Below are 129,363 nucleotides of genomic sequence, written 5' to 3' on the forward strand. Positions count from 1 at the left end.
ACTCCTAGAGCCTTGGGAGAGATTCATCTGCCCACATCTAGGAGTTCTTCCTCAGTTCTGCAGGTAAAAACACCCCAATTTATTGATTTCCCGGGGAAATGAGAATGTTCCAAAAATGAGATCACATTAACTATATTCACATGGAACTCTCCTGAACCAGAGGCTGCTCTGTTCATTTGTGATAGCACTCATACAGTTTCCATGGATGGTCTTCTATTTAAGTCTTAAAAATCGGGTAAGGTTGGGGCACCTGAGTGGCTCAGTTGATCATGAGTCCCACTCTTGATCTCAGCTCAGTTCTTAGGCTCAGTTGTGAGTTCAAGCCCCACATTGGGCTTGGGCATGGAGCCTACTTTTAAAAAAATTGGGTAATGTTTCAAAAGTGAACAAGGAGATAGGCATTTTAAGAGGGATCAACAGTAGCAGACAGAGTGGTAAAAATGGCAGGACTTTGGCTGGGAACTGAAACTGTTTACACTCAAGCAAATGCCAAGAGGCTTGCAGTGCTGTGATTGGGTTATTTTTCTAATCAACAGAAACCCTTGACAAGTCTTGAGAATTTGTCAAAACAATTCAACAGTTTATCTGGAAAAGAGTGCTAGAATTTATAGGATGAAATTAAAAAAAAAACAGAATAGGGAGGGAGAGAGAAATATATATATTATACAACAGTGATAACTCTAATTGAGATCTTTTAGCACAGAAAAAAACATCTCTGTCATTGGAACAGTTGTATCCCAGAACATATATAAGTATGTACAATAACCTAGTAAATGAGTAGGATGATATTTTAAATCAGTAGATAAACGATGAATTTTTCAGGAAATTTTATTGCAAATACTCAAGCATTTGGTAAAAAAGAAAAGTAGATCTCTCTTCACACCATATACTAAAATAAGTGACACAGAATAAAACAGACCAATAAAACCATGAAAAGTTGAATTGACTATATCTTCTTTTTTTTTTCCTGTGTTTTATTTTTATATATTTATTTTTATGATCTGGCATTTGAGGCCTTGATCCCAGAGAGATGCCCCTCCCAAGGCTACCTAAATTCCTAGATAGCAAACTACTTCCCTGTTAGCTGCCTTTGATATACAAATAAACCGATCCAGAGCCCAGACACCCAACTGTGTCCTTTATCGAAGTCATACACCAAGGCAATATTCCCCTGCCCTGAATCAACCCAGGACCAGGCACTGGACACCAAGGGACCACCCAGAGCCCACCAAAATATTATCCTAAACTTATTCATCTTATTTACCTTGATTCACTCATCCCTTCCCATCAAAACCCAATAAAGGCTTTGGACCGTGTCCTCTCTACTCCCTCCTGACCAGCCCTGGTCCTTCCCTGTGAAGCCCTGTGTGGCATGCCACACACTTTGTTTCTAGAAATCTGTGAGTATTAAACTTCTTTCCTCATGACTACCATTTCTGTATTTGTGTGTCTTACCATACCTGATTAAGACAAATCTCAGGTATAATTTTAGAACAGAAGTGAATATAGATGTCCTTATTGGATATCAGAGGAAGGAAGTCTTTATAATTGTGTGGAAAAATACAGAATCCAAAATGAAAGGACTGATCAATTTGATCAAATAAAGGTCGGTGGTTTTTAAATACTGCCTTATAAAAGTCCAAACTGGGGGGAAAAATCATCATACAGGACAGCGTCAATACCATTTGTAGACAAAGAGAATTTATAAATAAATAAGCAAAAGATAAATATGGGCAAAGGATATAAACAGGCAATTTACCCACCGCTGACATATCGACATTTATTCCACATCTCCATGAATAAAGAAACGCAGTCAATAAGGAGACAGCATATTTGGGCTATCAAACTGGAAGAAATTAAAGAAAATGATTATTCCTACTCTTGACGCATGAGATTGGAAGTCTAACTTCTTTAGTGGATAAGGTGGTAACGGACCTAAAACTAAAGAATCCTAAACAACCACTTTAAATGAATTTATTATTTAGTGACATGCATGAAGTGAGAGAAAAAAATCGGCTCTAAGATATTATGATGCAAATTCTGTGGGGACAAAAAATTTTAAGTATATATTTACTCAAAGAGGAAATCCGGAAATACAGAGGTCAAGATCTTAATGATACTTGTTTCTGGGTGCTAGGATTATGGGGGACTTTCGTTCTTTCTCTTACTTTTTTCCCTTACTTTTCTTAACATTCTTTTTACTTTTGTCCCTTAACATTGATCATGCACTGCTTTTGTAAAAAAAAATAATACATAAATAAATATATAGTGTAAATTATATACATATATGGTGTAAATTATATATGTATGGTGTAAATTATGTGTGTGTGTGTGTGTGTGTGTAATCAAAAACATCAATGCTTTATATTCCCTGGTGATGGGATTATGGATTTTTTGTTTGAGAGTATTGTCAGATTTTCCACAACGTGAACGTGTTAGTACCGAGTAATAACCTTTTTTTTAAGGAAAGAAAAAAGCTGTCGCGGAGCTCCAAAGCTCAGCGCCGGAACAGCGTGTGTCGTCTCACCAACCAGAGTAGCCCCGCGGGGCACTCCGCCTTCCACCTGGCCTTGGGCGGGGCTCCAGGTGTACGCTTCTTTACGACACCGTCGGCTCCCTTAAGTAAGAACGCGCACCGCAGAGGGTCCTGGGAAGTGTAGTCCGGGCCCTGCCGAGGCGCCCACTTCCGCTTCCGGCCACCGCAGCACTGCCATAATTTCTTCTGCGATGGTGAGTAGGTTACGGGACGTGGGGCTTTTTGGAGGTCTTCGTTCCCGCCGCAGGGACAAGGGTCCTGGGCTCTAGGATCTGGGGGGAGAGGGCGTGTGGCGGGGGGTCAGAGCCGGGAGATTTCGGCAGCTCCGCCTGGCGAAGGAGAGGTTTGAGGAGGCGGACGCACAGAGCATCCCGGGTTGGGTTGGGGGGCGGGGCTCGGGCCGGCAGCGCTGGGCGCCCCCAGGCTTGGAAGGAGCAGTTGGAAGTCGGCAGCTGTGGCTTTGAGACGGGCATCTCTCGGTTTGGGAGACTCCAATCCAAGTAGTTTTGGATTGGTGATATCTGGAATTCTTTCACGGTAGCCGCACACCTACTTCTGTGTGAATTTCAGACTTTTCTGTGAAGTCATTTCTATAAAGAGCTGCAGAAGTTGATTCTTCACGGTCTGTATGTATTCCTTTGAGAATTACTAAGCGCCGTACAAGCTTTAAGAAATCATTTTGCTGGTGTAGTGATGCTAGCTCTGTTTTTTTGCAGCGTCCGAGCCACATGGTTTGAATTCTGTTCTGTCACACAGCGTATGAGAGTCGCAGCTCTTAATTCAAACCTTTTGCTTTTAATAGTCGACTTTTAATCCATATTGCATTAATTTTTGTGTATGATTTAAGGAGGGGTACATAAGACTCCAGTTGTTCCAACTCCATACATTGAAAGGACTCTTCTCATTGATCTGTGTGTTCGTTAAGTCAGTACCACTGTTTCTTGATTACTGTGGCTTTAGAATAAATCTTGAAGTTAGAAAGAATGAGTCCAAATTTTTCCTTCTTTGGTAGGATTCTTTTCTGGCTATTCTAGATTTTCTTCATTACAACGCATATTTTAGAATCAGGGTGTCAAATCTTGCAAGAAGTCCGTTGAGATTTTGATTGAAATTGCATTGGAGAGAACAGGCAACCTTAAGTCTTTAATTGCATGAACATGGTATATCTTTAGGCATTTAAAAATATTTTTTTAATTTTTTTTAATGTTTATTTATTTTTGAGAGAGAGAGACAGAGTGTGAGCGGGGGAGGGGCAGAGAGGGAGACACAGAATCCAAAGCAGGCTCCAGGCTCTGAGCTGTCAGCACAGAGCCCGACGCAGGGCTCGAACTCACGGACCGTGAGATCATGACCTGAGCCGAAGTTGGACGCCTAACCGACTGAGCCACCCAGGTGCCCCCCTAAAAATATTTTTTAACATACAGTGCTATGTTAGTTTCAGGTAGATAATGTAATGATCCAACAATACTGTACATTGCTCAGTGCTCATCGAGACAAGAGTGGTCTTGGGGTGCCTTGGTGGCTAAGCGTCTGACTCTTGGTTTTGGCTCAGGTCATGATCTCGCCGTTCATGGGGTGGGGCCCTGCATTGAGCTCTGCGCTGACAGCGTGGAGCCTGCCTGGGATTCTCTCTCTGTCTGTCTGTCTCTCTGCCCCTCCTCTCACGCACTGTCTCTCAAAATAAATAAATAAGCATTTAAGAAAATGATAAGAGAACTCTTATCCCACCCACCTTCTCTCTGGCGACCACCAGTTTGTTCTCTGTGTTTGAGTCTGGTTTTTGGTCTCTTTTTTTCTTTGTTCATTTTCCCCCCCTTTCATTCCACATCTGAGGGAAATCGTATGGTATTTGTCTTTCTCTGATTCATTTCACACCCTCTAGGTCCATCCGTGTTGTTGCACATGGCAAGATACCATCCTTTTTTATGGCTGAGTAATACTCCATTGTATATATATGTATCACATCTTCTTTATTCATTCATCTCTTGACGGACACTTGGGTGGCTTCCATAATTTGGCTGTTGTAAATAGTGCTGCAGTAAACACAGGGGTGCGTAGATCTTTTCAAATTAGTGTTTTTGTTTTATTGGAGTAAATACCCAGTAGTATTACTGGATATTTTACTGGATAATTACTGGATCATATGGCATTTCTAATTTTAATTTTTTGAGGAACCTCCATGCTGTTTTCGCAGTGGCTGAACCAGTTTGCATTCCCACCAACAGCGTCCCAAGGTTCCTTTTTCTTCACGTCTTCACCAACACTTGTTATTTCTTGTCTTTTTGATTCTAGCCCTTCTGACAAGGGTAAGGTGGTCTCTCCATCTTGATGTGCGTTTTCCTGATGTTTTGTGACGTTGAGCATCGTTTCAGGTATCTGTTGGCCATCTGATGGTCTCCTAGGAGCTACAGTGAATGCAGGCTTGTAGACAAGGCCCACAGTTAGAATGGTGTGGACCCTCTGAGCCCTGTAGGGAGGGAGGTCTCTTTCCTGGGGGTAGGAGTAGATTCCAGGAAGGCTAGATTACATTCAGCTGGTGCTCAGAACTTTCTCCTTGTTGTGTAGCTGGGAATTGTGATAAAATCATGTCATCTCCTGGCTCGTTTTTATTTCATGGCCTTGCCTTCTTGGGACTGTGCCTTTCTCAGAGAGATCTGCGTAGAAGAGAAAGGAGTAATCCCTGGTCTCTTGACGTCAGAGCTCCAGGTGAATAAAAGTTTGGTTTCTTGTTTTATGGCAATGCCAGCTCTCTTCCCAAAGGCCTGCTTTCCTGATCTTCCTTACTCGTCATACCACGGTGTTGCCAAATGCCCATTCCGGCCCCTCAGCCGTGGCTGCTTTCCCCCAGAGATGTTTTTTTTCCTAAGGGTGGGGGAATTTCCCAGCGACTCTATTTAGTGTATTCTCTCCCTGGCCTGTAGTATTGGTTCGTGTAGCCAGTAAATCACTTAGGCTTACACTGCTTCAGGGCTGTGCTAGCTACAGGGAAGAAATAATTACAGTGACTGTAATGGTTTGCATTTATTAAGTGCTTATTACATGCCAGTGCTGCGGACAGCTTTGGTTGAGTATCCCTGATACCTGGGACAGTGCCTGGCGTGTACTAGCCTGTCAGTAAGAATTGATAGTTAATTTTCTCAGTAACTTATCGTTAGTCCCGTGTCACAGATAAGAACGCTGAGGTGTTACAACCAGAAGTCAGGGCCTTTGCCCTATGCGTGTCCCTCCGTTCTCTTCCCATCCCAGATCTTTGCGTGGCTGATTTATTTTCATGCAGGTCTTGGAGACTGTCCACGACAACCTGATTCATGTTGCGTCTCCCACACCTGCCCCCTGTGGTCTGACCCAGAACGAGAATCTGTCACGTTCAACTTATTTTCGTCCTTGCCCCTTTTGTAATCAGAGGTCACCTCATCTGTAAGACCTGTTGACCCGCCAGAATGCAAGCACCGTAAGAACGAGCACCTTGCCCATCTTACTTGGTCCTGTGTCCCCAGGGTTTGTTACAGCGTCGGAGACAGAGTGGGACACTGAACGTGTCTTTGTTAAACGAATGGGTGCCTGTATTCCCGGGTTGGCGGTGGGGTGAGCGAATGACAGCAGTGACAGTAGTTGGCTGAGGATTTTCCGTGTACCACGTACTAGACTCTGAACTTCATTCAAATAGGTATGCCCGTGTACGTGTGTCACAGAGAGAGACTTAATTCTGTCAACTCTGTGAGTGAGAAGTACTGTCTTCACTTAACAGCAGAAAGAACAGGCTCATTCAGAGATTTCTCTCTCTTCTGGTGTTAACGCAGCTACAGAGTGGCTGAGCCAGAACTTAGACCCAGGCCGTGTGACAACCTCGGTGTTGAGTCAAGACCAGCAACTTCCCACCCCTGCCTCTCGTCTTGCTGGCTGGATTAAAACGCCATAATTTACCTGTTTTCTTTAAACTTCAACTCCAGACTCGTATTTGACTTCTCCTTTTCACCCTCACGTGTAATTATTCGTCTAGTCCTGTCCTTTCTACCTTTGCGGTATCCCTTAGTCCCATTACCCCTTGATCCCAGTGCCTTTGGCGTCAGTTGTACTGGTCGTCCTCTTTGTCCAGTGTGAGCTCCATATGGTAAAGGAGTGTATCTTTCCTTAAACCTAAGCACCTGACATAAAAGTAGAACTCCAGTGAATGTGTGCTGTCTTCCCGGCTAGAATGTTAGCTGTTCGCGCACAGAGTCCTTGCCTGCCCTGATCACCATCGTGTCCCAGCATGCCCTGCATGGTCCTTTGCATGTAATTGATTAAGCGAACAAACTGCAGAACAAAACCATCCCGCTCTGTAGCTGGTCTCAAAAGACCCAGGATCCAAGTACCAGCAGGTTGAGTTCGCATTAGTCCCATTCTCCCATTGATTTCATTTAAAAAAATTTTTTTTAATGTTTGTTTATTTTTGAGAGAGAGAGAGAGAGAGAGAGAGAGAGAGAGAGAGAGAGAGACGGAGCGTGAGCAGGGGAGGGGCAGAGAGAGAGGGAGACACAGAATCCGAAGCAGGCTCCAGGCTCTGAGCTGTCAGCACAGAGCCCAACACGGGGCTCGAACTCAAACCGTGATATCATGACCTGAGCTGACATCTGACGCTTAACCGGCTGAGCCACCCAGGCTCCCCCCACCCCCCATTCTCCCATTTAAATATGTGTTGAGTGCTTACCCTGTTGCTTGGAGCTGACTAAAATCCCAGCCCTCACAGAGTTCATACTCTCATGGGTATAGGAAGATAGTAAACAAGAAAAATAGATGGTAGGTTAGCTAAGCTTCACAGAGGACAATGAAGCAGGGAAGATGCTTTGGGAGGACTGGCAGAGGGACTTGCAATTGTGTAGGATAACCAGGGATGATTTCACTGACAAGGTGGTGAGTAGGTGAGTAGGGATCCAAAGGAAGAGAGAGGCCTGTGGACGCTGGGGAAAGGGAACAGCATTGAAGGCAGTGTCCATTTGAAGAAGTGTGGAGGCCAGAGAGGGTTAGCAGAGTGAGAAAGAGGAAGGATCGGTAGGAAATTGGGTATTGGGAGGTCAGATAGCGTAGGGTCTTTAAGCCTTTTGAAAGGCCTTTGGCGGAGGTTTTGAGTGAGGTGAAGTTCTTGGCCGGAGGAGTGACCTAACTTTATTTGTATTTGTATTGGTATTTTATTGTTTTGGGGAGCGAGAGAGACAGAGTATGAGTGGAGGAGGGCAGAGAGAGAGGGAGACACAGAATCCGAAGCAGGCCCCAGGCTCTGAGCTGTCAGCACAGAGCCCGACGTGGGGCTCGAACCCATGAACCGTGAGATCATGACCTGAGCTGAAGTCTGACACTTAACCGACCGAGCCACCCAGGCACCTCTCCACACTTGCTTTAGAGGACAATCCCTGGGGCAGGGCAGTGCACAAACGGTGGGAGACAGGGAGGCGCTTGCCAGAGCGGGCTGTGCAGAGGCCTGGGACCGATGGCTAGAGGCAAGGTGGAGACATGAGCTCCCGACTCAGTACAGTACAGGGAGTATCTTAGAGCAGGCACCCTAAGGGTGTGTACGTTCCTATGAACCTGCCCAGTGGCTCGAGTCTCAGGAGAAAGATCAGGCAAAGAGGCAAAAGGAAGGAGCTTATGGTCAGTGTGTTTCTGCTGCCTACTGACTAGCTCCGGGCCCGTGCCGAGAGTTCTGTTCATCTCTGTGCTCCACACCCCACTGATGAAATTTGCTAAGCGTGTCCAGTGTGCCAACCCCGTGCAAAATGGAGACCACGAATGAAGGTAGAGGACCCCATTCTCTTGATGACTTAGAGGTCTCAACAGGGCAGCTGTGTGAAAGGTGGCAAGCCAGCAGTTTCTACAAAATGGTTCTGGGGTCCCAGGGTGACTGATTCAATCTGGTGGTGGCAGAAGGACTCCCTTACGGAAGGGGTTCTTGAACGCAAGTCCGTGGGCGTAATGCAGGGTGATCATGAACCCGAGTGGGGAAAAAAAATGTGCACCAGTCATACTGGAAATTAGTATTTCCTTTGATTATGAATGCAGGTGACAGACCACACACAGTAGTATCATCAGAACCCGTGACTCTGTTATTCAGGTAAATCATAGATGTTTTTATATTGTAGTTGGTGTAGATGTTTCAGAATATCACTTATGCTCATTACTTTTTGGAAATTCCAGCAGTTGATTCATTCTTGATATTTAATGTGTAAAAAGAAGCACATCCTTGGTGTTTTATTATTTTTGAACATTGTATTCCGGTATAATTAGCCTTTAAAGTAACCCTGTGTGTTTTATTTTATGCTTTCACAACATCATTCCGAGTAAGAACCCATAAGTATCACCAGACTGACACAGGAGGCCATTGAACAGAAAAGGTTACAAACTCTGATTTAGAAGATCTTTGCTAACCTGTATCTTGAGTGATAGGACCCTCGAGGACAGGGATTTTTTCTTCTTCTTTTTTTTTCTTTTTCTTTTTTTCTTTTCTTTCTTTCTTTTTTTTTTTTTTTTTGTCATCTTTCCACCTAGTGTGGGGCTCAAACTCACAACCCTGAGATCAAGAGTCTCATGCTCTTCGACTGAGCCAGCCAGGCGCCCTGACGACAGGGATTTTTCATCGTTTCTTCTGTGAGGCCTACAGTGTTGCATTAGTAAAGCTTTCACGCTCCAGATTTTCTTTCACAGAACACAGGTGTCCTGTGTTTGTGGCATTTGCACCCTTCTCTAGGGCCCTGTGTCTCCCTGTGACACTTCTGCTGAGCCCTCCCCACAGAAACCTCTCAGATTGTCCCCAGCCACCTGCAGCATCCTTGGCTCTGTGGACGGTGAGTCTCTCCAGAGCAGGGACTATGCATACAGTGACTCAGTCAGTGTCCGCTGAATGAATGATGTCTACAGGGTGTGAACCGTTCTGGAGACCCAGAGCTTTGGGGCCCAGAAGAAAGGACTCCATAAAGTCAAGTTCCCTCTTGAGCCCACGGGTCCGCGGAGTGCGGGAACCACCCAGGCTGGGGAGCATGCAGGGGAAGGCAGGTCCTTCTGAGCCCAGGTAGCCATCTGACATTCCTTGTCAGAGCTTGGAGAACCTCAAGAATGAAGAAGGCCCAGATCTTCTGCTTCTCTGGCTTCGGAAGATCAGAGGATACATAAAGTTGCTGCTGCTCTGGGAAAACCTGGGAGAGGTAACCATGGAGACTTTGACCTCGAGGCCTAGGGAGAGAGGTTGAGAGTTCATGAAGGGGGTGCGGTGGGGGAGAATCGAGCCGGGTGTGGAGAGAGAAGAAACCAGTTTGTGACGCAGCAGACGTTGCTGAGGTCCAGGTAGAGAGTCTACAGGCAGGAGCCACATCTTCTCATGGCCTTCCTTCTCCTCCCGCAGCTCTCCGTTCTCAAGCCTCAGCCCTTTCCCAGGATGGGGAGGACAGGACAGTTTCAGGTGGGTTGAGATCGCTTTTCTTTCCAGAAATCACACGTCAGGCATCGGAGTGTAAAAATGTCTCCCTCCCTTGGTAAAAGGGAGTCGAGGAAACAGTGTATTGGGTGAATAATTACAAATGAATCCTTCTCTGCCCGAGTTTATCTCCTCCGTGGGACATTTCTCTGATTCCTTTCCAGGTGTCCTTTTGTCCAGGTGAATACACCCTACAAAAAGTACCCCGTGAACAAGGCTAAAAGAGCATATTAGGGGAAAAAACATTTCGTCTACGACAAAATTATAAATTCTAATGTCTTTATTTTTGACAGACGGGTTCAAAGACCCAAGCATTCTTGCTCAGGAAGGGAGAAAAGCAGAAGTACAAATGGCCAACAATTATATGAAAAGTCCGATCAGCTTCTATTAAAGTAATACAGGGGTGCCTGGGTGGCTTCGTCAGTTGAGTGTCTGACTTTGGCCCAGGTCATGATCTCACGGTTCATGAGTTCGAGCCCCACATCCGACTCTGTGCTGATGGCTCAAAACCTGGAGCCTGCTTCAAATTCTCTCTCTCTCTCTCTCTCTCTCTCTGCCCCTCCCCCACTCATGCTCTGTCTCTCAAAAATAAATAAAAACATTAACAAAAAAAATAAAGTGATACAGGTTGAAATGAGATACTGATTTTTTTTTCTTTTCTAGCAGATCAAAGATTTGAAAGGTCAGCTCTCACTGTTAGCCAGATGGAGAGATGGTGCGTTCACACCATTGAAAGGGGCATTTTTAGTCTTCTTGGAAGTTCTGCACACGTCTGCTCCAATATTTCCTACTCTTAAGAATTCATTCCAAATCAGAGCGAGTATTCAAAGACTGATCATTGCAACGTTGTTCGTAACAGCAAAAAAAAAGAAAAAACCGTGGGGTGGACTCCGTGTCCGTCCATTGGATTGATGTTGGATTGATGGACTGTTATCATTTTGTTTCTTCTCACGTCCAGGTCCTGTGCCGCTGTCAAATGTGGTCACAAGCGGATGAAAATATCAGGACATGAAAAGATGCGCTCGCTCTCTCTCTCACATACACACACACCGTAGATCTGTACATACGTGTTAACTCATTTTTCCTTTGGGTTGCAAGAAAAAGAAATCAAAGCAGTTTGCAAAATTTTAAGTATGTGCTCTTTTCGGCGCGTGCAAAATTATTTTACAAAGCTTCCTTTTTTTATGAAAAGACGTTATGGAAAAATTCGGAAGGTTTGAGTTACTTCCTTACTGTACGCCTTAATTGTAAATGTTATTGGGGAACTTCCTGCCACGAGGGCTGAAGAAATTAACACGGTTCTACTTCCCACCAGCTCCTGGTATGGTACTGTCGTTACCGTCATCACCTTCTGACGGTTGTCACCACCGATTCCCACAGTGAGCTTGTGTCAGTTCTCTCCGTAGTGGTCCTTGTCCGCCACCCGTCTCTGGTTTCTGTAGTCCTGGCTTCACTGACTTGCCTGTTGGCTGGCTCAGCGTCATTCCACGATTTGCTTTTCCCAAAGAAGACTTGCGGATGCTGTCTCCGCTGACCGTTTCTGTGCTGAACAATGTCTGTGCCTTTAGGCGAACGGAATTTGCGGATGGCACATTGCCGAAGCTGAAGAGTCTTCATTCATACTTTCGGAACTGGCATTAAGTCTCATGCTGGTCTTTCTCTCCCTTCTCCATTCACCTTCTGGTGAGCAAAGCTTATGCTTATTTATTAGTTAGTTTAGCGCTTTTTCTCAGAAAGGTCTGTTGTGTTTATACATGGCATCTTGGCTGAGCGTCATTTTCAAGGATCACACGTTTATTGCCTTTGCTCTGCGATCTTGTGGCGTTAATTCTCTCTCTGCCTGGATGTCTGTCTGCAGTTACTGTCATTTTATTCATGTGGTCCTGCCAGAACTCCCATTACTGAAGGTGTAACTTCCAGATCTATCTTCCCTGTTCTTAAACTTCTCTTCTTCGGAATTTTCTGTCACCTTCCAGGAGGCTGCTCTGTTTTCCAGTTCACCGGCTTGTGCTTCAGTGATGTTCATTCTGCTGGTTGGCTTGTCTCTTGAGGTTTTATTTTCCCCGAATCGTAGGAGTGGGTTTTTTTGGTCACACTTGTAAAAATTCTGATTAATTTTCTTTTTGGCAAGTTCTCCCCCCCAGGCTATATATCAGTACTAAACATTTTTGCTAATCTGATGGAGGAGGGTATGTGGCCAAGACGTATGTATTTTGTAGTTCCTCACACATTAGGTGCATGATAAGCATCTTTCATATATATATTTGCTGTTATGTTTTCTCACCTATAAATTGCTTATGAAATGCTTTTGTCCATTTTTCATTGACAGGAGCTCTTTCAAGAGTAGGGTTGTTAACTCATGCGCATCAAAAGTGTTAAAGTTACTTTCTCTCAATTTTTACTTTCTGAATGGTGAGTTGACCATAAAGAAGTGTAAAATTTGTACACAGTTAAATGATTTGTTAGTTCCCTTTTGAAAATATGGCTCCATACCTAGCTGCAAAAGGCCTTACCCATTCTAAGTTTAATCAGAAAGGCACCTAAATGGGGGCGTCTGGGTGGCTCAGTCTGGGTGGTTAAGCGTCTGACTTCAGCTAAGGTCATGATCTTGTGGCTTGTAGGTTTGAGCCCCATGTCAGGCTCTGTGCTGGCAGCTCGGAGCCTGGAGCCTGCTCTAGATTCTGTGTCTCCCTCTCTCTGCCGCTTCCCCAGCTCACACCCTGTCTCTGTCTCTCAAAATTAAACATTAAAAAAACAATTTTTTTAATTAAAAAAAAAAGGCACCTAAATGGGTTTTTATTTAGATTAAAAACGTTTTAATCTCTAAAATGATTATAACTGGTTTTTGTAAGTGGCCTAAGGTTGACATTTAATGTCATTTTCTTCAAGATGGATAGCCAGTCAGGACAGTGCCATTTATTAATCATTCATGTGTAGGTCAACTGAAATGCTGACTTTATCATTTATATATTTTTGTATATGTTTATGTATACGTATATGTATATATGTATATAAACATGTATATATTTAATAGGTGTGTATGGGGATGCCTGGGTGGCTCAGTTGGTTAAGCGTCTGACTCTTGATTTCCGTTGAGGTCATTATCTCACAGTTTGTGAGTTTGAACCCCATGTCAGGCTCTGCCCTGCTTCAGATTCTTTCTCTCTCCCTTTCTCTCTGCCTGCTTGTGTGCTCTCTCTTTCTCCCCTGCTCGTGTGCTTTCTCTCTCTCTCAAAATAAATAAACAGTAAAAAAGTTAAAAAAAAAAAATAGGTGTGTGCGTTATATATGTGGAGAAAGAAAAATGACAGTTGACTTAGCTTTCATAGGACGTGACCATTCCTGTATACTGTACTCTGGTCTACTGAGTTGTATGTCCCTGTGTTGTTTTACTATTTATATTGAGCATGTACCTCTGAGGTTCAAAAGTTAGTCTTTCTCTCTTCATTCAGCAAACGTTTGTTGCACAGCTACTATGGGCCAAACATTATTCTAAGCCCTGGTGATACATCAGAGAGCAAAACAGATAACACCCCTGCCTTCATGGGGCTGGCCTTCTAGAAGGGGGAGACCGGTAGTAACGGGTTAAACACAAGATGAGGGCTCTGAAGTATCTTGAGGGACGTAGGCAGGATGAACTGGGAGGAGGTCTGTGCGATCATCCAAGCGAAGGACGATGACGAGTCACATTAGAGAGGCAGAAGTAGTTACAGGGAGAAGCTTGAAGTATACTTTGGAATAATAAGTGGCAGAATTTTTTTAAGTTTATTTTTATTTATTTTGAGAGAGAAAGAGAGGAGAGAGAGAGAATCCCAAGCAGGCTTCGCGTCGCCAGCACAGAGGCTGACGCGGGGCTCGGACTCACGAACCGTGCTATTGTGACCTGAGCTGAAATCAAGAGTCAGACACTTAACTGACTGAGCCACCCAGGCGCCCCATGAATTTTTTTTTTTTTTTTTTGAATTAGATGTAAGAAACGAAGAAAAGGAAAGAATCCAGGCGATGCCTTTAAGGCAGATGGTACTTGCGTTTGCCCACGTCAGAGAGATGAGAAGGGAACTATTTGGGAAGAAAGACTCCCTTCCAGTTGGGCTGTTTTTGCTTCGCGATACCTTTTAGGCGTCCAGGCGGCAGGCAGAGTAGGCAGGGCTCAGTGCAGAAGGCAGGACTGGTTGTAGAGATTTGGGAGTTAGCGGCAGTGCCACAACTGTGTAATTGTCACATCAGCTGCCTCTGGCCCGACGTTTCTCCCCTGTGACGCTGCCTCTGGTCTTGGGATCGATCTGGGATTCTGCTCGGAAATGTGCTGTGTTGGTGGTGCTCGCCCTCCCGAGTGGGGAGGTGGGTTCCTCTGGTCTGGCGCCTCCAATCTCATTTGGGCTGCGGTAGGGCTGGGTGGTTTCAGCGTCGTTACTCGGGCTGCCCGAGTCCAGTCCCGACTCAGGCTTCCGAAGCGTATGTTGTTCGACACGTAGCATTCGCTTTCTGAGACCCGTTTTCTCGTCGGTCAAATGGAGATAGCAACAATAACTACCTTGTGAGTAGTTACCATTAAAAGAGCAGACAAGAGAGCATTCCTGGTGCTCCAGAAAGTTCTCGCTTTCTGTGAGTTTTGTGAGGGTTCAGTGAGATAAACCACGTAAAGATACGTAGGCTAGAGCCTGCCTTAGAGTGATTTTTCTGCAAATTATCTGCTTTATACATGCATTTCTGGCCCCCTGGTAACACACAGGTTGGCCCGTATAGGACAGTTGTTAAAGTACAGTGGCTCTGGAACTAGACTCTGTGTGCTCATGTTGTAGTTTGAACGCAAACCCTGTCTCTTACTGGCTGTGTAACCATGGCCAAGTTCCTTCACCGCCTGGTTCAGGGCTCCCCGAGACCACGCCCATGTTCAGAGATCTGCCAGGACCCATGGGGTCCAGTGTGTAGTTCTATGCATGGCTGAGATTTGTCACAGAAACACACCCGATTGCACCCTGCTTCCTTCAAACTTCACCCCACATGCCCTTTCCCTCAGCTGATTTTTTAAAAGTGATTTATTTATTTATTTATTTATTTATTTATTTTTGAGAGAGAGAGAGACAGACAGACAGAAAGAAAACGAACAAGTGGGGCAGGGGCAAAGAGAGAAGAAGACAAAAATCTGAAGCCAGCTCCGGGCTCTGAACCATCAGCACAGAGCCCGACATGGGGCTCGAACCCACAGACTGTGAGATCGTGACCTGAGCCGAGTCGGATGCTTAGCCCACTGAGCCACCCACGTGCCCCGTGATTTTGCTTTGTTTTTTAACCATACTAAGTGCAAGCTGTGAGTACGACTATGTACTGAGTCCTGTGAGTCCTTCTAGTGAATCATAGAACTTGGAAGGGATCTCGGGGACTGTGGGCACAAGCCCCACAGAGGCACGGCTGTTATTTTCTTCGTTATCTCTGGAATTCCTGTGTCTAATACTGTTTTATAGGTACTGAACATTTATGGAATGAGTCATATTTAGACATGCATGCATTAAACCTTACTATGGGGGCACCTGGATGGCTCACTTAAGTGTCTGACTTCGGCTCAGGTCATGATGTCATGGTTTCATGGGTTCGAGCCCCCATCGGGCTCCATACTGATGGCATGGAACCTGCTTGGGATTCTTTCTCCCCCCGCCCCACCTCTCTCTGTCCTTCCCCTGTTCTCTCTCTTTCTCTTTTTCTCAAAATAAATAAATAAACTTAAAAAAAAAAAAAAAGGAAACCTTACTACTAAAGCTACTTTGCCTTCCTTCTTAAAAACGTACCCATGAAATTTTTTTTTTTTTTTTAAGTTAAATATGTATACGGGCACCTGGGTGCCTGGCTCAGTCAATTAAGCCTCTGACTTTGGCTCAGGTCATGATCTCACAGTTTGTGAGTTCAAGCCCCACATTGGGCTCTGTGCTGACAGCTCAGAAATCGGAGCCTGCCTCGGATTCTGTGTCTCCCTCTCTCTCTGCTCTCCCCCACTTGCACTCTGTCTGTCTGTCTCTCAAAAATAGTAAAAAAAAATTTCTTTTTTAAATTATGTATAGAATCACAGCTCAAGTTGTACTTCGTAAGACCTTGTTACAGGTATTCCTGGGACAGGCTGCAGGCCAAGTGGAATTTGAAGTCCCTCATACGCAATTGTCTCCCTCTCGAGAAGGACGGCCAGTATCACGATACAGTTGATCGCTGTGTTTCACTGTGTTTACAACTGCCGCTGTCTTCCTCCGTGGACTAGAGCAATTTGCTTGAAGGCCGTGGGCCACAGTTCATAACTGAGGATGACACAGCATGACGTGAAACTCCACCGCTGCTTCAGAGGCGTCCTCTGGCTGGGGACATGGTCGCATAAACACCCGTTGGTTGCTTCTGACAGGTGCTGACATGGAAACCCGTAAAAGGCGTGTGTGTGTGGAGGGGGTGGGAGGCAGGGGCGGCAAAGAGCAGGATTTGCCCCACTGCTGATGGAGGGGCGAGGGGCTGGTTGGTGAAGAATCGAGGAGGTGATCTGGAGGTGTGTGTGGACGTGGGCACTCTTAACATCAGGCACTGCTGAAACAGTCATTTTGGAGGAAAAGTTGGTATTCTGTAAGTGAGAGTCAAGGCACCCCTGGGTGGCTCAGTCAGTTAAACATCCAGCTCTTGGTTTCGGCTCCGGTCAGGGTCTCATGGTTTCATGAGTTCAAGCCCCTCGTTAGGCTCTGCGCCAGCAGCATGGAACCCGCTTGGGATTCTCTCTCCCCCTCGCTCTCTGCCCCTCCCCTACTTGTGCTCTCTCCGTCTCTCTCAAAGTGAATAAATACACTTAAAAAAAAAAAAAAAACTTGAGGGGCACTTGGGTGGCTCAGTCGGTTGGGCGTCCCAACTTCGGCTCAGGTCATGATCTCGCAGTTTGCGGGTTCGAGCCCCACGTTGGGCTCTGTGCTGACAGCTCAGAGCCTCGAGTCTGCTTCAGAGTCTGTGTCTCCCTGTCTTTCTGCCCTTCCTCTACTTGTGCTGTGTCTTTCTCTCTCTCTCTCTCTCAGAAATAAATGTTAAAAAAATTTTTTTTTAAACTTATACAAAAATTGTAAAATGGACAGACCGCACGATGGAAGCATTGTAGCTCTATGGAATTGCCCTCTGAAGTGCTCACACTGAGCGAAGAATGTTTGTTGCTTTGCTCTGTGGATACCCACGGAAGATCAGTTGGTAAGAACCGACGTTGTTGGCATCAGACATTAACAAAACTTGATTTGACTCGTCAGACCGAGCAACTGCCTGCGTGCTTGTCTACCCTTCTCAGTGACGCCAAGTTTGCCTTTCATCTGGTACGTGTTTGTGTTAATGGTGTTTCACATTTTAGGAGCCATTGACCTTCAAGGACGTGGCTGTGGTGTTCACCGAGGAGGAGCTGAGGCTTCTAGACCCCACCCAGAGGAAGCTGTACCGAGATGTGATGCTGGAGAACTTCCAGAACCTGCTGTCCCTGGGTAAGGGGAATGTCTGGGTAATCCACACTTACCTTGACTGGAATGTTCTTGTTCCCGGGGAACTTGAAAGATCAGGACTACATTTTTTGATCATTGTTTGCACCTCACAAATGAGCCCAAGGCTTGGATTTTCAGGGCAACAACCTTTGAAACCTGGTAAGGCACCTCCATGGAACAAGGTAGAGAGACTTGGGTAACAGAGAAACTCCCGAGAGATGCACGCCCGGGCAAGAACCATGCAGCCTGGGGTCTGACGCAGGCAGGGGTGGGGTGAACTTGTCATGCAGAGGCCGCTTCTGACCTTGATCTTGCCTGTGGACACTTGTACTATGGTAGGTGATTGTTCTCCGACCTCATTTCCGCTCCTCGGTCCCCACCTTCACATGGATTCTTCATGCTTTTCAGAGAGTAACGTATCCAGAGTGACTGAGGGGTCCCTGGACTTTCCTCCCTTTGCTAGAAACAGCCGGTCAGCATTAAGATAAGCCAGTGGCAGAGAGACTCTTCCAGCATATTGAGAGTCCACTGATGGATTTCTCATTTGTCTCCAATATCCTACAAGTCCTCGGGTATGAACAGATTTGTGTTATTTTGGCCCATGATGATAAGAATCGCCAATAAGGAATATCAGAAAGCATGGGCAGATTTCTTTAACCTTGAACTACGTGGTAAACGTGATGGTTTGATGGCTTGCGGTTAGTGACAGAGAGAAGCTGAACATGTTTCTGCCTCTGTGCCCTGTCAGTATCATGTGGATTCCTATTCGATACGCTTCTGGAAGCCGGGACACAGCTGGTGCACTTTGGAGGATTTGGTGCTTTGTTTCTCCCCCAAGTTCAGCTCACACGTGCTCACAGATTCACTCTGGGAGGCAGTGCTCAGTATGGCTCTGAAACCGGACTTCCCTGTTTGACTCCCTGCCCACCCCTTCGGCACCGCATGGTGGAGTGACTTCACTGGGTCACTCACCCTCTCTGTGCCCTGGATCCCTCATCCGTTAAACAAAAATGGTAAGGGTTCCCACCTCAGTGTTACTCTGAGGGTTAAGTGAGTTAACCGGTGTATATCGTCAGCACCGTAGGAAGCATCATAATAATGTTGGATATTATTGTTATGAACAACAACATTAAGCGGAGAAGGGAATCTTCTCTGTAGGAATCTGTTTGGAATTTCTTTCTCGCTTGGGCAACTAGATGAGATGCAGTTCATTACTGGTAGGGTCATTTAATGTCTGGCTACGAAGCTTATTAATAGGAACCTCTTCTTTTTTTTTTTTTTTTTTTCTTTTCCAGATATAAAAGAAGTGCCTTGGTAGTTATGATACACACAGGTGGATTTTGCTCCAGGCCGTTACTGGTCCGGGCCTGAAAGCCTGACTTGACTTGAGATCCCTGAGCCATTCTTGTACTTGTTCTCATCTCTGAACTGTCTTTCACCCCACAGGAGACAAGAATGAAAAGGATCTGGAGTATAGTCAAGAAAGGGAACTTAAGTGCCTTTCCTACAGAGAGCTGTCCTACTGGAAAATCGGGGAACAGGCGGCTGCTGAATTAACTGGGAGTCAAGACTGTAAAGTGAATCTTCAAGGGAAGGATTTCCAGTTCTCGGAGGACGCTTCTCCCTGCCAGGGGTGGGAAGGAGCATCTCCTCGGGGTTCGCCAATTGGCAATTTGGCCGGCGGTCTTCAAGGACCCATCGGTTCAGAAAATCAAGCGTTTCCACCCTGGAAAGCTATAAGACCGGTATCCGTTCAAGAATCTTGGATGAAAGCCTTTGTGAACGAGTCGTGGAATGTTCTGGAAAGGTGTAAAAAACTTGACACGCAGGGTACAACGTATAAACCTGAGTGGGACGGTTTCGGCTTCCGCTGGGTGTCACGTTGTCACGATGACCACGGGTTACCCGAAAGAGAGAGACCGTGTGATCGCGAGCGCTGTGGAAGAGACCGCCTGAAAAAGTCAACCCTCCGTCACCCTGCCCCGGAAGAGGATGACCTGAGAAGCAGCGAACGCGGAGATGGCCTCAGGGGCGCCTCGCACCTTCCCGCCCAGCCCGGAGCGCCCTGGAAAGAGAAAGCCCGTGGATATCCCGAGGGTGGTACGGGCTTGAGGCAGACCGCCCGCCTCGAGGGGCCCCAGAGGACCCCCACGGACGAGAAACCCTCCAAGGGTAACGGGCGCGCCCGGGGCCTCCGGCAGAACGCGCGCGGTCCCAGCCGGCCCCGGGCCCCCGCCGGGGAGATGCCCTACCGATGCGACGTGTGCGGGAAGGGCTTCCGGTATCGGTCGATTCTGCTCATCCACCAGGGCGTGCACACGGGAAAGAAGCCCTACGCGTGCGAGGAGTGCGGGAAGGCCTTCGGTCGAAGCTCCAACCTGCTCGTCCACCAGCGGGTCCACACCGGGGAGAAGCCCTACAAGTGCGGCGAGTGCGGGAAGGGCTTCAGCTACAGCTCGGTGCTGCAGGTGCACCGGCGGCTGCACACGGGCGAGAAGCCCTACGCGTGCGGCGAGTGCGGCAAGGGCTTCTACGCCAAGTCCGCGCTCCACAAGCACCGGCACGTGCACCCGGGGGAGAAGCCCTTGGGCTGCGGCGCCGAGTGCGAGTGCGGGAAGGGCCTCTCGTGCGGCTCCCACCCGAGCAGCCGCCAGAAGGCGCACGCGGGGCAGAAGCCCTACCGGTGCGACCAGTGCGACAAGGGTTTCAGCTACAACTCGTACCTCCGGGCCCACCAGCGGGTTCACACGGGGCAGCGCCTCTTCGACTGCGACGTGTGCGGGAAGAGCTTCAGCTACAGCTCGGGGCTGCTCCGGCACCAGAGGCTGCACACGGGGGAGAAGCCCTACAAGTGCGAGTGCGGGAAGGGCTTCGGCCGAAGCTCGGACCTGCACGTCCACCAGAGGGTCCACACCGGGGAGAAGCCCTACAAGTGCGGCGAGTGCGGGAAGGGCTTCCGGCGCAATTCGGACCTCCACAGTCACCAGAGGGTCCACACGGGGGAGAGGCCGTTCGTGTGCGACGCGTGTGGCAAGGGCTTCATTTACAGCTCCGACCTCCTCATCCACCAGAGGACCCACACGGGCGAGAAGCCCTACAAGTGTGCCGAGTGCGGCAAAGGCTTCAGTTACAGCTCGGGGCTCCTCATCCACCAGAGGGTCCACACGGGCGAGAAGCCCTACAAGTGCGAAGCGTGCGGGAAGGGTTTCCGGTGCACGTCGAGCCTCTACAAACATCAGCGGATCCACACGGGGAAGAAGCCGTACACGTGTGAGGAGTGTGGCAAGGGCTTCAGTTACGGCTCAAATCTGCGCACCCACCAGAGACTGCACACGGGGGAGAAACCCTACACGTGTTACGAATGTGGCAAGGGCTTCAGGTACGGCTCTGGTCTCCTCAGTCACAAGAGGGTGCACACCGGAGAGAAGCCCTACAGATGCGACGTGTGTGGGAAGGGCTACAGTCAGAGCTCACATCTTCAAGGCCACCAGAGGGTCCACACTGGCGAGAAGCCCTACAGGTGCGAGGAGTGCGGGAAGGGCTTTGGGCGAAGCTCCTGTCTTCACGTCCACCAGAGGGTCCACACCGGCGAGAAGCCCTACAGGTGCGGGGAGTGCGGGAAGGGCTTCAGTTACAGCTCAGGGCTGCGGAATCACCAGCGAGCGCACGCTGGCGAGAAACCGGGGAAGCAGACACGCGCCGAGGCAGAACTCAGAACTTGACGCCCGTCTGAGCGCCGACGCAGGAGGAAGGCTTTGCCAACGGGATGCGCAGGGAGGGCTCCGGTGGAGGGTGACCCGTCCCAGCAGTTGGCCTGCCCAGGAAGGGACGATCCGGAAGGTTGATAGATGAGAAAAGCACTTGCGTCGCAAACTTTGCTCTCCAAGGGTCTGTCCCCCAGAGGGCCGTCCTTGAAGTACGGCGGGGCCTCGGTAAAAATCGCCGCTCTCATCAGAGTCGGCCCAGGAGGGAGCTTCTTACGAATGACCTAGGAGTGTGTCCGAGGAGCAGACTGTGAACGTGGATTCCTTGCCGGGTGGGGGAGAGGGGGGGAATACCTACACATGGGACAAATGTAGGAAAAAGTCGTCACCTTACTAAAACCGACATCGTGCGTACCTTTTAGAAGATGGTTTCTACAAAAATGGAGAGATGATGCGCACATTGGTTAGGGCAAGTCACTTTCAGAAGGCTGGGAACAGTTCGAGAGTCCGCCTCTTGGCAGGTGTATCTCCACGTGATGTATCGCCATCATGTTTTTATCATGCTGCGGTGAATGTGTTTTATCTCCTAGAGATACACCGCTCTCCTAGACAGGCTGTGCTGTATGGCAGGACCATCGCATTTTATCAAGTTTTAAAAACACAGTCCGACTGGCATTGCATTGAATTTATTGGTTAATTTATTGCTGTCATGAATATTTCTGCCCCGTTCGTTTCGTTTCCCCGTGTTTTTAAAGATACATATTAGAGCATTTAAAAAAACCCAGAAACACCCCTTTAACTTGTCAGAACAGAACATAGAGTCACCAAAGCCACCATCGGTGGGACCTGTGGAAATAGGCACTCGTGAATATACTGGTAGGAGTGAAAAGAAGTAGTCTTTTTTTGGAAAGGATTTGTCAGTGTATCGAGTCCAATTTGTATAACCTTTGAAGTGGCAATGAGTGTGTAGTCATTGGTAGTTGGGAGATAGTTGCACATGTGGAAGAAGATGTATGCCTCCAGCTGAGTTTCTTAGAGTTTTCTTACTATAGCAAAAAAAAAAACAAAAAAAAAACTCCCAAGTGTAACAAATAAAGGCACATGTAAATGAGCGAAAACCACTAAAAATATTCAGTGCCTACAGTGGCATTGAAGGTTGCCCACAAATTATTTTGTGAGTCAGGAGAGTTGTGGAACAATTTTAGTATGACTCCATTTTGTTGGTATGTTTTTGTGTGTGTATGTTTAGAGAGAGAGAAAAGAAAAAGTGTGAAAGGTTAGTATGATAACTGCCTATCTCTGGCAAGTGGGATGCGGGGTATGTAATACATTCATGTACTTTTATGCATTTTACTTTTTCACGAAGAGTATATATCAGTTTTATAATGATAGTAAAGCTATTTTTTAAAAAAATGAGTCTGGTGGAACAGTGCCTTATGGTCAAAGATCCCTGTTACAACCTCTGTACTTTTTTTTTCCTTTTTTTTTGGCTTTTTCTACTGTTTACTTAGCACCTAGTACCAAATATAAGGTATACAAATGAACTGAGAAATTTGTGATTTAGATACTTTCAGAGGCTGCATAATTTTTTTTGGCTTGGGCAGAAACGAGGTGATCTGGAGAACCGGGAGGAGCTGTGGTGCTCCAATCTGCATCCTGACCCTCTGGGACCAGTGAGCCCCCAAGCCTGGCTTCACAGAGGGCATTCCCGGTAGTCTGACTTCTTCATCCGGGAGGCTCGAGACCTGGGGCACAGTCCAGGCTGAGCTCCTCTCTGCTGCCTGGGCTACTAGACAAAGAACGTCAGGGAGGTGGGCAAGGGGCACCTTCTATCTAAGCGAATAGTTAGCATGTCTGGGAGTCGAGCAGAGTGCGATGGTTAGCTTTCGGAAGGGGGCTTGAAGAAAATCTCCAGTATTTTATGGAACAGCAGCAGGGTGATTCCTTCTAATCGTGGGGTGGGTTTTAGAGCCAAAGAGCCAGCGTAGACGCCATTCCTACACCTCAGACCTTCAAGGTTTGTGGTCGGAAAGTTCAACTCGCTTACTGGCTTTCCAAAGGAGGACCTCAGATTCTTAAAATTGGGCAGCACATCCCCAGTGTTCTGGAACTGGCTGTCAGATGCTGCCTGCAGCTACAGTCTTCTGAATGCCTGACCAGGGCTTAAAGGATCTGCTTCCAAGATGGCTCTGGGCACAAAAGAGCCTTGAACAGGAGGCCTCAGTTCCTCAGTGGCTGTTGAAAAAGGTCTAAGATCCTCACCACGTGGGCTTCTGTACAGGACTGCCCGAGAGCCTTCATGACAGGGCAACTGACTTCCCTCAGAGCAAGTGAGCAGAGGGGAGAGAGCAAGCAAGAAGCCACAGTGCCTTTTTTGACCCTGAAATCGCCATCACTTCTGCTTTCTTCTGTTCCGTCGGAGCCACTAGTTTATGGGAAGGGGCAGTAGGCCTCCTGGAAGGAGGACCAGAGAATTCGTGGATGTGTCTTGAAACTCCATACCTACTAACAAGCGTGGGAGAATCACACGGTTGGAATGGTTGTGGCAACAGTCAACTTTTGTAGATGTGCCCTGATCATTCTACCGGCTGGAGGCTGGCCTTGACGTGCCCCTGGGTTGCCTACAGCTGACCCAGCTGCCAGTCGGCTGCTGGTATTTCAGTGGCAGCAAGGGCTACGAGAGAGTCAAGGGCAGTGCTGTAACCGCTATGGATTGGTTTGCGTTGGGTGTAAACGCGCGGTGCTTTCCGTGCACAATCAGCAGCAGCAAGTGAAGTGAGGTGTTACTCTGTTGTCATTCTTTGAATGTCATATGGTAGAAAGGTTAATACAAGTTTCAGGGCGTTTGGAGAGGTGTAAGAGCGCCATCTGCAGAGCGGAGTCAGCGATGGAATGATCGGTAGCATAACCAAGAATGATGTTGAACGAGTTGGCTCTAACGGAAGTGGGTTGGTTGGGGGGAGACGAGTCTGGTATAAAGTGTATGGTGACAGTAAGGCTGTGTCCTAGCAAAAGGTTGACATGTGGTCATTTTATAAGGTAGAGTCAAGAGATTTAAGCTACCCATCTCCAAGCAGCTTTTGTGGGTCCAGACGAGGTGTAACTGTTCCTCAGAACAGTCGTTAGCCTGAATGTAAATATTTCCGGTATAAAACCCAGCCTAGTATTATTCCACCACCAGATGGAGAAGAAAGCGTGCCAATTTGGTGAGGTAATCTACCAGCACCCACTAGGATGAGGTGATAGGATAGCAGGTCAGAGATTAAAGTGGAGTTATTCACACACTTGGGAGATCTCCCGCATCCAGCTGTGTTGCTCACAGCACTGAAAACACCTAATAAGCCTGTTGTTGCCTTGGACCCCAGGGTCCCGGTGTAACACGGTGTCGTGCAATTTGGCCATCAGGAGTACATGCATAGCATCTTTATCTCTTGAATTGTTACTTCTGACTGAAATTTGATGAATCGAGAGGTACTGTGTGTCAGGCACTGTGGGTCTAAGCACTGGGGATACAACCATTAAGCCCGCTGTGGTTGGAGCAGAGTGGGCAAGCGAGAAAGTAATAGGAGAGAGGTCAAAAAGGAGAGGCTAAGGGGCGCCTGGGTGGCTCAGTCAGTTGAGCGTCCGACTTCAGCTCTGGTCATGATCTTGTGGTCCGTGAGTTCCAGCCCCACGTTGGGCTCTCTGCTGACAGCTCAGAGCCTGGAGCCTGCTTCAGATTCTGTGTCTCCCTCTCTCTCTGCCCCTTCCCCTCTCACTCTCTGTCTCCCAAAAATAAATAAATGTTAAACTATATATGTTAAAAAAAAAGGAGAGGCTACAGAATAAATTAATGCAAACGTGGAGAATTGACGTATTTATGGCAGATATTACTGAAGCACGTTAAAGAAAACATCCCCCTCTATCCAGTAAAAAGACTTAGTATCTGCCAAAATTAAGGATGACTCCCAGCCCTGGAAGATTGCACTTTTTTTTTTTTTTTTCCATCATGAGGAAACTAATGTCAAGATACCAATAGACAGGGATAGGCCAAAAGAATTTTGCTGTTCTCTTCATGTGCCTAAGTTGCAATGCCAGTTGGTAGTTGGATATTATTTCTCCAGCTCCTGCCAAGGCATGGCGATGGGGGTCTTCAGTTATCTGGCAAGTCTAGGACCAGAGCTAGCAAAGAGAGAATGTGTTCTCGCCCGGTTTTTGTTTTTGTGTTTTGTTTTGTTTTGGGGTTTGTTTTTGTTTTGTTTTGTTTTGTTTTGGATGCTTTCCTCCAGGCGAGAATTGTGGGCCTCTAGGGAAATCCTACTATTTTCTTACCCCATGATGGCACAAAAAGAAAGACACTTTCTCTAACAGGAATCTTAAAATGCAAAAAGTAAGTCCCAAGAGCGGAGACTTCTCAAAGGGAATCTGAAAACTTCCCGTGTCTTTGTGATTTGTAGAAATAGGCCTCTTATAAGACCTTCACCCACCACCCACCCAGACTCCTGCTATCCCCTGATTAAAAACAGAAGGCACTGGTTGTTAATTCTTTCTGCTTCAGAGAAGGGGAAACCTATTACAGGACTATGTCAGCTCTGAAGTGTGGAAGATCTTCCAGGATCCCCTTCAATGGAAACAAGCCGTGAAAAGGGTATTTAAATACATTTTAATTGAAAAATTGCGTGTTTATAAAATCAAAGGGTATGTCTGCAGAGTTAAGAACCTGTAAAGGATTTTCACTAAAATGGGAACAAGTGCTCATTTCCAGGTGGTAAGAGAATCTTGCCTCTCCTTTATTATCACGGGTGGAGAATGATTTGTTTTCATTATTGCTAGCGTTTCACTGTTATTTTACCACTCTTGCGATTGTTGTTATTTTCGTTTTAGGTAAATGACTGGCGTGCGGGTGACCCCAGCAGGGGCACGGGCCCCCTGGCTGCTGCGGCGCAGGGGCTTCTGGGGATTGTAGTCCGCAGACTTTCCTGCGCATGCGTTATGGGCTCCGGCGGGCGCCGTGGGCGACCTTGTTTGGGGCGCTGAGGTGAGTCCAGCCCGGACCGCGCCCCGGTCGGAAGCGCTAGGGGTGGAGGGTGTATAGTCGTGATCGCGCCCTGTTGCTAGATGGGAGGAGTTGGAAGCGGGGACTGGTGGCCAATGAAAGAGCCTTCTTGGCGGGGCGGAGTGTTGAGGTGCTCGCCCGGCATTCCTTGGGAAGAGGTGGGCGAGCTTGAGCTGGATTTGGGGGGACTGCGGCAGTGCCTCTGCAGGTTTGGGAGGTAGGAGCTGTGCATCCCCGCGTCGGGATTGGTGTCAGTCTTGGAATGTTCATCTCCACATCCAGGCGGGGGGGCCGGAGGGCGTTGGCTGTTTGGGGGATAATGGTCGGGGCCAGGCGTCCCCGACTGGAGAGAGGGACGGGCCCAGCAGTTCATCTCCGAGTATGGGGGACGGCTTGGTCTGTTCATCCCTGGGGTTGGCAGGGGGGCGGTTCGGGCTCAGCACCCCAAGGCTTCTGGAATCTTGGCTTCTGAACGCTGGGCTTGGCATCTGGTAGCTCTGTCTCCAGGGGGGTATCTTGTTACCCCAAACTGGGTTCACCTCTTGGTAAGTGTTGAGCTAAAGGACACAACCAAGCCAAAAAAAAACCCCCAAAAAACAACAAAAAAAAAAAAAAAAAAAAAAAAAGAAAAGGAAAAGGAAGGATTTTACTTGCAACGAGTAAAGGGGAACACCCGGGATATTTCCCAAAGCAGTGTCTCCTGGAACAATAAAACTGGGGAAGTTTTAAGCTAAGGGTGCGTACATATTCATGAAGGGTCTTGCGCAGTGGGGCAAAAGTCATCTTAAAGTGGGCGAGTCCGGGTCTTCGTTGAAGTCATGAGGGCCGGCAAGGGTCAGCATCATCAATTCTCTGGCCTCACTTGGTCTGGGATCTGGGTGCTCGAAGGGGTTTAGATCCTGCAAAGATTACTCAAGAATGTGCTTCAGGCCACGCTTCACTTTGGGGTCAGCCCTGGGAGTTTTACCATCGATTTATTGTCCCAAATATGATTAGGCTATCTCGTGGCCTGAAAGTGGCTGTGTATTCTTACATTCTTTTTTGTTCCCTTAAAACCGTTAACTACCGAGGTCTATTCTGCAATTTCAACATATCGCAGGGAGTTCTGCAAGAAAAGTGCTTCCGGCAAGTAGTGTCAGGTGCCAGTCAGGCTTAGATCACAAGAGGGCCAGGACATAAAAATGACTTTTCTTATGTCAAGAAGCTATGTCAACCACCCCCCACCACCAAAACCAAACAAACAAACAAAACAAAAAAAACCCAGCTATGTCTCTTCTGTCTTTTTCCGGGGAGCCCTAACTCTGCTTACCTCTTGGCTTTTCTCCTCCCTCTAGTTAGACATCTAGAGTAGTCTCTGAATACAGTTTGAAAAGAACTGCCCCAAATTATTGGCCCCATCCTCACCTTGCACGCCGAGAGGCAGGGAATGCAAACTTTGAGGCTGATTAGACATAAAGAGCAAATGGCAAATTGTTCGGTTGCAAACTGCCTCTCCATTTGATAAAATTAGAGAATTGATGTTAATTATTTGAGGTGTAATGTTAGCACTTTTAAAACTATTTCACATCGTGATGACGTATGTTTGGATTAGACAATATGATGAATATGGTGTCAGGGGAATGTTTCAAAATACTAAGTGTACGTTGGGACTAGGTAGCCGTATGGTTGAAGTAAGAGTGGCCACGTGTTGATAATTGCTTCAGCTGCATGATTGGTACCTGGGGGTTCATTCTGCTAGTCTGTCTCCCTCTGCATGTGTTTGAAATGTTTATAATAAAATGTTTTTGAAACAGCTTTACAATGAACTAGCTAGGAAGTGCTCTGAGGAAGCATAGAAAGGTTGAATTTTGCTCCTAGCTGCATATAGTATGTGGGAGCCAGACATCGCAAATTCCCTCTCAGACTAGACCCTTGGGCCCCGTGAGCCGCTGTGAGCTCAGAGGTGTGGTCAGCGCTTCAAGTGTCTCAATAAAATTCTGAGGTTTTCGTCTATTCTTTAAAAAAAATTTTTTTAATGTTTATTTATTTTTGAGGGAGAGCGAGAGAGAGAGAGAGAGTGGGGGAGGGGCAGAGAAGGAGGGAGACACAGAATCCGAAGCAGGCTCCAGGCCCTGAGCTGTCAGCACAGAGCCTGATGCGGGGCTGAAACTCATGAGATCATGACCTGAGCCAAAGTGGGCTACTTAACCAATTGAGCCACCCAGGCCCCCGTGTTCTTAATGAAATTGATTCATAGGCATTTTATGTCTTTTGTCTCTTGTGAAGGGGATAATTTTTTTCTTCGATCTCTGTAAATATGAGTGAGAAATCAGCCCACCGACCCAATCAAAGGAGGGACAAGGAGACTGGGAACACAGTGAAGTGAGGCTTTAATCAACATTCTTGCAAGAGCTGGTGTCTGAGGGGCAGTTACAGCAGACAATTTATCTCCTAGTGTGAAGCCCCTCCCCTGATTCCTCATTGGCTGAGCACTACAGAGGTCACAGCCTTACCCAGGCGTTGCCTATGCCCATATGCCTATGCCATAAAGCGGTCTGATTAGAACAAATGTACATTCCCCGAGATGACCAGAGACTTTCAGTCCCTCCTCCCTTTATTCCTTGGCACATGCTCATTGCAAAGTCCATGCAAATAAGCCCGTGAAAATAAGCCTGCGAAACAGAGAGGGGAAGGAGGACCAGGAAGTGAAGTTTCTAAGGGTTTGGGACTCCGCTGTGGGTCCGGGCAGGGTGGGGTTTTATACATATTTCCAGTACTTTGTAAACCTACTGTTAACTAGACTGCCCAGCTTTTGTTTCGTATTTCTGAAAATGAATCCTCTGCCTTACTTCTCATGCTATGGGTGTGTTTTTCAACACCTCAAACCCACTATTTCCAAAACTGAGCTCCTAATCGGCTGCAAAACCTGGCTCTCCAAAACCTTCTCCATCCTTCCAGTGAACAAGGCCAAAGCCTCCACCCCCTGCCTTCCACCCTGGATGGAAGCCATCAACGGAGCCCAGTGACCGTGTCTTCATTATAAACGCAGACCCCAGCAACTTCTCACTGCCTCCACCTCCGCGTCCCTGACCCAAGACGCCATCATCCCTTGCTGGGATTGTCGTGATAACCGACCATCTGGTCTTCTGCTTCCCATCTTGCCACTGTTAGTCCATTCTTAACAGCAGCCAGAATAACCCTATTGATAACCTAAGTTGGATCATGTCACTCCTCTGTTCAAAAGCCCTGCCTTTATTCCCACCTAATGAGGATAACAGCCAAAAGCCTTAAAACGGCCTAGAAGACCGCATAGCATCTGGCTCGCGTTTACCTTTCTTTCGTCTCTGATTATTCTTTCCCTCACTCGCTCCACTTCAGCCACATGCCGTGCATGCTGCCACCTCTGGGTGTTGACCCTTGCTGTACGCTCTGTCTAGAATGTTCTCTGTACAGATATTTGTGTTGGTCACTCCTTTACTCAGTTAGGTCTTTACTCACAGATCACCCCCGTGAGGCTTCTCCTGACCACCCCATTTCATTCCCTATCCCCCTGCCCCATTTTTTTCCCCCCTCCATAACCCTTATTGCTATATCTTCAGTTTCTAGATCCCTGCCTGGCATACAGTAGGCACTTAATAAATATGTGTTGGACGAGGCAATGCCACCCTTGCTCTCTCTGAGCTTATGGCCAAGGGTGGAAGATAATGAAACAACCACAGTATAGTGCTACGATAGGAGAAATGCCAGCCACAGTCAGCCTCTGCCATGGTGTGAATGTTTGGATCCCCTGAAATTCACATGTTTGAAATCCCAAGGCCCAGCGTGATGGTATTAAGAGGCAGGGCTTTGAAGGTGGTTATGGCCTGAGGGCAGAGCCCTCGTGAGTGAGATCAATGCCCTTATAAAGGAGGGCCTAGAGGGCTCCCTTGCCTGGTCCACCCTGTGAGGAGAGGTGGAAGTCTGTGATCCAGAAGAGGGCCCTCACCTAATGGTGATCTTGGGCTTCTGGCCTCCAGAACTGTGACAAATAAATTTCTGTTCTTTATAAACCACGCGGTATGTGGTAGTTTTGTTATAGGGGCTTGAACGGATGAAGACGGTACGTGATAAGGTGGAGATAATCAAGGAGGGCTTCCTGCGGAAGTAACACCCAAACTGGTACTTGAAGGTTAATAATAATAATAATAATGATAATAATAATAACAATAATAATAATGATAATAATAGTAACACAATGTTGAAACTCTTCAGGATTCTTCAGGATCAGCCCCTGGTAATGTCTCCGGCATTGTCTTAGCCGGACTTGGCCCTGTGACTCTCTGTTCTAGTCTATACCCATGTGCTTCCTGGCCTTTGGTGGGACCGCAGCATTGCCCACGTGTGTGTTTTCGCCCACATTGCCACTTGTTCATTAGCCTTCTCCTTCCTTGTCAGTTGGGCAAATGCCTTCTGTTTCTTTGGACATCAGCTACAGTTCAATTATCATCTCTCGAAAGCCTTCCCTGACAGCCTGGAGCCCTCTCGGGCTGTGTCGGGTTTTCTCCCCTGTGTCTTTGTTCAGTTTTGTGCAGCCACATCTGCTGCAGCCCTTCTCACGTTCCAGTGAATTTACTGGCTCACCTCTCTACCCCCTAGTTTGCCTCCCCTTTAGATCAGGGACTGATTTTTTTTTTTTTAATGTTTATTTTTGAGAGCCAGAGAGACAGAGCGCAAGCTGGGGAGGGGCAGAGAGAGAGGGGGACACAGAATCCCAAGCAGGCTCCAGGCTCCGAGCTATTGGCACAGAGCCCGATGAGGAGCTTGAACTCAGAAACCGCGAAATCATGACCTGAGCCGAAATCAGAGGCTTAATGGGCTGAGTCACCCAGGCACCCTGATCAGGGACTGAATCTTACATTTTTATCTGGAGCACTTAGCATACAGCCCAGTACACAACACTTACTCCTTATTGTGTGCTAGGCGCCACTCTGAGCACCTTGCACGTCATAACTTACTGAGTTCCCACAATGACACTTAGAAATAGGTTCTCTCGATATCCTGTCTTGTACAGAGGAAGGAACTAAGGCACCAGGAGCTGGTTCGACCAAGGGCACACAGCCAGTGGCTGACAAAGCCACGCCTTGAACCCAGGGAGTCTGGTTTCAGAGTCTTAATTTTTTTTTTAATTTTTTTAAACGTTTATTTATTTTTGAGACAGAGAGAGACAGAGCATGAACAGGGGAGGGGCAGAGAGAGAGGGAGACACAGAATCTGAAACAGGCTCCAGGCTCTGAGCTGTCCGCCCAGAGCCCGATACGGGGCTCGAACTCACGGACCGTGAGATCGTGACCTGAGCGGATGTCGGACGCTTAACCGACCGAGCCACCCAGGCGCCCCTAATTTTTTTTTTTTTTTTTTAAACAGCCAGGCTCTACTGCGTTTTCTCCTAGTCAGCGTTCACTGCATGGGTCATATACCCAATGCATGGGTTTTCCTTGCACCTTTGATCTCAGGATCTGATCTTTTCAGTCTGAGGATTGAGTCAGGCAAAGGCCCAGACTTCTCCATTCATTCATTCATTCATTCGGCACCTACTGCATGCTAAACTTGCCATATGTACACAAATGATACAACTTCTAGTCATTAGGAGCACATGTTACAGGAGAGAAAGCAAAAAGTAACCAGGAAAATTGAAGTAGGATATGAAAAGTGTTGTAGTGGACATCAATACCAGATCCTGTGGTCTGACCATAGAAGACTGATCCCCATGGGCAGGGGATATGGGAAGGTCACTAGAAAAGCCCTCCCATAGTCCTATACTTCATAGTCACTTGAACTGGCCAGTGACAGGCTTTGTCATGTGCACACAGCCATGTCTCACTAGCCTTTAAGTTTTTGGACAGGCTTTCTGGGGGTAGGGTGGCTATGCACATCTGTGCAGGCTGCGTACTGCACAAGGAGACTACATCAAAGCCATACTATTCACATAGGACACACATGCAATTTTCAGCAAGTAGCAATAAAAGTACTCCGTTGCTTTATTCCAACAAAAATCAGTATGTGATAAGAATTTTCCAACAGGTGGAAGAAAAGTATCTTGAAGAAGGGATCCATTTTCTAATATGCTCAAAGGCCTATTGGCATGGGCTAGAGACAGCCCTGCCTGCCGTCCTGCCACAAGCCCTGAGGGCTGAGGGCTGAAGCCAGCTCTCGTAGAGCCCTCCGGCTCAGATACTCACAGATTACAGACGGACCACTTTGGCATTATCACATGACATTCACCCTCATGCACACAGAAGCAATGGTCTTTGTCCCGTTCCTGAGATGATTACACAGGATTGCTAGGCACATCTCTCTCACTTCTGAATCCTCTGGAACTTCTAAGAAAAGTCAGGAATCTGGAAGCAGGGTTTTGGGGAAAACTCGGGGCTTATATTTCTTTTTTTTTTTTTGTTTATTTTTCAGAGAGAAAGAGAGAGAACAAGGGGTAGGGGCAGAGGGAGGGAGGGACAGAGGATCTGAAGCGGGCTCTGTGCTGACCACAGAGAGCCCATGTGGGCTCAAACTCACAAACTGTGAGATCATGTGACCTGAGCTGAAGTCAGGTGCTCAACTGACTGAGCCACCCAGGAGCCCCCGGGGCTTCTCTTTCTGATTGTGTTTCTTGGCACCTGAAGTTCCAGATTCAATTGTTGCTTTCCCTGCAACTCCTCTTCCCCTCCAGAGGTTGCCGTGGGGACCTGGTCTCTGTCCTGCTTCAGCACTCAGATCAGAATGCGATTAGCACTGTCCTTAGGGGTTTAACAAATCTTTGTGGGAGCCCAGAATAAGGCGATTCATGCTTTCTACAAGAGGTAGTAAAGGAGTGGGGGGAAAGGGTGAAGATTTGCCAAAAAGTCATTGTGTATTCGATTAACCTGATCCTGTAACCCTGCGAGCTGCTCGCGGGGTGGCCAGCAGACTGGGGCCAGTCAGAGAGCTAAATGTTATTGGCCCGTGACCAGATAATTTCAGAAATTGAGTGTAAACATTGAAAAATTTGTATATCAATTTTAGCGATTGTATGATAATTGATTAATCTGATGATTTAAAAATGGGCTTGTAATTTGTATGCCTAAGTATGTACTTTTTCTAGAAATTTCTTTTTACTTTTTTCCGTATTTTTATTTTATTTTATTTATCTATTTTTAAATATAATTTATTGTCAAGTTAGCTATCATACGGTGTATACAGTGTGCTCTTGGTTTTGCGGGTAGATTCCCGTGATTCATCGCTTACATACAACACCCGTTGCTCATCCAACAAGTGCCCTCCTCAATGCCCATCACCCACTTTCCCCTCTCCCCCACCCCCACCATCCACCCTCAGTTTGTTCTCTGTATTTAAGAGCCTCTTATGGGTTTTCCTCCCTCTCCGAAACCACTTTTTCCCCTTCCCTTCCCCCATGGTCTTCTGTTAAGTGTCTCAAGTTCCACATATGAGTGAAAACATAATATCTGTCTTTCTCTCCCTGACTTATTTCACTTAACATAATATCCTCCAGTTCCATCCACAAGGCTGCAAACGGCAGGCTTTCATTCTTTCTCGTTGCCAAGTAGTGTTCCATTGTATATATAAACCACATCTTCTTTATCCATTCGTCAGTTGATGGGCATTTGGGCTCTTCCCATAGTTGGGCTCTTGTTGAAAGCGCTGCTATAAACATGGGGGGTACATGTGCCCCTATGCATCAGCACTCCTGTATCCCTTGGGTAAATTCCTAGCAGTGCTATTTCTGGGTCACAGGGTAGCTCTATTTTTAATTTTTCAAGGAACCTCCATGCTGTTTTTCAGAGTGGCTGCACCAGTTTGCATTCCCACCAACAGTGCAAGAGGGTTCCCCTTTCTCCACATCCTCGCCAACATCTGTTGTTTCCTGAATTGTTAATGTTAGCCATTCTGACAGGTGTGAGGTGGTATCTCAATGTGGCTTTGATTTGTATTTCCCTGATGATGAGTGACGCCGAGAATCTTTTCATGTGTCCGTGTGGCCAGTAGGCCATCTGGGTGTCTTCTTTGTAAAAGTGTCAGTTCATGTCTTCTGCCCATTTCTTCATTGGATTATTTTTTTTTTTCAGGTGTTGAGTTTGGTAAGTTCTGTATATCGTTTGGATACTAACCCTTTATCCGATATGTCATTTGCAAATATCTTCTCCCATTCTGTCAGTCGCCTTTTAGTTTTGTTGATTGTTTCCTTTGCCGTGCAGAAGCTTTTTATCTTGATGAGGTCCTAGTAGTTCATTTTGGCTTTTATTTCCCTTGCCTTCGGAGACATGTTGAATAAGAAGTTGTTGCAGCCAAGGTCAAAGAGGTTGTTGCCCGTTTACCCCTCTAGGGTTTTGATGGTTTCCTGTCTCACATTTAGGTCTTATATCCATTTTGATTTTATTTTTGTGTATGGTGTAAGAAAGTGGTCCAGTTTAATTTTTCTGCATGTTACTGTCCAGTTAGAAATTTCTTTTTAACTGTATTTTACCAAAATATTGGTCAGTGACAGATGAAAATAACAGTGAAAATAACATGAAACTGGTCCTTCACCACAGGTAGTTTTTTTTTTTTTAATGTTAATCTATTTATTTTGAAAGAGAGAGAGAGCAAGTGTGAGCAGGGGAAAGGCAGAGAGAGAGAGGGAGAGAGAGAGAATCACAAGCAGCCTCCATGGTTAGCACAGAGCCTGATGCGGGGCTCAATCTCACAAACTGAGATGCTGACATGAGCTGAAATCAGGAGTTGTATGCTTAACCAACTGAGCTACCCACACACCTCTCACAACAGGTAGTTTAAAAAAAAATTTTTTTTTAAAGTTTATTTATTTTTGAGAGAGAGACAGTGAGAGCCAGGGAGGGGCAGAGAGAGAGGCGGTGGGGGAGACAAAGAATCTGAAGCAGGCTCCAGGCTCTGAGCTGTCAGCACACAGCCCGACATGGGGCTCGAACCCATAAACCATGAGATCATGACCTGAGCTGAAGTCGGACTCTTAACTGACTGAGCCCCCCAGGCGCCCCCAGGTAGTTTTGAGAAGCACTATCTGAGAAGACAGAGACATGGTCTTTGGTTTTTATCCTTTAATCTTTGGGGTTCCCACAGTGCCTAAAGCAGAAATTTTACACACTCAGTTTCTCCTGGAAGGCCAGAGGCTACAGAGTTTTTACAGATGTTTACGGAGTTTTTCAGATAGGAAATAAACACCAGAGTCAGAATGGTAAGTTGAGACGAGCTTAAAATAAAGGGGCAGTTTACCAAAGTGGGGGCAGGGTGTGGTAATCAAGAAAGGATCTTGCAATGTCCCAGATCTGCTCATAGCAGGGTAACTGACTGTCGTCCCTAGGGTGGAAGGGCTGAGGGAGGAGCCCGTTACCAGACCTGGGGAAAGAGATCTGAGAGGAGGGCCACTGATAGGTGCTGTGAGCTTTGGTCAAGGGGTATGAAACAGCCAGTCCAAAGCAACTCCAGGAAAGAGCTGGGGAAGTACTCTGACTTCACTTATGTCCCTTCGCTGGATCTCCTGCTGACTTGCCCTATTGGCTAAGTTCAACTGGAAGCTGGAGGGCAAGGGGGTCTCCTGCTACAGGCAGGACAGGGAAAGGAGTTGAGTGGATGTAGAGTGCCAAGTTCCCAGGGCCTCCTTCTACCTGCTTCTGTCCACCAGCAGATCTAGAGAGTTCCTCGCTCCATCCTGTGAGCTTTTCCAGAGCAGAGTGTGCCTTCCATGTTGTAGCTGTGCCATCAGTATTTGCAAAAGTCACAGGGTCCCAGAGCGTAGAATGGGTGCTGGGGAGAGGTTGTTTTGTAAGGTCTCAGCTAACTGAAAGTTCTTCAGCTTCCAGGTCCTGGTTACACAGGAGTAACTTGCATGTGACAGTGGGAGCAAAAGAAGGTTCCCCCGTCATGCTGAGATCACCCTCCAAGTCAGAAATTCTGGAGCCTGTTTTCCGGAATGACTGGGATGCAGGTGACGTCAACACATTGGCAAGTCTGAGAAAAGGAAAAGCATGGCAGTTTTGACCGAAAAGTTTGAGGAGCGAGACAGGAGTGACAGGAGAGCCTGGGCGGAATGCAGGCAGGGGAGAAGGCTTGAGGAGGTGAGATTCAGTCCGTTGAGAATGAGAAGAGAGGTAAAGATACCTTGGGAGGGAAGAATGTGTGAAAAAATTGCACAGATAAGAAGAAACCAGGACAGGGGCACCTGGGTGGCTCAGTTGGTTAAATGTCAGACTTTGGCTCAGGTCATGAACTCACTGCATGTGAGTTCGAGCCCCACGTTGGGCCCTGTGCTGACAGCTCAGAGCCTGGAGCCTGCTTCAGATTCTGTGTCTCTGTCTCTCTCTGCCCCTCCCCTGCTCACACTCTCTGTATCTCTCTCTCTCTCTCTCTCTCTCTCTCTCTCTCTCTCTCAAAAATAAATAAACATTAAAAAAAAAGTTAAAAAAAAAAAAGAAGAAACCAGGATTTACTCGGAATTTGTTAAACCCACGCTCTCATGGATTCTTTCTTTGCAGTTCTGCGTTCTCGGGATCCCACTCTTTCCAAGAGGAAGACAGTATGGTTAAGTTCCGGGTAAGTCAAGGTTTCCTTTCTCTCTCTTAAATACCACGTCCCTTCTGGGGAGCTATTTTCTGAAAGGAAATGGCCAAGTTTTGAGTGGCGGCTGTGTCTTAGACACTTCACCTTGCTCCTAACAGCTGTGTGAGAGAGGTGGTGTTAACGCCCTTTGCAGAAAGGAAGGAACAGGCTCAGAGATGTCAGGATGCCTAGTTCAGGCTCTTCCAAGTGTGGTTCGCACACAAGTGCCAGTCCATGAGCTGCTTGTCACAGAGAGATCAATACAGCAATCAAAAGGAAGAATCCAGAAGCTTTTAATGTTTGTTTTTGAGAGAGAGAGAGAGAGCGAGCACGAGCCGGGGAGGGGCAGAGAGAGAGAGAGGGAGACACAGAATCGGAAGCAGGCTCCAGGCTCTGAGCTGTCAGTGCAGAGCCCAATGCAGGGCTCCAACTCATGGACCGTGAGATCGTGACCTGAGCCGAAGTCGGACCCTTAACCGACTGAGCCACCCAGGCGCCCCAGAAACTTCTATAGCAATGCAGCATTGCCACAACATTCGAGTGCGTGGTCAGTACATACATGACCACACTCTGAGTAGTGCGGGGTCCAGTCCACATAAGTAGCAAGATTTGAATGGGTATATGTCCATCAGGGTTCAACCAATGAAGTAGGAACAACATGAGATATATAGTAAGAAGAGATTTGGATGAGATTTCTTTTATGTGACTGGGGGTGGGGGCGGGGTGCAGGGCAAACTGGAAATCCCAGGGCGGGCTGGAACTCTTAGATACAGACTGGGACTGCTGTCTACAGGTAGAATTTTTTCTCTTAGGGAAGCCTCAGTTCTGGTCTGAGGACCCTTCAACTGACTGAGTCAGGCCCACCCAGATTATTTAAAATAATCTCCTTCAAAGTCATCTGATTAAGGACTTTAATCACCTCTACCAAACATCTTCACAGCAACACCTAGATTAATTTTTGCTTCAATAATGGGACCATAGTCTAGCCAAGTTGATGCATCAAAAAGGCCATCAGAGGGTGCAGCCGTGATTTTTTTTAAATCATGAAAAATGTTTTAATTATGAAAGTATACAAAAAGGGAAAAGAGTACTATGAATGCCGATGTAGAGCGCAGGCTCAACGTCTTGCCACATCTGCTTCATCGATCTCGTTTTCACTTTCCTTTTTTCTTTCCCAAAGTATTTTAAAAGAAGATCCCTATAGCACGTTATTTTGTTTTATATTGGTTTTGTTCTGAGCCCATTACTTTCTTAGAGCAGCTCGGGTGCGAGCTAACATAAATGCGCTCCCGCTCCTTTCCTCTGCCTGGACACCGTCTTGCCTGAGCCCACCCCTTCTCCTTAGGGACATTTTCTAGCTTCTAAATTATTGCCAGCAACTGTTTTGCCAAGCGTCTCACACTGTGTCACCCAGGCGACCATTTTTCCAGCCTCTGCTTCAGTTCAAGCCCTGTTCTTCAAGTCCACCGGAGGCTGCACACGGGGGAGAAGCCTTACCGGCGTGGCGAGTGTGGAAAGGGCTTCAGCCAAAGCACACACCTTCACATTCGCCAGAGAGTCCACACAGGGGAGAAGCCCTACACATGCAGCGTGTGCAGAAAGGCTTTTGCCTACAGCTCAGTTCTTCACACTCATCAGAGAGTTCACACAGGAGAAAAGCCTTACACGTGTGACGTGTGCGGTAAGGGCTTCAGTTACAGCTCATATTTTCACTTACATCAAAGAGATCATACCAGAGAGAAACCGTATAGATGTGATGAGTGCGGTAAGGGCTTCGGTCGGAATTCAGATCTTCAAGTGCATCTCAGAGTCCACACAGGAGAGAGGCCCTATAAGTGTAAGGAATGTGGTAAGGGCTTCGGTCGTAACTCATACCTTCTTGCTCGCCAGAGACTGCATACGGATGAGATACACTGTGTGTATCGTGAGGATGGCCAGGGCTTTCGTTGCAGCTCGGACCTTCTTACTCATCAAAGACTGCACAAGGGGACGGAAACATCCTCAACGTAGTTAGTCAGGGTTCAATCAGGAAACCAAGCAAGTCCATGCACTGAAGGTGATAGAGGCTCACTCGGCCATTGGGAGGGCTGGGGCAGCAAAGGGCAAGGACGCTGTCACCCATGATGTCGTCCTGAGGCACGGAAGCAGGGGTTCACAAGAGCATTCCAGAGAACTACTCTGGATCTCGACAATGTCTGCAAGACTCCCCTCAGCTGTCGCATGCTGCAGTGGCAAAGTAAGTGATAACTGACAGACGCACGCTTCGTGGCGGTCAGATTTCCACGAGTGGATATGCCCAGGAAGGAAATTATAATTGAGATGAGGACACTGAGGCTTTCAGGCCAGCCAAAATCTGTAGATTTTTTAAAGAGTGTACCTGCTAGAAAGATACTCAAAATGAGTGCTCAGAAATGAAACCCATGTTATTGTTATTCGTGTGGCGAGAATATTAGTCCATATCCTCAGGTTTCCAAACCCACAAGGTTTTCTACACAGAGAGGGGCTCTCTAGAAGTGATATTTTACGGCCACATTTACTGTGCGTTCACCTTGCGGGCTCCATTTCTTGGTCACGTAAAGAGCCTTCATTTCCCAGAACCCCTTGCAGTTGAGAGCTCGTCCATGTGATACGGTTTCCAAGCAACAGAGTACGAGCAAAAGTGATGTAAGCTACTTCCAGGCCTGACCCTTACAGACCTCTTGTGATGTCCTCCAGGCATCTTTCCTAGAAATGTTTCCTAGAGGCTGTTCCAGGCTGGATTGGTGGAAGGTGGCTATCTGATCTGTGTTAGACCTTTTTTTTTTTTTTTTTTAAATAAATAGACATTTTTCTTCTATTTAAAAAAATTTTTTAATGATTATTTTTGAAAGAGAGACAGAGCGTGAGTGGGGGAGGGGCAGAGAGAGAGGGAGACACAGAATCCGAAGCAGGCTCCAGGCTCTGAGCTGTCAGCACAGAGCCTGACGTGGGGCTCGTGCTCACAGACTGCAAGATCGTGACCTAAGCCGAAGTCAGACGCTTAACCTACTGAGCCACCCAGGCACCCCATAAATAGACATTCATTGTGTTATAGTCCTGACATTTTGACAGTTTCTTTGTTGCTAGTTTTGCCCAGGCTATACTGACTATGACAGGGAGATTTAACAGCAACATATTTTATAGTCATTGGAGTTCGCGTAAGAAAGCAACTTCATAATTCAGAGTTTGAAACTTTTAAATCTTTATGGCCATATGTGGCAGTGCAGCCGTCCAAAATGGTGTGGGTAGGGCTTCAGTGAGAATCTTCATTCATTGGTACATACGTAAAAAAGAAATGTTCCAGGGGTGCCTCGGTGGCTCAGTCAGTTGAGCGTCCATCTTGGGCTCAGGTCATGGTTCATGGGTTTGAGCCTCGCATCAGGCTCTGTGCTGACAGCTCAGAGTCTGGAGCCTGCTTCGGTTCTGTGTCTCCCTCACTCTCTGCCCCTCCCCCACTCTCTCTCTCTCTCTCAAGAATAAATAAACATTAAAAAAATTTTTTAAATAAAAAAAAAGAAGTGGCCCAGATAACATGCATGTGGTAAAGCCTTCCAAAAGTGCAATCTATAGACATCAGAAATCCCGTGCAGTAGGGAAACTCTGTAATGTGTAACGATGAGAAAAGTTTGTCAGCTTACCACTTAAGTGCAGTAAGAAATAGACCAGGTGTCCTACAAATAGTCTTAATAAAGTTAATTCAGTAAAACTAATATTTACTGACGTGACTAACAACTTACAGAAGGGCAAGGCTGTTTATTGTCAGAAGCCGGCCCCAGCACTTCTCAATAGTCTTGTTTAATAATGGGGTTTTAGAAGGTGCTAGTTTGGTCAAGTCCCTTCCACAATTGTGGTTTAGTTTGGGACTATAGATGGGTTTGGGAGGAGGAGGGATACAGTAAAACCTTGGTTTGTGAGCATAATTTGTTCTGGAAACATGTTTGTGTTCCAAAGCACTTGTATATCAAAGCGAATTTCCCCATAAGAAATAATGGAAACTTATTTGTACCGTGTTTTATTTCTACTTTTTCTTACATTAGAATTTCCTACTAGTTATGGTTTGTACATGGAACAGCCATTCAAATGCAAATAAAACCATTCCTGAAGTGTTGCTTTCTTACCAATTCAGGCGAGCAACAGTGAAAGATCAATATAACTCAATGTCAATAATGGAGTGGAAAAACTAGCAATTAGCGGGGAAAAAATACAGGTGCAACCTTTCTGGAGAGGGTTTTATCTACATGTACCAAAGGGTATAATGTGCATCGTCTTGAGCTAATAATTCCACCTCACAAAATTTATCTTTAGGGTGTAATTGTACAAGAGGGAAAAGATGATTTCAGAAGGGAACATGCTCCCAGAATATTTACAATAATAAAAAAAAAATTGTAAACAACCTGAAGATACACGAATAAGAGATTGAGTAAATTATGGTACCCCCATAAAATGAAACAAAATATCACCATTAAAAATGATATAGACCTATAAAAATTTCCACATACTTTTTGAAGAAAAAAAAAAATCAAGTTGTTAGAGATCATTACAGGATGACCCGTGACTGACAAGTTTGAGAACGTGAGTAGCACTGGGAGTAGTCCCCTCCACTACTCTCCACTTCACTTTTCAGTGTTGTTTCAAGGGTTGTTTGGACTGTTTAGCCCAGGTGGGTGTATGTATAAGATAGGAAATGCTCTGTTTGGAGAAAGTGAGTCTGATGAAAGGTTGTGACATTTGCTTTAGAAAGATGCTGCCAGTTGGGGCGCCTGGGTGGCTCAGTCGGTTAAGCGTCCGACTTCAACTCAGGTCACGATCTCGTGGTCCGTGAGTTCAAGCCCCGCGTCGGGCTCTGGGCTGATGGCTCAGAGCCTGGAGCCTGCTTCCGATTCTGTGTCTCCCTCTCTCTCTGCCCCTCCCCCGTTCATGCTCTGTCTCTCTCTGTCTCAAAAATAAATAAATGTTAAAAAGAATTAAAAAAAAAAAAAAGAAAGATGCTGCCAGAGACGGAAGGCGATGGACTTGACCTATCGCTAGGTGGTTGCTGTAGTATATCGCTCCTTGAATGAGTAATTACTGCAAATGGACCAGTAGGAAAGCCAGCTGTCTTCCCACTGTGTGGTCTTCCTTTGTGTCTCAGTGCTGTTTTAGGCCAATCCTTGATTTCCTGACCCTTATCCTGTATGTCTTCCCATGTAACCCAACACTTACAGACCCGTAGCTGGGACTTTGAAAGGGCAATGGTTGCAGTTCAGTCTAGGGACACTGTGCCAGTTTATTGACTTTCAGCTCCAAATTCACCCTTTAACACACCCTCTGTGATAACGAAAGAAATTTCTTTGAGCATCTCTCCTTTGCAGTGAACACAATGTTAAGTGTTCTCCGCAGAGGGCGTTGGAAGGAGGCTGCAGGAGGAAGGGGTCTTCTGCTTTTGTAGCAGCTGCATGGTCAGTCAGCAGTGTGGGTGTGAGGACATCTGCTCGTACTCTGCACTCTCCACACACTCAGAAGGTACAGTCCCTTGCTGATCTTGCAACTCTAGGCCATTGATCACATTCCCGTGGACCTCCGGATGTGGACCCTGCACATTCCAGGCCTTCTACCGAAACAGGCACACCCACTCCCTATGTCCATCCATGAACGTGGCCACTGGCTATGACTCATCTGTTCCCCAAATGGATGCCATCTGCACCCTTCCTCATTCTGCATGCCCATGCACTCGACCACCAGTTGCGACTCACCTACAAACCACCCACACCCTAGAATGTTGCTTCCAACTTGACCAGCAACCAGGGAGCACCAATGACCCAGGCAAAACAGAAAATTCTCTGCCATCCAGTGGGCTACAGTTACCTTTTTTCTTCACAAAGTCTGAGGTTTGCTGAAGTTTGTTTTTCCTTCGATACCCTCAGCATTGTACCGCATAAAGTTTAAAAATATTGTATAGTTACTTTTTAAAAAGTTGAATCATTTGTAAATTAAATGTCCATTGAAAGCACTGTGTGGTTTCTGTCTCCTTATTGGACCCAGACTGATCAGGTGACAAGTGTAATTTCTGTTTCAATGGGAGTTTTAAGTACAAAGAGTTTTAAGTACAAAGTTTTAAGTACAAAGAGTTTTAAGTACAAAGAGTTTTAAGTACAAAGTAAAACAAAAAGTTTTAAGTACAAAGAGTACAGTGAGTTTGGGGTAATTCAACAGTGGTGAGGGAGAAAATATATGGAATATACTCTTTGACTGTCAGCCTTGATAGTTGCAAACATAAAGGGTTTGGAAGACTGGCCTTAACATCTATTGGCAAACTGGGAGACATGATATCTGCCACCACCAAAAGTTTCATTCTCTCTTTTTTATTTTATTATGATTTGTGTGTGTGTGTGTGTGTGTGTGTGTGTGTGTGTGCACGCGTGCACTCGCGTGCGTGTGGTATCATGAGATCTACCCTCTTAGCAAACTTTTAGGTATATAATACGGTATTGTTGATTTTAGGCACTATGCTGTACAGCAGATCTCTAGGACTAATTTACCTTGCATAAATGAAACTGTAGCCCCATTGAACAACTCTCCATTTACCCCTTCCCCTGGCCCCTGGTAATCACCATTCTAATCTCTGCTTCTGTGAATTTGACTAGTTAGGAACCTCATTTAAGTAGAATCATGCCACTTCTGACCTGTGACTCGCTGATTTCACTAAGCATAAAGTCCTGAGCATGCTAAAGAATGAAATTGGATGCTGTCTTACACCATTCACAAAAATAAATACAAATGGATTCAAGACTTAAATATAAAACCTGAAACCATAAAACTCCTAGAAGAAAACATAAGGGAAAAACTTCTTCCCGTTGGTCTTGGCAGTGATTTCTTGGATATGACACCAAAAGCACAATTAACAAAAGTGAAAGTAGACAAGTGGGACTACATCAAACTAAAAACCTTCTGCATAGCTAAGGAAACAATCAAAAGAATGAAAAGGCAATCTATGGAATGGGAGAAAATACATGCAAAGCACATATCTGATAAGGGGTTAATGTATAAAATATAAAATGAACTCCTACAATTCAATAGCAAAAACGAACATAACCGGACTTTAAAATGGATATAAGACTTGAATAGACCCTTCTCAAAGAAGATGTACAAGTGTCCAAAAGGTATATGAAAATATGCTCAACATCACTAATCAGTGAAATGCAAATCAAAACCACAATAAGATATCAACTCACACCAGTAGGATGGCTATTATTAAAAAAAAATAGATAACAAGTGTTGAACATTTGGAGAAATTGAACTCTTCTGCACTGTTTGTGGGAATTAAAATGGTGCAGCCTATATGGAAAATAGCAGTGGAAATTCCCCCCTCCCCAAAATTAAAAATGTAACTACAATATGATCCCATGTATGGATATATACCACCAAACAATTGAAAACAGGATGAGATATCTGCAGTCCCATGTTTATTGCAGCACTATTCCCAGTAGCCAAGTTAAGAAACAACTCAAATGTCTCTCAACAGATACATGGATAAAGAAAATATGGCATATACATACACTGGAATATTATTCAGCCTTGAAAAGAAGAAGATCCTGCCATTTTTACATTTAGCTTTGTAAATAAAATTCTGAAAGAGAGCGACATCAGCAACATGGTAGAACAGGAGTTTTCTACATTCATTCCCCCCAAAGAACATTGATTTTGACAACCACCCATGAACAAGAGTACCCTTCTGGAAGTCCAGGAGTCCAGCAAAGTTCCAGCACAACTTTGGGGCCAAAAATAGACACATTGAAGAGGGTAAGAACAGTTTCACTTTACCCACAACACTCCTCCCCCAGGGTCATCAGGCTCTGTGCTGACAGCTCAGAACCTGGAGCCTGCTTTGGATTCTGAGTCTCTCTCTCTCTCTCTGACCCTCCCCCGTTCATGTTCTGTCTCTCTCTGTCTCAAAAATAAATCAACATTAAAAAAGAAATCACAAAAGATTTGAACACAGTCTGGAGCTCAAGAATACAATGGATGAGATGGGGGAAAAACACAATAGAGAACATCAAATGGACTTGATCAAGCAGAGCAAAGAACCTGTGAACCTGAAGACTAGTCATTTGAAATTATCCAGCCTGAGGCGAAATAGATCATATGCTCTCACTTATATGTGGAATCCAAAACAAAAAACCAACTCATAGACACAAAGGAAAGACTTGTCACCAGAGGCAAGGGATGAGGAATGGTTGAAATGGGTGGAGTAGTGCAAAATTAAGGCATCAAGTTATAAATTGAGTCCTGGGGATGTAATGTACGGCATGGTGACTATAGTTAATAATATTAAATTGTATATTTGAAACTTGCTAAGAGAGTAGATCTTAACAGTTCCAGTCGCCAGAAAAAAAAGTGTAACTATGTGTGGTAATGGATTTTAACTGATTTATTATGGTAATACTTTAACAATATGTACATATATCGAACCGTTATGTTGTGCACCTGAAATTAATATAATTTTATGTCAATTGCATCTCAATTTTTAAATCTGAAAAAAAAAGCATGAAAGATGGTGAATTACAGTAGTTTTATTTCTATGGCACTTTTCAAAATGTTGTATACATTATGTTGTTTTGCCAGTTTTATTCAACATGCAAATGCAATTTATAGGCAATAGATCATCAAAACCTAAATCAAAAAGTCTTAAATTATGTTGAAAAATTTGAACTTTTAACTCAATATTAATTATATATAATTATCCCAATTGTGCATCAGAGTAGTTTGAATTAATGAGGTTTTGCTCTATTGTAGCTACAATAGACCTGACAATGTTTTTCATTTTTTAATATTTTTTAAAAATTTATTTTTGACAAAGAGAGAGCACATGAGCAGGGGAGGGGCAGAGAGAGAAACAGAAACACAGAATCTGAAGCAGGCTCCAGGCTCTGAGCTGTCAGCACAGAGCCCAATGCAGGGCTCAAACTCATGAACCATGAGCTCATGACCTGAGCTGAAGTCGGCTGCTTAACCGACTGAGCCACCCAGGTGTTTCTAGGACTTGAATTGGTTTAAGGGAATATGGTTTCTTATTCAAATATTCCCAGTCCCTTCTATGAAGTATTCTTGCCCCCCCCCCCCATGACCCTGTATCCTACCTAGCCTTTAAATCAAAATTCTACTTTACAGAAAATTTAGAAGTTTGCAGGAAAAAGTATGAGGAGGCCAATAGAAAATGCAGATTTGGATACGTAATTTGACATCTCGATTCTACAACATTTGAAGAAATGAAAAATGATGGTGATGATGTGTGTTGGGGAGGGTAGTTTCAGAATAAATGAACTTCAGATGAGATGATCAAATATGGTTAATCCGTTTGGATATTGATTGGAATAAACTAGTTGTAAAAAGTATTTTTCAAAAAAAAAGTATTTTTCAATAAACAGGAACTCATACTGGGATACAAATTAGATAATACTAAGAATTGTTAATTTTGTCCCATAAGGTAATGATTTTGTGGATATATAATATCGTTATTTTTTAAGTGATATAGGTAGTATTTGGAAGGAAATAACAATATCAAGAAGTAGCTATACAATATTTCAGAAAATGGTAAATGAAGCCAGTGTGGCAAAAAAAATTTTAAGCATGGAATTTAAGGTATATGCATTTGGTGTTTCATGTTACTATTCTCAATACTTTGGCATTATTGTTTCATTAAAAAATTTTTTTCTGCCCAGAAGCAAAGTGATAAGTACTACTTCCTATGGTTTCACTGGTCATGGTTACCTGCATTCCATCTCCTACCTCAACCTACCTCCCCTCCTGAATAAAAGAAATACTCAGCAAATATATAATATTGAAGACCAACACAGGAGTAGTCAAAAGGAAGCCTGAGTCTGCACTAAAAAATTTAAAGGAAAGGGGCGCCTGGATGGCTCAGTCGGTTGTTTCCAGCTTCAGCTCAGGTCATAATCTTGCAGTTCCTGAATTTGAGCCCCATATTGGGCTCTGCACTGACAGTGTGGAGCCTGCTTGAGATTCTCTGTCTCTCTCTCTCTGTGCCTGTCCCGCTCTCTCTCTCTAAAAATAAATAAACCTTAAAAAATTTTTTTAAAGGAAAGAGCCATTTTCCCTATTACAATCTTTTCTCCAACTCCTTGCCAGTGCAGTTCCTTTCATTTGTCAGGAATAACATTGCTGTTTCTGTTTTATGGCCTGATTTGTGCTTGGAATTTCTTATGGATTCTTGGCATCTTGAAATAAATACTTCGTGCCAGATAGCAGTCAGAGATAGATGAATACAAGCACAAGTAAAGAGGCAATCAAGTCAAACCAAGTCTGGCATCCCATCTTCCTTAAGTCTGATGTACAATGCAGCCCAGACCAAGTCCCTTTTAAAATCTTGTCTTTCTGCTAAAAAACATGTTAATTTTCTTTTCGTATGGAAAGCTTTGCTTGTTTCCCACCCCCCCCCCCCAAAAAAACTAGAGCTTTCTTGACAAAAAAAAAATTTTTTTTTACAAATATAAAAAAGCCAAACGCTAATAGCGCTGGAGAAGTGACTCAGGTAATATTTAATTAACCAAAAGAAATAGAGAGGGTAGGGAGGAAGCATGATCCCGCAGAGGATTCTGGGAGGTGTAGTCGGAAGCACTTCCACTCCAGGCAGGTGGGGCTGTAGCCCTAGACCGCTTTGGCATTCTGGGAAGTGTAGTCCAGAAGTTCCGTGCCGCGGACAACACTTCCTCTTCAGCAGTGCGGGTGGTGTGTCTCACGTGTGGTTCTGGGTTCTGGGAAGTGAGTCGCAGGAACTTCCGCTCCAGGGGAGGTTGCGGCCATGATTCCCCAGATAGTGGTGAGACTTGAGTTCTGGCAGCGACTCTAGGCCTCCTTAGCCTAGGCGAGGGACCAGTGGTGTCCCAGCCCTATGTGTGAAGGGCGAAAAGTGATGGTGGATGGAGGGCAAGGGGTAGACGCATTTGCGTTTCCCTCTGGCTGGGCAGAGCTTCCTGGCGTTTGGGGGCGGATCGCGAGTCCCAGCTTGGAGGCGGGCTACGGTCGCTCCTCCGGGATTGACAGTTTCCTAGGTACTGAGCCCCCCCAGCCCTCTCTTGGACTCCACACTCAGCATTACCGCTTCCCGCAGCCCTTTCCTTGACTCGCCCATCAGCCGTGCCGCTTCCTAGCGCCATCACATTGGGCAAGTTGCGCTCCGTGAATGAGTTTCCGAGGTGTAATTATAGTACTTACCCAATGAGCTTGTGAGAGTTAAATGGGGTTAATACTTCTAAAACGCTGCAGAACGGTGTTGACACACACAAAAGGTTGCTTCTGGTTACGGGTGCGCAGGGCTCTAGCCAAAGTAAATATAACAATGAGCAAGTCTGTATGAAAATTTTAGATTTCCCTGTGTGAAAAAGGCACCATACATACATGTGTAGAAGATGTACGGTAAACTGAGCTGAAAATGTCAACAACATATATGCTAGAAAGTGGCTTAATAATCTTAGAGATTCATAAGGTAGTGAAACCCCAATAGAAATAATGGATATGAATACAAAAATGTGAATAGACAAATTTTAGGAAGAAGGAATAGATATAGCAAGTAAAGATATGAAAATATTGTTCGTAAATAAACATTCTTAATGTTGTTTTCCACTGATTATGTCACTCAAGGTGGTTTTTTTTTTTTTTAACGTTTATTTATTTTTGAGACAGAGAGAGACAGAGCATGAACGGGAGAGGGTCAGAGAGAGGGAGACACAGAATCTGAAACAGGCTCCAGGCTCTGAGCTGTCAGCACAGAGCCCGCAGCGCTGCTCGAATTCACAGACCGCGAGATCATGACCTGAGCCAAAGTCGGCCGCTCAACCGACTGAGCCACCCAGGCGCCCCGCACTCAAGGTTTTTAAAAATTGGTAATACCTAATATTAATCATGGTATGGAGAATCGGGGATACTTATACTTTCTTGGGAGAAGGGAAACATAGGAAAAACTTTTGGTAAGAAAATATGCTACTTCACTATCAAAAATTTTAAATGTATATACTTTGGTGTTTCAGTTTTCATTTTTTGAAATTCATCCAAGAGAAGCAATTGGACAAGTAGGCTAAGATCTAGGAAAGAGAAGTTCTTTGCAGCATTCTTAATAGGAAAGAATCTAAAGTTCATTGTGCATTACTTGGAATGTGTGTGTGTGTGTGTGTGTGTGTGTGTGTGCATTACCTATATTTTAATTATTAATTCCATGAACTACCATGAACCATGGAATGGAATAAAATTGATGATGAAAATAATAATAAAAGCTAACATTTACTAAGCACACAGTAGGTTCCAGACCCTGTTTTGAATTCTTATCATGTATCTTTTTTGAAGATTCCTTCTGTAACTATGATATAGGGACCATTTACAGATGAGGAGATTGAATATTGAATGGTGAAGGAATTTGTCTGAGCAAGCTAATAAGCTAATAAGATATACAAATTTAGGATTCTAATGAGGTTGTCTGGTTCCAGAGACCATGCTCTTAATCTTGAAGCAGAGTAGATGAATGTGCCATGTACCTTGAGAACACAGAGAACAAACTTCATGACTGTCCTTAAAGAATGACTGATGGCCTGTTGCAATAAAAAAGGTATATTATCCAGAGTTAGCATGTGCAATACAGGAGTGACAATTACCAAACACTTTTGGGATGAAATTAATAAGAACTTTTATGGGGCACTTGGCAATATCAATCAAAATGCATTTGTAGTGTTAATTTGCATTTTCCTGAAGACAAATGATGTTGAACAGTTTTTATGTACTCATTGGCAATTTATGTATCTTCCATTTTTAAGTATCTTTAGGGTTTTTTGCCCTTTTTGTTGTTGGATTTCTTATTACTGAGTTGTAGTTCAAGTATTATGAATACAAGTCCTTTATCATATGTATTTAAATATTTCCTCGTGTGTGTGTGTGTGTGTGTGTGTGTGTGTGTGTGTGTGTGTGTGGCTTTTTTTTTTCTTGCATTCTTAAGGATTTCTTTTGGAGGGAAGAATATTTTAATTTTGAAGAAATCCAATATATCAATATTTTAATTTATGGCTCATGCTTTTTGTATGTTACCTAAGAATCTTGGCCCATCCTAACATCACAAAATTTTCTCCTGTGTTTTCCTCTAGAAGTTATGTAATTTCAGCTTTTTAAGTTTGAGTCTATGATATATTTTGAGTTAATTTTTGTATATAGCTTGCACTAAGGATCAAGTTTCTTCTTTTGTTCCCACATGGATATCCAGCTGTTCAAATTCCTTTTGCTGAAGACTATCCTTTCCCAATTGAATTACCTTAGCACATTTGCAGAAAAACCTTAGTTGACATACATACATGGACTGTTTTACTCCTTTGGCCTATATCTATCCTTTGTCAATTCCACGTTCTCATGATTATTGTAGTTTAATAGTAAATCTTGAGATCAGATCATATAAGTATCCCAAGGTGGTTCTTTTTAAGATTGTGGATTTTATTTTTTTAAGATTGTGAATTTTAGAATTAGCTTCTTAATTTTTATGAAAAAGCCTATTAGGACTTTGATTGGGATTGCATTGAACCTGTAGATCATTTTGGGGAGTATGAGTATCCTACCACTGTTGAGTATTCAAAACCATGACCATAAATTTGTTTTATCACCTCTCTCTCTGCTTTAATGTAATTTTCATGTGAGGAGGAAGTTTGTGTCTTGTTTGTTACTGTATCTCTGGTGACTAGGACAGGCCTGGCACATGGAAGTGTTCAGCCAATGATTGTTGAGTGTGAACAAAGTAGTGGATAGGCATCCCTTAGACTTTGAGATTATGAATAAGCCAATGTGATTAATAGATATTCTACCAGTGTTGGCAAACTATGGTTCTGTTTTTTGTAAATAAATTTCTGTTGTTGTAACATAGCCACACCCATCTGTTTACATATTACCTGTTGTAACACAGCCACACCCATCTGTTTACATATTATCTATTTTTGCACGGTGGTGGCAGAACAGAGTAGTTTTGTATAGTCTTCAAGTCTGAAATACTATCTGGCCCTTTCAGAAAACCGTTTTGATGTATGTTGTAGAATTGTGGTAGGGTTTTTGTTTTTGTTTTTTTTTAATCTTCTGATGAATGCCTATCTGTAAATAATTTGTCTGGTGTTTTTTCTGGATTCCTGAGGGGTACCTTCTAAATTCTTGGATTTTCCCAACTGATAGGAGTATCCTGTTACTCAGGGTGAGCCAGTTGGATCACACCTGAGTTTATTCTAATGAGATGAATCAGGATGGGGGCTGGTCACCAGCAAAACTAACCATACGATGGTTGGGGTTTAGAAGCAGGTGATACCAGCCCCATCACATGGCTAATGATTTGATGCGTCATGCCCACAAAATGAAACTCCAATAAAAACTCTAGACACTGGGGCTCAAATGAGCTTCTTGGAAAATGAATATTTTAATACATCCAGGGAGGCTGTATAAGAACTACAGAAAGAACCAACCTATCAGTGCCATTGCTGAACTTGTGTCTTATACCTTCTTTTTACCTCAGCTTTTATTTTTCATTACCGCATTCCACCTTAGTGTACCTTTGCCTGATAGCCTTTAGCTCTAGAAGAACTGACATGAAATTTTTCCTTTTATGAATATATTACTTGAAAAGATCTTTTTGACTTCTGTGACTTAGTCCAAGTTCTCACAGAAAAATTAAGTGGACACATTTATTTAACACCTCATTACAAAGCACCTGCTATCTGACAAGTGCTTTTCTGGGAAAAGGGAATATGAGTACTTGTACTTAGGAATATTTCATTTCAGTTGGAAAAGACCTATGAAAACAAAAATGTAGGGGGTGCCTGGGTGACTCAGTCAGTTAAGCATTCAACTTTGGCTCAGGTCGTGATCTCATGGCTCATGGGTTTGAGCCCCGTGTCAGGCTCTGTGCTGACAGTTCAGAGTCTGGAGCCTGTTTTGGACTCTGTGCCCCTCCCCCACTCATGCTCTATCTCAAAATAAATAAAGATTAAAAACATATGTACATATACATGTATATGTATATATGTACATATAGTAAGTCAGGTAGTAATAAAGCCTATGTAGAAAAACTAATCAGGGTAAGGGGATGAAGATTGCCAGGGTTGAGGGTGGGTTGGAAGAGATTTGCTAAATTATATTGAGTGGTATGCTGTCACTGATGAGGTGACATTTGAGCAGAGCCCTGAGAGATGTGAAAGATTAAGGTAAAACTACCTGGGAGGAGAATTTTTAAAGGCAGAATATACCTCCCCCTTCTCACGGGTAGCTTAAAGAATTTGCATTATGTCTTTTTTCCCTTTCCCCAAACTCTGTCTCTCTTTTAAAAGGTTAGTTTCTATGCCCTTCACAAAAATTAACTGAAGATGGATCACTGACCTAAATGAACTACACTGACACATCATAATCACCTAAAGTCCATAATTTACAATAGAGTTTACTCTTGGTATTATACATGCTATGGGTTTTTGGACAAATGTATTTTGAATGTATGTGTATATGAAAATAGGCTCCAGATCATTGTGATCAGAAAAATGAAAATTAAAACAATGAAATGCTACTACTCACCTATTAGAATGGCCAAAATCTACAACAAGGACAACACCAGATGCTAGGGAGGATATAGAGCAACAGCAACTCTCATTCATTGCTGGGGGGAATGCAAAACCATACAGCTACCTTGGAAGACAGTTTGGTAGTTTCTTACAAAATCAAATATACTTTTACCAAATGATCTAGCAGTTGTGTTCCTTGATATTTACTCAATGGGTTGAACTTATATCCACATAAAAACCTGCACACAGATGGTTGTAGCAGTTTTATTCATAATAGCCAAAGCTTGGAAGCAACCAAGATGTTTTTTAGTAGGTAAATGGATAAATAAACTGTGATGCATCTAGATGATGGGGTATGATTCAGCAATAAAAAGAAATGAGCTGTAAAGTCATGAAAATACATAGAGGAAACTTAAATGCTAAGGAAACTTAAAAACTAAGTGAAAGAAGCCAAGCTGAAAAGGCTACAGTATACTATGATTCCAATTGTACATTCTGGAAAAGGCCTAACCATGGACACAGTAGTAAGTTCTGCGGTTGCCAGGGGTCGGTGAGGGGAGGGATGAATTGGCAGAACACAGAGGATTTAGGGCAGTGAAAATACTCTGCGTGATACTGTAATGATAGATACATGTTTTTATACATTTGTCCAAACCTATAGAATATGCAGCACCAAGGGTAAACCCTATTGTAAACTATGGCCTTTGGGTGATTATGTGTCAGTGTAGGTTCATCAGTTGTTATAAATGTACCACTTTGGTGTGGAATGTTGATAATGACAGAAGCTATGCACGTGTTGGGATAGGGGCTATGTGATAAATGCCTATATGTTCCTTAATTTTGTTGTTCTAAATAATAAAATCTTTTAATAAAAACACATGAATGAGGAGCACTCATCTGTAAGCATGGGAGGTTCCATGCTTATCTCTAACCCAAAATTCCCAGATTCATCTATTCAGGGCCCTAGAGGAGAAGAATAGATACTTTTTTTCCTGGCTTAAACCATATTTCACAACTTGTAGTTCAACACATTGACTGCACAACCTGTGGTCTCCAAGCTGATACTAGAGTGGAATCTACAACAGGCCTTTTCAGCTTTCTTTAAGATCCCTGTGTCGGAATGACGGGGAGACTGGGAAAATCCCTGGATCTCATTAGGGTTCACTGAACACATTTTCTTTTCTCAAGTTTATTAAGAAGCAGTACAATAGATTTGCATATGAATAAAAAAATGCAAGGACAACCCAAGTATGAGTTATTAGATGGACTGCCTGGCAGCAGTCAGTAGTCTATATATTGTATAATTGAAGTAAGCACGGTGGACTGATAAGACAAATTCAAATCCAGACAGTTAATTGTCCTATTTAGAAAGAAAACCTTTGCCCAACAGAAACAGACCCCTGGTGCCACAACATCATCAGTCCCACCCCAACCCTTGGCAACCATAGATCCAATTGTTTTCCCTATAGTTTTTTTTTTCTTTTGCAGTATGCCATATAAGTATAATCATAAAATGTATATTTTTGTCTTAATTCTTACACTTAGCATAATACTTGTGAAATTCATCCTTATTGCATAAATCTAGTAATTTCTTCTAGTTTATTTCTTTTTAATGTTGACTAGTACTGTGGATATACCACAGTTTTTTTGTTTTTTGTTTTTTTAAAGTTATTGATGGGATTTTGATTAGGAAAAACGAGAAGATAATCTTTTGCTTTAAATTCCCCTGGTGAGATATTATGTAGAGTATCTATTCATATGCTTATTTGCCATCTGTATATCTTCTTTGGTGAGGTGTCAAAGTCTTTGACCTATTTTTAAATTGGATTGTTTGTTTTCTTGTTGAGTGTTGAGAGTTCTTTGTGTATTTTGGATAAAGGTCCTTTATCTGTCTTTTGCAAATATTTTCTCCCAGTCTGTGGCTTATCTTCCCATTGTCTTGAGATTGTCTTTCACAAAGCAGAAGTTTTTAATTTTAACAAAGTCCAGTTTATCAACTATTTCTTTCATGTTGATCTACAAAGCCACAGCCATCTTCAAGATCATCTAGATTTTCCTCTATATTATTTTCTAGGAGTTTTACATTTGAATTTTACAGTTAAGTCTTTGATACATTTTGAGTTAATTTATATGAAGGATCTAAGGTCTGGATCTAGACTCCTTTTTCTTTTTGTTTTCTCCTCCTCCTCCTCCTCCTCCCTTGTGTCCCCTCCCCCTCCTCCTCCTCCTCTTCCTCCTTCTCCTTCTCGTTCTTTTGCAGTAGGACATCTAGTTCCAGAACCATTTGTTGAAAAGACTATCTCTGATGCACTGTTATGCCTTTGCTTCTCTGTCAAAGGTCAGTTGGTTGTTTTTATTTTAGTCTATTTCTGGCTCTCTCTCCTGTTATATTGATCTGTTTGTCTATTCTTTCATCAACACCTCCACTGTCTTTATCACTGTAACTATACTGTGGCATAGTAAGTCTTGAAGTCAAATGGTGTCAATACTACAACTTTTTTATTCTTCAGTATTGTGTTGGCTATTCTGGGTCTATTCCTCTCCATATAAACGTTACAATCAGTTTTTCAATATTCACAAAATAACTTGCTGGGAGTTTTATTGTGACTGCATTGTATCTATAGATGAAATAGGGAGTAACTGACATCTTGACAATATTGAGTCTTCCTATCGATGAACATGGAATATCTTTCCGTTCATTTAGTTATTATTTAATTTCGTTCATCAGAGTAGTTTTCTTCATATAGATCTTATAAACATTTTGTTATAACTGTAGTTATAACTAAGATTTATAACTAAGTATTTCACCTTGGGGATTGCTAATGGTATTATGTTTTAATTTCAAATTCTACTTCTTCATTGTTAGTATATAGGAAAGTGATTGACTTTTGTATTAACTTTGTATCCTGCAACCTTGCAATAATGACTTATTAGTTCTGGGAATGTTTTTGTCCATTCTTTTTGACTTTCTACATAGATGATCATGTCATCTGTGAAAAATGACAGTTTTATTTCTTCCTTCCCAATCTGTATACCTTTAATTTCCTTTTCTTATCTTAACGCATTAGCTAGAACTTCTAGTATGATGTTGAAAAGAGTGTTGAATGGTAACACCTTTGCCCCGTTCCTGATCTTAGTGAGAAAATTTCTAGATTCTCCACATGATGTATGATGTTAGCTGTAGGGTTTTTTGTAGATACTCTTTCAAGCTGAGGAAGTGCTCCTCTATTCTGAGATTACTGTCCTCATATGCTTTTAGATTTTAAAACTCAAAGGGAAGAATGTTTCTAATAGGGAAATGGATTTTTCTTGATTCTTTAATTTGCATATAATGTTTTATATTTGCACTGTTTAACCTTTAGTCTATAGGTTTCTGAATCTCAAAGAATCACAGCAGTTTTACAGGAGACATTAATTTCACCTGGTTGATTTTAACTCGACAAACAGCCCTATGACATCAGTAATTTATTGATATGAAGGAATTTGTTCTTTGGGGACTGGTTTCGGGACTGGTTTTGGCTTGGATTTTGGGTTGTTTACTTTGTGTACAGTATGTGCATTTGTGGTTACATAAGGATTCTGAAATTTTACCTATGACAATATGTCAAAACATATGTACTATAGTATTTGTATACTACAGGGTGGAAGGTAGTAGTTTCAGGCTGATTGGTCTGGCCGGCAGGCACTTGTTTTCTGAGATCTTGTGTTTGTGACTGAGTCCTCTGGCCCATAGCTACTTGGTTTCATACTTTTCACCTTACCCTGGTTGAGCCACTCACAGTCTTTGTCCTACTAATTTTGGATTTTGAAAATAAACCATGGAACTGAGTGATTTTCTGCTAAGTCTCCTTAATTCCATGTATGTATGTACATATGTATGTATTTGCAGATTATGTATTTAACAGACTGCCTGTTATGTTTTCCTGACCATCTCTCATTTCTTTGCCTTTAAAGTATGTTTGTTGATTTAGTTTCTTGGATTTTGTAAAATACTTGTATTCTTCTAATAAAATTTGTTTATTACATGAAAAAATGTAGTTGTTCTTAAGGCCAGTGGCACACAAATTAGAATTCCTCAAAGTTTGGGCATGAGGTAAAATGGCAACTTCTTACTTTGGTATTGAAGGATATATGTGTTTGTTAGTAAAGGACTGAAATGTACAGATCTTATATGTTTAAAAAGTGTAAAATGTTGAACCAATGGCTCAAAGAAGAAATAAGGAAATACCTTGATTAACAACTCAGGCAATAACAGATGTTGGCGAGGATGTGGAGAAAGAGGATCTCTTTTTCATTGCTGGTGGGAATGCAAGCTGGTGCAGCCACTCTGGAAAACAGTATGGGGGTTCCTCAAAAAACTAAAAATAGAACTACCCTATGACCCAGCAATCGCACTACTAGGTATTTATCCAAGGGATAAAGGTATGCTGTTTTGAAGGGGCACACACAACCCAATGTTTATAGCTGCACTATCAACAATAGCCAAAGTATGGAAAAAGCCCAATGTCCATTGATAGATGAATGGATAAAGAAGATGTGGTCTATATATACAGTGGAGTATTACTTGGCAATCAGAAAGAATGAAATCTTGCCATTTGCAACTTCATGGATGGAACTAGAGGATATTATGCTAAGCGAAATTAGTCAGAGAAAGATAAATATCATGTGACTTCACTCATATGATGACTTTAAGACACATAACAGATGAACATAAGGGAATGGAAGCAAAAACAATATAAAAACAGGGAGAAGGACAAAACATAAGAGACTCTTAAATATGGAGAAAAAACAGAGGGTTACTGGAAGGGTTGTGGAAGGGGGGATGGGCTAAATGGGTAAGGGGCATTAAGGAAGCTACTCCTGAAATCATTGTTGCACTATATGCCAACTAATTTGGATGTAAATTTAGAAAATAAAATTTAAAAAAAAATACCTTGAGAAAAGTCAAAATGGGAGTACAACATACCAAAACTTATGGGACACAGCAAAGGAAGTTCTAAGAGGGAATTTCATAGCAGTAAGTGCCCACATCAAGAGACAAGAAAAATCTCAAATAAATAACCTAATTTTACACCTCAAGGATCTGTAAAAAGAAGGACAAAGCCCAAAGTTAGTAAAAGGAAGGAAATAACAAACATCAGAGCAGAAATAAATGAAATGGATACTAAAAAGACACATGGGGGGAAAATCAATGAAACTAAGAGCTGGTTCTTTGGAAAGGGATAAACAAAATCATCAAACCTTTAGCTAGATTCACCAAGAAAGAAAGAGGGAGGACTGAAATAAAATCAGAAATGAAAGAGGAGAGGTTATAACTGATACCACAGACATACGAAGGATCCTAAGAAACTACTATGAACAATTATATGCCAACAAATTTGACAACTTAGAAGAAATAGATAAATCTCTAGAAACACATAACCTACCAAGACTAAATCATGAGGAAATAGAAAATATGAACAGCCCAATTGCTAGTAAAGGAGATTGAATTGGGAATCAAAACTCTCCCAGCAAACAAAAATCCAGGAGTAGATGGCTTCACTGGTGAAGTATACCAAATATTTAAAGCATTCATACTTATCCTACTCAGACTTGCACAAAAAGAAATAGAAGATAAGGGAACTCTTCCAAATTCATTATAAAAGGCATTTTGTTCAAGGACAGGACTAAGAAGCTCGCATACTGCTCCGGAATCATGTGAAACACAAGCCACGTTCTAGTAGGTGGCCAACCTTCCTCCCCAGGAAGCCAAAGTTCTTCCCACGGTTCTGGAAAGGTCAGCGTTAAGAGCGCGAGGCAGTCGGGAACTTCCGTTTACAGAAGGGCGTGGCTGTAACCAGAGTCTCCTTGGGAATTCTGGGAGCGCTGCGGGCAGTCGCTTCCGCTCCAGGGAAGTGCGGCTGTGGTAGGGTCTCCTCTGAGGGAGTTGAGCCCGCATTGGCGGCGATGCCTTTTCTCTTGGCCGGAGGTCAGCTGCGACAAACACGTCTTTGCCCTTCTGGAAGAGAAATCTGTAGGCAGTAGCAGAAGGTGGGTTTGGCCCCCATTTGAGTGAGCTTTCCAGGTTTATAGAGATTGCTCAGCGAGTAGCGGATCTCCTGTATTCTGTTTTCTCTGCAACTCTGCCACCTCCTTGAGTTCTCTATTTATCCCACCGTGATCATGGTGGGGCTGATAACAGCCAATATTTATGGAGAGTCCCTGAGGACTCAGACAGTATTTCCAATTTTCTTGTGTTAACTTACTTCTTTCTCAGAACAACCCTATGATTATCCTCATTTTACAGATGGGTGATAATAGGCCAATAAGTGGCTGGGCCAGGGTTAAACCTCCGAAGCACGATTCCATGATTCCTTATGATCTTGGGCGATACTCTGCTTCCATATCACATTAAGCGGTCACGAGGCTTAAATGAGATTATATGAAAAGGGCTTGGAATCGTTCCTAGCACACCCTATGTGCCTTCTATGTTACAGAGTACAGTATAATTGTAGTGTGTGGGAAATTCAATCAGTTATATTAGGAAACATAGAGAATATCATAATATTTTTAAGGCAGTAGTTCTCAAAATTAGGTGTTAGAATTACCTGGGAAATTTGGTAGAAGTAGAAAAAAAATCAAAACCCTGTAATAGTTTCAGGAGACTGGGCCTCTCTTCTTTCTTAGCTCTTTGGGTGATTCTGAGACCAAGTATGTGAATTGTGATCTTAAAGTACTCGCTTCCTCCCCAGCCCCTACTTTTCTTTTTTAAAATTTAGTTCTTTTATATACCTGAAATGTTTGGATGATCTGTATGATCACCATTGTTAAACACCTAATTGACACAGATTTGATTATCATTTGAATTCAGAAATCTCCAGGGGGGCAGGAGATATTACAATGGACTTTATTGTTTTAAAAAACTAATCTGGTAAGTCTAAACTGCCCTTTCCCTGGCTAAGTGTGCTTGCAGAGACATTTACAAATCGTTCTCTGGATTTTTTTCTCTTTTAAATCTTTTTTTAATGTTTATTTATTTTTGAGAGAGAGAGAGAGCATGATCAGGGAGGGGCAGAGAGAGAGAGAGAGAGAGGGAAACACAGACTCCAAAGCAGGCTTCAGGCTCTGAGCTGTCAACACAGAGCCCAACGAAGGGCTCAAACCCGGAAACTGGGAGATCATGACCTGAGCTGAACTCAAACACTAAACTGATGGAGCCACCCAGGCACTCCTGGATTTTTTTTATCTTGAGTTTCAGGAGTATCTTATAACGGAGAGAAACTGTGAAAGCCTTATTCATAATAGCTAAAAAAAAATATTAACAGATAATCCACCCGCTGTGATGTATTCATGCAATAGAACATCACTCTAATAAAAGGATCAAATGACTGATACGTGCATCACCATGAATGGATTTGAAAAACACTATGCTCCAATAACTGTAATGCAAAAGAGTACTACTGTATGATTCCATATAATTGACATTCTAAAATGAATCTATGGTGAAAAAAATATCAAAACAGTGGTTGCTACTGGGGAAAGGGGTAGACATTGACTGGGAAGTCTCTCGAGGGAATTTTCTGGGGTGATGTTAATGTCTTGTATCTTAATAGGACTCTGAATTGGATACAGAAGTGATAGGTAGGATATCTGGGTGGAGAGCTAAGAAATAAATATTGCTGATTTTAGAACCTAGGCTGTGAGTATATGGGTGAACACTATAATTCTTCCAACTCATCTCCACATTAAAGGGGCACCAGGGTGGCTCAGTTGGTTAAGCATCTGACTCTTGATCTCAGCTCACAGCTGGTGAGTTAGAGCCCTGTGTTGTGCTCTACACTGACAGCGAGGAGCCTGCTTGGCATTCTTTCTCTCCCTTTCTCTGTGCCCCTCCCCTGCTCGCTCTCGCTCTCTCTCTCTCTCTCTCTCTCTCTCAAAATGCAGAAACATTAAAAATTTTTTCATGTAAAAATATTGGGGGAACATAGCTTTGAAAAGTTATGAGTATGGGGCGCCTGGGTGGCTCAGTTGGTTAAGTGTCCAACTTGGGTTCAGGTCATGACCTCGCAGTTTGTGAGTTCGAGCCTCGCGTTGGGCTCTGTGCTGACAGCTCACAGCCTGGAGCCTGCTTCAGATTCTGCATCTCCCTCTCTCTCTCTGCCCCTCCCCTGCTCATGCTCTGTCTCTGTCTCTGCCTCTCTCTCAAAAATAAACATTAAAACAAATTTTTTGAAAGAAAAGTTATGAGTAATTTTTGTTTTATATATATAACACACACCCACATATATATATATATATATATATATATATATATATATATATACACACTCACACACACACACACACACACACACACACACAATCCCACACAATTTGACAGAAACACATACACATAAAAGGTGCACATTGATCACAGCATGACTACCAGTGGGGCAGGAGAGAATGAGAATGTGAGTGGTAGGGGATATAATTGAATAAGTAAATGTTATTTTTAGTTTTACATTTTGTTCAGCATTTCTATGTAATTAGAATAGGAATAGGGTCTATGGAAATTCTGTCCACATTGTTGCCAGAGACCTATAATTTTCCAGGAAGAGTCTGGAAGTGAATCACACCTGAATTTTGTGTGCCAAGTATATTGCACATGGACAGTACATTTTCTGACCATAGAAAGAACACAATCTTTTCATGTCAAAATCCTGTAGATACCATTATATTTTCTGAGTGCTTTTAATGTTGCAGAAAAGAATTCAAATGCACGGCTTATGTTTCATTCCTTTGAAACTGACTTGATTTTTAGCTTTACCTTGTATTTCAAAAATACCTCAAATGTTGACAAGCGCTTCTCCACACTCCCCTCCCCCTCTTCTCCCTCTTCCTCTCCCTCCTCCCCTTCTCCTATTTCTGTTCGTTACACTATTTAATATTGCTCACGTGGAGAAATTTTGTTCATCCTCTCTTGATTGTTTACTTACTACAATCTGCTTCCTTCTGTAATCCTCTTTTTTTCTAATTAGTTTCTAAGATACACCTAACTGATGTGTTTGTATTCATTATAGACATTCTCATTATCTTCAGGCTTTTCCTTTGAGTTCTGAAAACAAGTTTATGAAACGTTCTTTTCTGCCATATATTCATTTTCCTTTGAAGCCGATCTGATTAAAAAAATACTTTATTTTTTAGAGCAGTGTTAGGTTTACAGAAAAATTTTGGAGCAAGTACAGAGATTTACCATATACCTGCCTCCCCCCTCAAACACAGCTTTTCCTATTATTGACATCTTGCATTAGTGTGGCATGTTTGTTACAGTTGATGAGCCAATATTGATATATTATTATTACCTAAAGTTCGCGGTTTACTTTAGAGTTCACTCTTCGTGTTGTACAGTTCTGTGGGTTTGAAAATTGCATAATGTCACAGGCGCCTGGGTAGCTCAGTTGGTGAAGCGTCCAACTTCGTCTCAGGTCACGATCTCACGGTTTGTGAATTCGAGCCCCACCTTGGGCTCTGTGCCGACAGCTCAGAGCTTTGAGCCTGCTTTGGATTCCGTGTCTCCCTCTCTCTCTGCCCTTCTCCCGCTCATGCTCTGTCTCGCTATCTCTCAAAAATAAATACATATTTAAAAAAATTTTTAAAAATGCATTGTGTCCTGTGTCCACCATACAGTATCATACAGAATAGTTTCATTGCCTCAAAAATAGCACTCTGTTCAACCGATTAGCCCTCCCTTCCCCTAAGCCCCTGGCAACTACTGGTATTTTTACTGTCTATACAGTTGGAATTCTATGGTATATAGTTCTTTCAAACTGGCTTCTTTCACTTAGCAATGTGCATTTAATGTTATTCCATGTCGTTTTATAACTTGATAGTTAATTTTTTTATTGCTGAATAATGCTCCATTGTACGGATGTACCATACAACCATATATCATTGATTTTTATGCATGCGAAAAATCACTCATATTCAGAATAATGCCCCAATCATAAATATGCATGTGAAAGTATCAACAGAAAATGGACAGCTACATAATCACCACTCACACCAAGAAGTGAAGCACCCCAGAAGAAGCTCCACTCTTACCCACAGCACCGTGATGCTTCCTTCTCTATCATAAGTAACCAATTACCCTAATTTTTATAGACTCCTTTGATTTTCTTTATGTTTTTACTACAAAAGTGTCCATCCTGAATAGTACAGTTCAATTTTGACTGGCTTATGAATTTTGTATAAACGGAATCATACCACACCTCCTATTTTCTGCCTAGCTCTTTTGTTCAACATCATATTTATGAGATTCACCCATGGTGTCGCATATAGCTAAAGTTTGTTCAATATCCTTCCTGTGTCCGGCTCCGTTGTGAAAAAATTTATTCATTCCATCATGGATAAACATTTGGAGTATTTCTAGCATATCCCTATTATGGATGATACTGCAATGAAAATTCGTATACATGTCTTTTTGGTAAACACACACACACAGTGCTTATGGGTATATATCTTGAGTAGATTGGAAGTTTCATAAGAAATACTTCAAATTTGGCTCTATAGTCCACCAGCATGAGATTTTTTGCTTATTGCTTGAGGTAGAGATCATTATTCCCCCCTCGACACCACCCAGTTTAACTCAGGACCATGTATGGAATACCTTCCTCGTTACCCTAGCTCTGCAGTGCCACCTTTGTTGCAAGCCTGAAGTCAACATGTGCTCTTGTGCCTAGAAAATCCAAAGGATCTAGTATAAATTATCAAAGTTAATCAGAAAAGCTGGTAAGATTGAAGAACAAAGGGGCAAAAGCAACATTTAGTAGAAGTGGTTAGGGTAAGAATCATTGTCTTATTGCCAGTCTCATAGCAAATGTTTTCAACTCTTCACATTGCTTTCCATGTTCGCTGTAATTTATTGCCAGTTTCCTAAATTTCTCATCATGAATGGAGGATTAATTTATCAACCTCTCTGTTTTTTGCATTCCTGGTAAGTCTGCTAGGCATGATGTGTTATCTTTTTATAAACTGTTGAATAAGTTATGGCATAGAATTTTTACATGTGTGTTTCCGATGAGATAGGCCTACCGTTTTCCATTCTAATAAAGACTGCAACAGATTTTGATCAGTGTTGGTTGGGAATTAGTTGAAAGTGTTTCCTATTTTGTTACTCTCAGGAAGAATTCTTTTTTTTTTCTTTTTTCTTTTTAAATTTAGACCCAAGTTCGTTAACATACAGTGTAGTATTGGTTTCAGAAGTAGAATTTAGTGATTCATCACTTACATGTAACACCCAGTGCTCATCCCAAGTGCCTTCCTTAATGCCCATCACCCATTTAGCCCATCCCACCCCTCCATTAACCCTCAGTTTGTTGTCTATATATGAGTCTCTTGTGCTTTGCCGCCCTCTCTGTTTTCATCTTATTTTTCCTTCTCTTTCCCTATGTTCATCTGTTTTGTTTCTTAAATTCCACATATGAATGAAATCATATGATATTTGTCTTTCTCTGATTGACTTATTTCACTGAGCATAATACAGTCTAGTTCCGTCCACATTGTTGCAAATGGCAAAATTCCATCCACATTGTTGCAAAAAAAAAAAAAGATTTCATTCTTTTTGATTGCTGAGTAATATTCCATTGTATTCTAAGATAAGCATGGGTTCTTCCTTAAATGTTTGATAGAGTTCACTGATGACACTGTCTCAGAGAATTCCTTTGTGGATTTTTAATAAATTCCATTTCAAGTACTAGTTCTATTCAGAGTTGTGATAACTTCTTGTGTCTGTTTTGATGTGTGTTTTAAACTATGTTTTAAATTCTCTAGAAATTTATTCACTTAAGTTCTCAATTTCATTGGCATTAAGTTCACAGAGTATCCCTTCATGTCCATAAGAATGAATAGTGATGTTTCCTTTTTCATTCATTTCCTTGGTAATTTGTGATTTCTAACTGTTTTAATAATAAATCTTCACATGGATTTGTCAATGTTTTTGTTCTCATTTCAAAGAATAACCTTTTAGTCCTCTTGTACTATGTTTGTCTTCTATTTTATGTATCTGTTCTCATTTAAAAAAATTTTTTTAGATGTTTATTTTTGAGAGAGACAGAGACAGAATACGAGTGGGTTAGGGGCAGAGAGAGAGGGAGACACAGAATCTGAAGCAGGTTCCAGGCTCCGAGCTGTCAGCACAGAGCCCAACACAGGGCTTTAACCCACAGACCGTGAGATCATGACCTGAGCCGAAGTTGGACGCTCAACTGACTGAGCCACCCAGGTGCCCCATCTGTTCTCATTTTTATTGTACCTGTACATTGGGAGAAGTAATTTGCTCTTTTTCTAACTTACTGAGATGGATGTTTCATTTCTTAATTTCCAGCCTTTTTTTTTTACTTCCTTCATGCCTTTACTTAAAGCTTTCCTTTAATTTGATGTATTGGGTGCATCCTATGTGCTTTGATAGGAAGTATTTTTATTATCACTCAGTTAAAATACATTTTAGTTTTGTATGCAGTATTTCTTTGATCTATATGGATTTGGTTTATTTCCAAACATGGTATATAACTTAGAGTCCACTGAAAAGACAGACCACATCAGTTATTTGAAAAGAGAGAATTGGTATATGTAGGGAGTTGATGACTAGATTACTGAAAGGGAGAACAGAGGATTTTTTAAAAAAGTTTATTTGCTTTTGAGACAGAGAGACAGAGCATGAACGGGGGAGGGTCAGAGAGAGAGGGAGACACAGAATCTGAAACAGGCTCCAGGCTCTGAGCTGTCAGCATAGAGCCCGACGCGGGGCTCGAACTCACGGACCGCGAGATCATGACCTGAGCCGAAGTCGGACACTCAACCGACTGAGCCACCCAGGCGCCCCAAGAACAGAGGATTCTAAGGCGTGGTGCAGGTAACAAGCACAACAATCAGCAACGACCCCCAGGTCTGGGGTAACAAAGTGAAGAGACAGGGATTATTAAAACTGACAAGCTTGGAGGAAGGTCCTGATATCTTGAAACTCAAACCGCCAAGGTGGGAGGAGTGTTCCGCTGGCTCTGGTTCCCGAGCTCAGTCAGAGGAAGAGTGCTGCAGTTCTAGGACTTAGACATCTGAGGAGCAGGATGTGAGAGGCTGTTTGATAGTGTCTGCGAGGAGCCATGAAACTGGTTGTCAGGTGTTGGGAAAGGTGCAAATTAGAGTGAGCAGCTGCTACCAGAAGGCAGTGCTGTTCCTGGAAGCCCAGAGGAAGTAGCAAGTCTCTTCCTTCTCCAGCCTTGCAGTCTCCTTCTGTCGGCAGAGACTAACACAGAACCAGGTGTCAAAGCAGAAGGATAGGCTGCAAAGCCTCCATCCCAGCGCCATAAAACAGGGTAAAGAAGGGTGGTTTGGGAGCTGAGGGACAGTACTGTATTAGAACACACATGGGAGTTTTAAAATCATCTTTTTTTTGTTATTGAGTTCTGGCTGAAGTTCATTACATTCAGAAAGCACATCCGGTATTATCTCAGCATTGTGAAATTTGTTGCTATTCCTTTAGGGCCCGTCATGTGATCCCTTTTTGTAAATATTTTATGTGTGCCTGAAAAGATGTGTATTTTGGAGCGTTTGCCAGAACGTTTTGTTCCCCTTACCCTCAAATGGGTGTCAAAAATGCTGCGGACCTTCCAGGCTTTTCAGCTATCACCCCACAAGAAAAGTCACCACAAGCGCATGACTCCCTCACTTTCTCTGAATTTTAGCCCACAAATTCTCCATCATCTTGTCTTTCGATGCCTCTTGACAGCTTTAAAAATATATCTAGGGGCGCCTGGGTGGCTCAGTCAGTTGAGTGCCCAACTTCAGCTCGGGTCATGATCTCACGGTCCGTGGGTTCGAGCCCCGCGTTGGGCTCTGTGCTGACAGCTCAGAGCCTGGACCCTGCTCCAGAGTCTGTCTCCCCCTCTCTCTGCCCCTCCCCTGCTCATGCTCTGTGTCTGTCTCTCAATAATAAATAAACGTTAAAAAAAATTCAATAAAAAAGTGTTATCTACCCATCATCTGCCAGAAGTTTATTCAAATGACCTGTTTTATTATTACAGGGAGTGGAAGTATATTAAAAATTTATCTATTGCATTTTAAAATTTCCCTGTCATTTTATCCAGAAAATTCACCTATTATCAGATTGATCCTCCTTAATATACAAACTATTAGGTATTTTTTAAAGCATTGTCTTTTGGGAGGGGTTGTTAAGTTAGGAATTACATGGTATTATTTCTTTTTTTAATCTTCCAAGTTTTTATTTAAACGCCAGTTAGTTGGGGCGCCTGGGTGGCTCAGTCGGTTAAGTGTCTGACTTCGGCTCAGGTCATGATCTCGTGGTCTGTGAGTTTGAGCCCCGCGTCAGGCTCTGTCCTGACAGCTCGGAGCCTGGAGCCTGTTTCAGATTCTGTGTCTCCCTCTCTCTCTGACCCTCCCCCATTCATGCTCTGTCTCTGTCTCAAAAATAAATAAATGTTTAAAAAAAAAAAAAACACCAGTTAGTTAACATACAGTGTAATATTAGCTTCAGGTATAGGATTTAGTGATTAATCACTTACATACAACACCCAGTGCTCATCACAAGTGCCCTCCTTAATACCCATCACCCATTTAACCCATCCCCCACCTACCTCCCCTTTAGTAGCCATCCGTTTGTTGTCTATAGTTAAGAATCTGTTTTACGGTTTGCCTCTTTTCCCATGTTCATCTATTCTGTTTCTTAAATTCTGTTTCTTAGTGAAATCATATAGTATCTGTCTTTCTCTGACTGGCTTATTTCGCTTAGCATAATACACTCTAGCTCCACACCATTACAAATGGCAAGATTTCATTCTTTTTGATGGCTGAGTTATATTCCATTGTATGTATATGCCACAACTTCTTTATCCACTCAACAGCTGATGGACATTTGAGCTCTTTGCATAATTTGTCTGTTGTTGATAGTGCTGCTATAAATATTGGGGTGTATGTATCCCTTTGAATCAGTATTTTTGTATCCTTTGGGTAAACACCTAGTAGGGCAATTGCTGGATTACAGGGTAGTTCTATTTCTAACTTTTGTTTAGGAACCTCCATACTGTTTTCCAGAGTGGCTGCACCAGTTTATATTCCCACCCACATTGTAAGAGGGTTCCTGTCTCCACATCCTCACCAACACCTGTTGTTTCCTGTGTTGTTAGTTCGGTACCCCGCATGATTTCTTACATCAATTCTGGTCCTTTTGAACCACGGACCATTTTCACATAACGGATGTGATGAGAGAAAAAAAAAAATCTCTAAAGGCCTGAGATATAAGGGAAGCCATTTTAGATTTCTATCTAAGTCAGCCTGATTGTACATAAACTTTGTCTAAACCAAAAGCCTGATTTATGGCCCACCAAGCATACATTGTGCACCTGCTCTGTAAATGAGTAGCCTAACGGAAAACCATCTTGTCCTTAAGATAGCCAGCAGTGCTCCTTCTCCCTGCATTCCTTGATGTTAAAACTTGTGACCCCTGCATACATGTTAATCTATAACCTGTTGAGCTTTTATAAGATGTAAAAAAAGGTATACACTCCTTTGAAAACTGTTCATTCTCCAGAACACATTCTTCCCTGTGAAGAGTGTTTCCCGGGCAGCTGTCCTAACTTGGGCTTAAACAAAACTCTCTTTCTTGCTTATACAGATTGTAAAAGGTGTCTTCATTTGGTATTTACACCTGTCCTGTCATTTTTCCTTCACTCCTCAGTGACAGTACTCGCCCAACATTTGAGATAGTTTCAGGTGGACATTGTATTTGACCTCATTCAGCTGTTTTTCAGCACCACACTGTACTTATTATTGCCAAAAATCTAGGCCTTAACTTATACTTTACAGAAAACGTTGGCATCAGGACAACACATGCCAGAAGAGTCATTAGACGAATCCAGAATGTGAGCAATCCTACATGCCAACCGAGTTACTATTTCAGCAGGTCAAGGGCACACAAAAAAGAAGGGGAGCTGTTCTAGATGATAAGAGGCTCAAGTGACATAGCATTGAATACAATTAATATTCCAGCATAAAGGAAAACGATAATATATTTATTCCCCAGGAGAAACCCGAGCAACTAAACTTTTTCTTCTCTTTTCTCTCTTTGCAGATTTTCTGGATTAAGCCATTATTTCATCTCCTGTCCTCCCTGAATCACGTCCTCCATAAGACAACTTACAAGTTTTTATGTCTAGAGCAGGGAGAAGATCAGTGATGTGATGCCAGAAGCTTAAAGAAGAAAAATACTTCAAGATTTTATAAAGGTTTCCAACGTTTGTCTCTGTCAGTATAGCTCCTCCCATTTGCCTTATGACTCACGTTTCAAAATCAGCAATTAAAGCCAAGGAAATGTGGAAAACATTTGTTGCTTCTGCTCTATGGCCTGACCAATCAATGGTTGCATCTGCTTCTTGTGGATTCTTGGCATCCACGTCCATTCTTGTGGATCTTGCGATGAACACTTCAGGGTAGGTAGCACTGTCGGTTCTAGACGCATGCACGCCCATATAGACTAAAAAAGGCAATCCAGTCAAAGTAAGGTTGAGACTCTATTTGTCAAATTCAATACTCTGTATAGGTCAGCACAATGTCCTTTTAGTATCTGCATTCCACTCCCCACCCCCACCCGCCATCCCTTCCTTTCCATAATCCCCTCCCCTCTACTCTTTCTCCAGTTCACTGGTCTCTAGGAGGTAGCTTCTTAGAATAGCTCCATAGTTTGCTTTGGTTGAGTTTTTTCTTAGTTTTTGTCACTTAGTTTGGAAGAAAAAAAATTTTTCAAGAAAACGACGGGGGAGGGGGCGGCCAAGCTCCACTAACGGTATAGAATTAATTCGTACCGACTATCCAAAAGAGAATACCGCCTGTCCAAATACTGACTATCCCAAAGAGAGAGGAGAGCCTTGAGGAAAGGCCACTCCGCAGGAGGTTCCGGGATTTGCAGTCCACCGATGCACAAGGCCAGACGCATTACGCTCCCGAAAGACGCCTCGCTTGCATGGTTGGCTGGAGATAATACAGAAGTACATCAAGGAGTTCTGTACCTGTGGCAGCATTTCGGGGTTACGGAACTCGCTCCGACCCGCAGGCTCCGAAATACAATCCAGCCTCTCGCTGGGACAGCCGATACTTCCACCCTAGGAAGGCGACGAGGCGGCCTGGGAATTCTGGGAAGTGTAGTCCCGGAACTCAGTGAGGCTGGATAACTTCCGCCGCAGGCGGCCAAGGCGGCGTCCCTGCTCCCGCCGGGAATTCTGGGAAGCGTAGTCCAGGGGGGGGGGGTTCTGTAGGCAGAGTCGCTTCCGCTCCAGGTACGCGAGGCCGCGGCCTTCGTTCCTCCGCGAAAGGTGAGCCCCTGCCTCCCCGGGGGCCCTCCCCGCGGCCGCACTGACCTGGCTTCCCATTGCCTTGGGCCACGGTGACCAGGCTCTGGACGCTGGGGAAGAGAGGCCGCCTGCGGCCAAGGGCGGGGTTGGTGTTGCCTTTGAATGAGCTCTGTGGACTGCGGGGCGGTGGGCGCATCCCCCGGCTCGGGGCCGGGCCAGGCTCCCACCTCGCCGGGGGGGAGGGTCTCCTCCTGGCTCTGCGCCTCCCCGCCCTTTCCCCGACCACCAGCCAGTGCTGCCGCATCCCCGCGGTGGAATATTCGGAGAATTTCTGTGCGTCTCTGCCTCTCTTTCCTCTTCTTTAAGTGGATATTAGCGTCTACCTAATAGAGTTATTTTGCGAGTTAAGGGAGGACGGAGAAGTGAAGGACTTAGAGCCTGGCTTGGGGTTAAAAAAAAAAAAAAAAAAGTCCCCTGTTAGCAGTACCTTTTGATTTCTCAGTCTCCTGAAAGCTTCTGTGAACCTGGGATGGGGTCAGAGCTCCGGCTCCTGGCCTTTCTCAGATCCCTGAAGAAAGCGAAGCTGCACCCAGATTCCTAATTGTTTGTTTTTAATCTAAATGTAGGTTTTTGTAGGGGTTATTCCCGGATGTTGTCTGCACTGTCCACTGTAATGTACATGGGAGTTCTGATGAAGTTGTGATTTCTCTGAGCTTCCTTTCCTTCCGCAGCCTGGACATCGTTGAAAAAGGCTGCTGGGAGGGGGGAATGACGCTTTGCCTCCTGGAAGAAGAGCCTCACCTGAGTAGGACTTAGCATCTTTCTTCCTGTTAGGTTATCTCCTCTCAGGGGAGAAGATATTTCCTTTACGCATCTGCAGATTCTACCAGGAACACGCCCTGACTTTTGTTTAAATACAGGAAGGGATGGGGGAGTACTTGGGCACGAGTCATAAGGATTGCACTTACTTTTTAAAAAGTTTTTATTTATATTCCAGTTCGTTAACATACAGTGTAATACTAGTTTCAGATGTACAATATAGTGATTTGACATCCAACACCTGATGGTCATCACAAGTGCCCTCCTTGGGGGTGGCTTGGTGGTTCTGTCCGTTGAACATCTGACTCTTGGTTGCCGCTCAGGTCCTGATCCCAGGGTGGTGGGATCCAGCCTGTCTCGGGCTCTGAGCTGTGCTTGGAGCCTGCTTGAGATTCTCACTCTCTCTGTCTCTCTGTCTCTCTCTCTCTCTCTCTGTCTCTCTGCTTCCCCCCCCACCAAAAAAAAAAAAAAAAAAAAAAGAAAGGGAGGAAGGAAGGAAGGAAGGAAGGAAGGAAGGGTTAAAAAAATACAAGTGCCCTCCTTAATCCCCACCTCTTATTACCCATCCCTCCGCTACCTCCATTCTAGTAACCATCAGTTTGTTCTCTATAGTTGAGGGTCTGTTTCTTGGTTTGCCTCTCTCTTTTCCTTTGCTTGTGTCTTAAACTCCACACAGGAGTGAAATAACATGGTATTTGCCTTTCTGTGACTAACTTGCTTCACTTAGCGTAAGACTCTAACTGCACTCATGTCATTGCAAATGGCAAGATTTTATTCCTTTTTTATGGTTGAGTAATATTCCATCGTGTATACATATACTACATCTTCCATATCCATTCATCAGTCGAGGGGTTTCCATAATTTGGTTGTTGTAGATAATGGTACTGTAAACATCGGGGTGCATGTATCCCTTCGAATCAGTATTTTTATATCCTTTGGGTAAATACGTAGAAGTGCAGTTGCTGGGTCGTGGGGTAGTTCTATTTAGAACTTTTTGAGGAACCTCCTTTCATTTTGTACCTTGGATGCACCAGTCTGTATTCCCGCCAACAGTGTAAGGGGGTTCCCTTTTCTTCATATCTTCGCCAACAATTGTTGTTTCTTATGCCGTTGGTTTTAGCCATTTTGGTAGATGTGAGGTGGTATCTCATTGTGGTTTTGATTTGCATTTCCCTGATGATAAGTGTTGTTGAGCCTCTTTCCGTGTGTCTGTTGGCCATCTGACTGCCTTATTTGGAGACTTGTATGCTCATGTCTTCTACCCATCTCTTAACTGCATTCTTTGTTGTTGGGTGTTGATTTGTAGAAGTTCTTCATTTATTTTGGATATTAACCCTTTATCAGATATGTAATTTGCAAATATCTTCTACCATTCTATAGGTTGCCTTTTAGTTTTGTTGATTGTTTTCTTTGCTGCGCAGAGCTTTTTATTTTGATGTAATCCCAGTAGTTTATTTTTTGCTTTTGTTTCCTTTACCTTAGGAGACGTGTCTAGAAAGAAGTCGCTACAGCTACTGTCAAAGAGGTTACTGCCTGTGTTCTCCTCTAGGATTTTGATGCTTTCCTCTCTCCCATTTAGGTCTTTCATCCATTTTGGATTTGTTTTTGTGTATGATGTAAGAAAGTGGTTCAGTTTCATTCTTTTGCATGTTGCTGTCCAGTTTTCCCAACGCGATTTGTTGAAAAGATCGTCTTTTTCCCATTGGATATGCTTTCCTGCTCTGCCTAAGGTTAATTGACCCTATAATTGTGGGTCCATTTTTGGGTTTTCTGTTCTGTTCCATTGATCTTGGTGTCTGTTTTTGTGCCAGTACCATACTGTTTTGATTACTGCAGCTTTGTAATTTAACTTGAAGTCTGGAATTCTGATGCTTCCATCTTTACTTTTCTTTTTCAAGGTTGCTTTGTCTACTCAGCGTCTTTTGTGGTTCCATATACATTTTAGGATTGTTTGCTCTAGCTCTGTGAAAAATGTTGGTGGTGTTTTGCTAGGGATTGCATTAAATGTGTAGATTGCTTTGGGTAGTATTGACATTTTAACAGTATTTGTTCTTCCAACCTATGAGCATGGAAAGTCTTTCCATTTCTTTGTGTCCTCATCAATTTCTTTCATCAGTGTTTTCTAGTTTTCAGAGTACAGGTCTTTCACCTCTTTGGTTATGTTTATTCCTAGGTATCTTATTATTTTTGGTGCACTTGTAAATGAGATTGATTCCCGCTGCTTCATTATTGGCGTATAGAATGCAGCAGATTCTGTTTTTTTGAATCTGATGACTTTACTGAATTTGTTTATCAGTTGTAGCAGTTTTTTGGTGGATTTTTTTTTTTGGATTTCCTATATAGAGTATCATGTCATCTGCAAATAGTGAAAGTTTGACTTCTTCCTTGCTGATTTGGATGCCTTTTATTTCTTTTTGTTGTCTGATTGTTGAGGTTAGAACTTCCAGTACTATGTTAAATAACAATGGTGAGAGTGGACATCCCTGTCTTGTTCCTGACCATAGGGGAAAAGCTCTCAACTTTTCCTCATTGAGGATGATATTAGCTGTGCGTTTTTTGTATATGCCCTTTATTATATTGAGGTGTTCCCTCTAAACCTATTTTTTTCAGGTTTTTTTTTTTTAATTAAGAATGGATATTGTACTTTGTCAAATGCTTTTTCTGCATCTATTGAAAGGGTTGTATGGTTCTTATCTTTTCTTGTATTAATGCGGTATATCACATTGATTTGTGACTATTGAATCACGCTTGGAGCCCAGGAATAAATTCCACTTGATTATGGTGAATGATTCTTTTAATGTACTATTGGATCCGATTTGCTAGTGTTTTATTGAGATATTTCACATCCATGTTCATCAGGGATATAGTTTTCTTTTTTAGTGGAGTCTTTTGTCTGGTTTTGGTATGAGGGTAATGCTGTCCTCATAGAATGAATTTGGAAGTTTTCCTTCCTTTTTAATTTTTTGAAATAGTTTGAGAAGAATAGATATTACCTCTTCTTTAAATGTATGGTAGGATTCCCCCTGTGAAGCCATCTGGCCCTGGACTTTTGTTTGTGGGGAGATTTTTGATTGCTGATTTAATTTCTTTGCTGGTTATTGGTGTGTTCAAGTTTCTATTTCTTCCTGTTTCAGTTTTGGTAGTTTATATGTTTCTAGGAATTTATCCATTTCTTCCCGATTGTCCAGTTTGTTGGCATATACTTTGTCATAATATTCTCTTATAATTGTTTGTATTTCTGTGGTATTGGTTGATATTTCTCCTCTCTCATTTGTGATTTTATTTATTTGGGTCCTTTCCCTTTCCTTTTTGATAAGTCTGGCTGGAGGTTTATTCAATTTTATTTTTTCAAAGAACTAGCTCCTGGTTTCATTGATTTGTTCTATTGGTTTTTTTGTTTTGTTTTGTTTTTAGTTTTTAGTTTCTATATCATTTATTTCTGCTTTAATCTTTGTTCTTTCTGCTAGCTTTAGGCTTCGTTTGTTGTTCTTTTTCTAGCTCCTTTAGATGTAAGTTTAGATTGTTTATTTGAGATTTTTCTCTTTTTTTTTTTTTTTTTTCCTTTCTTCTTGATGTAGGCCTCTATTGCTATATACTTCCCCCTTACGACCACTTTTGTCGCATTCCAGAGGTTTTGAACTGTCGTGTTTTCATTTTCATTTGTTTCCGTGGATTTTTTTTTTAACTTCTTCTTCATTTCCTTGTTGACCCTTTCATTGTTAAGTAGCATGTTATTTAACCTATATGTACTTGTGGTCTTTCCAGATTTTTTTCTTGTGATTGACTTCAAGTTTCATAGTGTTGTGTCAGAAAATATGCGTGGTATGATCTCAGTCTTTTTATATTTGTTGAGGGCTGATTTGTGACCTAATATGTGATCTAGTCAGGAGAACATTCTGTGTGCACTTGTAAAGAATGTGTATTCTGCTGTTTTAGGATGGAATGTTTGGAAAATATCCGTTAAGCCCATCTGGTCCAGTGTGTCATTCAAAGCCATTGTTTCCTTGTTGATTTTTGCTTAGATGATCTGTGCATTAATGTAAGTGGGCTGTTAAAGTCCCCAACTATTGTATTATTATCAATTAATTCCTTTATGTTTGTTATTAATTGGTTTATATATTTGGGAGCTTCTATGTTGGGGCATAAATATTTACAATTGTTATATCTTCTTACTGGATTGTCCCCTTTATTATAGGGCCCTTCTTTGTCTCTTGTTACAGTCTTTGTTTTAAAGTCAGTTTGTCTGATGTACGTATTGCTACTTTGGCTTTCTTTTGACATCTATTTGCATGGTAAATGTTTCTCCATCCCCTCACTTTGAATCTACAGGTGTCGTTAGGTCTAAAATGAATCTCTTGTAGGCAGCATATGTAGGGGGTCTTTTTTTCCCCCCTATTCTGACACCCTGTGTTTTTTGATTGGAGCGTTTAGTCCATTTACATTCAAAGTAATTACAATAGATATGTATTTATTCCCATTTTATTACTTGTTTTATGTTTTCTCTGATCCTTTCTTGTCTTTTTCTCTTTCATGTTTTGCTTATTTTCCATAGTGATATATTTGGATTTCTTTCTCTGTATTCTTTGCATATTTATCAGTGGCTTTTGATAATATGGTCACTATTAGGTTGGTATATAACCTCTTCTGCATATAGCAATCTATATTAACTTGATGGTCGTTTAAGTTTGAACCTATTCTTTTCTCCTTTCCTCCCCACATTTTTATATTTGTCATCATATTTTATATTTGTGTGTGTGTGAAAGAGAGAGAGAGTTCCTTGACTGAGTTTTTACATAAATATTCATTTTTACTGCTTTTGTTTTTCTTGCCCTCATACTTTCACTTTTGGTCTCTCCTTTCCATTCAGAGTCCCCTTTAATGTTTCTTGCAGGATTGGTTTAGTCCTCGTGAACTCCTTTGGTTTGTCTGGGAAACTCTTTCTTTCTCATTCTATTCTGAATGATAGCCTTACTAGATAGAGTATATTTGGCAGCAGAATTTTTGAATTGAGCATTTTGAAAATATCATGCAACCCCCTTCTGGCCTGTAGTTTCTATTGAGAAATCTCCTGCTAGCCTTATGGGTTTTCCCTTGTAAGTTACTGACTTCTTTTGTGTTGCTGTTTTAAGATTTTTTTTCTTTGTCACTGCATTTTATAAATTTAACTACAATGTGTCTTGGTGTTGGCCTGCTTTTGTTGATTTTGTTGGGGGTTCTTGTGCCTCCTGGATCTGGATGTCTGTTTCCTTTCCCAGATTTGAGAAGTTCCAGCTATTATTTCTTCAAATAAGTTTTCTGCTCCCTTCACTATCTTCTTCTTCTGGGACTCCAGTGATACAAATATTACGTTTGATAGAATCACTGAGTTCCCTAAGTTTTGTTTTGCATAATTCTTTCTCTGTTTTATATAGCTTTATTGTTTTCCATTACTTTGTCTTCTGGGTTATTAATTTGTTCTTATACTTCTTCCAGCCTGTTGGTCATCGCATCAAGCGTGTTTCTAATCTTATTTATTGCACTCTTCATCTCTTTTTTAACTCTTTTATCACTGTGTTAAGGGTTCCACTAACGTCTCCATTCTTTCTCTAGTCCGCTGAGCATCCTTATGATTGTTGCTTTAAATTCTCTATCAGGTATGTTAGTGATACCTGTTTCACTTAGATCTCTAGCCGTGAACTTGTCTCTTCTTTCATTTGGGATACATTCTTCTGTCTTCTCATTTTGTCTAAGTCTCTGCCTGCCTCTCTGTGTTAGAACAGCTAGTTGTGTCTTTGCTCTTGAAAATAATGACCTTGTGAAAAAGAAGCCATGTATTTCCCAGGGCCTGGCACTTCAGGGTGTCTACAGTGTGTGCTGCATGCACTCTGCTGTTGTGTTCTGGTTGCTCTGTCCTTCAGGCCAGTTGTCTGCAGAGGTTCTCCTTGCCTGCAGAGGCTCTCTTTGCCTACTGTGGGCAGTGATTGGTCCCTGGCCTAAATTTGGTGAGTTTTAAATAGGTGTGCTCTGGTCTGCTTGTGAAATGAGTCTCTTCACCATCTCCACTGGAACTGAGGCCCTGCAAAACTCTCTGGTCTGGAGACATGGTGAGGGCAGGGGGTTGTGTTGGTCTTCTGGGGGAGGGGCCCACTGTACTGAGACTGAAAAGGCAGTTCCACTGGAGCACAGCAGGGTGGGGCTTGGTGCAAGCAGGTTAGGCAGCCAGTATCTGTGCTGTACTGCTTTCTGCAGGTGGCTCTGTGCTTATGCTGAGGGATGGGAGAGGGAAATGGTGCCGGGCCACCTCCTTTATCCTGGGGAGGTGTCTCTGTGGATGCTGCCTCTCAGGGACATGCTCTGAGAACAGCAAATAATCTCCCAACTGTGTGCCCCAGCTGCTCTTCAGATTGCTGTTTTCGTGCTGCATTCCCCTCGGTTGTTTGCCTGTCTTTCTCTTCAAGAACAGCTTCTCTTCAAGAGCCTTCTGGGCTCTATCTCAGCCAAGCCCACTGACTTTTAAAGCTCCAGGCTTTCAAAGTAGAGACTGTAAAGTCCTAGGGAATTCCTCTAAAGTATTTGTCTATTCAAACCTTATAGGTGAGCCTAAGTATTGTCTTTATCATCTAGCAAGGTACTGAGATATATTACTACGATCCAGAATTATGGCTTTTCAGATCGCAACTTTATCATAAGGGCAGTAGTTTGCCCTAAAATTATGTAAGGGCCATTGAACAAGTGGCTTGGACATGGAATTTATGAATGGCCCATTATCATTTCTTTTCCCCCTTCTTGGCATCCCAGGCTTGCCTCCAATTTCAGGTCCTTTGGTTTGTTTCTGAAAGCAGAGAGAACACCTACCTGAGGGGGCTCCTTTCCCTCGTGTACAGTGAAAGTAGATATTAAGAATCTTATGTAAAACTGTGGAAATTTACTATGTAAATGCTTGACAGAATATTTCCTTGCTAGTGTAATTTTTGGAAGGTGCTTTCTCCATTTATTTAAAACTGGCTGCGCAATTAAAAAATGCCATGCAGGGAAAAAACCCAAAAAACAAAAAGCAAAAAAACCCAAAAAACCTCTAGGCTTTAAGCCCCGCACAACTGTAAGAATGCACAAAATTCAGCCCCTCTCACTTTCCAAGCCATTGACAATGGAGAAACATTCTCCTCGGGTGTCCCTGGTGTGCTCCTCTCTTTCTCGCTCCCTTCTCCATGATCGCGGCACCCTTCCCTCGACAGCAGCCAGGATCTGTTTCTCCCCTAAACTACGTCTCTGCATTTCTTACCTTCTTGGACGTAGCCCCTTCTCTCTGTTTAGTTGTAGAGTTTGTTCCGTCAGTCTTCAGGTTGATTTCTAGGGTATTTAGCTTGATCTAATAGTTACCTAGTTGCATTTGTGGGACCAGGCAAGCCTAGTGTCCTCCTGCTTTGCCACCATCTTCCTGTCTCCTAATGATTCTATTTAAACATTTAACGTTAAACATCATCCTAGAAATTTTATGTGAATTAACATATGCAATCCCAACAAGAGCCCTATGGGGTCCCATGGATACTGTTATTCCCATGTTGTAGATGAGAAAAGGGAGACACAGAGGGCATAAGTTGTTTGTCCTAGGTCACACACCTAGGAAGGCTGAGCTGGGATTTGAGTTAGGTTTCAACCTATTGCCTTAGTTCTTACTATGCTTAGTATCATGTTGAGAAGGCATGTTTTGGATTTTTGTAGAGGGCCATGAAAGCTATGTCAATGAACTTTGAGTTTTTGATAAGATATTTTCAGTCATCTGTAATTTAATGGCATTTTATTTGGAATAATATTTATACTTCTAAATGAAATAAGTCAGAGAGAGACAAATACCGTATGATTTCACTTATATTAGAATCTAAAAACCAAACACGACAATAACAGACCGATAAATAGAACAAACTGGTCGTGGCCAAAGGAGAGAGGGCTGGGGGTGATGGGTGAGATAGGTGAAGAGAGTTAAGAGGTACAAACTTCCAGTTATAGAATAAGTCACAAGGATAAAAAGTACAGAATAGAGTCCATAATACTGTATTAATTTTGTATGGTAACAAATGATAATTACACTTATTGTGGGGAGCATTGCATAATGTGTAGAATTATCAAATCATTGTGTTGTATACCCGAAACATAATACGTCAACTATAATTTAAAAAGACTAAATTCTAGGGGGGTGCCTGAGTGGCTCAGTTGGTCAAGCGTCCAACTCTTGATTTCGGCTCAGGTCATGAGCTTACAGTTCATGAGATCGAGTCCCACATCGGGCTCATGCTGACAGCGTGGAGCCTGCTTGGGATTCTCTCTCCCTCTCTCTCTGCTGCTCCTCTGCTCACTCTCTCTCTCTCTCAAAATAAATAAATAAATATTTAAAACTTCAATCCTAGAAATTTATAGTTCATATTCTGATTATAGAAATAACGATGGCATATTGTAGAGAATTAAGAAAATACCTGAGGTATAAGGAGAAAAGTTTTTTTTTTTTTTTAAGGTTCTGTTCTCTATTAAAGGGATTTTTCCTTTTTTTTTTTTTTTTAAGGTTTATTTATTTTTGACAGAGAGCACCAGTGAGGAAGGGACACGGAGGGGGACAGAGGATCAGAAGTGGGCTAATAGCGAGCTCGATATGAGGCTCAAACTCACAAACCATGAGATCATGACCTGAGCTGAAGTTGGACGCTCAACCATGAGATCATGACCTGAGCTGACGTTGGACGCTCAACCGACCGAGCCACCCAGGTTCCACAAGAGAAAAGTTTAATTGCCAGTAACCACAGGTTGTAGAGATAACAATATTAATATTTTAATGTTTTCCTGATCCATATATATAGTTTTGGCTTTTTTTTCTAAAGATTTACAAAGTAGATATAGGTTTTATTTCTCCCATAAGTTTTTACTGTGGAAATTTATAAATACAGCCAAGTGTAATAAGAGTAACCATAATGAGCCCCAGTGGAACCATCACCCGTATTTAATCCTTGTTACCATTTGTCAGCCTTGTACCCCCACCGCCCCCAGTCTTTTTGTTTCAGCCTCTTAAAGCAAATCCCCAACATTGAGTCAGCATGATAGTGGTTCGTTGGTTGTCATAATTGCCAGAAATTGATTATCATTTTTTTTTATATCCAAGACCAAGAAAGGGAGATGTTAGCAGCTACTCTAAGGTTTTCACTTCAAGCATCTTTGATGCTTGGAGAATGTTAGTTCAGAAGGCTCCACAAGAACATGGCACTTTGGAGAGGGATGGTGATGGATTTTGTTTCCGTATATAGAATTTGGCTTACCTGCGTCTGGTTTTTTTGTTTCTTATCCCTCTCTTTCCATACACCTGCAGTTCTTGTGTTGCTGGGACCATGTCATATTTTTCTCTGTGTGTTCAGCACTCAGTATAAGATGGGCCAGGGTTTCTGGTTAGAATAACTACTCAACAGACAGCTGGCATGAAATGTTGGCAGGGCAGAATTTCTGAAATTGGAATGAGGTAGCAAAATGGTCGATGGCGATATTCCTTAATCTCAGTTAAAATTAGTGAGCTACATAATCCGCCAACTATTTCAGAGTGTTGAAAAGTGGATGGGAAATTCTTTTGATGATCTAAAACATATTTCCTAAGAATCAACTATATTTTTTCCTAAGAAATACATTGGTAGAAATAATAATAGCAAATATTTGCAGACTGTTATGACGAGGAGGCAGTGTTTCCAATAGTTTACATAGATCGACTTCTTTCTCAGGGCATCTGGGTGGCTCAGTCTGTGAAGTGTCCGACTCTTGGTTTTCGCTGAGATCATGATTTCACAGTCGTGAGGTCACGCGCTGCATGGAGCCTGCTTAATATTCTCTCCCTCTTCCTCTGCCCCTCCCCAGCTCACATACATGCTTTCTCTCTCCAAAAAATAAAATAAATGAAGGAAAAAACCTTATTTCTCATAACAAACCTAATACCCTTATATTACAGATAAGGAAATGGACTTTTAAAAAACAATTCTTGTAAAGTTCACTATCTTTTTCTTTTGGGGGTACAGTTTTATTCATTTTAATGCAGGTATAAGTGTATATAATCGCCACCATCATCCGATGCAGAGCAGTCCCATCAGCTCCCCAAATTCCCCTCCTGTTTTCTCTTCATAATCATCCTTCACCACATCTGTAACTACCGGCAACCACTAGACCCCTATAGGCTTGTCTTTTTGAGAGTGTCATATAAATGAACTTATACCATATGTAAACTTTTGAGGCTGGCTTCTTTCACTCAGCATAATGCTTTTGACATTCATCCACACTGTAAGTATCACGGCTTCATCTGGCTAAGTATTAGCCATTATTGCTGGTTAATACTCCATTAATTAATAAAATATATGTAATAATATAATATATATTATAGTTTATCCGCTCATCCATCCACTGAAGGGTATTTGGGTTGTTTCCGGTTCTTGGCTGTTATGAATAAGCTGCTATAAACATTTGTGTACAGATTTTTGTGCCTATTTCTCTAGTGTATATAGCCAGGAATAGGAATGTTGGGTCCTATGGGGATTGAATATTTAACATTATAAGAAACTACCAAACTGTTCTCCGGGCTGTCTGCCATCCTGCATTTCCACTAATGATGCATGAAAGTTCCAGTTGCTCCCCACCTTGCTCGTCATTTAGCATTGTCTGTATTTTACTTTTAATTTTAGCCATTCTAATGAACGTGTATTACAATCTCATTGTGACTTTAACTTACATTTCCCTAGTGACTAATGATGTTCAGCAGATACGTCTTTCGCTTATTTCCCATCCTCGTATCTTTCTTGGCTGAAGCGTTTATGTTTTGGTGAAGAAAGTCTGCTCCAATGAGACGCTTCATTTTGTCTTTAAAGTTTACTAATTTTTAGAGAAAGAGAGAGGGAGAGGGCAAGTATGAGCTGAGGAGGGGCAGAAGGAGAGGGAGAGAAAGAGGATCCCAAGCAGACTCGGTGCTGTCAGCACGGAACCCGATGTGGGGCTTGATTCCATGAACCACGAGATCATGACCTGAGCCAAAATCAAGAGTCGGATGCTTAACCAACTGAGACATCCAGGCGCCCCAATGAGACATTTCATTTTAAATTTTTGAATTTTTCTTTCTTTCTTTTTTTCTTTCTTTCTTTCTTTCTTTCTTTTTTTTTTTTTTTTTGGTAGTTTCAAGTTTTTATTTAAATTCCAGTTAGTTAACATATATTGTAATATTCGTTTCAGGAGCAGAATTTAGTGATTCATTATTTACGTATAAAACCCAGTGCTAGGGGCGCCTGGGTGGCGCAGTCAGTTGGGCGTCCGACTTCAGCCAGGTCACGATCTCGCGGTCCGTGAGTTCGAGCCCCGCGTCGGGCTCTGGGCTGATGGCTCAGAGCCTGGAGCCTGTTTCCGATTCTGTGTCTCCCTCTCTCTCTGCCCATCCCCCGTTCATGCTCTGTCTCTCTCTGTCCCAAAAATAAATAAATGTTAAAAAATAAATAAATAAAATAAAAAAAATAATAATAAAACCCAGTGCTCATCACACGTGCCCTCCTTAGTACCGATCATCCATTTAACCCATCCCCCCAGCTCCCCTCCCCTCCCCTCCAGCAACCCTCAGTTTGTTCTCTATAGTTAAGAATCTGTTTTATGATTTGCCTCTCTCATTTTTCCTCCTATGCTCATCTGTTTCATTTCTTAAATTCCACATAGGCGTGAAATCATATAGTATTTGTCTGTCTTTGATGGACTTTTTTCGCTTAGCATAGTACACTCTAACTCCATCCATGTTGTTGCAAATGGCAAGATTTCATTCTTTCTGATGTCCGAGTAATATTCCAGGCCACAACTTCTTCATCCATTCATCAGTCAGTGGACATTTGAGCTCTTTCCATAATTTGGCTATTGTTGGTAATGCTACTATAAACATTGGGGTGCATGTATCCCTTTGAATCAGTATTTTTGTATCCTTTGGGTAGATATCTAGTGCAAATTGTTGGATTGTAGGATAGTTCTATTGTTTACTTTTTGAAGACCCTCCATACTCTTTTCCAAAGTGGCTGCACTAGTTTGCATTCTGACTTCTCGACATCCTCGCCAACATCTGTTGTTTCCTGTGTGGTTAATGTTAGCTCTTCTGACAGGTGTGAGGTGATCCCTCGTAGTTTTGATTTGTATTTCCCTGATGAGGAGTGAGTTTGACCATCTTTTCCTGTGTCTGTTGGTCATCTGTATGTTTTGGGGGAAATGTCCATTCATGTCTTCTGCCCATTTCTTCACTGGATTACTTCTTTTTTGGGTGTTGAGTTTGATAAGTTCTTTATAGATGGTGGATCCTAACCCTTTATCAGCTATGTCATTTGCAAATATGTTCTCCCTAAATGTGAGACAGAAAACCATCAAAATCCTAGAGGGTTACAGGCAGGAATCTCTTTGACATTGGCTGTAGCAACTTACTAAATATCTCTCCTGAGGCAAGGGCAATAAAAGCAAACATGAACTGTTGGGAGTTCATCAAAATAAGAAGCTTCTGCACAGCGAAGGAAACAATCAACAAGACTAAAAGACAACCTTTGGAATTTGTTTTCTAATTTTTCTGACCACTCCTTTACTGTGAATTGAGGATATTTGTGATGAGGGCTTGGTCTGATAATGTTGATGTATGTGTATATATATGTATTGATGTGTGTGTGTGTGTGTATATATATATATAGATAGATAGATAGATAGATATAGATATAGATATATATGTGTGTGTGTATGTATATATATGTGTATATATGTGTGTGTGTGTGTGTGTGTATATATATATATCTTTGCCTTCTAATTCACTAACAAAATATTTCACTCCATTGTGCCTTAAAAGTAAGACTTTGAAAGTCTATTTTTATCTTCTTGTTTTGATGTAATTAGGATGTACCTGTAATACAAGTTAAAACGTTGTGGTATAGCAATGCATGTGCTACATGAAGTGCTTGTGATTTATAACCGAGCCACGGTGATTTGGATTGTGCTTTGTAACAGTGCAACGTAGTAAGTTGCACATATACAATGCAGTTGTTGCAACTATACGATTCTGCTGTGGTATGAAAGAAGCCAGAAACAATACTTAAACCATGAGCGTGGCTCTGTTCTAGCAATGCCTTATAGAATTTGTGAATTAGTATCTATGAAATCTGATTTTTTCATATGTCATAAGATAATTGTCTTTAAAATTTTTTTTTCAACCATTAAAAAAATCAGTGTGAGTCCATCACTAAGAATGGTAAAAGCCAGGGGCACCTGGGTGGCTCAGTCGGTTAAGCGTCCGACTTCAGCTCAGGTCATGATCTCACGGTTTGTGGGTTCCAGCCTGTGTCAGGCTCTGTGCTGACAGCTCAGAGCCTGGAGCCTGCTTCCAATTCTGTGTCTGCCTCTCTCTCTGTCCCTCTCCCCCTCATGCTCTGTCTCTTTCTCTCAAAAATAAATGAACGTTAAAAAAAATTTTCTTTTAATTTTAAAGATGAATAATGAAATAAGATCTAAATAAGTTTTAAAATACCCATCCATCATTAAACTTTTCAGAAAGGTGGTCTCAGTGTGTAAATATGAAGCAAGTCCTCTTTGCCACCCAGATGCCTTACAAGACACGTTTACAAGGATGGTTTTATGATGAAGATTAGTATCTGGTTTTCTCATAATAGAAATTGGTATAATTGCAATAGTTTTCTGCTATTCACGCGTAATCCTAATAGCAATCGGATAATGTCGGTTCCATTATGATCCTCCTGCTTTAGGTTACAGAAATGAAACATGGAGAGGTTATTAATAAACCGTGGGTAAATGGATGCATATATTGTATATTATAGGCACTACAATATATATTACATTATGTATTATTTATTGTATACAATACGTTATATATTGTTACATATTGTATATAATATATATGTTATATATTGTGTATAATACATGTGTTATATATTGTCATACGTCATATATTGTATATAATAATTACGATACATACTATGTTATATGTTCTATATTATGCATGCGTATGCTGTGGCAGTGCCAACATACAGCAGATATACAGCAAACACACAAGGGTGCCAGGTTTTGAAACAGAATTTTGTGCCCGAGTCCGCTTCTAACCAGTACATCCCAGGGCCTCTCCTTGCCCACGTGTCTCGGGATCGGGGCGAGTTCCTTAGGAGCAGAAAGGCGACGTGAGGAGGGAGGGCTGAGGGTCACTGTGCAGCCTGTCCCGTGCTTGCGGGCGTCCTGCCAGGAGAAACCTCACCGGCGGCTGGAATCCGGCCGACACTGGGCCGCCTTTTTCTCTTTCGCACCAAGCTGCGTTTCCCTCCCTCGCCTGGTTCCTTTCTCAGTGCCTTGTTTTGCCTTCTCAGGTATCCGCCTTTCCCTGGGAAAAGGAGGAGAAAATGATCAAGTTCCAGGTGAGCTGGGGTTTTCACTTCCGTCACTGAGCGCATTATTTCACTTCTCACTGAGGGGGACGCGCTCTTTTCTCTTCCTTGCCAAGAAGAAAGAACTACAGCAGATGTTTAAGACCATCTAGGTGCCACGCAGTTTCTTTTTAAAACACGTTTTCCTTCCAGTTTCTGTTTTATGTTCTTCTTATTGCACAAACAATAGTGTGCAAGAGAAATAGACATTTTAAAAAATGGGAGGCACCTGACCGGCTCAGTCGGTGGAGTGTGTGACTCTTGATCTCGGGGTTGTGGGTTTGAGCCCCACATCGGGTATAGAGATTACTAAAAAATAAAATCTTTAAAAAAAATTTTTTTTAATATTTTTTTTAGTGTTTATTTATTTTTGAGACAGAGAGAGACAGAGCATGAACGGGGGAGGGGCAGAGAGAGAGGGAGACACAGAATCCAAAGCAGGCTCTAGGCTCTGAGCCATCAGCCCAGAGCCCCACACGGGGCTCGAACTCATGGACCTCGAGATCGTGACCTGAGCTGAAGTCGGACGCTTAACTGACTGAGCCACCCAGGTGCCCCAAAAAATAATTTTTAAAAAAACTTTATTTATTTGAGAGAAAGAGAGAGAGTGTGTGAGCAGGGGAGGGGCAGAGAAAGAGGGAGAGAGAATCTTAAGCAGGCTCCATGCTGGGCGTGGCACCCAATTCGATGTGGGGCTCAATCTCGTGACTATGAGATCATGACCTGAGCTGAAATCGAGTCAGACACTTAACTGACTGAGCCACCCAGGTGCCCCTGTCAAAACAAAAGAAAACAAAACAAAACAAAAAGTTTTAAAATGAAAAGGCCACACATTATTCTGCTTATAAATTACCTTTTCCCCCAGTCACTTCATATGCATTATGATATGCAATAATAGCTATAATTTTGAATTTTTTTCACTTAAAATTATTTCACCTAACATGTGTCATCTTTTATTAATTTCAATGAACTGCCGTCCCTGCCCCCTTTTCAACTATGCCCCATTCACAAGTTAAGTTCTTGGGAATTCTCGCAGTTTAAGGCAACAGTATCGGTTTTACTACCAACAATCTTTCCAAAAAAGCAATTCTGAGAGAATTCTGATACAATTTATCCTTCTGTTGTAGGGACTCAAAACTAAAAAAAAAAATTTTTTTTCCTAATGCCTTGGCTACTTTATAAAAAGAATACCTAAAAGGTGGTTCTGTCTAACTGAATCCTACTGAAGCTGAACGCAGAAAAAAATTGTGTGAGATGTTTTCAGACAAAAAGAGCTAGATTTTGTTTTTCTTCCCAAGACCTGAAACTTTCTTTGCGTGTGTCTGTGGATGTGTCCTTGTGTTTCACTCCTTGTATATTAACTCATTTTGTTAGACCTGTAGACTTCATTAAAAACAATTTTAGTCAGACTATAGGACAGGCAGGCACTTTGCACCTGTTACTTTATTCACTGCCCCGAGGGGAATTTAGAATAATCTGCAGCATTAACATGAAGGTAAGACGGCCCTGGAGGTTCAAGTCCTGCTCAAGTTCCTACAGCAGACCAGTGTCTGGCCAACTCCAAAGCCTTTCCCTCCTGGATCAAGAGTATCAGGCACATCGTTTGGGAGGAAAGAGAGGCAAAACAAAACAAAACAAAACAAAATCCAAAACCAAAGCAGTGTTCTCACGCAGAGACTGAAGGCCTCGGGTCGTGATATTTAGAGCTCCGGCCAGAACAAATGCAGTGTTGACCCGGTCTTCATACAAAAGATTTAAACCCCCTGCAGTAAAAAGTTAGAAGACAAACAGCAAAGTAGAATGAGGAGTATTTACAGCGTATTTGGAAGAAAAGGACTGAATGTCCCCCAAACGAATATTTGGAATGCAACAAGAAATAGAGACGCCCAGCAAATACGTGAAAAGGGAATGGTCTTCATTGCTAGGACCTTTGTAAACATTTTGCTAAATAGCTGGTGTTTACTTTCCATGTCTACTTCTGAGATTATCAGAGGTTTTGTTTTTTTGTTTTTAGCTATTCATGTCTAGTGTTGGCCAGGGTATAGAGGTTTAGGAATTTATACTTGGAAGAAGAAGAAGCAAGAAAAATCTTTTTGGAGGAAACACCTGTCGTTAAGAGCTCAAAACACTAAAAGCTGGCCTTCAGCATTATCATTTCTACTTTTCGGAATTTATTTTAAGGGGATGAGCCAAGGTCTCTGTGAAAGGAATTTTTTTTTTTTTCAGCCTTGTTTATAATAGATAAGCTGAAAGTAAGCCAGCATGCATCGTTTGGATCAGTGCATTGTATCCTAGGCCATCAATTCCTCGACTTACTATACAGCCCCGCAATGGGACGAAAGCTGGTCATAAGAGTGATTATGATAACAGTTAACATCTATCGGGTACTTAGGTCACTCGTTTTATTATCAGTACCCCATGCTGTGCGTATCAGCATGCAGGTGAGAGAATCAAGAACTTTTCCAAGGTCACATAGCTAGCATGAGGCAGAGCCTTCCCGCGTGAAGCCTTGCCCACATCACAACATTATAAACGCTGCACACTCCAGAGGGGGTACAGAGGACGAACTAGATGCTTCAACAGTAAGGGTGACTTTAAAATATCGGTAGCCCATGATGCCACAGTTCCAGGGACTTACCTGTAAGAGTGCCAACAAAAGGGAGCAATTTATTTGTTTGTGTGGCAGCAGCTTGGTGTGCAAGGAGTTCTTTTCTTGGAGCCCTTTTGGTGGCTGGAATGAGTGGTGTAGAAGGCAAACAGAAGGCAGCTACTTCGATTGGGTCCCCAGATTCTAGAGCAGCTTCCCATCCTTGACACACACTTCATGCTGCCCCCTTCCATAAGCATGGTCTGCGTGTGCTTGGTGTTTGTAGGAGCCGGTGATGTTCAAGGATGTGGCCGTGGTCTTCAGTGAGGAGGAGCTGGGGCTGCTGGGCCCCACCCAGAGGAAGCTGTACCGAGACGTGATGCTGGAGAACTTCCGGAACCTGGTCTCTGTGGGTGAGGACAGGCATGCAGTGACTGAATGCCAGCCGCCTTGGGGTGTCTTTAAATGTGCTCAGGTGTTTCAAGCTCTGGGACTCTTGAAACCATCCTCTGAGCTTGGCCAAATAAGAGTCCTAATAATCCCTGTACAACACAGACAAGATGTCTCTGTCTAGGCAAAAATCCGTCCTTCCAACTATGTAAATGGGCAAATTGTGGTTCTGCAACATGGTTTGTTGTGAAATCAATTTAGTGAGTTGCTCAGCTCCCCCCCCCCCCCGCCCCCAGGGTGCCAGTAATGGTAACTGTTTATTAACTTGATGTTTCAGAGCTTTTTTATTTTTTGGTTTTTGTTTTTTGCTTTAACAATGTATTTGTAGGGGTGCCTGGGTGGCTCAGTCGGTTAAGTATATGACTTTGGTTCGGATCATGATCTCACAGTTTGGTGGGTTTGAGCCCTGCATCAGGCTCTGTGTGCTCATGGCCTGGAGCCCGCTTCGGATTCTGTGTCTCTCTCTCTCTCTGCCACTCCCCTGCTTGCCCTATCTCAAAAATAAATAAACATTAACAAAATTTTTAAAAAATGTTTTTGTAAATAACTTCAAATGTACAGAACATTTGCCAAGGTAAAGTAAAAGTAAAGAACAAGAACACCCCTGTAGCTTCTACCTAGATTCACCTATAGTAACATTATACCCTATTTATTTTTGTAAAATAAAATATTTTTTCTCTCTCCAAATATATTTGTGTGTATATATGAAAACATATATATATGGCTCTTTATCTCTGAATACTTCAGTGTGTATGCAGAGTTTGGGAGTCCCCAAGGCTACTCTCAGTCTGACACCGGTCGCAAGCTCAGGGGTCCCTCAGATAACCCTCGGCCTCAATAATTCGGTAGAGGGACTCTCAGAATGCACTGAAAGCTGTTATCCCCACGGTTCCGCTCTATTACCTGGAAAGGATACAGGTTAAAATCAGCCACGGGAAGAGGCACCTGGGGCAGAACCCAGGGGGTGTCGGGCACCAGCTCCTAGCGGTCTCTCCCAGAGGGGTCGTGCGCAGCACTAACTGTGCCCGGCGGTGGCGGATCATCCTGCACGTGGAGTGTCGCCAGCCAGGGAGGCTCACACAAGCCAAGGTGCCCAGAGCTTTTATTGCCGTTTGGCGATGTGGTTGGACACCTGTGAGGCTGACCTTCGTTTCCAGCCCCTCTGGAAATCAAGCCGATGGCAGGTGGGCCACAGGCCCCACCAGAAGTCACATTGTAGCCCAGGGCCTCCAGGTGAGAAAGACACTCGCACCAGACAGGAAATCCCCAGGACTTAGAGATCACTTCCCAAGAGCTGAGGACAGAGACCGGGTGTCTCTTTGGGCATGGTTAATTCTTCACGAAACGGTCCATTTTGTAGAAATAGCAATATTCTCTTACGTATTCCCCGTGCAGGTATAATACTTTTACATCATCTTTCATTTGTGCTCTGATTGTAACAGTAGAGCAACATACATTCCTTAAAGCCGATTTTTCTCTCCCCAGAGCAAGGCCTAGTCTTGAGTCTAGTCTAGCTGCCATGTCTCTTTAATCTTCTTTAATTTGGAACATTTCCACACAGTTTCTTTGTCTTTCATGACCGTGACATTTTGGAAGAACGCTATAATTCCCTTTCCCCCATTTTGCATATAATATTCCCGAGACTTCCCTTGTAATTAGGTTCAGATGATCCATTCTGGCTGGAACCCTATATTGGTAGTCCTTTTGAGAATATCACATATAGAGGCACACAGTCTGTCCCCCATGGGTGGTGCTAATTTTTTTAAAAATGTTTATTTATTTTTGAGAGAGAGAGAAACAGAACGTGAGCAGGGGAGGGGCAGAGAGAGAGAGAGGGAGACACAGAAGCCAAAACAGGCTCCAGATTCCCAGCTGTCAGCACAAAGCCTGACGCAGGGCTCGAACCCATGAACCGTGAGATCATGACCTGAGCCGAAGTCGGACGCTCAACTGCCTGAGCCACCCAGGCGCCCCGGTGGTGCTAATTTTGACCACCCAGTCAAGGTATTCCGTTTCTCCACTATAAAATCACTGCTTTGTTTCTCTTGGCAATCATAGGGCGACACTTTTTAAGACGACACAAATATTTCCCTATAGATTTAGCATCCAGTGATGATTCTTGCCTTTTCCAGTCCTTACCATGGTCATTACAAAATGATTTTCTGCCTTAGTACCTCCTTCACAGTTAGCAGTCAGCTCTTGGCATTCTACAGTAAACAAGAGCCCCCTACGCCTTAACCATTTGTTTATTTGTAGGGACTTGCGACTTTTTTTTTTTTTTTAATGGATTGTAATATTACTGTAATTATTTGGGTGCTAAAATTGCTCCAAATTTGGACTTTTGTAGTATCCCCCCATCCTTGTTTTGAGCACTTCTTTACTTGATGGCATAGCATGCTGTTCTTTGTCCCTCTTTTACTTTACCCTAGCTCTGGAATCATCCATTTCTTGGAGCGTGGTATTTAACAACAAGGTCTGGATACCTAGCATCCAGTGTCACTGACACTGTGGTGGCTTTGTTTCTTGGCCTCAGGGGATAGAACTAGCAGGTAGGAGTGTGTGTGTGTGTGTGTGTATGTGTGTGTGTGTGCGCACGCACACACGCATACATTCACTCACATACATGTAAGTACATGCATACATAGGAGTAGATATTTCACTTTCATTAAAAATAAGAGAAATGTTACATAAAATTATACTGAAATACCATTTCTCACCCATGAGATTAGCAAAAATTCAAACACTATACTTTTTTGGGCAAAGTGGCGGGACATAGAGCACTCTCATGCATTGAAAGTAGGAACGCAAGATGATACGGTCCTGAAGGAGGGGAATTTGACAGTTATTCAGCAATGGGCCCAGCAATTCGCTTCTAGAAATTTTCCCTAAAGATAGCAAAGTGCAGTGGTGCCCGGGTGGCTCAGTCGGTTAAGCATCTGACTCTCGGTTTTGGCTCAGGTCATGATCTCACAGTTCATGAGTTCGAGCCCCGCGTCAGGCTCTGCACTGACAACACAGAGCCCGTTGGGGATTTCTCTCTCCTTCTCTCTCTGCCCCTCCCTGGCTTGCTCTCCCTCAAAATGAACAAATAAGTAAGTAAGTAAATAAACATAAAGATAGTAAAGTGCAAAAGAGCATTAATAGTATACCACAACTCGTGTAAGAACGAAGGGGAAATAAGGAAATCTATGTATATCTGCTTGTCTTTATAAGAAGAAACCCAAGAAGGATTAATCAGAAAATCGTGAAGTTAGTCTCTTACGGTGGGTGGGAGGTAAGAGTGTGGAAGAAGTGTGTCACATTCATTTGAGTGTGCCTTTCTGTCTGGTCTGGACTCTTGAAAATATGCTAGTTCACCACATGATAAAAGTTAAATGAGAAAAAACCAGTAAAAAATGAAGAATGCGAAGGCGCGACAGTCTAAAGCTGAAAGAAAAGTTAAATTATATTTGAAACTAATACCATAGCCACTGAAGAGAGAAGAGAGAAAAGAACTTATGGAAATAGCTAAGGAACATAGCACGTAACTATATCATATCACCTTAGCATTAGGTACAATGGGAGGGGGGGTAGAGGAATGAAACCGGGATCCTGAACAATTTTTAGTGGATTTGCTTATTGTAGTGATACAGAACAAGCCATTCTGAAACTTTTTTTTTTTAACCTTTATTTATTTTTGAGACAGAGAGAGACAGAGCATGAACGGGGGAGGGTCAGAGAGACGGAGACACAGAATCTGAAACAGGCTCCAGGCTCTGGGCTGTCAGCACAGAGCCCGACGCGGGGCTCGAACCCACAGACCGCGAGATCACGCACCTGAGCTGAAGTCCGATGCTTAACCGACTGAGCCACCCAGGCGCCCCTCTGAAACTATTTTAGATGCATTACAGGTGCCACAGCAATTTAATGGAGAATGTATAGTCTTTAAAAAAAAATTTTTTTTTTTTTACTTTTTTAATGTATATTTATTTTTGAGAGACAGAGCATGAGCAGGAGAGGGGCAGAGAGAGAGGGAGACACAGAATCTGAAGCAGGCTCCAGGCTCCGAGCTGTCAGCACAGAACCCGATCCAGGGCTCGAACTCACAAACTGCGAGATCATGACTTGAGCCGACTCTTAACCGACTGAGCCACCCAGGCGCCTCGAAAGTATAGTCTTCTCAACAGAGGGTGCTGAAACATTTGGACTTCTGTATGCGCCTATATCCATGCCTCGCACCTCAACAAAAAATTAACTCAAAATGGTTAAGAGACTGAATGGAAAATGTAAAAGTGTGAAACTTCTAGAAGGAAGCGCAGGAGAAATTCTTCATGACTTTGCATTAGGCAGGGAGTTCTTAGACACCAAAAGCATGATTCAGAAAAAAAAAAAAAAAAAAAGATCACTTGGATTTTGTCAAAACTTAAAACTTCTGCTGTCCTTGCCTTTCTACAGGGAATCAGCCCTTCAAACCGGAGCTTATATCCCAGTTGGAGAGAGAAGAAAAGCTGTTGATGATGGAGACAGAAACCCAGAGAGATGGGTGTTTAGGTAAGAGCCGCCCTGCAGTAACACAGCAGCTAGAGAGCCTCTCCTAAGACATGAGTCAGAACAGGTCAGGCCCTAAGGCGTCTGTCCCCTCAGCTTCCTCTGGCTTTTCACATATTTCCCTGTGTTTATTTCCGCTCACTCATTCTGTTCCGCCCCACTGCTGCCCAGGAGACCCGTCACGGTCACGCTTCTGCTTCAGCTCACTTGACTTGCTTTTCTCTTCGCCTTGAAGAATCTGAGGCAGGCTCCAGGCTTGGTTAATAGAGGCATGGTCCTCGCTGTCTTCAGTGCCCCCTTGAGACAGCTGGTAGGCGTAAAATAAATCCACACAATCGAGGGATACTCCAGAGCGTTGTTTGTTTTCTGATGAATGCCTGTCCTGATTCTAATCATTTAGGTGTCCTTGAGTATCTATAGACACGTAGCCATTATTCTTGGAAGATTGAGGCTAGCCAGTCAACCAAAGTCAGGATCAAAAGTGATCGATGCCAACATCACAGCTGATTCTTCCCACGCAGCGGTTTCAACTGAGACACTCTTGCACTTACTTCCTATTCAAATGCCCAGCTCTTTATCTTTCTGTTCTGTCCTCTCTTTTCGTCCTCTAGCATCTGAACAGTCTCTTGAACTAGCTACAGTTTTCTTAAAATTCTTTTTTTTTTTAATTATTTATTTTTTTTTTTTTAATTTTTTTTTCAACGTTTTTTATTTATTTTTGGGACAGAGAGAGACAGAGCATGAACGGGGGAGGGGCAGAGAGAGAGGGAGACACAGAATCGGAAACAGGCTCCAGGCTCTGAGCCATCAGCCCAGAGCCCGATGTGGGGCTCGAACTCCCAGATCGTGAGATCGTGACCTGAGCTGAAGTCGGACGCTTAACCGACTGTGCCACCCAGGCGCCCCGTTGTTTTGTTTTTTGTTTTTTTTTTTTAATTTTTTAAACTGTATTTATTTTGAGAGAGAGAGAGAGAGTGTGTCAGCAGGGGAGAGGAGAGAGAGAATCTGAAGCAGTCTCCACACTGATAGCGTGGACACGGGGCTCCATCCCACAAACTGTGAGATCATGGCCTTAGCCGGCTCAAGAGTTGGCCGCTTAACCAGCTGAGCCACCCAGGTGCCCCGGTTATCTTAAAATTCTTTTTTTTTTTTTTTAATTTTTTAAATGAATATTTATTTTTGTGAGAGAGAGAGACACACACAGAATCTGAAGCGGGCTCCAGGCTCTGAGCTGTCAGCACAGAGCCCATGTGGGGCTCGAACCCATGAACCGTGAGATCATAACCTGAGCCGAAGTTGGATGCTTAACCAACTAAGCCATCCAGACACCCCTTAAAATTCGTATTCAATTTGTTTAAACTTAAGCCCGCAAAACCATCAGTTCACCTATTTCTCCCACCCCTATCCCTGCCCTCTCAAAACCACCATCTCTTCTCTATATCTGCAAGCTTGGTGTTTTGTTGTTGTTGTTTTTAAAATTCTTCATATAAGAGAGATCCTATGGTGTTTGTCTTTCTCTGTCTGACTTACTTCACCCAGCATAATGCCTCAAGGTCCATCCATGTTGTCACAAATGGCAAGATGCTTTTCTTCTTTATGGCTGAATCATATTCCATTTTATTTTTTATATATTTTATTATGTAAATTTATTGCATATGTTATGTATTTATCTGGCACTGAACAGAGAAACTTCCCATGCCTATCCGTGGGTCTCAGACAGCTGTTCTCTCTGTTTCCTTCGATAACTTTAATTCTGTTATGGCTTCATTGGGATACCAAACGTCACTGTGTTAGTAATTGCTGCCAATTGTGACTTAACTTTATATGTCAACTTAACCTTAACTACACCTTAAGTTTTAACACAACCTTTCATAAATATTTGGTGATGTCTTACATGTGCCAGACATGTTTATCCAGAATTACAATTCCTTGCCACAACTTACTTTTTAATAGAAAACTTACCACATTTGCCTGAACTAACTTCAGACATAAAGAAAATGTGGGTAAAATGGCACGTTGCTAATAAAAGAAGACAAATCCGTGTTTTAAGTTACACATATGCTTAGTAACTTTTGATCGTTAATAGTGGTTCTGATATCAGATCTCACACTGTGATAGGCTGGCCAATTTTATGCTCTAATATAAAGGGCAGTCTTTGTTTTCTGCATCTCACCCCCTCTGCTCCCACTCTACATAACCTGTTCTTGTTTTCATACATTATATGTTTTATACATTATATATATAAGACACATCTTAACAAATTTAAAAAATAGAAATCATACAATTGTGCTCTCAGATCACAATTGAATTATACTAGAAATCAATAAACTAAGTAACTGGAAAATCCCGAAATGCATAGAGACTCAACAGCACACTTGTAAATAATACATGGGTCAAAGTAGAATCTCAAGAGAAATTTAAAAATGTTTTGAACTAACTGAAAATGAAAACACAGCTCATAAAAATTTGTAGGACGCAGTGGAAGCAGTACTAAGAGGGAAACTTAAAGCCCTGAAGGCATATGTTGGAAGAGAAGATCTAAAATCAATTGTCTAAGGTCCTACTGTAGTAAACTAGAAAAAGGAGAGCAAATTAAATCCAAAGTAAGCAGAAGAGAAGAAATAATAAGAATTAGAGCAGAAATCAAGTAGAAAACAGGAAGCCAATGGAGAAAAAAATGAAAACAAAGACTGGCTTTTTGAAAAATCATTAAAACCAGTAAGCTTCTAGCCAGGCAAACTAAGAAAAAAAGAGAGAGGATACAAATTACTAATATCAGACATGAAGGAGGGAACATCACCCAGGTCCTGTGGGCATTAAAAGAATAATAAAGGAATACTGTGGACAAACTCTACGCAAATATGATAGCCTCGATGAAATGGACCAATTCTTTGAAAGACGTAATTTGCCAAAACTTATGCAAGAAGAAATAGACGATCTGAATAAGCCTGTATCTGTTGAAGAAATGATAATTAAGAACCTTCCAAAAAGAAAGAACTCATTTAATCATGGAGTAAAACAGTGGAGACAGACAAGAAATCCTCAAAGGTTAAATATACTCTGATAGAGCTAAGTCTCAGATGTGGTTAGGAGAGTAGCCAGCTTTGTAAATATTTGTAATTAAAACATTGTTACTTCATCCTCTACTGCCTGCAAAATGCCTTGGTTTCTCTTACTATTTAAAAAGCTCAGTAAGAATGCAGGCTCATCTCAGCCTGGATTGCCTGAGTTGATATTCTTGACTAATTTATATTAAAGGAGAAGAGAAAAAGAAAATCTAAACTCAGATTTTTTTTTCTTAATTCATTATAGCTAACTGTTTAAAGGGATTATTTGGTATTTACAACACATATAAAATTTTTGTTATCGAATTGGTTCATAGAGGATGTTGGAATGATTGAATTTCTCAACCTCTAAAGCTAAAGGACTACTAAGAAGATGAAATAAGTTCTCAGCTTTCTTCAAATGAGATTTTTTTTGAGAGAGACAGTGAGAGAGAGAGAGCGAGCTTGGGAGGGGTGGAGGGAGAGAGAGAATCTTAAGCAGGCTCCACAGCACAGAGCCTGATGCAGGGATCGATCCCACAATCCTGGGATCATAACCTGACTGGGATCATAACCTGAGCCAAAATCAAGAGTCAGATGCTCAACCTACTGAGCCACCCAGGTGCACCTTAACAAGGCCTTTTAGTGGTTTTTTTGCAGTGCATATTTTCTCCATCAAATTCATTTATTCAGTTCGTTTATGAATTTGATTTAACACAATTTCTTATCAGCACCCTGCCATTGATACTAAGAGAGAACCTAAATGTTGAGAGAGGGAAAGGAAATGACAAGGTGTTTTGGTACACCCCACTGGCTAAAGGAAATTAAAGTTAATGTCATTAAATGTGTGATCTTTTCCATAGAGCCTGAAACTAAGTAAAATGACCTTTTTTCCCCTTCCTGTAACACTTTCACATTGTGAAGCCACTGGTCAAGATGAAACTTTAATCTCTGAAATATTTGAGACAGTCATATCAAAAATTATGTACAAATTTCTGTTGAAAGAGCTGCTTTGTAAAAAACCGGGTTTTGACCGGCAAGCCTCTTTTCATGTCCTCAAGCCACCATGTCAGTCCCAAAAGATATAAAGTATTTAAACTGTATCTTTATGGATGTATACTGAGTGTTTTTGATGATACCAAGCAAAACTATAAGGATTATGATGAACTCCAGCTGGACACCAAACTTCTCACATATAAGCTATTAACTTTGTCTGCCTCCTGTAGGATGTCTCTTCGTTTCATGTTTAAGTGATAAAATATTAGTGTAATAACTGGAAACTTTGCTTTTGAGAAGCCAGAGACATCACTAAGTGTTTGGCTTTTTTGAAGTATTGAGAGGCGTTATGTATGGATGTGCCATAAAGTATTACCCTGCTGTTACCGCAGTGTCCCACAGCCTAGTGCCACCCTAGTCATCAGTGTGGCATTTTGTTTCTTTTCTTTTCTTATCTTTTATTTTCTCTTCTATTCTCTTCTTTTCTTTCTTTTCTTTTTTTTTTTTTTTTTTTTTAAGTTGGAGATAGTAGACAAAGCGGGTGGGGGGCTGAGTTAAATGGGTGATGGGCATTAAGCAGGGCACTTCTCGGGATGAGCCCTAGGTTGTCATACGTAAGAGATGAATCACTGGGTTCTGCTCCTAAAGCCAAGACTACACGCTATGTTAACTAATTTGAATTTAAATTAAAAAAATATTTATGGAAGAAAATTAACCTTAATAAAACATTTTCAGTAAAATAAAAATTTTAATTGGAAAAAAAATAAAATGCAAAACTAAAAAAAAATAAAGTTGCAGATAGTATGGGTTTACTGGTAAGATTTTATACAAGAAGAAATACACTGTTTTGAGTTAGTTTAAAAGTTAAAAAGACTCAATCCAGAAGAGATTCTTGCGACCTTTGCTTTTCTCATCAGCAGGTGCTACCCTAAGGGTAGCCCTGCCTCTCATACAGCTTTTCAGCCTTGTGGCAAAATTGCCATCACCACCTTCCCATGAAAAACAACACATCTTCATGCCCTCTTAGTTCTGTTTTACTGCTTTCTTTTCTGGATGCTATAGAGAATTAATGTGCTGCCGGGTGTTAGGAAGGTACATGTTATGATGTCAGCCCTGCTGAATCCGGTGTCAGTAGGGAGGTACTCTTGGATTTGAGGATCCGCTGTCTGCTAGGAAGCTGAGTGTTAATAACTAAGCGACAAACCATTTATACTCAAATGTGCCTGTCTTCAACTCTTCTGGTGCTTCAAATTTTCTGAACATTAAAGTATTTTTCCACTAAAAGGACACAAGCCAAAGTCAGTGTTCATTGAGCTTTTGGTTTTTGGTGATTTGCCTCAAAGTACACCTCCAGGTGCCAGGGAACTTGGCTGTGCTCGCCTCCCTCAACCTCCTTTTTTCCCCTGATGTCTTTGGAGTTGAATTCTGTCACAGTGTTTCACATTCTGACCTATACGATGGCCCTTGCTGATTGTGAAATATCTTTTGAAAAGAGGTGAAAGTGATATGGCTTACAGTGACTTAGAAGAATTTATTATTCTCATGAAGATAAAGAGTTTATAGGGGCCATATGATGCCTCATGCATAAAGGTCTGTGTTTACCTTTGCACGGTATTTAACACTGTCTCCTGACACACATACAGACGAAAACATTGCCATACCCACATGCCAGAGAGAAAAAAAGGTTTTTGTCCACTTGAGTCTCCATTCTTCCCAATTTGAGAATTCCCCCTTCTTGGGATCTCCAGGCAATCCATGATAAACCCATAAATAATATGTATATGGTTTTACTAGACCTCTTGAACAGGGCCACCATGTTTGATATTTCCAGGTTGCGTTGCAAATCCCTGATTTTGAGGCATACAGATAGCTTGAATTATGTGGACCTTACTTATATTCCTGATACAACTGAAGAAGAACCAGAGCCATTTTCTAAGTATTCTTAGACATAGTAACATGAATTTTCCTGTAATTTCATGTCGTGATCTAAGTGCAAAATCTTAAAGTCTCTGAATAAAAACTTCCACTTCTGCACATATCTAAATTCTCTTTATCATTATAGGAGCCAAGAGTCAACATAATATGGAGAGTAGTCAAGCAGTGGGATTAGGCTACATTTCCCCCAAAGAGCCTTCTTCCCGGAAGACCTGGCAACAAAGTACAGGCGGGTTAACCAGGTGTCAAGATGCCATGAAAAATTTTCAAAGGAATATTTCTCAGTTGCAAAACCGAGGTGATTTCCCCTGCCAGGTTTGGGCAGGAGTGCCAGTTCATGTTCCCGAAGATGAGAACTATATATTGACTCATATAGAGGATGTTTCCAGTTGCGTAAAAAGTCAAGAATTTCCATCTTGGAGAGCCCAGCATTCTTGGAGGAAAATGTATCTGGCAGAGTCACATAATTATCAGTGTAGGTGTCAGCAAATTTTGATGAAAAATAATTTCCGTAAGTGTGACAGCACCAGTTGGATCACGCCACACAATGATAATCTGGGAGTACACAGATCAGAAAAAGTTTACAGCTGCCATGACTGTGGAGAAAACCTCATGAAGGTTTCACTGCTTAATCAAGACTTAATCAAAATGGGGCAAAAGCCCTACTCCTGTAATGAGTACAGAAAAGCCTTCAGTGACGACTCCAACTCTGAAGTTTATCAGCAGTTACACTTAGAAGGGAAAACCCATACCTACAGTCCATGTGGAAAGGGCTGTAGTTATAGTTCAGTTCTTCATATTCATCCAAGTGTTCATAGAAGAGATGATTGTGTTTTTGAGAGTTCACCTCTGCAATCCCATCAGAGAGTACATACAGAAGAGAAGCCATATAAATGTGGATATGGTGAGAACTTCAGTCAGCCCTCCTCTTTCAACACTTGTGGACTTATTCACACGGGACAGACGTCCTATAGATGCAATATTTATGAGAAAGCCTTCAATCATAGCTTAGACCTTAATAGTATTTTTAGGATCCATACTAAGGAGAAACCCCATGAATATGAGGAGAATGGGGATGTCTTTAATCAGAGTTCTTGTCTCCAAGTCTACCAGAAAATCCACACTGGAGAGAAACTATACACAGATGTAGAATATGAGAAGGGTTTTCTTTGTAGCTCAAATCTTAACATTCAGCATAGAGTTCACATGGAAGAGATTCCTTATAGTTCTGAGGAATGTGGTAATAACTTCAGTCTGGACTCACATTTGCAGGACCTTCAGATAGTCCATACTAGGGAACAACCATATAAACATTATGCATGTGGTAACAGCTTCAGCCAAAATTCGTATCTTCAAGGTCATCAGAAAATTCACATCGGAGAGAAAGCTTACAAGGACTATGGGAATGGCTTCAGTTGGAGTTCAAAACTTAAAGATCATCAGAGAGTCCACACTGGAGAGAAACCGTACAAATGCAATGCATGCGGTAAAGGCTTCAGTCATAGATCAGTTCTTAATGTTCACCAGAGAGTCCACACAGGAGAGAAACCTTATAAATGTGAGGAGTGTGATAAGGGATTCAGTCGGAGTTCATACCTTCAAGCCCACCAGAGAGTCCACACTGGAGAAAAACCATACAAATGTGAAGAGTGTGGGAAGGGCTTCAGTCGCAATTCATACCTTCAAGGCCACCAGAGAGTTCACACTGGAGAAAAACCATACAAGTGCGAGGAGTGTGGGAAGGGCTTCAGTCGGAGTTCACACCTGCAAGGCCACCAGAGAGTTCACACTGGAGAAAAACCATTCAAATGTGAGGAGTGTGGGAAGGGATTCAGTTGGAGCTTTAATCTTCAAATTCATCAGAGGGTTCATACAGGAGAGAAACCCTATAAATGTGGAGAATGTGGTAAGGGCTTCAGTAAGGCCTCAACCCTCCTGGCCCACCAGAGAGTCCACACAGGAGAGAAGCCATACCAATGTGATGAGTGTGGTAAGAGCTTCAGTCAGAGATCTTATCTTCAAAGCCATCAGAGTGTCCACACTGGAGAGAGACCATATATATGTGAGGTATGTGGGAAGGGCTTCAGTCAGAGAGCATATCTTCAAGGTCATCAAAGAGTCCACACTAGAGTGAAACCATATAAATGTGAGATGTGTGGGAAGGGTTTTAGTCAGAGTTCACGTCTTGAAGCGCATCGGAGGGTCCACACGGGAGGGAAACCATACAAATGTGAGGTATGCACAAAGGGCTTCAGTGAGAGTTCACGTCTTCAAGCGCATCAGAGGGTCCACACAGAAGGGAGGCCCTATAAATGTGAACAGTGTGGTAAAGGTTTCAGTGGGTTTTCAAGTCTTCAAGCTCATCACAGAGTCCACACTGGGGAAAAACCATACAAATGTGAGGTGTGTGGAAAGGGCTTCAGTCAGAGATCAAACCTTCAGGCTCATCAGAGAGTCCACACAGGAGAGAAACCATACAAATGTGATGCGTGTGGTAAGGGTTTCCGTTGGAGCTCAGGTCTACTTATTCATCAGAGAGTCCATAGTGGTGACAAATTCTATAAAAGTGAAGAGTATGGTAAGGATTATCCTTCATCAGAGAATCCATACAGAAGTGAAGATCTATAAAACCGTTATATTTGTTTTGAAGTCCTCAAATGGGAACTGAAATTTTCCACTCCCTAGAGTTCTTATAGTAGACAAAATTCCTTTCATGAAAATAATGTTTCTGCCCAGCCTCAACGTTCACGATAGTCAGGAGACCACACTATGGAGACATCTAACAAGAGAGTCTCCGTAAGGGGTTTTCTCACAATTTTAAGATTCATTGCACGTGACTTTAACTATCATTGTACTAGGGCTTATAAAAGACCAAAGGAACGAAAGTACAGTGAAGAGCGTGCCTAAATCTATGTTTACTCTAATGTAAGCTTAATGAGAAAAGGGGCTTCACTCATTTACTGAGTTTTTAAAACCATGACATTGCATAACTCAGTGTAGGTGCTCAGTACTTTTTACTAAATGACTAAAAATGTATAAAAGTATCATGTTTGAAAATTTTATTAAGCTTATTTACCCCAAAAAGATCATTTAAAAATGTATTTGGAGGAGGAATCCTGCAAGTAACCTTAACATAAGCACTTCAAGTGGGAAAATATTTGAAATGTAGAATATCAAGCAATATTGTCATCTGAAATTACACGAATTGGGTTGTAACCCTGTTGGGATTGGTTCCCATCCTTTGTCTTGTCTTAAACAGGGATGAGCTGAATTCTTATCATTTGGTCTCTTTCTATACAGTATTCCATCAGTTTAAGTTTAGCGCTGTGTGTGTGTGTGTGTGTGTGTGTGTGTGTGTACCCATATGTGCACTTTAAATGACAGTACAAATTGATAAACAATGTTTCTGGTTGCACTGCATTTTACATAATTGACTTTTTACTCCTGCCGTGTGTGTTAAGGCAGAGTTTTCCTGTAATATTTGCAAAGTGTCAGAAATGGTTGCTAATGAAAAGTACTTTCTTAATAAATGTCAAAATTACAATACTTCGCTTTTTTAGTCTTCACGTTTCTGTCAAAGTTCTTTTGATTTGATTTTTGTTTTTAGTCAAAATTTTTATTGGAAACTTTTTTTTTTTAATTTAAATTCATCTTAGTTAACATACAGTGTAGTCTTGGCTTCAGGAGTAGAACCCAGTGATTCATCTCTTACATATGACACTGGTCTGACTGATTGCCACCTGGAAACTTAGAATAATAATTTATGATAAGGCCATCTTAATAATATAAAGGGATTTGTACAATGAGGGTAATTTTTTAAACTAGAAATAAATAGATAAATTTCTCCAAGTTCCTATAAAAATGGAATTATAGAAAGTAAGGAATCAATCCATAATGATAGGAAAGAATTATACATATTGTGTCAGTGAAAATGTGGATTGTACCTTCAAAATATCCAGTTAATTTAAGTCTGCGTACATATATGTTCAAATACGTGTTTCATAGATAATGTGTGAAAGATTACTCACCATCATATATACAACAGTTTTCTCTGACAAGCAAAATTTTGGCGTAGTCTTTTTTTTTTTTTTTTTTTGTACTTCATTTAAAATTTTTTTTCAATTAACATGTACCAATTTTACCAAAGTAATAAACTACTGAGTTATCATCCTTTATATTTAAGAATCCATAATGTGATTGCTTTATTTCACTAGACGGCATTATGGCCAAAACTAAAGAATAAAATCCGTGAGGTTAATTTTCAAAATTCTCTAGGTTTCTAAAGATACAGATAAATTAGGTGTCAGCAACTTTTTCTTACTGTGAAATTTCTTTAGGTCTCAGAGGCCATGCAGCCTAGAATGCTCTAGTACAATTCACTACTATTATAAACTGGTGCATCATAATTTTTCTCAGATTTCTCCCGTTGGATGAATGGGGCGACCAGAGCACGCCCTTACCCTGGCTTTCAAGGTGCTAAGTCAAGTTGCACAGTGTCAGACATTGGGGCTTCTAATGCATTTCTTTACTGTCATCACTTCCAAGGGAAAATCATGAACGCTCATGGTGGTTTTATCATTTAGGAAGCTTTTAGCTGTAAGTAACAAGAAATGTAACTTAGAGTTGCTTAGACCAAAAATATTTCTCAGCTCATATAAATAAAAAGATGCAGGCAGGGTAAGATGTGGGTCTGGGCTTTGTATTGCTTTTGTTTAACTCTCCCACCTCTGTCCTTTTATGTGGACTCTTGTCTTTAGATTGTTCACAAGATGGCAGTATCACCTGCTTTTTTTTTTTTTTTTTTTTTCTCACAGGTGAGGGAAGAGAGCTTCTGTCTCATTTTTAGTGTTATGTAGCCCTAGTTCCCCCAAATACATAAGATCTCTGTCCTCTCCAACCCCCACTCAAGACTGAGGCTAAACCAAGACAATAAAGAATATCCTTGTTTCCCATAAATAGGCTAGCTTGTTCCTAGAGGCAAGCAGTAGCAGGCTACATTGGAAAAACAGCAAAAATATGGACTGAGAATGCTGTGGCACAGGTATGCAGAGATGGCCAAAAGCTGAGGGTGAAGAAGGAACATTGAGAAAAACCCTCCAACACTCCAGCCCCTACCCGAAGCGCCAGTAATATTAGAAAAATTTGAAGTGGTATACTAAAGATAACTATTTCAACAACAGAATCTAATTCCACCTTAACTCCTGGCCAGATTCGTTCACCCTAACACTTTAGCAGAATAGCTGTGCCCAGTTCCAGACAAAAATAACATTTACTTCAGTTTCTACCATTTGACACACGTTATTTGGCATTCAGTCAAAAAATTACATGATTACAAGAACAAACAACCCTCTCTGCCAAGTAGCAGCAGACCAATTAATAAAACCACACAGTGAGATGCCCATATTTTGGAATATCAGAAAGTTTTACATAACTGATTGGTGTGTTGAGTGCTTTTGTGAAAAGGGCAGACAATATACACGAACAGATGGGGGAACTTGAGTGGAAATTAATAAAGAGTGAAATAGGAAGTGCTAGACAAGAAAAATTTTATCATAAAGGATGCTTTGAAGGACTCATGAGTAGGCTCAACAAAACTGAGGAAAGTGTCAGAGAACTTGAATATAGGTCAATTGAAATCATTCAAACTAAAACAGAGTAAAGGACACAGAGCATCAAAGAACTGCGGGGAAACTTCTTATGGTCTAATATATGTATAATTGGAAATCTAGGAAGAGAAGAAAGCAAGAATGAGAAGAGAAATATTTGCAGAGATAATGGCTGAGAATTTTCCATAAATAGTAGAAGACCAATTCTAGATCCAAGAACCTCAGAGTGCTCAAGCAGGATATAAAAACAAACAAACAAACAAACAAACAAAAAAATGAGACCTATTCTTGCCAAACAGCTGAAAATGAACAAGGCAGAGGAAATATTGATGGTGGACAGAGAAAAAGGACACATTACGTACAAGGAACAGAGATGAGAAAAAACAGACTTCTCATCATTCAAGCCAGAAGTCAGTGGAGTGATATCTTTAAAATCCTGAAACAAAATGCTGTTAATCAAAAATTCCAAGCCCAATGAAAAAAAAGTCTTTTTAAAAAGTATGTAAAATGATGATTTTTCAGATGAATAAAAGCTAACAATTCACCACCAGTAGATCTGCACTACAAGAAATATTAAAGGAATTTCTACAGGCAGAGAGAATATTATACCAGAGATAAATTTGGATTGAAAGAGAGAATGAGAAAGAAAGAGAAAGAAAGACATAGAATTTTTCTTATTTTTAATAACTCAAAAATATTCACCAAAGCAAAAAGTGAGCAAGGTTTTGTGAGTTTATAGCACATGTAAAAAGTAAAATATAACAATACCTTAAAACACAGCAAAAAAATTGGAGGTATGCTGTTCTACACTACATGGATTGGCATAAAAATATTATAAGATAGGCTGTGAAAAATTATAGGTGCATATTATAAGCCCCAAAACAACCATTTAAAAAAAATTTAGGGGTGCCTGGGTGGCTCAGTCATTGGGTATCTGACTTCAACTCAGGTCATGATCTCATGGTTCGTGAGTTCGAGGCCCACGTCAGGCTCTGTGCTGACAGCTCAGAGCCTGGAGCCTGCTTCCGATTCTGTGTCCCCTTCTCTCTCTGCTCCACCCCTGCTTGTGCTCTGTTTCTCTCTGTCTTTCAAAAATGAATAAACATAAAAATTTTTTTTAATTGAAGTGATATATAACTAATAAGCCAGTAGTAGAGACAAAATGGAATTATAAAAAATAATCCAAAAGCAGACAGGAAAACTGAACAAATAGCACATGGTGGAAATAGTAAATATTAGCATGATAATAGCTTCAAATCCAGTGATATCTATAATTACATTAAATGTTCTAAACACACCACTTAAAGATCGTCAGATTGGATAAAAAAAAGCAAAACCCAACTATATACTATATGCCTTCTAAAGAAACCCTTTTTAAGTATAAAGAGATAAGTAGGCTAAAAGACTAAGAAAAAAAAACTAATCAAAAGAAAGTTGGACTACCTATATTCATATTTAAAAATTCATACAAGGAGTATTACCAAAGGAACATCAGGTGACATACAACTCTAAATGTGTATGCACCTAACAACAGAGCTTCAAAATTCATGAAGCAAAAACTGATAGGATACCATAAGTATCTTTGGAGAACTCAGTATATTCCTCTTAGTAATTGACAAAGCAAGATGACAGAAAATCAGTAAGGATATAGAAGACTTGAACAACACTACCACCCAACGTGGTTTATTTGCCACTTAGAGAACATCTCAGTGGTTGAATAAACATTACTTTCGAGTGCATTTAGAATATTCACCAAGACAAATCATATTCTGGGCCATAAAGCAAACCATACCAAATTTAAAAGAAGTAAAATCATGCAAAATATGTTCTCTAATCCAAATGGAATTAAATTGTATCAAGCAAGTGATACCTGTTGTGAACCACAAGGAGCAGCAGTTCCAGACTGTCAACCCACTGCATGGCTTGCAAATGTTGAGGTCCCTGGAAATATTGGGAACAACTTCATGAGAACATTACAAACACCTTTATGTCTATACAACTGACAATTTTAACAAAGTGTACAAATTCCTTGAAAGACACAAATTACCAAAGCATACAAGAATTGACAGCCTGGAGAGTCATATCTCCTAAACAAGGTAAATTTATAGAAAAAACCTTCTAGCAAAGTAAACCTAGGTGCAAATGGCTTTACTGGCAAGTTCTAGCTAAATATCTCAGGAAAAAGTGATTCTAATTCTAACCAAAATCTTAAAAAAAAAAAAATAGACATGGAACCTTTCTAAGTCATTTTATGAAGTCACTATTCCTGATAACAAAATCCAATAATGACATTTTAAGAACAGAAAACTGACTAATACCCTTCATGAACATACACTTGAAAATCCCCAACAAAATATCATATTCAGCAATTTCTAAAAAGGATAATAAATCATAAAGTGATATAGACTTAAAATGTAGATTTTTTTAAAATAAATTTAGCATTTATTTATTTTTGAGAGACAGAGCATGAGTGGGAGAGGGGCAGATAGAGGAGAAGACACAGACTCTGAAGCAGAATCCAGGCTCTGAGTTGTCAGCATAGAGCCTGACATGGGGCTCAAAGCCACAAACCGTGAGATCATTACCTGGGCTGAAGTCAGATGCTTAACCGGCTGAGTCACCCCGGCATCCCTGAAAATGTAGATTGTTTCAATATACAAAAGTCAAGCTGTCTAATTCAGTTAAATGCAGAAGAACTTTATAAAATTGAACATCAATTCATGACTTAAAAAAAATACCCAAAATCTAGGAATTAAAGGGAAACTACCTCAAGCTGATATAAGACATAGGCAAAAATATTGATAACATCTTTTTAGTGGTGACAGATTGAATGCTCTTTTAAAGCTGTATTTTAATTCCAGTTAACACAAAAAATAAATAAGATACAAACTGCTAGAAGGGTGGGGGCAGGGAAAAAGATTGGATGCTTTCACCTAAAAGTTTGGGAACAAGGCAAGGACTTCTACTCTCCCCGCCCCATGTCAACATTTATATTGGGAGGTAAGTAGCCAGTGCACCAAGGTGAGAAAAAAAAAAAAAAAAAAAGACAGGAAAGGAATAAATAAAACTCTAATTGCAGAAGACAAGATTATGCAGAAAATCTCAAGGAATCAACAAAAGAACAAGTAGAACCAATGAATATAGCAAAGCCACAGGATACAAGACTATACAAAAAAAATCACTGTACAGTAAAACCTTTGGGAGCACAATCCATTCTGGAAGCATGCTTGTAATCCAAAGTGCGTGCATATCAAAGCAAATTTCCCCATAAGAAATAATGGAAACTCAGATGGTTTGTTCCACAACCCAAAAATATTCATATAAAAATGATTACAATACTGTAATATAATACAAAATAATAAAGAAAATACAAAATATAAAGAAAAATAAATTAGCCTACACTTACCTTTGAAAACCTTGGTGGCTATTTGAGGGAGACAAGAGAGAGGAGGGTTATTGTGTAGGACAACTTTCACTATCACTAATGGAATCACTGCTATCTATTGGCTCAATGGAATCTTCTTCTGCATGGGGGCCATTGTATATGCTCACACAGATGCTGACTACGGTACAGTATTAATACACTCTTGTCATATACAGTATTTAATGTAACTGGCAAGAAGGCAGCAGAGGAAAGGGTCTATATCTGCAGGCAGCCTGACCCAGAATGAAGCAAAGCATTCCTAAGCTTGCCCTTGTATGGAAAAGCCAAGGACTGTCCATAGGTGCTTTGAAGTGACAAAAAATACACTAGTGCCAGTTGTGGGCACCTTCCAACATTCTGAAAAATCACTGATTTCTGCCAAATACTACAGCCTGAGACCGAGCATGGTAGATGATCACCCACAATCCTACAGCAGGAGAGAGAGAGGAACCATTGGCTCAGTTGTGATCATGTGACAACAGGCATCACATACAACTTGTAAGACATCACTTGTTTATCAAGCTAAAATTTATTAGAAATGTTTGCTCGTCTTGTGGAAAACTTGCAGAACAATTTACTCACAGTCCAAAGTTTTACTATACTTGTTCCAAACTATCGGAAATTGAAATTAAGAAAGAAAAAAGCAGTACAATTTACAATAGCACCGAGTATATAATGTACGGTAACAGGGAGAGACTGGGGGCATGAGTGTGTGTGATCTGTATGCTGCATATTACAAAATACTGATGAAAGATTTAAAAGACCACTCAAACAAATAGATACGACCTACTCATGGAATTGTTAAGCCATTTGTCCTAAATTGATCTATAATGCAACACAGTTTCACTCAATATCCCAGAAGTTTTTGCAGAAATTGACAAGCTATTTTTAAAATCTGCAAGAAGTAAATAAGAATGGCCTAAAAATTAAAAAAATAAAACGATATTGGAAGACTCACACTATCTGATCTCAAGACTTACTATAAAGTTACTATAATCAATACAACGTGGTATTGGTGAAGGAATAGACACATAAAACAGTAAAACATAATAGAATCCAGAAATAGATCCACATATATGTGTTCAATCGATTTTTGGCAAAGATGCAAAAGCAATTCAATGGGAGAAATCATTTTTCAACAAAGTATGCAGGAATAATTAAGCATCCATGTTCAAAAGAATTAATCTTAACCTATACATCACACGATATCAAATATTAACTCAAAATGAGTCTTAGGCCTACATGTAAATCCTAAACAATAAAAGACCTAGAAGAAAATGTGGGACAGTTTTCTTTATCACTTTAAGTTAGGCAAGGAGTTATTAATATGATCCATATAAGAAATTTGGTAAGCTGCACTTGATCAAAATTTAAAACCTCTGCTTTTCAAAAGGCATTGTTATGAAAATAGAGAATCTACACACTGGGAAAATTATTTTCAAAACATGTTAACATGGACTTGTATTCAGGGGCACCTGTGTGGCTCAGTCAGTTAAGCGTCCAACTCTTGATTTCAGCTCAGGTCATGATCTCGTGGTTTGTGAGTTCAAGTCCTATGTCAGGCTTTGTGCTGACAGTGCAGAGCCTGTTTGGGATTCTGTCTCCCTCTCTGTCTGCCACTCTCCTGCTTGCTCTCTCTCTCTCTCTCTCTCTCTCTCTCTCTCTGTCTCTTTAAATTAAAATAAGCTTTGGAGGGGGGTTCCGGAAGATGGCGGCGTAGGAGGACGCGGGGCTCACAGCGCGTCCTGCCGATCACTTAGATTCCACCTACACCTGCCTAAAGAACCCAGAAAACCGCCAGGGGATTAGCAGAAGGGAGTCTCCGGAGTCAAGCGCAGACGAGAGGCCCACGGAAGAGGGTAGGAAGGGCGGCGAGGCGGTGCGCGCTCCACGGACTGGCGGGAGGGAGCCGGGGCGGAGGGGCGGCTCGCCGGCCAAGCAGAGCCCCCGAGTCGGGCTGGCGAAAGCGGAGGGGCCGGACACACTGTGTTCCGACAGCAAGCGCGACTTAGCGTCTGGGAGGTCAGAAGTTAACAGCTCTGCGCGGAAAGCGGGAAGGCTGGAGGACAAAGGGAGGGAGAGCTGCTGAGCCCCCGGACAGCAGAGCTCAGCTCGGCGGGGAACAAAGGCGCCAGCGCCATCTCCTCCGCCCATCCCCCAGCCAAAATCCCAAAGGGAACCAGTTCCTGCCAGGGAACTTGCTCGCTCCGCGCAAACACCCAACTCTGTGCTTCTGCGGAGCCAAACCTCCGGCAGCGGATCTGACTCCCTCCCGCTGCCACAGGGCCCCTCCTGAAGTGGATCACCTAAGGAGAAGCGAGCTAAGCCTGCCCCTCCAGCCCCCGTGCACCTTGCCTACCCACCCCAGCTAATACACCAGATCCCCAGCAACACAAGCCTGGCAGTGTGCAAGTAGCCCAGACGGGACACGCCACCCCACAGTGAATCCCGCCCCTAGGAGAGGGGAAGAGAAGGCACACACCAGTCTGACTGTGGCCCCAGCAGTGGGCTGGGGGCAGACATCGGGTCGGACTGCGGCCCCGCCCACTAACTCCAGTTATACACCACAGCACAGGGGAAGTGCCCTGCAGGTCCTCACCACGCCAGGGACTCTCCAAAATGACCAAACGGAAGAATTCCCCTCAGAAGAATCTCCAGGAAATAACAACAGCTAATGAACTGATCAAAAAGGATTTAAATAATATAACAGAAAATGAATTTAGAATAATAGTCATAAAATTAATCGCTGGGCTTGAAAACAGTATACAGGACAGCAGAGAATCTCTTGCCACAAAGATCGAGGGACTAAGGAACAGTCACGAGGAGTTGAAAAACGCTTTAAACGAATTGCAAAACAAAATGGAATCCACGATGGCTCGGCTTGAAGAGGCAGAGGAGAGAATAGGTGAACTAGAAGATAAAGTTATGGAGAAAGAGGAAGCTGAAAGAAAGAGAGATAAAAAAATCCAGGAGTATGAGGGGAAAATTAGAGAACTAAGTGATACACTAAAAAAAAATAATATACGCATAATTGGTATCCCAGAGGAGGAAGAGAGAGGGAAGGGTGCTGAAGGGGTACTTGAACAAATTATAGCTGAGAACTTCCCTGAACTGGGGAAGGAAAAAGGCATTGAAATCCAAGAGGCACAGAGAACTCCCTTCAGACGTAACTTGAATCGATCTTCTGCACGACATATCATAGTGAAACTGGCAAAATACAAGGATAAAGAGAAAATTCTGAAGGCAGCAAGGGATAAACGTGCCCTCACATATAAAGGGAGACCTATAAGACTCGTGACTGATCTCTCCTTTGAAACTTGGCAGGCCAGAAAGGCTTGGCACGATATCTACAGTGTGCTAAACAGAAAAAATATGCAGCCGAGAATCCTTTATCCAGCAAGTCTGTCATTTAGAATAGAAGGAGAGATAAAGGTCTTCCCAAACAAACAAAAACTGAAGGAATTTGTCACCACGAAACCAGCCCTACAAGAGATCCTAAGGGGGATCCTGTGAGACAAAGTACCAGAGACATCACTACAAGCATAAAACATACAGACATCACAATGACTCTAAACCCATATCTTTCTATAATAACACTGAATGTAAATGGATTAAATGCGCCAACCAAAAGACATAGGGTATCAGAATGGATAAAAAAACAAGACCCATCTATTTGCTGTCTACAAGAGACTCATTTTAGATCTGAGGACACCTTTAGATTGAGAGTGAGGGGATGGAGAACTATTTATCATGCTCCTGGAAGCCAAAAGAAAGCTGGAGTAGCCATACTTATATCAGACAAACTAGACTTTAAATTAAAGGCTGTAACAAGAGATGAAGAAGGGCATTATATAATAATCACAGGGTCTATCCACCAGGAAGAGCTAACTATTATAAATGTCTATGCGCCAAATACCCGAGCCCCCAGATATATAAAACAATTACTCATAAACATAAGCAACCTTATTGATAAGAATGTGGTCATTGCAGGGGACTTTAACACCCCACTTACAGAAATGGATAGATCATCTAGACACACAGTCAATAAAGAAACAAGGGCCCTGAATGATACATTGGATCAGATGGACTTGACAGATATATTTAGAACTCTGCATCCCAAAGCAACAGAATATACTTTCTTCTCGAGTGCACATGGAACATTCTCCAAGATAGATCATATACTGGGTCACAAAACAGCCCTTCATAAGTTTACAAGAATTGAAATTATACCATGCATACTTTCAGACCACAATGCTATGAAGCTTGAAATCAACCACAGGAAAAAGTCTGGAAAACCTCCAAAAGCATGGAGGTTAAAGAACACCCTACTAACGAATGAGTGGGTCAACCAGGCAATTAGAGAAGAAATTAAAACATATATGGAAACAAACGAAAATGAAAATACAACAATCCAAACGCTTTGGGATGCAGCGAAGGCAGTCCTGAGAGGAAAATACATTGCAATCCAGGCCTATCTCAAGAAACAAGAAAAATCCCAAATACAAAATCTAACAGCACACCTAAAGGAAATAGAAGCAGAACAGCAAAGGCAGCCTAAACCCAGCAGAAGAAGAGAAATAATAAAGATCAGAGCAGAAATAAACAATATAGAATCTAAAAAAACTGTAGAGCAGATCAACGAAACCAAGAGTTGGTTTTTTGAAAAAAATAAACAAAATTGACAAACCTCTAGCCAGGCTTCTCAAAAAGAAAAGGGAGATGACCCAAATAGATAAAATCATGAATGAAAATGGAATGATTACAACCAATCCCTCAGAGATACAAACAATTATCAGGGAATACTATGAAAAATTATATGCCAGCAAATTGGACAACCTGGAAGAAATGGACAAATTTCTAAACACCCACACTCTTCCAAAACTCAATCAGGAGGAAATAGAAAGCTTGAACAGACCCATAACCAGCGAAGAAATTGAATCGGTTATCAAAAATCTCCCAACAAATAAGAGTCCAGGACCAGATGGCTTCCCAGGGGAGTTCTACCAGACATTTAAAGCAGAGATAATACCTATCCTTCTCAAGCTAGTCAAAAAAATAGAAAGGGAAGGAAAACTTCCAGACTCATTCTATGAAGCCAGTATTACTTTGATTCCTAAACCAGACAGAGACCCAGTAAAAAAAGAGAACTACAGGCCAATATCCCTGATGAATATGGATGCAAAAATTCTCAATAAGATACTAGCAAATCGAATTCAACAGCATATAAAAAGAATTATTCACCATGATCAAGTGGGATTCATTCCTGGGATGCAGGGCTGGTTCAACATTCGCAAATCGATCAACGTGATACATCACATTAACAAAAAAAAAGAGAAGAACCATATGATCCTGTCAATCGATGCAGAAAAGGCCTTTGACAAAATCCAGCACCCTTTCTTAATAAAAACCCTTGAGAAAGTCGGGATAGAAGGAACATACTTAAAGATCATAAAGGCCATTTATGAAAAGCCCACAGCTAACATCATCCTCAACGGGGAAAAACTGAGAGCTTTTTCCCTGAGATCAGGAACACGACAGGGATGCCCACTGTCACCGCTGCTGTTTAATATAGTGCTGGAAGTTCTAGCACCAGCAATCAGACAACAAAAGGAAATCAAAGGCATCAAAATTGGCAAAGATGAAGTCAAGCTTTCGCTTTTTGCAGATGACATGATATTATACATGGAAAATCCGATAGACTCCACCAAAAGTCTGCTAGAACTGATACATGAATTCAGCAAAGTTGCAGGATACAAAATCAACGTGCAGAAATCAGTTGCATTCTTATACACTAACAATGAAGCAACAGAAAGACAAATGAAGAAACTGATCCCATTCACAATTGCACCAAGAAGCATAAAATACCTAGGAATAAATCTAACCAAAGATGTAAAAGATCTGTATGCTGAAAACTATAGAAAGCTTATGCAGGTAATTGAAGAAGATATAAAGAAATGGAAAGACATTCCCTGCTCATGGATTGGAAGAATAAATATTGTCAAAATGTCAATACTACCCAAAGCTATCTACACATTCAATGCAATCCCAATCAAAATTGCACCAGCATTCTTCTCGAAACTAGAACAAGCAATCCTAAAATTCATATGGAACCACAAAAGGCCCCGAATAGCCAAAGTAATTTTGAAGAAGAAGACCAAAGCAGGAGGCATCACAATCCCAGACTTTAGCCTCTACTACAAAGCTGTCATCATCAAGACAGCATGGTATTGGCATAAAAACAGACACATAGACCAATGGAATAGAATAGAAACCCCAGAACTAGACCCACAAACGTATGGCCAACTCATTTTTGACAAAGCAGGAAAGAACATCCAATGGAAAAAAGAGTCTCTTTAACAAATGGTGCTGGGAGAACTGGACAGCAACATGCAGAAGGTTGAAACTAGACCACTTTCTCACACCATTCACAAAAATAAACTCAAAATGGATAAAGGACCTGAATGTGAGACAGGAAACCATCAAAACCTTAGAGGAGAAAGCAGGAAAAGACCTCTCTGACCTCAGCCGTAGCAATCTCTTACTCGGCACATCCCCAAAGGCAAGGGAATTAAAAGCAAAAGTGAATTACTGGGACCTTATGAAGATAAAAAGCTTCTGCACAGCAAAGGAAACAACCAACAAAACTAAAAGGCAACCAACGGAATGGGAAAAGATATTTGCAAATGACACATCGGACAAAGGGCTAGTATCCAAAATCTATAAAGAGCTCATCAAACTCCACACCAGAAAAACAAATAACCCAGTGAAGAAATGGGCAGAAAACATGAATAGACACTTCTCTAAAGAAGACATCCGGATGGCCAACAGGCACATGAAAAGATGTTCAACGTCGCTCCTTATCAGGGAAATACAAATCAAAACCACACTCAGATACCACCTCACGCCAGTCAGAGTGGCCAAAATGAAGAAATCAGGAGACTATAGATGCTGGAGAGGATGTGGAGAAACAGGAACCCTCTTGCACTGTTGGTGGGAATGCAAATTGGTGCAGCCGCTCTGGAAAGCAGTGTGGAGGTTCCTCAGAAAATTAAAAATAGACCTACCCTATGACCCAGCAATAGCACTGCTAGGAATTTATCCAAGGGATACAGGAGTACTGATGCATAGGGGCACCTGTACCCCAATGTTTATAGCGGCACTCTCAACAATAGCCAAATTATGGAAAGAGCCTAAATGTCCATCAACTGATGAATGGATAAAGAAATTGTGGTTTATATACACAATGGAATACTACGTGGCAATGAGAAAAAATGAAATATGGCCTTTTTTAGCAACATGGATGGAACTGGAGAGTGTGATGCTAAGTGAAATAAGCCATACAGAGAAAGACAGATACCATATGGTTTCACTCTTATGTGGATCCTGAGAAACATAACAGAAACCCATGGGGGAGGGGAAGGAAAAAAAAAAAAAAAGAGGTTAGAGTGGGAGAGAGCCAAAGCATTAGAGACTGTTAAAAACTGAGAACAAACTGAGGGTTGATGGGGGGTGGGAGGGAGGGCAGGGTGGGAGGGAGGGCAGGGTGGGTGATGGGTATTGAGGAGGGCACCTTTTGGGATGAGCACTGGGTGTTGTATGGAAACCAATTTGACAGTAAATTTCATATATTAAAAAATAAAAAAAAATAAATTAAAATAAGCTTTAAAAAAAGGACTTGTATTCAGAATATATAAAGAACACTCAAAACTCAATACTAGGAAAACAAACAACTCATTAAAAAAAATACTCAAAAGTTTTGAACAGGCACTTCACCAAATAATATGTGTGGATTTCAAATAAACACATGATCAACATCATTAGCCATTAGGGAAATTCCATAAGTTAAATTCCACAATGAGGGCCATGTGGCTGGCTCCATTGGTGGAGCATATGACTTTTGATCTCAGGCTCGTGAGTTTAAACCCCATATTGGGCATGGAAACTACTTTTTAAAAAACCACACAATGAGATAGAACTACACACCTATTAGAATGACCCAAATGAGAAAACGGGACAATATCAAGTGCAGAAAAGGATACAGAGCAAGGATACATCTCTCAGACATTGCTGTAGAAATATACTACAGCCACTTTGAAATATGGAGGGCAGTTTCTTATGGAGAACATACACATTGCATACAATATAGCAATCCCATGAAAACATGTTCAAGCAAATATGCAAAAGTTTATAGCAACATTATTATAACTGTAAAAGCTCAAAACAACCCATATATTCTTTAACTGAAGAGTGGAAAAGCAAACTGTCATATCCACACAATGCAATGCTACTTGGCAATTAAACAGAGTATTGATAGAACAACATGAATGAATCTCAAATGCATTATGTTAAGGGAAAGAAGCCAGACTCAAAAGATTGAATACTGTGTGATTCCATTTATACCACATCTGGAAAAGTCAAAATAGCAGGGACTAGTAACAGATCATTGCTTATCTGGATATAGAGAAAGGGATTATCCCAAAGAGTATGAGGGAACTTTTTGGACTGATGGAAGCATTCCATATCTTGATTTTTGTCATGTATATGTTAGTCAAAATTCAGAGAACTGTACACTAACAAGAGTAAACATCATATGTATCATATGTAAATTACATCTCAATGAATTGCCTTGAAACAAATGCCTGAACATTACAAATAAAAGTGTATAGAAAAACCCAATGTGTAAGTGAAAATATTTGAAACTTCAAACTCACCAATTCACCACTCCAATACCTATTGTGAATACTTTGGTTTACTATGCCCCGTGTTGCAAAGGCAAATACCACTGTATAATACTTTTCAAAACTACAATTATATCATGCATACTATCTTCTAACTTTGAAAAAACTTATCAATATGTTAAAGACATTTACCCTATCAACAAATTAATCTACTACATCCTTCTATTGACTACATAGTGTTCTATGCTTATGTATCGATTTTTATTTATTTCCTACTGATGTTTTTTCACTCCCAAAAAGTCAATGGAAAATTGAGAACCACAAAATTTATATTCTTTCAATTCTCCTGTTAACTCCTGAGATAACAAAATAATTGCCATCAAACTCACATGAATTGTTCTTACAAAACAGATCTTATTAACGATTCAAAGCATATAAGCAAAAATCACACCCAGATGTAGCTTTCCTTTACGGGGGCCTCAAAACTGTCAAAACCACACCTTCCTCACAAGTCCCATTTCTTGCACTGGAATGCATTTTGGATGATCACTAAAAAAGTGTGTCAGTATTTGTCCAAATCAGGCCCAGATGTAGCATTCCTTTTTTGAGAGGCCTGAAATGATGAAACACAGCTTTGTAATTATGCACTAGGTAGTATTTTGGCTTCATAGTAATTGATCAACATCTACAATGTATGTGATGCATGTCAGCTGAGAGGAAGCCGTTTGGTTTGGGAACTTTTAGATTTTATATTTGACTATTCTTTCACGTAAGGATAAAGAGGTGGATGGATACTGACTTTATTTCTCCAGCAAACCATATTCCATATATACATAAATTTCGAGTTTATTTGCCACAGACAACTTGGATATACCAGCTAAAAGCTTACTTTTAAACTAGAATTTCTTGATTTCATCTTCATGCTAGTAAATCCTATTAGCATGTTTCCATGGTGGTCTGATTGATGTCAACATTCTTAAGATATTTCCAGGGAGAAGGGGTGAGTTACTGAGACGATATTAATGATTTTCTTTCCATTTTTTTAGAAGAAATTTTTTAAAGATTCTTGGGTCCAAAGATATTTGTTTTAAATTTGATGTTTCCTGAGCCCCTTTCTTCTAAAAAGTGCATAAGAGCATCCACATTCTCCACATCCTTATGAACAATGGATATCCATTTCCCACCAAATAAAGGTGATCTGCTTTACCAGCCTGCCCCCAGAAAATTATTCCTTTATGGGACATGATAAAATCATTCAGAAACTTCATAATTTTTCACACAAAATATCTGACATTCAAAAAATTACCATGTTTGCTAGGAATCAGGACCAGATGAATGAAACAGAATTTGGGTGATACCAGAGTTATCTGACAGATTTAAAAATAATATTGATTAGGGGCGCCTGGGTGGCTCAATCGGTTAAGCACCCGACCCTTGATTGCAGCTCAGGTCATGATCTCACTTTTAAAAAGTTTAAATAATATTGATTAAAATATTCAAGAAAACAGATGAAAAGATGGAAGGTTTCACCAGAGATTTTGGATTCCTATAGAACCACAAAATATAATAACTAAAATGAACAGATGATAACTAGAGTTACTATGATGATCATTTTGCAATATATATAAATATTGAATAATCATGTTGTATACCTGAAACTAATATGTCAATTATATGCATTAAAAAAAAAAGTGGGGCGCCTGGGTGGCTCGGTCAGTTGGGCAACCGACTTCGACTCAGGTCATGATCTCGCGGTTTGTGGGTTCGGGCCCCTGTCGGGCTCTGTGCTGACGGCTGGGAGACTGGAGCCTGCTTTGGATTCTGTGTCTCCTTCTCTCTCTGCCCCTCCCCACTTGTGCTCTGTCTATCAAAAATAAATAAATGCAAAAGAAAAAATGTTTTTTCATCATCCAAAGAAACCTGGATCCCATGGATCATCCAAGTTTCCATGTATGCGCTTCACAGAGCCAGAGAATCTTCCAAAATTATCTGTAAAATTGTTTGAGTATGTGTACTTGGGGAGAAAAAGGGTCTATAACTTTATTCAGCTGCTAAATAGGGATCTCTGATCCCCCCGCCCCCGACACACACACCAAAAAAATGCAAGAATCACTGAAAATCCTAGCTTTCTTAGCATGGCCTGTGCCACACTCATGATCTAACCTGTTCCTACCTCTGGACATCTTCCAAAAATAAAAACAAATTTAAAAAACACACAAAAGCTACCTCCTTTTTTGCCTGCCTGTATTACTGGGGATAGGGCAACTGCTGTAAATCAACCTTCATATCTCAGGGGCTTAACACAACAAGATTTTATTTCTGGCTCATTGTCCAGTGGGAGGACTTGGTTAATGGGCAGCTTCCCTATGATGAGTCAGAGACCCAGGCTCTGTCATCCTTACGGCTCCAGCCTCCTCCGTGCCCTTTTCATTCTGTTGGTAAACAAGGAAAGAGCAAGTAAGGTCAAGCATTAGGGTTTCCCTGGACCAGACTTGCAAATACTGCCCAAGGCTTCCCTTCATATTCCTCTAGCCTGAACCCAGTCACATGGCCACATCTAACTGTAAGGGAACCTGGGAGATGTGGTCTAGTCCCAAAGGAAGAAGTAAGTTTGGGGAGCAGATGGCCAATTTCTGTCACACCTGGCTTTAACAAAATTAAGTAGCTACACATAATAGTACGTAAAGTACAGTTTACACTCTTGTCTCTGAGACTCACATTTCTATGAAGTTAATAGCTCAATAACTCGAGCTTCCCCAAGCTGGACAATCTGACTTAAATGTGTAGTTGTGTTTCCAGAAAAAGTGGGCAAAACAAATATTTTCAGTGGGGAGAGACTTTTGAAAGCTAATATTTAAGATGTCAACCATTTTAAAGCTTTTCTTTTCAGGCCAATGAACTACCAGAACAATAGTAGAATTCTAGAAAATGAAAACAGGGGAAGACCCCACTCCTTGATAATAAGAATTTTCCTTGATATATCCCCAAGGAAGCAATTCTGTACTTTCTGTTCAAGTTATTTAGAACCTAGATGATGTCATTGCATTTAGGTAATTGAGAAAGTGGAAACAACACGATGTGTGAAGAAATCATGCAGGTGAGAGAGACCCAATAGTCACAGCTAGTTAAATGTTTTCATCCTGGGGCTCTGTAGTCCCCACCTAACTAACCCTGGTAAAGCAGTCAACAGTAATGACATGTGTTTTTCCTTCTCCCTCAACTATGCCTTGTTATTATCCTGCTTTTCTTCAAAAAATAGACTATGTTACCTAAGTTCCAGGTAATTTGGGATTTCCGTTATTTCTCCTAAAAGTAATGTTCCTAGTCTGATGAAGTGGACGCACCCTGATGGCAGAAATTAAAAACCAGACTCAGAGAGGTTAAGGTGGCAGCTTTATCTCACAAAAATAGCAGAATCTGAATTGGTTGGACTATGATCACTTTTGAGTGTTTGCCGTAAAATTTTCAAATACCCCAAAAGAGTAGTAAAATGCCTTCCCCTGTTCCCATCGGATTCAACAATAAAGATCTTGCCATATTTGCTTTATTTGTTTGTTTATTCATTTTTGCTGAGATATGTTGAGTTCCTTTGTCCAACCTCCTCCTCTCTGAAATCTGTCTCTCACTCTCTAGTTGGGATGGAGTGGGTGCTGCCTCTTTGCTGACATTCACTCAATGCAAGGGGCGGGAATGGTCAAGAGGGCTCCATCTCACAGTCCCCAAAGCTCATGGTAGGGAGGAGGAGGTAGCCCCTCGTTAGTGCAGGGCATGAATGAACAACAAGGCTCTACCCACAGCTTCCAGGACAGCCAGGCTGAGTGAGGAGGGAGAGGAATTATTTTTGTGTGGTGTTACTGAAGAAGTGTTACCTTAAAGTATCTTAGTTTATCTGCCATCTTCTTTTCACTTTTCAGAATTTGTTTAGTTTCCCGTTGTTGTTGTTGTTGTTGTTGTTGTTGTTGTTGTGTGTGTGTAAGGGTTTCACTTGTAAATAGCAGGAGGAATAGGGTAAAATGTGCTTAGAACTGGAAGTCCATTGCTATCCTGTTTAAATTTCTTCAGATGGATATGTCTCTAACTGGTTTTCAGCATTTATTCCTTTCCAGTATACATATTTACTTACATTTCCCTTAAAGTATGGCTTTGGTCGCATTCCATAAATATATATGTGTGTTATTTTTATTACCACTCAGTTTAAAATATATTCCAGATTCTGCCTAGCCCATCCGCTGAACTCTCATGGATCACAAATCCATGGTCAGGATTGATTTTCTTAATTTTCAGACCAACTATAATTATCTAGGAAGGATTTCATTACTGATTTCTACCTTTATTGAATTTTGGCCAGAGAATATACTTATATTATTAGTGTTTTGAAATTTGCTGCTGTTGCTCTATGGCTCAGCATATGGTCAAATTTTATTAACATTTTATATATACCCAAATAGATGTGTATTCTACAAAAAAAAAAAAAAACCAAACCTATTAGATCAAATGTCCTGATGGTGCCAAATTTTCCATACACTGTTTTCACTGTTTTACGGCATGTGTTTATTCTATTTGGTAATTGGAGAATATTTATCCTTATAGTTCTGCCAATTTAAAAATATATATATTTGAGGATATTTATTACAAGCATACAAAGACACATTTGTGTTATGTTCTTGGAAGATTTAATCTCTTTATCATTATGATTAATCCATTAGTAATTCCAGCATAGTGTTTTTGCCTTAAAGTTTACTTTGCCCATTATTTATGTTGTAGGTTTAAATGTGGTAATAATTTGTGGCCAAGGATGGTAATGTCTTTCTTCCACAGAAAATTTTATTTCCTTCTGCTAGTTAGCTGTGAGGCCATCAGTGATCCAGGATCAGCTTAAAACACTCCTGGAGATAGAAATGACTTAGAGCTGGGCTGAAGGCCTACTTGCCTTTCACTCTGACTCTCAGTGTGCATCGCTTTGGAGGCCTCTACATAAGGCAACAACTAAGGGAAAAATTAAAAGACAGATTTGTCAGGGAGCTGTCTGACAAATCCAGTATATGAGAAAATTCAGTATATGAGAAATCCGGTATATGACATGGCTTTTTTAGCAGCCCAAGAGGATGGCAAAAAGGAGTGACAGAAGTCAGTTCTAGATTACAACAGACTCAAAGACTCATGCAACGATCATGCAATGAATGGACAGGTTTCGATATTGATTCAAGGAAACCAAGTGTGAGGGACTCGAGAGAGAATTGGGAATTTCAAATAAGGATAGAGTAAACTAATATTAAGGAAGTGTTGTTAATTTTGTTCAGTGCATTGTGGTTATGTAAGTAAGTGCTCTCGTGTGTTTGAGAAATGTATGAAAATATTTTGACAAGATGGACTTGTATTTAATTTAGTTCAGTAATAAAAAGGCAAGAACATAAAGTGAGATGGAACAAGTGGGGGCAACATGTCGATAATTGTTGAAGATGGAAGATGAGTTTCTGGACATTTAATTGTTTGTTCTCAGTGTGTGCTTTTTAAAAATTTCATAATAGAAGACTATTTCATTCTTGTGCAAGAGAAAAGCAGACAATACACACTTTCTGGGTTTTATGTGTGTGTGTATTTTCTCTTGGTGGTGGTGGTTCTAAACTTTTTCTGGACTTGAGTCCGTATCTCACAAAATAAATCATGGCTGCTCTGATTTCCACTGGTTTGTGGAATAATGAGGCATGTGGTTGACTTTTTTTCGTATTTATTAAGAGCAAGTTAGAAGTAGGTGATGTGATACCTAACGATGAACTCAAAGAAGAAACATTTTCAAGATTTTATACAGGATTCACTCCCTTGAATACTGCAATGCTCTCTCCAACTCCCTGACGGTGTAGCTTTCACTTATCTAAAGAGACCACAATTCTTCAGCGTGAGCAATTAAAACCAAGGAAATTTGAGAAGTTTTTGCCGCATCCGCATTATGACCTGATTAACGTTTGTGCTTTTGTCATTTCTTGGTGCCTTGGAAACAACTCAAGCCGGCTAACACTGTTTGAGTTCCAGATGCCTCCAGGTGTGCATGGAACAAAGGAAATTCAGTCCAGGTAAGACTGAGATAGTGCTCCTTAAATTTGGTGTCCAGTGCAGCTTACGCCAATCCTCCTTCAAAATCTTCTACACATGGCTTCCACTTTAGGATGGTTTGTATTTTCTTTCTGTGTTTTCAAGCTTCACTTTTCTCTCCTTCACAAGATATCTTCTTGACCACTGCCAAATTAGTATGGTTACATGGATAATTTTTAAAAAGTGAGAAAAAGAAAAGGGAAGGCTAGGCTTGGCCAGAGGCACAGAATTCATCCACAATGAACCTCATTACAGGTTTCCACCGTCTGAAAGTACGGCGTTCTAGAGTATCCCCCACTTTCTGAACATTGGGATTACTTCGTTTTTATGAATGACTTAACATTAGTGTGGTAATGGCTCTTTTCGTAACAGTGAAAATGCTCTTTGGATTTCTTCTGGGTAGCAAAGTCAGGTACAAATCTAAGTCTTTTATAAAAGCAAAGTGGGATAAAGCCAGGGATACTTGTATTCAAAACACCAAAGGGCACCAAGCCAGAAGCACAACCGCGCGTCCAGGAGTGTAGAACGTTAGTGTAGAAGATCCATGTAGCTGAAGAAACTTCTACGCCAGGCAAGCGTGTCAGTGGCGCTCAGTCCACCAGAGATCTGGGCTTTTTTGAGACATTTCGGCTCCAGAAAGATGTGTCTATGGAAAAGTACTCAGTGTGGTAGTCCACATCTCTGACAGCGTCGGGACTGTAGTCAATGTTGTCCTAGGGCATTGCAGGAAGCAGAGTCCAGACCTCCCAGTGGCCCCTAGCACACCAGCCCCTGGGAGGCGTGACCCGTGGCCTCTGCTCTACTCTGACACTCTGGAAAGCAAGAGTTCAGGAGCTCCGAATAGCGGGAAGGAGGCACTTCTGCCCCCAGGGTCGGAGCAGTTAAATGATATCCTCTCGGGCATTCTGGGAAGTGTAGTCCGGAACTCCGTGTAGTCTCAGACACTTCCGTTCCCAAGAAGCAGGTGCTGGGGCATTCTGGGAAGTGTTGCTCTACAGCGGCCGGTGGTGGCGGCACTTCCGGCCCAGGTGTGGGAGGTTATGGCCGTCGTTCCCCTCCCACTGGTTGTCAGTTAAGCATCCCGCAACCCTTAGAACTTTTCCCACCTGCTCTTGAGGCAGCAGCAACTCAGTAGTCTGTATGAAGGGGGAGAGAATGGATATTTGAGGTATGGGGAGGGCAGCTGTAGTTCCCATAGGCCGAGTCTTCTCCCGTTTGGGGAGGTTCTTGCCTCCCTGGGGCGGGTGCGGCTTGAGTCTCTCCTCCCTCTCGCCTGGCAGGATAACATTGGGAAGAGTTACTTAGTCTGCGCCTTGTTTGCTCATCTGTAAAAGGAGTAGATGATAGTGCCTTCCTAATTAAGTGTTGGATTGCTTGGTGTGGCTTGCTCTGGCAATGGTGATATTTCACAGCCTCCTTTCCTTCCGCGCTCTTGACTTCCCCAGGACGGTGTGGAAGTGGAGGCAGTGACCCCTTGGCTCCTGGCAGCAGGGCCCTATGTAAGTAGGACTTGGCATTCTTCTTCTACGAAGATATTTACATAAATCGGAGAATTTGTGGGATGTGTCCTTGGTCGTAAGCAATATTAATAATTAAGCCTTAGTTTTTAAGTTCCAGGCTAAGCTTTCTAAGCTTTCTTTGTACTATGAAAATTAATAAAGAGAAACCTCACTTAAATGGAGTGGGGAGATGGGGCGCCTGGGTGGCTCAGTTGGTTAAGCATCTGACCTCGGCTCAGGTCATGATCTCAGGTTGGTGGGTTCCAGACCCACTTCAGGCTCTGTGCTGACAGCTCAGAGCCTGGAGCCTGTTTCAGATTGTGTCTCCCTCTCTCTCTGCCCCTCCCATGCTTGTGTTCCGTGTGTCTCTCTCGCTCTCTCTCTCCCTCAAAAATAAATAAACATTCAAAAAATATTTTAAAATATGGAGTGGGGAGACCAGAAAAGGGAGCTCTCACCCCCTACCATTTGAGGTCAATCACAGGAAGAACTGCCAATTACAGACCCCTACAGAAGAACAGGAAAGACTCACTTACAGGCCCCAACAGGAAAAGAGGTACCATGCATCTCCTACAAGAAATCCACTGCCCCAGCACCATAGCCAATGAGAAACCTCATCACTCTGGACTGTTGCTTTTCTCAAATGGACTTTATTCAAAGCAACCTCTTCCAATTTCCTCCTTCTCCATAAAATAATGTGCCTCTCCTCTGTTTGTTGGACTTACCAATAATTTTGATATAGCTTCCATGTCCAAATTGCAGTTCTCTGCTATTCCCAAATACACCCCTTTTTCCTAGTAAAATAACTTTTGTTTTTAAGGTCAACAATACAAATTACTTTAGGGTGACCCTATGAAATGTGTATTTGCTGTTTAGGAATTAATGCTTAAGCTTTTAATCTACTTTAAAAACAAACCTATAACATGAGACTATAAGTAACAGCATTTATGAGGAAACTGTATTTCCATAAACAGATTTAAGAAGAAAGGTGGCAATGTTTTACATTTTTGCAGATCTCTTTAGTTGCTGACTTTAAGAAAAACAGGTGGATTTTTGTATCTTCTGTGTTCTATCTGTTGTGATAATATTGTTTTGGTTGAAGTAATGAAGAAAATCCAGCCTCCCACAGTTATAGTTGGAAAAGAATTACCTTAATAGATTACAGATAATATTCTTCTTTGATACTGCACCAAAGTTCGACAAGTGATAGTTTCTTAAAGGCGATTGCAGTGTAGAGTCTGGAACCATATCGGGTACTTTTTGTATTCCATTACATTAAGAATCCTTTAGTCTGTCTTGTACTTTGAGTCTTTTATCCATTCATGGTTTTGTGACATTATGCGTTGCTCATTTAGAGAATATTAAATCGCTGAGTTTTTCAGATCTTTCGAATACTGACATTTTTTATCTTACAATATCTTTCTCAATTTATTTAAACTCTAACTAGTTAACATATAGTGTAATATTGTTTTCAGGAGTAGAATTCAGTGATTCATCACTTACATATAACAGTGCTCTTCCCAACAAGTGCCCTCCTAATGCCTATCCCCCATTTAGCCCATTCCCCCCGACTCACCTCCCTTCCAGCAACCCTCAGTTTGTTCTCTGTGTTTAAGAGTCTCTTATGCTTTGTCTCCATTTCTGATTTTATCTTATTTTTCCTTCCCTTGCCCTATGGTCATCTGTTGTGTTTCTTAAATTCCACATTTGAGTGAAGTCATATATTTGTCTTTCTCTGGCTGACTTCTTTAGCTTAGCATAATATGCTCTAGTTCCATCCATATTATTGCAAATGGCAAAATTTCATCCTTTTTGATCACTGAGTAGTATTCCATTGTGTGTGTGTGTGTGTGTGTGTGTGTGTGTGGTACATACACACACATACACACCACACCTTCTTTATCCATTCATCAGTCAATGGACATTTGGGCTCATTCCATAATTTGGCTATTGTTGATAGCACTGCTATAAACATGGGGGAACATATACCCCTTTGAATCAGCATTTTTGCATCCTTTGGATAAATACCTAGTAGCACAATTGCTGGGCTGTAGGGTAGTTCTAATTTTAATTTTTTGAGGACCCTCCATACTGTTTTCCAGTGGCCGCACCAGTCTGCATTCCCACCAACAGTGCAAAAGGGTTCCTCTTTCTCCACATCCTCACCAACATCTGTTGTTTCCTGAGTTGTTAATTTTAGCCATTTGACAGGTGTGAGGTATACCTCAATGTGGTTTTGATGTATATTTCTCTGATGATGAGTGATGTTGAGCATCTTTTCATGTGTCAGTTGGCCATCTGGACGTCTTTCTTGGAAAAGTATTCATGTCTTCTGCCCATTTCTCCACTGGATTATTTGTTTTATGGGTGTTGAGTTTGATAAATTCTTTATAGATTTTGGATACTAATCCTTTATCTGAGATGTAATTTGCAATATTGATTTTTTCCTTTGCCGTGCAGAAGCTTTTTTATCTTGACGATGTCCCTAGTTCATTTTTGCTTTTATTTCCCTTGCCTCCAGAGACATGTCTAGTAAAAAGTTGCTGTGGCTGAGATCAAAGAAGTTGCTGCCTGTTTTCTCCTGTAGGATTTTGATGGTTTCCTGTCTCACATTTGGTCTTTCATTCATCTTGAATTTATTTTTGTGTATAGTATAAGAAAGTGGTCCAGTTTCATTTTTATGCATGTCACTGTCCAGTTTTCCCAGCACCATTTGCTGAAGAGACTGTCTTTTTTCCTTTGGATACTCTTTCCTGCTTTGTTGAAGATTAGTTGGCCGTACATTTTTGGGTCCATTTCTGGGTTCTTTATTCTGTTCCACTGATCTATAGACATATTTCTTTAGAAATAAACTAGCACTGGGGTGCCTGGGTGGCTCAGTCAGTTGAGTGTCCAACTTTGGCTCATGTCTTGATCTCACAGTTCGTGGGTTCACGCCCCACATTGGGCTCTGTGCTGACAGCTCAGAGGCTGAAGCCTGCTTCGGATTCTGTGTCTCCCTCTCTCTCTGCCCCTCCCCTCCTCGTGCTGTCTCTCAACAATAAATAAATGTTAAAAAAATTTTTTTTAGAGAAATAAACTAGCACTAATGTGTGGCTCCTGTATATGTCACGTGGTGTCTTTAATGATAATGATGATAATTACTAGCATCTATTGATCACATATTAACAGAAAGAGCCTTGACTACTTTGTATGTATTAATTTGTGTATTTCTATATGAACCCGGTCTTATTTTACAGATGAGAGAACAGAGGCATGGAGAGGTTACTTGAACAATGACTGGTGCTAAGTGTCACACAGCCAGGGATAAGCCTCAGTGGCCAGGTTCCATTCCACGTTCTCTTGGCCACTACACTCTGCTTTCATTAGGATGTAGGGGCACCTGCGTAGCTCGGTTGGTTAAGTGTCTGATTCTTGATTTTGGCTCAGGTCATGATCTCACAGTTTGTGGGTTTGAGCTCCACTTCGGGCCCCACACTGTCGGCATGGATTGGCATTACTTGGGATTCTCTCTCTCCCTCTCTCTCTCTACCATTCCCCTGCTTGCACTCACGCTCGGTCTCTCAAAATAAATAAATAAATAAACTTTAAAAAAGGATGTAAAGTAGGCTTGGAAGCTAATGAGAACGAGGCCAAATCTGAGTAGGAAGCATCTTGAAGCAGAGGATATTTAAACTGAGAATAATTAAAGTCTAAATGCCAGTTGGGCAGGGAAGGAAGGCATGATAAAATAAAAAGAACAGCACAAGCAAAGACCTCGAGGCCTTTGTGGGAAAGCAAGGGACACACTCAGGCTGGAAGTTTAGAGTGGAGAGAAGGTTTAGAGAGGGAGGGGAACAGTTCTGACCTGGAAAATTTCTGTGAATTGTGTGTTTATCCTAAAGACGCAGAGAAGCCACAGAGGTGTGTCATGCAAGAACATAACCACGTTTCCATCTTAGACCGAACACTAACAATAAGAAGCCAAGTTAGTTGATCAGGGGTAAATATTCTGAGAAGTTAAGGCTCAGGCTCTGGATCCAGACTTGCTAGTTTTGAAACTGAGTGCTAACACTTATAACCTTGGGCAGGTTACTTAATCTCTCCGGGCCTCAGGTTCAAAGATGTGAAATACGGGCAATGTTATCACACACTTCATAAGGTTGTTGTGTGGGTTAAAAGGGACTATGTATACATGCTGTGTGAGCCAAAAATGAAATCCTTGTAACAGACATTTTGGTGTAATATAAAAGCATGACAAAAGCAAGAAAATATTGGAAGGAATATATGGGGCACCTATAGATATTTTAAGGTATTCCCTTCTCTCTCATTCCCTCACTTGTCATTTGAAACTTCAGTGTTACATTTGTTAACCTTAAAAATACAACTGCCAGTTATTTTATGAGCACAATTGGGTTTATTTGGGAATAGCAGAGAATTCCAATTCGGGACAAGCAAGCTGCAGCAAAACCATAGACATGTCTCCAGAACAAAGGAGAGGAACAGTCTATTATGGAGGAAAGGGGGGAAATTGGGAAGATGGTGAGAAACAGAATGTCCCTTGGAGTAAACTGGGAGTTTAAAGCACAGTGGCTTTTCATTGGTTGAGTTGTGACAGTCTCTCATTGGCTGGGCTGTTGCAGAGTGGGGGCAGGGGAAGGGAGGGAAGCCTCCTGCTGGGATAGTGAAGTAGAGTCCACCTGCACAGTGTGTCTCTTCCCATTGGGTCTGCAATTGATGGGGAGTGACAGGCCATGAGAGCTCCCCCTGCTGGCCTCTTTTCTCCATTCTAAACAAGAATTCCTTTTGTGAATTTTTAACTTTGAACAAACACAAATATCGTGTATGAAGACTACTTTTTAAATATCTAGTTAACATGATTTCTTTATCTTTAAAATTCAGAAAGCCCCTTGGGGTGGAGGGTAATAAGAATTGCCTGCATTTAAAAAAATAAAGCTGATCTGGGGGAGCATGTGAGTGGCTCAGTTGGTTAAGCGTTGGACTCTTGGCTTAAGCTCAGATCATGATCTCACGATTCATGAGTTGGAGCCCCACATCATGCTCTGTGCTGACAGCACAGATCCTTGGGATCTGTCTCTCCCTCTCTCTACCCCTTTCCCCCACCCCTCGAAATAGATAAACAAACTTTTTAAAAAGTGAATAGAAAACAAAATGATCTGGTAGGTCTAAAATAAAGTCAGCCTTTCTACTCTGAGTATTTGCCCCCAAGAGCACTTACAAATCATGAAGCCACCCTTTCTTCTTAGAGACACCTCTGCTAGTATCTTATAATGGAGAGACACAAGAAGCTGACAATCTGGAGGCTTGGAAGCCTGGATGACAGACTCAGCTCCCTGCCTGGCATGCTGGGAACCCATGTGCGATTCCTTTACTCCTAGTGAGGCAGGTTAGCATAGGGGTACCAGAAAGGACTCAGGTCACCAATCACCTGGGTTCTCACCTAGTGCAGTGGTTCTCTGCCCTGAGTCCTAAAATCACCTAGGGTCCCTCCCCAAATTACAGATGTCTTGACAGATTCTAATTTAGCTTTAGAAGAGGCTTATGTAATTTTTTTGTTTATGTGCATATAAAAAACATTTTATTTATAATTATATATAAATATAACATATATATAAATATAATGAATATATATATTTCA

General features: G+C 42.0%; 2 protein-coding genes and 1 long non-coding RNA gene across 14 annotated transcripts; 2 read left to right on the top strand and 1 right to left on the bottom strand.

The window, feature by feature from the left end:
• Positions 1–2,697: 2,697 nt before the first annotated feature.
• On the top strand, positions 2,698–68,682 carry ZNF229 (zinc finger protein 229). Of its 12 annotated transcripts, none has more exons than XM_042970709.1 (6): positions 2,698–2,730; positions 9,909–9,965; positions 17,335–17,461; positions 18,905–21,062; positions 36,694–36,751; positions 42,309–42,798. In XM_042970709.1, the coding sequence occupies exons 1-6, from the start codon at positions 2,728–2,730 to the stop codon at positions 42,423–42,425; spliced, it is 2,520 nt and encodes an 839-aa protein (XP_042826643.1). In that variant the 5' UTR covers positions 2,698–2,727; the 3' UTR covers positions 42,426–42,798. The 12 variants fall into 12 exon arrangements, 10 of the variants coding, with proteins under 10 accessions (XP_042826643.1, XP_042826646.1, XP_042826649.1 ...); XR_006212184.1 differs by lacking the exon at positions 2,698–2,730 and adding an exon at positions 26,026–26,179 and having other exon boundaries at positions 9,112–9,965; positions 42,309–42,325; XM_042970715.1 differs by lacking the exon at positions 2,698–2,730 and adding an exon at positions 10,647–11,663 and having other exon boundaries at positions 9,112–9,965; positions 42,309–42,797.
• On the bottom strand, positions 68,344–69,468 carry LOC107180060. Its single transcript, XR_001510798.2, has 2 exons — positions 69,366–69,468; positions 68,344–68,833 (listed from the first exon to the last, which is right to left on the bottom strand). It is a non-coding gene; the product is annotated as an uncharacterized LOC107180060 (long non-coding RNA).
• A 15,376-nt stretch (positions 69,469–84,844) lies between these two features.
• On the top strand, positions 84,845–101,920 carry ZNF112 (zinc finger protein 112). The gene is made up of 4 exons (XM_007086632.3): positions 84,845–84,880; positions 87,763–87,889; positions 92,361–92,456; positions 98,556–101,920. The coding sequence occupies exons 1-4, from the start codon at positions 84,866–84,868 to the stop codon at positions 101,054–101,056; spliced, it is 2,739 nt and encodes a 912-aa protein (XP_007086694.1). The 5' UTR covers positions 84,845–84,865; the 3' UTR covers positions 101,057–101,920.
• The last annotated feature ends 27,443 nt before the right edge of the window (positions 101,921–129,363 follow it).

The sequence above is a fragment of the Panthera tigris genome, chromosome E2 (assembly GCF_018350195.1).
Source record: "Panthera tigris isolate Pti1 chromosome E2, P.tigris_Pti1_mat1.1, whole genome shotgun sequence".
NCBI classification, from domain to species: Eukaryota; Metazoa; Chordata; class Mammalia; order Carnivora; family Felidae; genus Panthera; species Panthera tigris.

Bases quoted from the DNA above. Each gene is read 5' to 3' on its own strand.
- ZNF229 (XM_042970707.1), top strand. From the start codon at position 9,885: ATGGCCTTCCTTCTCCTCCCGCAGCTCTCCGTTCTCAAGCCTCAGCCC. The intron at 9,966-17,334 runs GTGGGTTGAGAT...TTCACATTTTAG, and splicing joins GGAGGACAGGACAGTTTCAG to GAGCCATTGACCTTCAAGGA. The intron at 36,752-42,308 runs GTAAGTCAAGGT...TTGCAACTCTAG, and splicing joins ACAGTATGGTTAAGTTCCGG to GCCATTGATCACATTCCCGT.
- ZNF112 (XM_007086632.3), top strand. The intron at 87,890-92,360 runs GTGAGGACAGGC...GCCTTTCTACAG, and splicing joins CCGGAACCTGGTCTCTGTGG to GGAATCAGCCCTTCAAACCG. The intron at 92,457-98,555 runs GTAAGAGCCGCC...TTATCATTATAG, and splicing joins CCAGAGAGATGGGTGTTTAG to GAGCCAAGAGTCAACATAAT.